This window comes from Heterodontus francisci, chromosome 41, assembly GCF_036365525.1.
Source record: "Heterodontus francisci isolate sHetFra1 chromosome 41, sHetFra1.hap1, whole genome shotgun sequence".
Taxonomy (NCBI): domain Eukaryota; kingdom Metazoa; phylum Chordata; class Chondrichthyes; order Heterodontiformes; family Heterodontidae; genus Heterodontus; species Heterodontus francisci.
In genome coordinates, this window is record NC_090411.1 from 13,779,137 (window position 1) to 13,923,315 (window position 144,179).

A 144,179-nucleotide genomic window follows, 5' to 3' on the forward strand; every position below is an offset into this window, starting at 1 on the left:
AGCCTCTGACCTGCTCTTGCAGCCATGGTATTTATATGACTACTCCAGTTCAGTTTCTGGTCAATGGTAGCCCCTAGGATGTTGATAGTGGGGGATTCAGCGATGGTAATGCCATTGAATGTCATGGGGACATGGTTACATTCTTGTTGGAGATGGTCATTGCCTGGCACTTGTGTGGCATGAATGTTACTTGCCACTTATCAGCCCAAGCCTGGATATTGTCCAGGTGTTGCTGCATTTCTACACAGACTACTTCAGTATTTGAGGAGTTGCAAATGCTGCTGAACATTGTGCAATCATCAGCGAACATCCCCACTTCTGACCTTATGATTGAAGGAAGGTCATTGATGAAGCAGCTGAAGATGGTTGGGCCTAGGACACTACCCTGAAGAACTCCTGCAGTGATGTCCTGGAGCTCAGATGATTGACCTCCAACAACCACAGCCATCTTCCTTTGCACTAGGTATGACTCCAACCAGCAGAGAGTTTTCCCCCTGATTCCCATAGACTCCAGTTTTGCTAGGACTCCTTGATGCCATACTCGGTCATATGCTGCCTTGATGTCAAGGGCACTCACTCTCACCTCACCTCTTGAGTTCAGCTCTTTTGTCCATGTTTGAACCAAGGCTGTAATGAGGTCAGGAGCTGAGTGGCCCTGGCGGAACCCAAACTGAGCATCACTGAGCAGGTTATTGCTAAGCAAGTGCTGCTTGATGGCACTGTTGATGATACCTTCCATCACTTTACTGATGATTGAGAGTAGGCTGATGGGGTGATAATTGGCCAGGTTGGACTTGTCCTGCGTTTTGTGTGCAGGACATATCGGGGCAATTTTCCACATTGCCGGGTAGATGCCAGTGTTGTAGCTATACTGGAACACCTTGGCTAGGGGTGCGGCAAGTTCTGGAGCACAGGTCTTCAGTACTATTGCCGGAATATTGTCAGGACCCACAGCCTTTGCAGTATCCAGTGCCTTCAGTCGTTCCTTGAATCGAGTGAATCGAATTGGCTGAAGTCTGGCATCTGTAATGCTGGGGACTTCAGGAGGGGGCCGAGATGGATCATCAACTCGGCACTTCTAGCTGAAGATTGTTGCAAATGCTTCTGCCTTATCTTTCGCACTGATGTGCTGGGCTCCCCCATCATTGAGGATGGGGTAAAAACAAGAAATGCTGGAACCACTCAGCAGGTCTGGCTGCATCTGTGGAAAGAGAAGCAGAGTTAACGTTTCGGGTCAGTGACCCTTCTTCGGATATTTGTGGAGCCACCTCCTCCAGTTAGTTGTTTAATTGTCCACCAGCATTCACGACTGGACGTGGCAGGACTACAGAGCTTAGATCTGATCTGTTTATGGGATCGCTTAGCTCTGTCTATTGCATGCTGCTTATGCAGTTTGGCATGCAAGTAGTCCTGGGTTGTAGCTTCACCAGTTTGACACCTCATTTTGAGGTATGCCTGGTGCTGCTCCTGGTATGCCCTCCTGCACTCTTCATTGAACCAGGGTTGGTCTCCTGGCTTGATGGTAATGGTAGAGTGGGGAATATGCCAGACCATGAGGTTACAATTCTGCTGCTGCTGATGGCCCACAGCGCCTCATGGATGCCCAGTTTTGCATTGCTAGATCTGTTCGAAATCTATCCCATTTAGCACGGTGATAGTGCCACACAATACGATGGACGGTATCCTCAATGTGAAGGTGGGACTTCGACTCCACAAGGACTGTGCGGTGGTCACTCTTACCAATAGAGTCATGGACAGAAGCATCTGCGGCAGGCAGACTGGTGAGGACAAGGTCAAGTATGTTTTCCCCTCTTGTTGATTCCCCCACCACCTGCCGCAGACCTAGTCTCGCAGCTATGTCCTTTAGTACTTGGCCACCACTCTTGGTGATGGAAATTGAAGTTCCCCATCCAGAGTACATTTTGTGCCCTTGCCACCCTCAGTGCTTCCTCCAAATGTACTGACTCATTAGCTGAGGGAGGGTGGTAGATGGTAATCAGTAGGAGGTACCTTGCCCATGTTTGACCTGATGCCGTGAGACTTCATGGGGTCCGGAGTTGATGTTGAGGACTCCCAGGGCAACTCCTTCCCTACTGTAGATTACTGTTCCGCCACCTCTGCTGCGTTTGTCCTATACCCGGGGATAGTGATTGCAGTGTCTGGGACATTGTCAAGTATGATTCCGTGAGTATGACTATGTCAGGCTGTTGCTTGGCTAGTCTGTGGGACATCTCTCCCAACTTTGGCACAAGCCCCCAGATGTTCTTAAGGAGGACTTTGCAGGGTTGACAGGGCTGGGTTTGACGTTGTCGTTTCCGGTGCCGAGGTTAATGTTGGGTGGTCCGTCCGGTTTCATTCCTTTTCATTGACTTCGTAGCAGTTAGGTACAACTGAGTGGCTTGTAAGAGTTAACCACATTGCTGTGGGTCTGGATTCACATGTAGGCCAGACCAGGTAAGGGCAGCAGATTTCCTTCCCTAAAGGACATTAGTGAACCAGATGTGTTTTTACAACAATCGACAATGGTTTCATGGCCATCATTAGACTAGCTTTTAATTCCAGATTTTATTAATTAAATTCAAATTCTACCTTCCGCTGTGGTGGGATTCAAACCCATGTCTCCAGATCAATACCCAGGGTCTCTGGGTTACTAGTCCAGTGATAATACCACTACGCCACCGCCTCCCCTCACCTGCTCCATTATCACCCTACACTGGCTGCGGTGTCATTGCAGCTGCTGCCCTGCCATCCCTGGGTCTACTCCGTTGTCACCCCAGCACTGGATCCAGTGTAACTGTATCTGCTCCATCTCCTCCCCAGCACTGGATCCAGTGTAACTGTATCTGCTCCATCTCCTCCCCAGCACTGGATCCAGTGTAACTGTATCTGCTCCATCTCCTCCCCAGCACTGGATCCAGTGTAACTGTATCTGCTCCATCTCCTCCCCAGCACTGGATCCAGTGTAACTGTATCTGCTCCATATTTTACTTCCGGCTGATGGGGTGCCGCGGTGCCTGCTGGGCTTAGAGGCGGGGACTGCGTCACCATAGCAACGGGCCCGGCGTCCAAAACAGCGGCGGATCCTCGGAGGCTTCGGCCACGGGCTTTGTCCAGCCGGCACTGAGAATCGGGGCAGTGTCCGAGTGGCAGGTTGACCAGCTGTAGCTGGTCAGACTCTCCGGCCGCTGGGCCTTGCTCCTCCTGCTGAGCCTCTTTGTGTTGGCACCAAAGGCAGACATTGCAGGCGAGCAGAGAGGGTAAAATGGCCAGCAATCAAACTAGAGAGAAAATACAAACTGCCATCGGATTCTGGAATTGCGCCAAAGCTTCATATAGCAAAGAGACCCAAGACTTACTGAGAGGTGAGAAGGAATTAGACAGCAAAAAAAAACTTCACAAAGATAGCAGCAGAAACACAGAGAGACACAGTGAGAGAGGAAGAGAGAGAGACACAGTGAGAGAGGAAGAGAGAGAGACACAGTGAGAGAGGAAGAGAGAGAGAGAGACACAGTGAGAGAGGAGGACAGAGAGAGAGACACAGTGAGAGAGGAAGAGAGAGAGAGAGACACAGTGAGAGAGGAGGACAGAGAGAGAGACACAGTGAGAGAGGAGGACTGAGAGAGAGACACAGTGAGAGAGGAGGACAGAGAGAGAGACACAGTGAGAGAGGAAGAGAGAGAGACACAGTGAGAGAGGAAGAGAGAGAGACACAGTGAGAGAGGAGGACTGAGAGAGAGACACAGTGAGAGAGGAAGAGAGAGAGACACAGTGAGAGAGGAAGAGAGAGAGACACAGTGAGAGAGGAAGAGAGAGAGACACAGTGAGAGAGGAAGAGAGAGAGACACAGTGAGAGAGGAAGAGAGAGAGACACAGTGAGAGAGGAAGAGAGAGAGACACAGTGAGAGAGGAGGACTGAGAGAGAGACACAGTGAGAGAGGAAGAGAGAGAGACACAGTGAGAGAGGAAGAGAGAGAGACACAGTGAGAGAGGAAGAGAGAGAGACACAGTGAGAGAGGAAGAGAGAGAGACACAGTGAGAGAGGAAGAGAGAGAGACACAGTGAGAGAGGAGGACTGAGAGAGAGACACAGTGAGAGAGGAAGAGAGAGAGACACAGTGAGAGAGGAAGAGAGAGAGACACAGTGAGAGAGGAGGACTGAGAGAGAGACACAGTGAGAGAGGAGGACAGAGAGAGAGACACAGTGAGAGAGGAAGAGAGAGAGACACAGTGAGAGAGGAAGAGAGAGAGACACAGTGAGAGAGGAGGACTGAGAGAGAGACACAGTGAGAGAGGAGGACAGAGAGAGAGACACAGTGAGAGAGGAGGACAGAGAGAGAGACACAGTGAGAGAGGAAGAGAGAGAGACACAGTGAGAGAGGAGGACTGAGAGAGAGACACAGTGAGAGAGGAAGAGAGAGAGACACAGTGAGAGAGGAAGAGAGAGAGACACAGTGAGAGAGGAAGAGAGAGAGACACAGTGAGAGAGGAGGACAGAGAGAGAGACACAGTGAGAGAGGAGGACTGAGAGAGAGACACAGTGAGAGAGGAAGAGAGAGAGACACAGTGAGAGAGGAGGACTGAGAGAGAGACACAGTGAGAGAGGAGGACTGAGAGAGAGACACAGTGAGAGAGGAGGACAGAGAGAGAGACACAGTGAGAGAGGAAGAGAGAGAGACACAGTGAGCGAGGAGGACAGAGAGAGAGACACAGTGAGAGAGGAGGACAGAGAGAGACACAGTGAGAGAGGAGGACTGAGAGAGAGACACAGTGAGAGAGGAAGAGAGAGAGACACAGTGAGAGAGGAGGACTGAGAGAGAGACACAGTGAGAGAGGAGGACAGAGAGAGAGACACAGTGAGAGAGGAAGAGAGAGAGACACAGTGAGCGAGGAGGACAGAGAGAGAGACACAGTGAGAGAGGAAGAGAGAGAGACACAGTGAGCGAGGAGGACAGAGAGAGAGACACAGTGAGAGAGGAAGAGAGAGAGACACAGTGAGCGAGGAGGACAGAGAGAGAGACACAGTGAGAGAGGAGGACAGAGAGAGAGACACAGTGAGAGAGGAGGACAGAGAGAGAGACACAGTGAGAGAGGAGGACTGAGAGAGAGACACAGTGAGAGAGGAAGAGAGAGAGACACAGTGAGAGAGGAAGAGAGAGAGACACAGTGAGAGAGGAGGACTGAGAGAGAGACACAGTGAGAGAGGAGGACAGAGAGAGAGACACAGTGAGAGAGGAAGAGGGAGAGACACAGTGAGCGAGGAGGACAGAGAGAGAGACACAGTGAGAGAGGAGGACAGACAGAGACAGTGAGAGAGGAAGAGAGAGAGACACAGTGAGAGAGGAGGACTGAGAGAGAGACACAGTGAGAGAGGAGGACAGAGAGACACAGTGAGAGAGGAGGACAGAGAGACACAGTGAGCGAGGAGGACAGAGAGAGAGACACAGTGAGAGAGGAGGACAGACAGAGACACAGTGAGAGAGGAAGAGAGAGAGACACAGTGAGAGAGGAGGACTGAGAGAGAGACACAGTGAGAGAGGAGGACAGAGAGAGAGACACAGTGAGAGAGGAGGACAGAGAGAGAGACACAGTGAGAGAGGAAGAGAGAGAGACACAGTGAGAGAGGAGGACAGAGAGACACAGTGAGAGAGGAGGACAGAGAGACACAGTGAGCGAGGAGGACAGAGAGAGAGACACAGTGAGAGAGGAGGACTGAGAGAGAGACACAGTGAGAGAGGAGGACTGAGAGAGAGACACAGTGAGAGAGGAGGACTGAGAGAGAGACACAGTGAGAGAGGAGGACAGAGAGAGACAGTGAGAGAGGAGGACAGAGAGAGACACAGTGAGAGAGGAGGACAGAGAGAGACACAGTGAGAGAGGAAGAGAGAGAGACACAGTGAGAGAGGAGGACAGAGAGACACAGTGAGCGAGGAGGACAGAGAGAGAGACACAGTGAGAGAGGAGGACTGAGAGAGAGACACAGTGAGAGAGGAGGACTGAGAGAGAGACACAGTGAGAGAGGAGGACAGAGAGAGAGACACAGTGAGAGAGGAGGACAGAGAGACACACACACAGTGAGAGAGACACAGTGAGAGAGGAGGACAGAGAGAGAGACACAGTGAGAGAGGAGGACTGAGAGAGAGACACAGTGAGAGAGGAGGACAGAGAGACACAGTGAGAGAGGAGGACAGAGAGAGACACACACAGTGAGAGAGGAGGACAGAGAGAGAGAGACAGTGAGAGAGGAGGACAGAGAGAGAGACACAGTGAGAGAGGAGGACAGAGACAGAGACACAGTGAGAGAGGAGGACAGAGAGAGAGACACAGTGAGAGAGGAGGACTGAGAGAGAGACACAGTGAGAGAGGAGGACAGAGAGACACAGTGAGAGAGGAGGACAGAGAGAGACACACACAGTGAGAGAGGAGGACAGAGAGAGAGAGACAGTGAGAGAGGAGGACAGAGAGAGAGACACAGTGAGAGAGGAGGACAGAGACAGAGACACAGTGAGAGAGGAGGACAGAGAGAGAGACACAGTGAGAGAGGAGGACAAGAGACACACACAGTGAGAGAGACACAGTGAGAGAGGAGGACAGAGAGAGAGACACAGTGAGAGAGGAGGACAGAGAGAGAGACACAGTGAGAGAGGAGGACTGAGAGAGAGACACAGTGAGAGAGGAGGACAGAGAGACACAGTGAGAGAGGAGGACAGAGAGAGACACACACAGTGAGAGAGGAGGACAGAGAGAGACACACACAGTGAGAGAGGAGGACAGAGAGAGACACACACAGTCAGAGAGGAGCACAGAGAGAGACACACAGTGAGAGAGGAGCACAGAGAGAGACACACAGTGAGAGAGGAGGACAGAGAGAGACACAGTGAGAGAGGAGGACAGAGAGAGACACAGTGAGAGAGGAGGACAGAGAGAGACACACAGTGAGAGAGGAGGACAGAGAGAGAGACACAGTGAGAGAGGAGGACAGAGAGAGAGACACAGTGAGAGAGGAGGACAGAGAGAGAGACACAGTGAGAGTGGAGGACAGAGAGAGAGACACAGTGAGAGAGGAGGACAGAGAGAGGACACAGTGAGAGAGGAGGACAGAGAGACACACACACAGTGAGAGAGGAGGACAGAGAGAGACACACAGTGAGAGAGGAGGACAGAGAGAGACACACAGTGAGAGAGGAGGACAGAGAGACACACAGTGAGAGAGGAGGACAGAGAGAGACACACAGTGAGAGAGGAGCACAGAGAGAGAGACACACAGTGAGAGAGGAGCACAGAGAGAGACACAGTGAGAGAGGAGCACAGAGAGAGAGACACACAGTGAGAGAGGAGCACAGAGAGAGAGACACACAGTGAGAGAGGAGGACAGAGAGAGACACACAGTGAGAGAGGAGGACAGAGAGAGACACACAGTGAGAGAGGAGGACAGAGAGAGACACACACAGTGAGAGAGGAGGACAGAGAGAGACACACACAGTGAGAGAGGGGGACAGAGAGAGACACAGTGAGAGAGGAGGACAGAGAGAGAGACACAGTGAGAGAGGAAGAGAGAGAGACACAGTGAGAGAGGAGGACAGAGAGACACAGTGAGCGAGGAGGACAGAGAGAGACACAGTGAGAGAGGAGGACTGAGAGAGAGACACAGTGAGAGAGGAGGACAGAGAGAGAGACACAGTGAGAGAGGAGGACAGAGAGAGAGACACAGTGAGAGAGGAGGACAGAGAGAGAGACACAGTGAGAGAGGAGGACAGAGAGAGAGACACAGTGAGAGAGGAAGAGAGAGAGACACAGTGAGAGAGGAGGACAGAGAGACACACACACAGTGAGAGAGACACAGTGAGAGAGGAGGACAGAGAGAGAGACACAGTGAGAGAGGAGGACTGAGAGAGAGACACAGTGAGAGAGGAGGACAGAGAGACACACACACACAGAGAGAGACACAGTGAGAGAGGAGGACTGAGAGAGAGACACAGTGAGAGAGGAGGACAGAGAGACACAGTGAGAGAGGAGGACAGAGAGACACACACACAGTGAGAGAGGAGGACAGTGAGAGAGGAGGACAGAGAGAGAGACACAGTGAGAGAGGAGGACTGAGAGAGAGACATGGTGAGAGAGGAGGACAGAGAGAGAGACACGGTGAGAGAGGAGGACAGAGAGAGACACACAGTGAGAGAGGAGGACAGAGAGAGAGACACAGTGAGAGAGGAGGACAGAGAGAGAGACACAGTGAGAGAGGAGGACAGAGAGAGAGACACAGTGAGAGAGGAAGAGAGAGAGACACAGTGAGAGAGGAGGACAGAGAGACACACACACAGTGAGAGAGACACAGTGAGAGAAGAGGACAGAGAGAGAGACACAGTGAGAGAGGAGGACTGAGAGAGAGACACAGTGAGAGAGGAGGACAGAGAGACACACACACACAGAGAGAGACACAGTGAGAGAGGAGGACTGAGAGAGAGACACAGTGAGAGAGGAGGACAGAGAGACACAGTGAGAGAGGAGGACAGAGAGACACACACACAGTGAGAGAGGAGGACAGTGAGAGAGGAGGACAGAGAGAGAGACACAGTGAGAGAGGAGGACTGAGAGAGAGACATGGTGAGAGAGGAGGACAGAGAGAGAGACACGGTGTGAGAGGAGGACAGAGAGAGAGACACAGTGAGAGAGGAGGACAGAGAGAGAGACACGGTGAGAGAGGAGGACAGAGAGAGAGACACGGTGAGAGAGGAGGACAGAGAGAGAGACACAGTGAGAGAGGAGGACAGAGAGAGAGACACAGTGAGAGAGGAGGACAGAGGGAGAGACACAGTGAGAGAGGAGGACACAGAGAGAGACACAGTGAGAGAGGAGGACAGAGAGACACAGTGAGAGAGGAGGACAGAGAGACACAGTGAGAGAGGAGGACAGAGAGACACAGTGAGAGAGGACAGAGAGACACACACACAGTGAGAGAGACACAGTGAGAGAGGAGGACAGAGAGAGAGACACGGTGAGAGAGGAGGACAGAGAGAGAGACACTGTGAGAGAGGAGGACAGAGAGAGAGACACAGTGAGAGAGGAGGACAGAGAGAGAGACACAGTGAGAGAGGAGGACTGAGAGAGAGACACAGTGAGAGAGGAGGACAGAGGGAGAGACACAGTGAGAGAGGAGGACAGAGAGAGAGACACAGTGAGAGAGGAGGACTGAGAGAGAGACACAGTGAGAGAGGAGGACAGAGAGACACAGTGAGAGAGGAGGACAGAGAGACACAGTGAGAGAGGAGGACAGAGAAACACAGTGAGAGAGGAGGACAGAGAGACACACACACAGTGAGAGAGACACAGTGAGAGAGGAGGACTGAGAGAGGGACACAGTGAGAGAGGAGGACTGAGAGAGAGACACAGTGAGAGAGGAGGACAGAGAGAGAGACACAGTGAGAGAGGAGGACTGAGAGAGAGACACAGTGAGAGAGGAGGACAGAGAGACACAGTGAGAGAGGAGGACAGAGAGACACACACACAGTGAGAGGAGGACAGAGAGACACACACACAGTGGGAGAGGAGGACAGAGAGACACACACACAGTGAGAGAGGAGGACAGAGAGACACACACACAGTGAGAGAGGAGGACAGAGAGAGAGACACAGTGAGAGAGGAGGACAGAGAGACACACACACAGTGAGAGAGGAGCACAGAGAGAGACACACAGTGAGAGACACACAGTGAGAGAGGAGGACAGAGAGAGACACACAGTGAGAGAGGAGGACAGAGAGAGACACACAGTGAGAGAGGAGCACAGAGAGACACACACAGCGAGAGAGGAGGACAGAGAGAGGCACACAGTGAGAGAGGAGGACAGAGAGAGATACACACAGTGAGAGAGGAGGACAGAGAGAGATACACACAGTGAGAGAGGAGGACAGAGAGAGACACACACAGTGAGAGAGGAGGACAGAGAGAGACACACACAGTGAGAGAGGAGGACAGAGAGAGACACACACAGTCAGAGAGGAGCACAGAGAGAGACACACAGTGAGAGAGGAGCACAGAGAGAGACACACAGTGAGAGAGGAGGACAGAGAGAGACACAGTGAGAGAGGAGGACAGAGAGAGACACACAGTGAGAGAGGAGGACAGAGAGAGAGACACAGTGAGAGAGGAGGACAGAGAGAGAGACACAGTGAGAGAGGAGGACAGAGAGAGAGACACAGTGAGAGTGGAGGACAGAGAGAGAGACACAGTGAGAGAGGAGGACAGAGAGAGGACACAGTGAGAGAGGAGGACAGAGAGACACACACACAGTGAGAGAGGAGGACAGAGAGAGACACACAGTGAGAGAGGAGGACAGAGAGAGACACACAGTGAGAGAGGAGGACAGAGAGAGACACACAGTGAGAGAGACACACAGTGAGAGAGGAGCACAGAGAGAGACACAGTGAGAGAGGAGCACAGAGAGAGAGACACACAGTGAGAGAGGAGCACAGAGAGAGAGACACACAGTGAGAGAGGAGGACAGAGAGAGACACACAGTGAGAGAGGAGCACAGAGAGAGACACACAGTGAGAGAGGAGGACAGAGAGAGACACACACAGTGAGAGAGGAGGACAGAGAGAGACACACACAGTGAGAGAGGGGGACAGAGAGAGACACAGTGAGAGAGGAGGACAGAGAGAGAGACACAGTGAGAGAGGAAGAGAGAGAGACACAGTGAGAGAGGAGGACAGAGAGACACAGTGAGCGAGGAGGACAGAGAGAGAGACACAGTGAGAGAGGAGGACTGAGAGAGAGACACAGTGAGAGAGGAGGACAGAGAGAGAGACACAGTGAGAGAGGAGGACAGAGAGAGAGACACAGTGAGAGAGGAGGACAGAGAGAGAGACACAGTGAGAGAGGAGGACAGAGAGAGAGACACAGTGAGAGAGGAAGAGAGAGAGACACAGTGAGAGAGGAGGACAGAGAGACACACACACAGTGAGAGAGACACAGTGAGAGAGGAGGACTGAGAGAGAGACACAGTGAGAGAGGAGGACAGAGAGACACACACACACAGAGAGAGACACAGTGAGAGAGGAGGACTGAGAGAGAGACACAGTGAGAGAGGAGGACAGAGAGACACAGTGAGAGAGGAGGACAGAGAGACACACACACAGTGAGAGAGGAGGACAGTGAGAGAGGAGGACAGTGAGAGAGGAGGACAGTGAGAGAGGAGGACAGAGAGAGAGACACAGTGAGAGAGGAGGACTGAGAGAGAGACATGGTGAGAGAGGAGGACAGAGAGAGAGACACGGTGAGAGAGGAGGACAGAGAGAGAGACACAGTGAGAGAGGAGGACAGAGAGAGAGACACAGTGAGAGAGGAGGACAGAGGGAGAGACACAGTGAGAGAGGAGGACAGAGAGAGAGACACAGTGAGAGAGGAGGACTGAGAGAGAGACACAGTGAGAGAGGAGGACAGAGAGACACAGTGAGAGAGGAGGACAGAGAGACACAGTGAGAGAGGAGGACAGAGAAACACAGTGAGAGAGGAGGACAGAGAGAGGACACAGTGAGAGAGGAGGACAGAGAGACACACACACAGTGAGAGAGGAGGACAGAGAGAGACACACAGTGAGATGAGGACAGAGAGAGACACAGTGAGAGAGGAGGACAGAGAGAGACACAGTGAGAGAGGAGGACAGAGAGACACACAGTGAGAGAGGAGGACAGAGAGAGACACACAGTGAGAGAGGAGCACAGAGAGAGAGACACACAGTGAGAGAGGAGCACAGAGAGAGACACACACAGTGAGAGAGGAGCACAGAGAGAGCGACACACAGTGAGAGAGGAGCACAGAGAGAGACACACAGTGAGAGAGGAGGACAGAGAGAGACACACACAGTGAGAGAGGAGGACAGAGAGAGACACACACAGTGAGAGAGGGGGACAGAGAGAGACACAGTGAGAGAGGAGTACAGAGAGAGAGACACAGTGAGAGAGGAAGAGAGAGAGACACAGTGAGAGAGGAGGACAGAGAGACACAGTGAGCGAGGAGGACAGAGAGAGAGACACAGTGAGAGAGGAGGACTGAGAGAGAGACACAGTGAGAGAGGAGGACAGAGAGAGAGACACAGTGAGAGAGGAGGACAGAGAGAGAGACACAGTGAGAGAGGAGGACTGAGAGAGAGACACAGTGAGAGAGGAGGACAGAGAGAGAGACACAGTGAGAGAGGAAGAGAGAGAGACACAGTGAGAGAGGAGGACAGAGAGACACACACACAGTGAGAGAGACACAGTGAGAGAGGAGGACAGAGAGAGAGACACAGTGAGAGAGGAGGACTGAGAGAGAGACACAGTGAGAGAGGAGGACAGAGAGACACACACACAGAGAGAGAGACACAGTGAGAGAGGAGGACTGAGAGAGAGACACAGTGAGAGAGGAGGACAGAGAGAGAGACACAGTGAGAGAGGAGGACTGAGAGAGAGACACAGTGAGAGAGGAGGACTGAGAGAGAGACACAGTGAGAGAGGAGGACAGAGAGAGAGACACAGTGAGAGAGGAAGAGAGAGAGACACAGTGAGAGAGGAGGACAGAGAGACACACACACAGTGAGAGAGACACAGTGAGAGAGGAGGACAGAGAGAGAGACACAGTGAGAGAGGAGGACTGAGAGAGAGACACAGTGAGAGAGGAGGACAGAGAGACACACACACAGAGAGAGAGACACAGTGAGAGAGGAGGACTGAGAGAGAGACACAGTGAGAGAGGAGGACAGAGAGAGAGACACAGTGAGAGAGGAGGACTGAGAGAGAGACACGGTGAGAGAGGAGGACAGAGAGAGAGACACGGTGAGAGAGGAGGACAGAGAGAGAGACACGGTGAGAGAGGAGGACTGAGAGAGAGACACAGTGAGAGAGGAGGACAGAGAGAGAGACACAGTGAGAGAGGAGGACAGAGGGAGAGACACAGTGAGAGAGGAGGACAGAGAGAGACACAGTGAGAGAGGAGGACTGAGAGAGAGACACAGTGAGAGAGGAGGACAGAGAGACACAGTGAGAGAGGAGGACAGAGAGACACACACACAGTGAGAGAGACACAGTGAGAGAGGAGGACTGAGAGAGGGACACAGTGAGAGAGGAGGACTGAGAGAGAGGAGGACAGAGAGAGAGAGACACAGTGAGAGAGGAGAACAGAGAGAGAGAGACACAGAGAGAGAAGAGGACAGAGAGAGAGACACAGTGAGAGAGGAGGACTGAGAGAGAGACACAGTGAGAGAGGAGGACAGAGAGACACACACACAGTGAGAGAGGAGGACAGAGAGACACACACACAGTGAGAGAGGAGGACAGAGAGACACACACACAGTGAGAGAGGAGGACAGAGAGAGAGACACAGTGAGAGAGGAGGACAGAGAGACACACACACAGTGAGAGAGGAGCACAGTGAGAGACACACAGTGAGAGACACACAGTGAGAGAGGAGGACAGAGAGAGACACACAGTGAGAGAGGAGGACAGAGAGAGACACACAGTGAGAGAGGAGCACAGAGAGACACGCACAGTGAGAGAGGAGGACAGAGAGAGGCACACAGTGAGAGAGGAGGACAGAGAGAGATACACACAGTGAGAGAGGAGGACAGAGAGAGATACACACAGTGAGAGAGGAGGACAGAGAGAGATACACACAGTGAGAGAGGAGGACAGAGAGAGACACACACAGTGAGAGAGGAGGACAGAGAGAGACACAGTGAGAGAGGAGGACAGAGAGAGACACACAGTGAGAGAGGAGGACAGAGAGAGAGACACAGCGAGAGAGGAGGACAGAGAGAGAGACACAGTGAGAGTGGAGGACAGAGAGAGAGACACAGTGAGAGAGGAGGACAGAGAGAGGACACAGTGAGAGAGGAGGACAGAGAGACACACACACAGTGAGAGAGGAGGACAGAGAGAGACACACACAGTGAGAGAGGAGGACAGAGAGAGACACAGTGAGAGAGGAGGACAGAGAGAGAGACACAGTGAGAGAGGAAGAGAGAGAGACACAGTGAGAGAGGAGGACAGAGAGACACACTGAGCGAGGAGGACAGAGAGAGAGACACAGTGAGAGAGGAGGACTGAGAGAGAGACACAGTGAGAGAGGAGGACTGAGAGAGAGACACAGTGAGAGAGGAGGACAGAGAGAGAGACACAGTGAGAGAGGAAGAGAGAGAGACACAGTGAGAGAGGAGGACAGAGAGACACACACACAGTGAGAGAGACACAGTGAGAGAGGAGGACAGAGAGAGAGACACAGTGAGAGAGGAGTACTGAGAGAGAGACACAGTGAGAGAGGAGGACAGAGAGACACACACACACAGAGAGAGACACAGTGAGAGAGGAGGACAGAGAGAGAGACACAGTGAGAGAGGAGGACTGAGAGAGAGACACAGTGAGAGAGGAGGACAGAGAGACACAGTGAGAGAGGAGGACAGAGAGAGACACACACAGTGAGAGAGGAGGACAGAGAGAGAGACACAGTGAGAGAGGAGGACAGAGAGAGAGACACAGTGAGAGAGGAGGACAGAGAGACACACACAGTGAGAGAGACACAGTGAGAGAGGAGGACAGAGAGAGAGACACAGTGAGAGAGGAGGACAGAGAGAGAGACACAGTGAGAGAGGAGGACAGAGAGACACACACACAGTGAGAGAGGAGGACAGTGAGAGAGGAGGACAGTGAGAGAGGAAGACTGAGAGAGAGACACAGTGAGAGAGGAGGACTGAGAGAGAGACACGGTGAGAGAGGAGGACAGAGAGAGAGACACGGTGAGAGAGGAGGACAGAGAGAGAGACACAGTGAGAGAGGGGGACAGAGGGAGAGACACAGTGAGAGAGGAGGACAGAGAGAGAGACACAGTGAGAGAGGAGGACTGAGAGAGAGACACAGTGAGAGAGGAGGACAGAGAGAGACACACAGTGAGAGAGGAGGACAGAGAGAGACACACAGTGAGAGAGGAGGACAGAGAGAGACACAGTGAGAGAGGAGGACAGAGAGAGACACAGTGAGAGAGGAGGACAGAGAGACACACAGTGAGAGAGGAGGACAGAGAGACACACAGTGAGAGAGGAGGACAGAGAGAGACACACAGTGAGAGAGGTGCACAGAGAGAGAGACACACAGTGAGAGAGGAGCACAGAGAGAGAGACACACAGTGAGAGAGGAGGACAGAGAGAGACACACAGTGAGAGAGGAGCACAGAGAGAGACACACAGTGAGAGAGGAGGACAGAGAGAGACACACACAGTGAGAGAGGAGGACAGAGAGAGACACACACAGTGAGAGAGGGGGACAGAGAGAGACACAGTGAGAGAGGAGGACAGAGAGAGAGACACAGTGAGAGAGGAAGAGAGAGAGACACAGTGAGAGAGGAGGACAGAGAGACACAGTGAGCGAGGAGGACAGAGAGAGAGAGACACAGTGAGAGAGGAGGACTGAGAGAGAGACACAGTGAGAGAGGAGGACAGAGAGAGAGACACAGTGAGAGAGGAGGACAGAGAGAGAGACACAGTGAGAGAGGAGGACTGAGAGAGAGATACAGTGAGAGAGGAGGACAGAGAGAGAGACACAGTGAGAGAGGAAGAGAGAGAGACACAGTGAGAGAGGAGGACAGAGAGAGAGACACAGTGAGAGAGGAGGACTGAGAGAGAGACACAGTGAGAGAGGAGGACAGAGAGACACACACACAGAGAGAGAGACACAGTGAGAGAGGAGGACTGAGAGAGAGACACAGTGAGAGAGGAGGACAGAGAGACACAGTGAGAGAGGAGGACAGAGAGACACACACACGGTGAGAGAGGAGGACAGTGAGAGAGGAGGACAGTGAGAGAGGAGGACAGTGAGAGAGACACAGTGAGAGAGGAGGACTGAGAGAGAGACACGGTGAGAGAGGAGGACAGAGAGAGAGACACGGTGAGAGAGGAGGACAGAGAGAGAGACACGGTGAGAGAGGAGGACAGAGAGAGAGACACAGTGAGAGAGGAGGACAGAGAGAGAGACACAGTGAGAGAGGAGGACAGAGGGAGAGACACAGTGAGAGAGGAGGACAGAGAGAGAGAGACAGTGAGAGAGGAGGACTGAGAGAGAGACACAGTGAGAGAGGAGGACAGTGAGAGAGGAGGACAGAGAGACACAGTGAGAGAGGAGGACAGAGAAACACAGTGAGAGAGGAGGACAGAGAGAGAGACACAGTGAGAGAGGAGGACTGAGAGAGAGACACAGTGAGAGAGGAGGACAGAGAGAGAGACACAGTGAGAGAGGAAGAGAGAGAGACACAGTGAGAGAGGAGGACAGAGAGACACACACACAGTGAGAGAGACACAGTGAGAGAGGAGGACAGAGAGAGAGACACAGTGAGAGAGGAGTACTGAGAGAGAGACACAGTGAGAGAGGAGGACAGAGAGACACACACACAGAGAGAGAGACACAGTGAGAGAGGAGGACAGAGAGAGAGACACAGTGAGAGAGGAGGACTGAGAGAGAGACACAGTGAGAGAGGAGGACAGAGAGACACAGTGAGAGAGGAGGACAGAGAGAGACACACACAGTGAGAGAGGAGGACAGAGAGAGAGACACAGTGAGAGAGGAGGACAGAGAGAGAGACACAGTGAGAGAGGAGGACAGAGAGACACACACAGTGAGAGAGACACAGTGAGAGAGGAGGACAGAGAGAGAGACACAGTGAGAGAGGAGGACAGAGAGAGAGACACAGTGAGAGAGGAGGACAGAGAGACACACACACAGTGAGAGAGGAGGACAGTGAGAGAGGAGGACAGTGAGAGAGGAAGACTGAGAGAGAGACACAGTGAGAGAGGAGGACTGAGAGAGAGACACGGTGAGAGAGGAGGACAGAGAGAGAGACACGGTGAGAGAGGAGGACAGAGAGAGAGACACAGTGAGAGAGGGGGACAGAGGGAGAGACACAGTGAGAGAGGAGGACAGAGAGAGAGACACAGTGAGAGAGGAGGACTGAGAGAGAGACACAGTGAGAGAGGAGGACAGAGAGAGACACACAGTGAGAGAGGAGGACAGAGAGAGACACACAGTGAGAGAGGAGGACAGAGAGAGACACAGTGAGAGAGGAGGACAGAGAGAGACACAGTGAGAGAGGAGGACAGAGAGACACACAGTGAGAGAGGAGGACAGAGAGACACACAGTGAGAGAGGAGGACAGAGAGAGACACACAGTGAGAGAGGTGCACAGAGAGAGAGACACACAGTGAGAGAGGAGCACAGAGAGAGAGACACACAGTGAGAGAGGAGGACAGAGAGAGACACACAGTGAGAGAGGAGCACAGAGAGAGACACACAGTGAGAGAGGAGGACAGAGAGAGACACACACAGTGAGAGAGGAGGACAGAGAGAGACACACACAGTGAGAGAGGGGGACAGAGAGAGACACAGTGAGAGAGGAGGACAGAGAGAGAGACACAGTGAGAGAGGAAGAGAGAGAGACACAGTGAGAGAGGAGGACAGAGAGACACAGTGAGCGAGGAGGACAGAGAGAGAGAGACACAGTGAGAGAGGAGGACTGAGAGAGAGACACAGTGAGAGAGGAGGACAGAGAGAGAGACACAGTGAGAGAGGAGGACAGAGAGAGAGACACAGTGAGAGAGGAGGACTGAGAGAGAGATACAGTGAGAGAGGAGGACAGAGAGAGAGACACAGTGAGAGAGGAAGAGAGAGAGACACAGTGAGAGAGGAGGACAGAGAGAGAGACACAGTGAGAGAGGAGGACTGAGAGAGAGACACAGTGAGAGAGGAGGACAGAGAGACACACACACAGAGAGAGAGACACAGTGAGAGAGGAGGACTGAGAGAGAGACACAGTGAGAGAGGAGGACAGAGAGACACAGTGAGAGAGGAGGACAGAGAGACACACACACGGTGAGAGAGGAGGACAGTGAGAGAGGAGGACAGTGAGAGAGGAGGACAGTGAGAGAGACACAGTGAGAGAGGAGGACTGAGAGAGAGACACGGTGAGAGAGGAGGACAGAGAGAGAGAGACACGGTGAGAGAGGAGGACAGAGAGAGAGACACGGTGAGAGAGGAGGACAGAGAGAGAGACACAGTGAGAGAGGAGGACAGAGGGAGAGACACAGTGAGAGAGGAGGACAGAGAGAGAGAGACAGTGAGAGAGGAGGACTGAGAGAGAGACACAGTGAGAGAGGAGGACAGTGAGAGAGGAGGACAGAGAGACACAGTGAGAGAGGAGGACAGAGAAACACAGTGAGAGAGGAGGACAGAGAGAGGACACAGTGAGAGAGGAGGACAGAGAGACACACACACAGTGAGAGAGGAGGACAGAGAGAGACACACAGTGAGAGAGGAGGACAGAGAGAGACACAGTGAGAGAGGAGGACAGAGAGAGACACAGTGAGAGAGGAGGACAGAGAGAGACACAGTGAGAGAGGAGGACAGAGAGAGACACACAGTGAGAGAGGAGGACAGAGAGAGACACACAGTGAGAGAGGAGCACAGAGAGAGAGACACACAGTGAGAGAGGAGCACAGAGAGAGAGACACAGTGAGAGAGGAGCACAGAGAGAGAGAGACACAGTGAGAGAGGAGGACAGAGAGAGACACACAGTGAGAGAGGAGCACAGAGAGAGACACACAGTGAGAGAGGAGGACAGAGAGAGACACACAGTGAGAGAGGAGGACAGAGAGAGGCACACAGTGAGAGAGGAGGACAGAGAGAGATACACACAGTGAGAGAGGAGGACAGAGAGAGACACAGTGAGAGAGGAGGACTGAGAGAGAGACACGGTGAGAGAGGAGGACAGAGAGAGAGACACGGTGAGAGAGGAGGACAGAGAGAGAGACACGGTGAGAGAGGAGGACAGAGAGAGAGACACAGTGAGAGAGGAGGACAGAGAGAGAGACACAGTGAGAGAGGAGGACAGAGGGAGAGACACAGTGAGAGAGGAGGACAGAGAGAGAGAGACAGTGAGAGAGGAGGACTGAGAGAGAGACACAGTGAGAGAGGAGGACAGTGAGAGAGGAGGACAGAGAGACACAGTGAGAGAGGAGGACAGAGAAACACAGTGAGAGAGGAGGACAGAGAGAGGACACAGTGAGAGAGGAGGACAGAGAGACACACACACAGTGAGAGAGGAGGACAGAGAGACACACACACAGTGAGAGAGGAGGACAGAGAGAGACACACACAGTGAGAGAGGGGGACAGAGAGAGACACAGTGAGAGAGGAGGACAGAGAGAGAGACACAGTGAGAGAGGAAGAGAGAGAGACACAGTGAGAGAGGAGGACAGAGAGACACAGTGAGCGAGGAGGACAGAGAGAGAGAGACACAGTGAGAGAGGAGGACTGAGAGAGAGACACAGTGAGAGAGGAGGACAGAGAGAGAGACACAGTGAGAGAGGAGGACTGAGAGAGAGATACAGTGAGAGAGGAGGACAGAGAGAGACACACAGTGAGAGAGGTGCACAGAGAGAGAGACACACAGTGAGAGAGGAGCACAGAGAGAGAGACACAGTGAGAGAGGAGGACAGAGAAACACAGTGAGAGAGGAGGACAGAGAGAGACACACACAGTGAGAGAGGGGGACAGAGAGAGACACAGTGAGAGAGGAGGACAGAGAGAGAGACACAGTGAGAGAGGAAGAGAGAGAGACACAGTGAGAGAGGAAGAGAGAGAGACACAGTGAGAGAGGAGGACAGAGAGACATAGTGAGCGAGGAGGACAGAGAGAGAGACACAGTGAGAGAGGAGGACTGAGAGAGAGACACAGTGAGAGAGGAGGACAGAGAGAGAGACACAGTGAGAGAGGAGGACTGAGAGAGAGACACAGTGAGAGAGGAGGACAGAGAGAGAGACACAGTGAGAGAGGAAGAGAGAGAGACACAGTGAGAGAGGACGAGAGAGAGACACAGTGAGAGAGGAGGACAGAGAGACACACACACAGTGAGAGAGACACAGTGAGAGAGGAGGACTGAGAGAGAGACACAGTGAGAGAGGAGGACAGAGAGACACACACACAGAGAGAGAGACACAGTGAGAGAGGAGGACTGAGAGAGAGACACAGTGAGAGAGGAGGACAGAGAGACACAGACACAGTGAGAGAGAGACACAGTGAGAGAGGAGGACAGAGAGAGAGACACAGTGAGAGAGGAAGAGAGAGAGACACAGTGAGAGAGGAGGACAGAGAGACACACACACAGTGAGAGAGACACAGTGAGAGAGGAGGACTGAGAGAGAGACACAGTGAGAGAGGAGGACAGAGAGACACACACACAGTGAGAGAGAGACACAGTGAGAGAGGAGGACAGAGAGAGAGACACAGTGAGAGAGGAAGAGAGAGAGACACAGTGAGAGAGGAGGACAGAGAGACACACACACAGTGAGAGAGACACAGTGAGAGAGGAGGACTGAGGGAGAGACACAGTGAGAGAGGAGGACAGAGAGACACACACACAGAGAGAGAGACACAGTGAGAGAGGAGGACTGAGAGAGAGACACAGTGAGAGAGGAGGACTGAGAGAGAGACACAGTGAGAGAGGAGGACTGAGAGAGAGACACAGTGAGAGAGGAGGACAGAGAGACACAGACACAGTGAGAGAGGAGGACAGTGAGAGAGGAGGACAGAGAGAGAGACACAGTGAGAGAGGAGGACTGAGAGAGAGACACGGTGAGAGAGGAGGACAGAGAGACACACACACAGTGAGAGAGGAGGACAGTGAGAGAGGAGGACAGTGAGAGAGGAGGACAGTGAGAGAGGAGGACAGAGAGAGAGACACAGTGAGAGAGGAGGACTGAGAGAGAGACATGGTGAGAGAGGAGGACAGAGAGAGAGACACGGTGAGAGAGGAGGACAGAGAGAGAGACACAGTGAGAGAGGAGGACAGAGAGAGAGACACAGTGAGAGAGGAGGACAGAGGGAGAGACACAGTGAGAGAGGAGGACAGAGAGAGAGACACAGTGAGAGAGGAGGACTGAGAGAGAGACACAGTGAGAGAGGAGGACTGAGAGAGAGACACAGTGAGAGAGGAGGACAGAGAGACACAGTGAGAGAGGAGGGCAGAGAGACACAGTGAGAGAGGAGGACAGAGAAACACAGTGAGAGAGGAGGACAGAGAGAGGACACAGTGAGAGAGGAGGACAGAGAGACACACACACAGTGAGAGAGGAGGACAGAGAGAGACACACAGTGAGATGAGGACAGAGAGAGACACAGTGAGAGAGGAGGACAGAGAGAGACACAGTGAGAGAGGAGGACAGAGAGACACACAGTGAGAGAGGAGGACAGAGAGAGACACACAGTGAGAGAGGAGCACAGAGAGAGAGACACACAGTGAGAGAGGAGCACAGAGAGAGACACACACAGTGAGAGAGGAGCACAGAGAGAGCGACACACAGTGAGAGAGGAGCACAGAGAGAGACACACAGTGAGAGAGGAGGACAGAGAGAGACACACACAGTGAGAGAGGAGGACAGAGAGAGACACACACAGTGAGAGAGGGGGACAGAGAGAGACACAGTGAGAGAGGAGTACAGAGAGAGAGACACAGTGAGAGAGGAAGAGAGAGAGACACAGTGAGAGAGGAGGACAGAGAGACACAGTGAGCGAGGAGGACAGAGAGAGAGACACAGTGAGAGAGGAGGACTGAGAGAGAGACACAGTGAGAGAGGAGGACAGAGAGAGAGACACAGTGAGAGAGGAGGACAGAGAGAGAGACACAGTGAGAGAGGAGGACTGAGAGAGAGACACAGTGAGAGAGGAGGACAGAGAGAGAGACACAGTGAGAGAGGAAGAGAGAGAGACACAGTGAGAGAGGAGGACAGAGAGACACACACACAGTGAGAGAGACACAGTGAGAGAGGAGGACAGAGAGAGAGACACAGTGAGAGAGGAGGACTGAGAGAGAGACACAGTGAGAGAGGAGGACAGAGAGACACACACACAGAGAGAGAGACACAGTGAGAGAGGAGGACTGAGAGAGAGACACAGTGAGAGAGGAGGACAGAGAGAGAGACACAGTGAGAGAGGAGGACTGAGAGAGAGACACAGTGAGAGAGGAGGACTGAGAGAGAGACACAGTGAGAGAGGAGGACAGAGAGAGAGACACAGTGAGAGAGGAAGAGAGAGAGACACAGTGAGAGAGGAGGACAGAGAGACACACACACAGTGAGAGAGACACAGTGAGAGAAGAGGACAGAGAGAGAGACACAGTGAGAGAGGAGGACTGAGAGAGAGACACAGTGAGAGAGGAGGACAGAGAGACACACACACAGAGAGAGAGACACAGTGAGAGAGGAGGACTGAGAGAGAGACACAGTGAGAGAGGAGGACAGAGAGAGAGACACAGTGAGAGAGGAGGACTGAGAGAGAGACACGGTGAGAGAGGAGGACAGAGAGAGAGACACGGTGAGAGAGGAGGACAGAGAGAGAGACACGGTGAGAGAGGAGGACTGAGAGAGAGACACAGTGAGAGAGGAGGACAGAGAGAGAGACACAGTGAGAGAGGAGGACAGAGGGAGAGACACAGTGAGAGAGGAGGACAGAGAGAGACACAGTGAGAGAGGAGGACTGAGAGAGAGACACAGTGAGAGAGGAGGACAGAGAGACACAGTGAGAGAGGAGGACAGAGAGACACACACACAGTGAGAGAGACACAGTGAGAGAGGAGGACTGAGAGAGGGACACAGTGAGAGAGGAGGACTGAGAGAGAGGAGGACAGAGAGAGAGAGACACAGTGAGAGAGGAGAACAGAGAGAGAGAGACACAGAGAGAGAAGAGGACAGAGAGACACACACACAGTGAGAGAGGAGGACAGAGAGACACACACACAGTGAGAGAGGAGGACAGAGAGACACACACACAGTGAGAGAGGAGGACAGAGAGAGAGACACAGTGAGAGAGGAGGACAGAGAGACACACACACAGTGAGAGAGGAGCACAGTGAGAGACACACAGTGAGAGACACACAGTGAGAGAGGAGGACAGAGAGAGACACACAGTGAGAGAGGAGGACAGAGAGAGACACACAGTGAGAGAGGAGCACAGAGAGACACGCACAGTGAGAGAGGAGGACAGAGAGAGGCACACAGTGAGAGAGGAGGACAGAGAGAGATACACACAGTGAGAGAGGAGGACAGAGAGAGATACACACAGTGAGAGAGGAGGACAGAGAGAGATACACACAGTGAGAGAGGAGGACAGAGAGAGACACACACAGTGAGAGAGGAGGACAGAGAGAGACACAGTGAGAGAGGAGGACAGAGAGAGACACACAGTGAGAGAGGAGGACAGAGAGAGAGACACAGCGAGAGTGGAGGACAGAGAGAGAGACACAGTGAGAGTGGAGGACAGAGAGAGAGACACAGTGAGAGAGGAGGACAGAGAGAGGACACAGTGAGAGAGGAGGACAGAGAGACACACACACAGTGAGAGAGGAGGACAGAGAGAGACACACACAGTGAGAGAGGAGGACAGAGAGAGACACAGTGAGAGAGGAGGACAGAGAGAGAGACACAGTGAGAGAGGAAGAGAGAGAGACACAGTGAGAGAGGAGGACAGAGAGACACACTGAGCGAGGAGGACAGAGAGAGAGACACAGTGAGAGAGGAGGACTGAGAGAGAGACACAGTGAGAGAGGAGGACTGAGAGAGAGACACAGTGAGAGAGGAGGACAGAGAGAGAGACACAGTGAGAGAGGAAGAGAGAGAGACACAGTGAGAGAGGAGGACAGAGAGACACACACACAGTGAGAGAGACACAGTGAGAGAGGAGGACAGAGAGAGAGACACAGTGAGAGAGGAGTACTGAGAGAGAGACACAGTGAGAGAGGAGGACAGAGAGACACACACACAGAGAGAGAGACACAGTGAGAGAGGAGGACAGAGAGAGAGACACAGTGAGAGAGGAGGACTGAGAGAGAGACACAGTGAGAGAGGAGGACAGAGAGACACAGTGAGAGAGGAGGACAGAGAGAGACACACACAGTGAGAGAGGAGGACAGAGAGAGAGACACAGTGAGAGAGGAGGACAGAGAGAGAGACACAGTGAGAGAGGAGGACAGAGAGACACACACAGTGAGAGAGACACAGTGAGAGAGGAGGACAGAGAGAGAGACACAGTGAGTGAGGAGGACAGAGAGAGAGACACAGTGAGAGAGGAGGACAGAGAGACACACACACAGTGAGAGAGGAGGACAGTGAGAGAGGAGGACAGTGAGAGAGGAAGACTGAGAGAGAGACACAGTGAGAGAGGAGGACTGAGAGAGAGACACGGTGAGAGAGGAGGACAGAGAGAGAGACACGGTGAGAGAGGAGGACAGAGAGAGAGACACAGTGAGAGAGGGGGACAGAGGGAGAGACACAGTGAGAGAGGAGGACAGAGAGAGAGACACAGTGAGAGAGGAGGACTGAGAGAGAGACACAGTGAGAGAGGAGGACAGAGAGAGACACACAGTGAGAGAGGAGGACAGAGAGAGACACACAGTGAGAGAGGAGGACAGAGAGAGACACAGTGAGAGAGGAGGACAGAGAGAGACACAGTGAGAGAGGAGGACAGAGAGACACACAGTGAGAGAGGAGGACAGAGAGACACACAGTGAGAGAGGAGGACAGAGAGAGACACACAGTGAGAGAGGTGCACAGAGAGAGAGACACACAGTGAGAGAGGAGCACAGAGAGAGAGACACACAGTGAGAGAGGAGGACAGAGAGAGACACACAGTGAGAGAGGAGCACAGAGAGAGACACACAGTGAGAGAGGAGGACAGAGAGAGACACACACAGTGAGAGAGGAGGACAGAGAGAGACACACACAGTGAGAGAGGGGGACAGAGAGAGACACAGTGAGAGAGGAGGACAGAGAGAGAGACACAGTGAGAGAGGAAGAGAGAGAGACACAGTGAGAGAGGAGGACAGAGAGACACAGTGAGCGAGGAGGACAGAGAGAGAGAGACACAGTGAGAGAGGAGGACTGAGAGAGAGACACAGTGAGAGAGGAGGACAGAGAGAGAGACACAGTGAGAGAGGAGGACAGAGAGAGAGACACAGTGAGAGAGGAGGACTGAGAGAGAGATACAGTGAGAGAGGAGGACAGAGAGAGAGACACAGTGAGAGAGGAAGAGAGAGAGACACAGTGAGAGAGGAGGACAGAGAGAGAGACACAGTGAGAGAGGAGGACTGAGAGAGAGACACAGTGAGAGAGGAGGACAGAGAGACACACACACAGAGAGAGAGACACAGTGAGAGAGGAGGACTGAGAGAGAGACACAGTGAGAGAGGAGGACAGAGAGACACAGTGAGAGAGGAGGACAGAGAGACACACACACGGTGAGAGAGGAGGACAGTGAGAGAGGAGGACAGTGAGAGAGACACAGTGAGAGAGGAGGACTGAGAGAGAGACACGGTGAGAGAGGAGGACAGAGAGAGAGACACGGTGAGAGAGGAGGACAGAGAGAGAGACACGGTGAGAGAGGAGGACAGAGAGAGAGACACAGTGAGAGAGGAGGACAGAGAGAGAGACACAGTGAGAGAGGAGGACAGAGGGAGAGACACAGTGAGAGAGGAGGACAGAGAGAGAGAGACAGTGAGAGAGGAGGACTGAGAGAGAGACACAGTGAGAGAGGAGGACAGTGAGAGAGGAGGACAGAGAGACACAGTGAGAGAGGAGGACAGAGAAACACAGTGAGAGAGGAGGACAGAGAGAGGACACAGTGAGAGAGGAGGACAGAGAGACACACACACAGTGAGAGAGGAGGACAGAGAGAGACACACAGTGAGAGAGGAGGACAGAGAGAGACACAGTGAGAGAGGAGGACAGAGAGAGACACAGTGAGAGAGGAGGACAGAGAGAGACACAGTGAGAGAGGAGGACAGAGAGAGACACACAGTGAGAGAGGAGGACAGAGAGAGACACACAGTGAGAGAGGAGCACAGAGAGAGAGACACACAGTGAGAGAGGAGCACAGAGAGAGAGACACAGTGAGAGAGGAGCACAGAGAGAGAGAGACACAGTGAGAGAGGAGGACAGAGAGAGACACACAGTGAGAGAGGAGCACAGAGAGAGACACACAGTGAGAGAGGAGGACAGAGAGAGACACACAGTGAGAGAGGAGGACAGAGAGAGGCACACAGTGAGAGAGGAGGACATAGAGAGATACACACAGTGAGAGAGGAGGACAGAGAGAGACACAGTGAGAGAGGAGGACTGAGAGAGAGACACGGTGAGAGAGGAGGACAGAGAGAGAGACACGGTGAGAGAGGAGGACAGAGAGAGAGACACGGTGAGAGAGGAGGACAGAGAGAGAGACACAGTGAGAGAGGAGGACAGAGAGAGAGACACAGTGAGAGAGGAGGACAGAGGGAGAGACACAGTGAGAGAGGAGGACAGAGAGAGAGAGACAGTGAGAGAGGAGGACTGAGAGAGAGACACAGTGAGAGAGGAGGACAGTGAGAGAGGAGGACAGAGAGACACAGTGAGAGAGGAGGACAGAGAAACACAGTGAGAGAGGAGGACAGAGAGAGGACACAGTGAGAGAGGAGGACAGAGAGACACACACACAGTGAGAGAGGAGGACAGAGAGAGACACACACAGTGAGAGAGGGGGACAGAGAGAGACACAGTGAGAGAGGAGGACAGAGAGAGAGACACAGTGAGAGAGGAAGAGAGAGAGACACAGTGAGAGAGGAGGACAGAGAGACACAGTGAGCGAGGAGGACAGAGAGAGAGAGACACAGTGAGAGAGGAGGACTGAGAGAGAGACACAGTGAGAGAGGAGGACAGAGAGAGAGACACAGTGAGAGAGGAGGACAGAGAGAGAGACACAGTGAGAGAGGAGGACTGAGAGAGAGATACAGTGAGAGAGGAGGACAGAGAGAGACACACAGTGAGAGAGGTGCACAGAGAGAGAGACACACAGTGAGAGAGGAGCACAGAGAGAGAGACACAGTGAGAGAGGAGGACAGAGAAACACAGTGAGAGAGGAGGACAGAGAGAGACACACACAGTGAGAGAGGGGGACAGAGAGAGACACAGTGAGAGAGGAGGACAGAGAGAGAGACACAGTGAGAGAGGAAGAGAGAGAGACACAGTGAGAGAGGAAGAGAGAGAGACACAGTGAGAGAGGAGGACAGAGAGACACAGTGAGCGAGGAGGACAGAGAGAGAGACACAGTGAGAGAGGAGGACTGAGAGAGAGACACAGTGAGAGAGGAGGACAGAGAGAGAGACACAGTGAGAGAGGAGGACTGAGAGAGAGACACAGTGAGAGAGGAGGACAGAGAGAGAGACACAGTGAGAGAGGAAGAGAGAGAGACACAGTGAGAGAGGAAGAGAGAGAGACACAGTGAGAGAGGAGGACAGAGAGACACACACACAGTGAGAGAGACACAGTGAGAGAGGAGGACTGAGAGAGAGACACAGTGAGAGAGGAGGACAGAGAGACACACACACAGAGAGAGAGACACAGTGAGAGAGGAGGACTGAGAGAGAGACACAGTGAGAGAGGAGGACAGAGAGACACAGACACAGTGAGAGAGAGACACAGTGAGAGAGGAGGACAGAGAGAGAGACACAGTGAGAGAGGAAGAGAGAGAGACACAGTGAGAGAGGAGGACAGAGAGACACACACACAGTGAGAGAGACACAGTGAGAGAGGAGGACTGAGAGAGAGACACAGTGAGAGAGGAGGACAGAGAGACACACACACAGTGAGAGAGAGACACAGTGAGAGAGGAGGACAGAGAGAGAGACACAGTGAGAGAGGAAGAGAGAGAGACACAGTGAGAGAGGAGGACAGAGAGACACACACACAGTGAGAGAGACACAGTGAGAGAGGAGGACTGAGGGAGAGACACAGTGAGAGAGGAGGACAGAGAGACACACACACAGAGAGAGAGACACAGTGAGAGAGGAGGACTGAGAGAGAGACACAGTGAGAGAGGAGGACTGAGAGAGAGACACAGTGAGAGAGGAGGACTGAGAGAGAGACACAGTGAGAGAGGAGGACAGAGAGACACAGACACAGTGAGAGAGGAGGACAGTGAGAGAGGAGGACAGAGAGAGAGACACAGTGAGAGAGGAGGACTGAGAGAGAGACACGGTGAGAGAGGAGGACAGAGAGAGAGACACGGTGAGAGAGGAGGACAGAGAGAGAGACACAGTGAGAGAGGAGGACAGAGAGAGAGACACAGTGAGAGAGGAGGACAGAGGGAGAGACACAGTGAGAGAGGAGGACAGAGAGAGAGACACAGTGAGAGAGGAGGACTGAGAGAGAGACACAGTGAGAGAGGAGGACAGAGAGACACAGTGAGAGAGGAGGACAGAGAGACACAGTGAGAGAGGAGGACAGAGAAACACAGTGAGAGAGGAGGACAGAGAGACACACACACAGTGAGAGAGACACAGTGAGAGAGGAGGACTGAGAGAGGGACACAGTGAGAGAGGAGGACTGAGAGAGAGACACAGTGAGAGAGGAGGACTGAGAGAGAGACACAGTGAGAGAGGAGGACAGAGAGAGAGAGACACACAGTGAGAGAGGAGGACAGAGAGAGAGAGACACAGAGAGAGAAGAGGACAGAGAGAGAGACACAGTGAGAGAGGAGGACTGAGAGAGAGACACAGTGAGAGAGGAGGACTGAGAGAGAGACACAGTGAGAGAGGAGGACAGAGAGACACAGTGAGAGAGGAGGACAGAGAGACACAGTGAGAGAGGAGGACAGAGAGACACACACACAGAGAGGAGGACAGAGAGAGACACACACAGTGAGAGAGGAGGACAGAGAGACACAGTGAGAGAGGAGGACAGAGAGAGAGACACAGTGAGAGAGGAGGACAGAGAGACACACACACAGTGAGAGAGGAGCACAGAGAGAGACACACAGTGAGAGACACACAGTGAGAGAGGAGGACAGAGAGAGGCACACAGTGAGAGAGGAGGACAGAGAGAGATACACACAGTGAGAGAGGAGGACAGAGAGAGATACACACAGTGAGAGAGGAGGACAGAGAGAGACACAGTGAGAGAGGAGGACAGAGAGAGACACACAGTGAGAGAGGAGGACAGAGAGAGAGACACAGTGAGAGAGGAGGATAGAGAGAGAGAGACACAGTGAGAGTGGAGGACAGAGAGAGAGACACAGTGAGAGAGGAGGACAGAGAGAGGACACAGTGAGAGAGGAGGACAGAGACACACACACACAGTGAGAGAGGAGGACAGAGAGAGAGACACAGTGAGAGAGGAGGACAGAGAGAGAGACACAGTGAGAGAGGAAGAGAGAGAGACACAGTGAGAGAGGAGGACAGAGAGACACAGTGAGCGAGGAGGACAGAGAGAGAGACACAGTGAGAGAGGAGGACTGAGAGAGAGACACAGTGAGAGAGGAGGACAGAGAGAGAGACACAGTGAGAGAGGAAGAGAGAGAGACACAGTGAGAGAGAAGGACAGAGAGACACACACACAGTGAGAGAGAGACACAGTGAGAGAGGAGGACAGAGAGAGAGACACAGTGAGAGAGGAGGACTGAGAGAGAGACACAGTGAGAGAGGAGGACAGAGAGACACACACACACAGAGAGAGACACAGTGAGAGAGGAGGACAGAGAGAGAGACACAGTGAGAGAGGAGGACAGAGAGACACAGTGAGAGAGGAGGACAGAGAGAGACACACACAGTGAGAGAGGAGGACAGAGAGAGAGACACAGTGAGAGAGGAGGACAGAGAGAGAGACACAGTGAGAGAGGGGGACAGAGGGAGAGACACAGTGAGAGAGGAGGACAGAGAGAGAGACACAGTGAGAGAGGAGGACTGAGAGAGAGACACAGTGAGAGAGGAGGACAGAGAGACACAGTGAGAGAGGAGGACAGAGGGAGAGACACAGTGAGAGAGGAGGACAGAGAGAGAGACACAGTGAGAGAGGAGGACTGAGAGAGAGACACAGTGAGAGAGGAGGACAGAGAGACACAGTGAGAGAGGAGGACAGAGAGACACACACACAGTGAGAGAGACACAGTGAGAGAGGAGGACTGAGAGAGGAGGACTGAGAGAGGAGGACTGAGAGAGGAGGACTGAGAGAGAGACACAGTGAGAGAGGAGGACAGAGAGAGAGAGACACAGTGAGAGAGGAGGACAGAGAGAGAGAGACACAGTGAGAGAGGAGGACAGAGAGAGAGAGACACAGTGAGAGAGGAGGACAGAGAGAGAGAGACACAGAGAGAGAAGAGGACAGAGAGAGAGACACAGTGAGAGAGGAGGACTGAGAGAGAGACACAGTGAGAGAGGAGGACAGAGAGACACACACACAGTGAGAGAGGAGGACAGTGAGAGAGGAGGACAGTGAGAGAGGAGGACATAGAGAGAGACACAGTGAGAGAGGAGGACTGAGAGAGAGACACAGTGAGAGAGGAGGACAGAGAGACACACACACAGTGAGAGAGGAGGACAGTGAGAGAGGAGGACAGTGAGAGAGGAGGACAGAGAGAGAGACACAGTGAGAGAGGAGGACTGAGAGAGAGACACGGTGAGAGAGGAGGACAGAGAGAGAGACACGGTGAGAGAGGAGGACAGAGAGAGAGACACAGTGAGAGAGGAGGACAGAGGGAGAGACAGTGAGAGAGGAGGACAGAGAGAGAGACACAGTGAGAGAGGAGGACAGAGAAACACAGTGAGAGAGGAGGACAGAGAGACACACACACAGTGAGAGAGACACAGTGAGAGAAGAGGACAGAGAGAGAGACACAGTGAGAGAGGAGGACTGAGAGAGAGACACAGTGAGAGAGGAGGACTGAGAGAGAGACACAGTGAGAGAGGAGGACAGAGAGACACAGTGAGAGAGGAGGACAGAGAGACACACACACAGTGAGAGAGGAGGACAGAGAGACACACACACAGTGAGAGAGGAGGACAGAGAGACACACACACAGTGAGAGAGGAGCACAGAGAGAGACACACAGTGAGTGACACACAGTGAGAGAGGAGGACAGAGAGAGACACACACAGTCAGAGAGGAGCACAGAGAGAGACACACAGTGAGAGAGGAGGACAGAGAGAGACACAGTGAGAGAGGAGGACAGAGAGAGACACACAGTGAGAGAGGAGGACAGAGAGAGAGACACAGTGAGAGTGGAGGACAGAGAGAGAGACACAGTGAGAGTGGAGGACAGAGAGAGAGACACAGTGAGAGAGGAGGACAGAGAGAGGACACAGTGAGAGAGGAGGACAGAGAGACACACAGACAGTGAGAGAGGAGGAGAGAGAGAGACACACAGTGAGAGAGGAGGACAGAGAGAGACACAGTGAGAGAGGAGGACAGAGAGAGACACAGTGAGAGAGGAGGACAGAGAGACACACAGTGAGAGAGGAGGACAGAGAGAGACACACAGTGAGAGAGGAGCACAGAGAGAGAGAGACACAGTGAGAGAGGAGCACAGAGAGAGAGAGACACAGTGAGAGAGGAGCACAGAGAGAGAGAGACACAGTGAGAGAGGAGGACAGAGAGAGACACACAGTGAGAGAGGAGCACAGAGAGAGACACACAGTGAGAGAGGAGGACAGAGAGAGACACACACAGTGAGAGAGGAGGACAGAGAGAGACACACACAGTCAGAGAGGAGCACAGAGAGAGACACACAGTGAGAGAGGAGGACAGAGAGAGACACAGTGAGAGAGGAGGACAGAGAGAGACACACAGTGAGAGAGGAGGACAGAGAGAGAGACACAGTGAGAGTGGAGGACAGAGAGAGAGACACAGTGAGAGAGGAGGACAGAGAGAGGACACAGTGAGAGAGGAGGACAGAGAGACACACACACAGTGAGAGAGGAGGACAGAGAGAGACACACAGTGAGAGAGGAGGACAGAGAGAGACACAGTGAGAGAGGAGGACAGAGAGAGACACAGTGAGAGTGGAGGACAGAGAGACACACAGTGAGAGAGGAGGACAGAGAGAGACACACAGTGAGAGAGGAGCACAGAGAGAGAGACACACAGTGAGAGAGGAGCACAGAGAGAGAGAGACACAGTGAGAGAGGAGGACAGAGAGAGACACACAGTGAGAGAGGAGCACAGAGAGAGACACACAGTGAGAGAGGAGGACAGAGAGAGACACACACAGTGAGAGCGGAGGACAGAGAGAGACACACACAGTGAGAGAGGAGGACAGAGAGAGACACAGTGAGAGAGGAGGACAGAGAGAGACACACAGTGAGAGAGGAGGACAGAGAGACACAGTGAGAGAGGAGCACAGAGAGAGACACAGTGAGAGAGGAGCACAGAGAGAGACACACAGTGAGAGAGGAGGACAGAGAGAGACACACACAGTGAGAGAGGAGCACGGAGAGAGACAGACACAGTGAGAGAGGAGGACAGAGAGAGACACACAGTGAGAGAGGAGCACAGAGAGAGACACACAGTGAGAGAGGAGCACAGAGAGAGACACACAGTGAGAGAGGAGGACAGAGAGAGAGACACAGTGAGAGAGGAGGACAGAGAGAGAGACACAGTGAGAGAGGAGGACAGAGAGAGACACAGAGAGAGAGAGAGGAACACAGAGAGAGACACACAGTGCGAGAGGAGGACAGAGAGAGACACACACAGTGAGAGAGGAGCACAGAGAGAGACACACAGTGAGAGAGGAGGACAGAGAGAGACACACAGTGAGAGAGGAGGACAGAGAGAGAGACACAGTGAGAGAGGAGGACAGAGAGAGACACACACAGTGAGAGAGGAGGACAGAGAGAGACACACACAGAGAGAGGAGGACAGAGAGAGAGAGACACAGTGAGAGAGCAGCACAGAGAGGCACACATTGAGAGAGGAGGACAGAGAGAGACACACAGTGAGAGAGGAGGACAGAGAGAGACACACAGTGAGAGAGGGCACAGAGAGACACACACAGTGAGAGAGGAGGACAGAGAGAGAGACACACAGTGAGAGAGGAGGACAGAGAGAGACACACAGTGAGAGAGGAGGACAGAGAGAGACACACAGTGAGAGAGGAGCACAGAGAGAGACACACAGTGAGAGAGTAGCACAGAGAGAGACACACACAGTGAGAGAGGAGCACAGAGAGACACACACACAGTGAGAGAGGAGCACAGAGAGAGAGACACAGTGAGAGAGACACACACAGTGAGAGAGGAGCACAGAGAGAGACACACACAGTGAGAGAGGAGCACAGAGAGAGACACACACAGTGAGAGACACACACAGTGAGAGAGGAGCACAGAGAGAGACACACACAGTGAGAGAGGAGCGCAGAGAGACACACACAGAGAGAGAGGAGCGCAGAGAGAGACACACACAGTGAGAGAGGAGCACAGAGAGAGAGACACACAGTGAGAGAGGAGCACAGAGAGAGACACACAGTGAGAGAGGAGCACAGAGAGAGACACACACAGTGAGAGAGGAGCACAGAGAGAGACACAGTGAGAGAGGAGGACAGAGAGAGACACACAGTGAGAGAGGAGCACAGAGAGAGAGACACAGTGAGAGAGGAGGACAGAGAGAGACACACACAGTGAGAGAGGAGGACAGAGAGAGAGACACAGTGAGAGAGGAGGACAGAGAGAGACACAGTGAGAGAGGAGGACAGAGAGAGACACACAGTGAGAGAGGAGCACAGAGAGACACAGTGAGAGAGGAGGACAGAGAGAGACACAGTGAGAGAGGAGCACAGAGAGAGACACACAGTGAGAGAGGAGGACAGAGAGAGACACACACAGTGAGAGAGGAGCACGGAAAGAGACAGACACAGTGAGAGAGGAGGACAGAGAGAGACACACACAGTGAGAGAGGAGGACAGAGAGAGACACACACAGTGAGAGAGGAGCACAGAGAGTGACACACAGAGAGAGACACACAGTGAGAGAGGAGGACAGAGAGAGACACACAGTGAGAGAGGAGGACAGAGAGAGAGACACAGTGAGAGAGGAGGACAGAGAGAGAGACACAGTGAGAGAGGAGGACAGAGAGAGACACAGAGAGAGAGAGAGGAACACAGAGAGAGACACACAGTGCGAGAGGAGGACAGAGAGAGAGACACACAGTGAGAGAGGAGCACAGAGAGAGACACACAGTGAGAGAGGAGGACAGAGAGAGACACACAGTGAGAGAGGAGGACAGAGAGAGACACACACAGTGAGAGAGGAGGACAGAGAGAGGGAGACACAGTGAGAGAGGAGCACAGAGAGGCACACAGTGAGAGAGGAGGACAGAGAGAGACACACAGTGAGAGAGGAGGACAGAGAGAGACACACAGTGAGAGAGGAGGACAGAGAGAGACACACAGTGAGAGAGGGCACAGAGACACACACAGTGAGAGAGGAGGGCAGAGAAAGAGACACACAGTGAGAGAGGAGGACAGAGAGAGACACACAGTGAGAGAGGAGGACAGAGAGAGACACACAGTGAGAGAGGAGCACAGAGAGAGACACACAGTGAGAGAGGAGCACAGAGAGAGACACACAGTGAGAGAGGAGCACAGAGAGACACACACAGTGAGAGAGGAGCACAGAGAGACACACACACAGTGAGAGAGGAGCACAGAGAGAGAGACACAGTGAGAGAGACACACACAGTGAGAGAGGAGCACAGAGAGGCACACACACAGTGAGAGAGGAGCACAGTGAGAGAGGAGCACAGAGAGAGACACACACAGTGAGAGAGGAGGACAGAGAGAGACACACACAGTGAGAGAGGAGGACAGAGAGAGGGAGACACAGTGAGAGAGGAGCACAGAGAGGCACACAGTGAGAGAGGAGGACAGAGAGAGACACACAGTGAGAGAGGAGGACAGAGAGAGACACACAGTGAGAGAGGGCGCAGAGACACACACAGTGAGAGAGGAGGACAGAGAAAGAGACACACAGTGAGAGAGGAGGACAGAGAGAGACACACACAGTGAGAGAGGAGGACAGAGAGAGACACACACAGTGAGAGAGGAGGACAGAGAGACACACACACAGTGAGAGAGGAGCACAGAGAGAGACACACAGTGAGTGACACACAGTGAGAGAGGAGGACAGAGAGAGACACACACAGTCAGAGAGGAGCACAGAGAGAGACACACAGTGAGAGAGGAGGACAGAGAGAGACACAGTGAGAGAGGAGGACAGAGAGAGACACACAGTGAGAGAGGAGGACAGAGAGAGAGACACAGTGAGAGTGGAGGACAGAGAGAGAGACACAGTGAGAGTGGAGGACAGAGAGAGAGACACAGTGAGAGTGGAGGACAGAGAGAGGACACAGTGAGAGAGGAGGACAGAGAGACACACAGACAGTGAGAGAGGAGGAGAGAGAGAGACACACAGTGAGAGAGGAGGACAGAGAGAGACACAGTGAGAGAGGAGGACAGAGAGAGACACAGTGAGAGAGGAGGACAGAGAGACACACAGTGAGAGAGGAGGACAGAGAGAGACACACAGTGAGAGAGGAGCACAGAGAGAGAGAGACACAGTGAGAGAGGAGCACAGAGAGAGAGAGACACAGTGAGAGAGGAGCACAGAGAGAGAGAGACACAGTGAGAGAGGAGGACAGAGAGAGACACACAGTGAGAGAGGAGCACAGAGAGAGACACACAGTGAGAGAGGAGGACAGAGAGAGACACACACAGTGAGAGAGGAGGACAGAGAGAGACACACACAGTCAGAGAGGAGCACAGAGAGAGACACACAGTGAGAGAGGAGGACAGAGAGAGACACAGTGAGAGAGGAGGACAGAGAGAGACACACAGTGAGAGAGGAGGACAGAGAGAGAGACACAGTGAGAGTGGAGGACAGAGAGAGAGACACAGTGAGAGAGGAGGACAGAGAGAGGACACAGTGAGAGAGGAGGACAGAGAGACACACACACAGTGAGAGAGGAGGACAGAGAGAGACACACAGTGAGAGAGGAGGACAGAGAGAGACACAGTGAGAGAGGAGGACAGAGAGAGACACAGTGAGAGTGGAGGACAGAGAGACACACAGTGAGAGAGGAGGACAGAGAGAGACACACAGTGAGAGAGGAGCACAGAGAGAGAGACACACAGTGAGAGAGGAGCACAGAGAGAGAGAGACACAGTGAGAGAGGAGGACAGAGAGAGACACACAGTGAGAGAGGAGCACAGAGAGAGACACACAGTGAGAGAGGAGGACAGAGAGAGACACACACAGTGAGAGCGGAGGACAGAGAGAGACACACACAGTGAGAGAGGAGGACAGAGAGAGACACAGTGAGAGAGGAGGACAGAGAGAGACACACAGTGAGAGAGGAGGACAGAGAGACACAGTGAGAGAGGAGCACAGAGAGAGACACAGTGAGAGAGGAGCACAGAGAGAGACACACAGTGAGAGAGGAGGACAGAGAGAGACACACACAGTGAGAGAGGAGCACGGAGAGAGACAGACACAGTGAGAGAGGAGGACAGAGAGAGACACACAGTGAGAGAGGAGCACAGAGAGAGACACACAGTGAGAGAGGAGCACAGAGAGAGACACACAGTGAGAGAGGAGGACAGAGAGAGAGACACAGTGAGAGAGGAGGACAGAGAGAGAGACACAGTGAGAGAGGAGGACAGAGAGAGACACAGAGAGAGAGAGAGGAACACAGAGAGAGACACACAGTGCGAGAGGAGGACAGAGAGAGACACACACAGTGAGAGAGGAGCACAGAGAGAGACACACAGTGAGAGAGGAGGACAGAGAGAGACACACAGTGAGAGAGGAGGACAGAGAGAGAGACACAGTGAGAGAGGAGGACAGAGAGAGACACACACAGTGAGAGAGGAGGACAGAGAGAGACACACACAGAGAGAGGAGGACAGAGAGAGAGAGACACAGTGAGAGAGCAGCACAGAGAGGCACACATTGAGAGAGGAGGACAGAGAGAGACACACAGTGAGAGAGGAGGACAGAGAGAGACACACAGTGAGAGAGGGCACAGAGAGACACACACAGTGAGAGAGGAGGACAGAGAGACACACAGTGAGAGAGGAGGACAGAGAGAGACACACAGTGAGAGAGGAGGACAGAGAGAGACACACAGTGAGAGAGGAGCACAGAGAGAGACACACAGTGAGAGAGGAGCACAGAGAGAGACACACACAGTGAGAGAGGAGCACAGAGAGACACACACACAGTGAGAGAGGAGCACAGAGAGAGAGACACAGTGAGAGAGACACACACAGTGAGAGAGGAGCACAGAGAGAGACACACACAGTGAGAGAGGAGCACAGAGAGAGACACACACAGTGAGAGACACACACAGTGAGAGAGGAGCACAGAGAGAGACACACACAGTGAGAGAGGAGCGCAGAGAGACACACACAGAGAGAGAGGAGCGCAGAGAGAGACACACACAGTGAGAGAGGAGCACAGAGAGAGAGACACACAGTGAGAGAGGAGCACAGAGAGAGACACACAGTGAGAGAGGAGCACAGAGAGAGACACACACAGTGAGAGAGGAGCACAGAGAGAGACACAGTGAGAGAGGAGGACAGAGAGAGACACACAGTGAGAGAGGAGCACAGAGAGAGAGACACAGTGAGAGAGGAGGACAGAGAGAGACACACACAGTGAGAGAGGAGGACAGAGAGAGAGACACAGTGAGAGAGGAGGACAGAGAGAGACACAGTGAGAGAGGAGGACAGAGAGAGACACAGTGAGAGAGGAGGACAGAGAGAGACACACAGTGAGAGAGGAGCACAGAGAGACACAGTGAGAGAGGAGGACAGAGAGAGACACAGTGAGAGAGGAGCACAGAGAGAGACACACAGTGAGAGAGGAGGACAGAGAGAGACACACACAGTGAGAGAGGAGCACGGAGAGAGACAGACACAGTGAGAGAGGAGGACAGAGAGAGACACACACAGTGAGAGAGGAGGACAGAGAGAGACACACACAGTGAGAGAGGAGCACAGAGAGTGACACACAGAGAGAGACACACAGTGAGAGAGGAGGACAGAGAGAGACACACAGTGAGAGAGGAGGACAGAGAGAGAGACACAGTGAGAGAGGAGGACAGAGAGAGAGACACAGTGAGAGAGGAGGACAGAGAGAGACACAGAGAGAGAGAGAGGAACACAGAGAGAGACACACAGTGCGAGAGGAGGACAGAGAGAGAGACACACAGTGAGAGAGGAGCACAGAGAGAGACACACAGTGAGAGAGGAGGACAGAGAGAGACACACAGTGAGAGAGGAGGACAGAGAGAGACACACACAGTGAGAGAGGAGGACAGAGAGAGGGAGACACAGTGAGAGAGGAGCACAGAGAGGCACACAGTGAGAGAGGAGGACAGAGAGAGACACACAGTGAGAGAGGAGGACAGAGAGAGACACACAGTGAGAGAGGAGGACAGAGAGAGACACACAGTGAGAGAGGGCACAGAGACACACACAGTGAGAGAGGAGGGCAGAGAAAGAGACACACAGTGAGAGAGGAGGACAGAGAGAGACACACAGTGAGAGAGGAGGACAGAGAGAGACACACAGTGAGAGAGGAGCACAGAGAGAGACACACAGTGAGAGAGGAGCACAGAGAGAGACACACAGTGAGAGAGGAGCACAGAGAGACACACACAGTGAGAGAGGAGCACAGAGAGACACACACACAGTGAGAGAGGAGCACAGAGAGAGAGACACAGTGAGAGAGACACACACAGTGAGAGAGGAGCACAGAGAGGCACACACACAGTGAGAGAGGAGCACAGTGAGAGAGGAGCACAGAGAGAGACACACACAGTGAGAGAGGAGGACAGAGAGAGACACACACAGTGAGAGAGGAGGACAGAGAGAGGGAGACACAGTGAGAGAGGAGCACAGAGAGGCACACAGTGAGAGAGGAGGACAGAGAGAGACACACAGTGAGAGAGGAGGACAGAGAGAGACACACAGTGAGAGAGGGCGCAGAGACACACACAGTGAGAGAGGAGGACAGAGAAAGAGACACACAGTGAGAGAGGAGGACAGAGAGAGACACACACAGTGAGAGAGGAGGACAGAGAGAGACACACACAGTGAGAGAGGAGGACAGAGAGAGACACACAGTGAGAGAGGAGCACAGAGAGAGACACACAGTGAGAGAGGAGCACAGAGAGAGACACACACAGTGAGAGAGGAGCACAGAGAGACACACACACAGTGAGAGAGGAGCACAGAGAGAGAGACACAGTGAGAGAGACACACACAGTGAGAGAGGAGCACAGAGAGACACACAGTGAGAGAGGAGCACAGTGAGAGAGACACACAGTGAGAGAGGAGCACAGAGAGAGACACACACAGTGAGAGAGGAGCACAGTGAGAGACACACACAGTGAGAGACACACACAGTGAGAGACACACACAGTGAGAGAGGAGCACAGTGAGAGAGACACACAGTGAGAGAGGAGCACAGAGCGAGAGACACACAGTGAGAGAGGAGCACAGAGAGAGACACACACAGTGAGAGAGGAGCACAGAGAGAGACACACACAGTGAGAGAGGAGCACAGAGAGAGAGAGAGAGATACAAAGAGAGAAACAGAGAGGGTTGAAACTAGTGTGGCAGGGGATGGGAACCAGAGCAGTAGGACAGCAAGTGAAATAAATGAAGGGGAACTAGTAAATAAGGCCAGTAAGAGGAAGAGCAGGCAGGGAGATGTTGCGGAGAACAGCGGGACTGGTGGTCTGAAGTGCATTTGTTTCAATGCAAGAAGTATAACAGGTAAGGCAGATGAACATAGAGCTTGGATTAGTACTTGGAACTATGATGTTGTTGCTATTACAGAGACTTGGTTGAGGGAAGGACAGGATTGGCAGCTAAATGTTCAAGGATTTCGAAGCTTCAGGCGGGATAGAGGGGGATGTAAAAGGGGTGGGGGAGTTGCATTACTGGTTAAGGAGAATATCACAGCTGTACTGCGGGAGGACACCTCGGAGGGGTCATGCAGCGAGGCAATATGGGTAGAGCTCAGGAATAGGAAGGGTACAGTCACGATGTTGGGGGTTTACTACAGGCCTCCCAGCAGCCAGTGGGAGGTGGAGGAGCAGATATGTAGAAAGATTTTGGAAAGATGTAAAGGTAACAGGGTTGTAGTAGTGGGTGATTTTAACTTCCCCTATATTGACTGGGACTCACTTAGTGCTAGGGGCTTGGATGGGGCAGAATTTGTAAGGAGCATCCAGGAGGGCTTCTTGAAACAATACGTAGATAGTCCAACTCGGGATGGGGCCGTACTGGACCTGGTATTGGGGAATGAGCCCGGCCAGGTGGTTGAAGTTTCAGTAGGGGAGCATTTCGGGAACAGTGACCATAATTCCATAAGTTTTAAGGTACTTGTGGATAAGGATAAGAGTAGACCTCGGGTGAAGGTGTTAAATTGGGGGAAGGCTAATTATAACAATATTAGGCAGGAACTGAAGAATTTAGATTGGGGGCGGCTGTTTGAGGGTAAATCAACAATTGACATGTGGGAGTCTTTCAAACGTCAGTTGATTAGAATCCAGGACCAGCATGTTCCTGTGAGGAAGAAGGATAAGTTTGGCAAGTTTCGGGAACCTTGGATAACGCAGGATATTGTGAGCCTCGTCAAAAAGAAAAAGGAAGCATTCGTAAGGGCTGGAAGGCTAGGAACAGATGAATCCCTTGAGGAATATAAAGACAGTAAGAAGGAACTTAAGCAAGGAATCAGGAGGGCTAAAAGGGATTATGAGAAGTCATTGGCAAACAGGATTAAGGAAAATCCCAAGGCTTTTTATACGTATATAAAGAGCAAGAGGGTAACCAGGGGAAGGGTTGGCCCACTCAAGGACAGAAAAGGGAATCTATGTGTGGAGCCAGAGGAAATGGGCGAGGTACTAAATGAGTACTTTGCATCAGTATTCACCAAGGAGAAGGACTTGGTGGATGACGAGCCTAGGGAAGGGAGTGTAGATAGTCTCAGTCATCTCATTATCAAAAAGGAGGAGGTGTTGGGTGTCTTGCAAAGCATTAAGGTAGATAAGTCCCCAGGGCCTGATGGGATCTACCCCAGAATACTGAGGGAGGCAAGGGAAGAAATTGCTGGGGCCTTGACAGAAATTTTGGCATCCTCATTGGCTGCAGGTGATGCCCCAGAGGACTGGAGAATAGCCAATGTTCCTTTGTTTAAGAAGGGTAGCAAGGATAATCCAGGAAATTATAGGCCGGTGAGCCTTACATCAGTGGTCGGGAAATTATTGGAGAGGATTCTTCGGGACAGGATTTACTCCCATTTGGAAACAAATGGACTTATTAGCAAGAGGCAGCATGGTTTTGTGAAGGGGAGGTCGTGTCTCACTAATTTGATTGAATTTTTTGAGGAAGTGACAAAGATGATTGATGAAGGAAGGGCAGTGGATGTTATCTATATGGACTTCAGTAAAGCCTTTGACAAGGTCCCTCATGGCAGACTGGTGCAAAAGGTGAAGTCACACGGGATCAGAGGGGAGCTGGCAAGATGGATACAGAACTGGCTCGGTCATAGAAGACAGAGGGTCGCAGTGGAAGGGTGCTTTTCTGTATGGAGGGATGTGACTAGTGGTGTTCCGCAGGGATCAGTGCTGGGACCTTTGCTGTTTGTAGTATATATAAATGATTTGGAGGAAAATGTAGCTGGTCTGATTAGTAAGTTTGCGGACGACACAAAGGTTGGTGGAGTTGCGGACAGTGATGAGGATTGTCAGAGGATACAGCAGGATATAGATCAGTTGGAGACTTGGGCGGAGAAATGGCAGATGGAGTTTAATCCGGACAAATGTGAGGTAATGCATTTTGGAAGGTCTAATGCAGGTGGGAAGTATACAGTAAATGGCAGAACCCTTAGGAGTATTGACAGGCAGAGAGATCTGGGCGTACAGGTCAACAGGTCACTGAAAGTGGCAACGCAGGTGGATAAGGTAGTCAGGAAGGCATACGGCATGCTTGCCTTCATCGGTCGGGGCATTGAGTATAAAAATTGGCAAGACATGCTGCAGCTGTACAGAACTTAGTTAGGCCACACTTAGAATATTGCGTGCAATTCTGGTCGCCACACTACCAAAAGGACGTGGAGGCTTTGGAGAGGGTACAGAAGAGGTTTACCAGGATGTTGCCTGGTCTGGAGGGCATTAGCTATGAGGAGAGGTTGGATAAACTTGTTTATCACGGGAACGATGGATGTGGAGGGGCGACATGATAGAGGTTTACAAAGTTATAAGCGGCATGGACAGAGTGGATAGTCAGAAGCTTTTTCCCAGGGTGGAAGAGTCATTTACTGGGGGACATAGGTTTAAGGTGTGAGGGGCAAAGTTTAGAGGGGATGTGCGAGGCAAGTTCTTTACACAGAGGGTGGTGAGTGCCTGGAACTTGTTGCCGGGGGCGGTGGTGGAAGCAGGTACCATAGGGACGTTTAAGAGGCATCTTGACAAACACATGAATAGGATGGGAATAGAGGGATACGGACCCTGGAAGTGCAGAAGGTTTTAGTTTAGAAACAGAGAGAGAGACATACACAGTGAGAGAGAAACACAGTGAAAGAGGAGCACAGAGAGAGAAACAGAGAGAGAGAGATATACACAGAGAGAGAGAGAGAGATATACACAGAGAGAGAGAGAGAGAGATATACACAGAGAGAGAGAGAGAGATATACAGAGAGAGAGAGAGAGAGAGAGAGAGATATACAGAGAGAGAGAGAGATATACAGAGAGAGAGAGAGAGAGAGAGAGATATACAGAGAGAGAGAGAGAGATATACACAGAGAGAGAGAGAGAGAGAGATATACACACAGAGAGAGAGATATACACACAGAGAGAGAGATATACACAGAGAGAGAGAGACATACAGTGAGAGAGAAGCACAGAGAGAGAGAGACAAACAGTGAGAGAGAGGAGCACAGAGAGAGAGAGAGAGACATACGCAGAGAGAGACACATACATCGTGAGAGAGAGAGAAACAGAGAGACACATACACAGTGAGAGAAAGAGAAACACAGTGAGAGGAGCACAGAGAGAGACATACACAGTGAGAGAGAGAGAAACACAGTGAGAGAGGAGCACAGAGAGAGAGAGAGAAACACAGTGAGAGAGGAGCACAGTGAGAGAGATATAAGCAGTGAGAGAGAGAGAAACAGAGAGACATACACAATGAGAGAGAGAGAAACAGAGAGAGAGACATACACAGTGAGAGAAACAGAGAGAGAGACATACACAGAGAGAGAGAAAAACAGAGAGACATACATAGTGAGAGAGACATACAGAGAGAGAGATTTAAACAGTGAGAGAGGAGCAAAGAGAGAGAGAGACATACACAGAGAGAAAAGTACACCGTGAGAGAGAGAAAGAAACACAGTGAGAGAGAGAGAGACATTCACAGTGAGAGAAAGAGAAACACAGTGAGAGAGGAGCACAGAGAGAGATGGACATACACAGTGAGAGTGGAGCACAGAGAGAGAGATATAAACTGTGAGAGAGAGAGTCAAACACAGTGAGAGAGAGAGAGTCAAACACAGTGAGAGAGAGAGAGTCAAACACAGTGAGAGAGGAGCACAGAGAGAGACATACAGTCAGAGAGAGAGGAAGACAGTGAGAGAGACATCCAGTCAGAGAGAGAGAAACACTGTGAGAGAGGAGCACAGAGAGAGAGGAAGACAGTGAGAGAGCCAGACAGACAGAGAGAGAGGAACACAGAGTGACACACAGAGAGAGAGGAACACACAGAGAGAAACAGAGAGTGAGAGGAACAGCGAAAGAGGGACACTGTGAGAGAGAGAGAGAAACACACAGATGGAGAAACACACAGATGGAGAAACACACAGATGGAGAAACACACAGATGGAGAAACACAGTGAGAGAAACACAGTGAGTGAGAGGAACACCGTGAGAGAGAGAACCAGAGGGAGTGAAACAGTGAGAAGAACAGTGAGAGACACACACAGAGGAACAGAGAGTGAGAGAGGAACACAGTGAGAGAGCAACACAGTAAGAGAGGAACAGAGAGAGAGAGACATACACAGTGAGAGAGAAACACAGTGGGAGAGGGACACAGAGAGTGAGAAAAATACACAGAGGGAAACAGATGGAGACACACACAGTGAGAGAGAGAGAGGAACACAATGAGAGAGACACACAGAGAGGAATAGAGTGAGAGAGCAACACAGTAAGAGAAGCACACAGTGAGAGAGAGAAACAGAGTGAGAAAGGAACACAGAGAGAGGCACACAGAGCGACAGGAACACAGTGAGAAAGCCAGACAGAGAGAGAGAGAAACACAGTGAGACAGAATCAGAGTGATGGAGGAACACAGAGAGGAACACAGAGAGGAACACAGAGAGGAACACAGAGAGGGAGACAGTGAGAGAGCAACACAGTAAGAGAGGAACAGAGAGAGTGGCACACAGTGAGAGAAGAACACAGAAAGAAACACAGAGAGAGAAAAATACACAAAGAGAAAAACACAGAGGGAAACAGAGAGAGAAAGACACTGAGCGAGAGAGGAACACAGAGAGAACCAGAGAGAGAGAGGGACACAGTGAGAGACACAGAGAGAGGGGAACAGAGAGCGCGAGAGAGAAACAGAGTGAGAGAGGAGCACAGAGAGACAGGAACACAGTGAGAGAGACACACGGTGAGAGAGAGAGAGAATTAGAGTGATGGAGGAACAGAGAGAGAGAGAAACACAGTGTGAGAGAGAAATAGAGCGAGAAAGGCACACAGAGAGAGAGGAACATGGTGAGAGAGCCAGACAGAGAGAGAGAGGAGCACAGTGAGTGAGAGGAACACAGAGAGGATCAGAGAGAGAGAGAGAGAGACACTGTGAGACAGAGAGAAACACACAGAGAGAGACAAAGAGAGAGAGGAACACTGGGAGAGAGAAGCACAAAGAGAAACACTCAGAGAGAGAGAGGAACACAGAGTGAGAAAAACACAGAGAAAAATACACAGATACACAAAGAGAGAAAAACACAGAGGGAAACAGAGTTGGAGAGACACACAGTGAGAGAGGGAGGAACAGAGAGAGAGAGAAACACAGAGCGAGAGGAAAACAGAGAGACACACAGTGAGAGGAACAGAGTGAGAGAGACACACAGTGTGAGAGAGAATCAGAGTGATGGAGGAACACAGTGAGAGATAGGGAATCAGAGTGATGGAGACACAGTGAGAGAGAGGAACATAGACAGAAGCACAGAGAGAGAGGAACAGAGAGAGAGAGAGAAACACTGAGAGAGGAACACAGTGTGAGAGGGAGAAACGGAGTGAGACAGGAACATAGAGAGAGAGAGAGGAACACAGTGAGACAGAGAGAAAAACAGAGCGAGAGAGGAACACAGAGTGAGAATAACACCGTGAGAGAAAAAGACAGAGAGAAAGGAGAATAGTGAAAGAGAGAGGAACACACTGAGAGAGAGCCACACAATGAGAGAGACTAAGAGAGGGGGAGAGGAATACAGTGAGAGAGAGGAACACAATGAGAGAGGAACACAGTGAGAGAGACTAAGAGAGAGGGAGAGGAAGAGAGAGAGGAACACGGTGAGAGAGACTAAGAGAGAGGGAGAGGAAGAGAGAGGACCTCAATCAGAGAGGCACACAGTGACAGAGACACTGAGAGAGGAACACGAGAGAGAGCGAGGAACTCAGTGAGAGAGAGAGACACACAGGTAGAGGAACACAGACAGAGAAAAACACAGTGAAAAAGCCACACAAGGAGAGCAACACAGTATTACGACCAGGTGAGAAAGAGGTCTAGGGTTCCCTTTCAGCCTTCACCTGGTCTTACTGTATCATGGTTTTATTTTTAAACGCACTGTTTTTAGCTCCCCCTTGGTGAATCCTTGTTCACTGCTTTCCAATTATAAGGCAAAAGAATGAGCACAAACAGGCGTTCTTAGGTTTAAAGAAGAAAGGTGAAATTTATTAAAACTTAAACTTAAACTCTAATTCGGTTAACCTGCGGGTTCACGATGTGCCCACGCTAGCATGCATACGCAATACACACATGCAGATAGGGTCAGAAAAGAGCAGAAGGAAAAAAAAAAGGAAAGGTTTGAGGCAATATCTGAAGTGTTTGTTACGGTTCTTCGAGCTCACTGTAGAGTCCTTTTGTAGGTTGATCTTGCTTTTTGTTGGGGTCCAGTATTCTTCTTAAACTTTGTTCACTGTAGGAGACGTTTCTCTCTTGGGGTTCATGTGTCTTCAGTGAGTTTTTGGAGTTCCGTGAGATGGAAATGGGAGCAGACAGGAGAGGCTGCGGCGAGCCAGCCAGGAGAGATCTTTTCAGTCCAGGAGCCGAAACCGTTCTGTTTTCAAACACTGTTTCTTCAATTTAAAACTCTCGGTTCAAAACTCTGCAACAGCCAGTTAGTTATGTGACTAAACTGGTCTGACCACGTCTGTTCTGTGTATTGGGAGCAGGGACTGGTTCCTTTGTTCCAACACGGTCTGCTAGTAGGCAAAAATGTCTTTCCGGCTAGGGGACTGGCAATTCCTTGTAATAGGCCGTCTTTTCTTCCCAGCAACAATTTGAAGTTTAATGTCCATGTGGCAAAATTAATGTGCCTCATTCTTGGCAGGTGGGGGTCTGCATGGCAACAGAGAGCGAGACACAGTGAGAGAGGAACACAGACGGGAGTGGAACACAGTGAGTGAGAGAGAGCAACACAGTGAGAGATGAACAGAGAAAGAGGAACAGAGAGTGAGAGACCCATACAGTGAAAGAGGCACACACTGAGAGAGCATCACAGTAAGAGATGAACAGAGAGAAAGAGGAACGCAGTGAGAGAGGAACACAGTGAGAGCGGAACGGAGAGAGTGAGGGAGCCACACAGTGAGAGAGGAACACCTAGAGAGAGCCAGACAGAGAGGGAGAGGCACACAGAGAGGGAGAGGCACACAGAGAGGGAGAGGCACACAGAGAGGGAGAGGCACACAGAGAGGGAGGGAGCAACACAGAGAGGGAGGGAGCAACACAGAGAGGGAGGGAGCAACACAGAGAGGGAGGGAGCAACACAGTGAGAGAGGGAGCAACACAGTGAGAGAGGGAGCAACACAGTGAGAGAGGGAGCAACACAGTGAGAGAGGAACACAGAGAGAGGCACAGAGAGAGAGATAAACTTAGTGAGAGAGCCAGACAGGGAGAGAAGGGAACACGGTGAGAGAGCAACACAGTCCGAGGAACACAGTGAAAGAGGCGAACACAGAGAGAGGCACACAGTGAGAGAGAAGCAGCGTGAGAGAGACACACAGTGAAAGAGGAACACAGTGTTAGAGCATGGCTACCGGACCCGAACCCGACAGACCCGATGACATGTGTCGGGTTCGGGTCGGGTCAGGTCTCTCTTCCGGGTCCGGCATTCGGGGTCGGGCCGGGTCGGACACAGTGCTGCCTTTTGTTCAGGGAGGAAAAGGGAAGTAAGCTGATCAACGAGGTCTTCAATCAAACAGTACTGCAGATCTGTAGAATCCTGATCACCATCCAATGAATCCGGTCACAAACTAAAGTGCTTGTTTGTGAAAGTTGAGGAGTGGGGGGGGGGGGGGGGGTGGGTGGTGGGTGGGTGCATGCATTTGGTGATGAGATCAAGCTCCGATTTCCAACTCCATCTGCATGATTCTGCAAGAATAGCCTGCTGACGGAACGGAGGATCCTAGATAGAGCACAAACTCTTTGATATATTTAGCTTCATTCCGGTAGTCGGGTCGGGTCGTGCACAGGAAAAAATCAAAGGACTCGAGCCCGTGTTGGGTTCGGGTTTGTTGTGGTTGGGTTTCAATTGCATACCCGAGCACGCCTTTACACAGTGTTACGGCCAGGTGAGAAAGAGATCCAGGGGTTCCCTTTCATCCTTCACCTGGTCTTACTGTATCATCGTTTTATTTTTAAACACACTGTTTTTAGCTGCCCCTTGGTGAATCCTTCTTCACTGCTTTCCAATTATAAGGTAAAGAAATGAGCACAAACAGGCTTTTTTTAGGTTTAAAGAAGAAAGGTTAAATTTATTAAAACTTAAACTCTAATTCAGTTAACAGCTGCAGATACACAACATGCCCACGCTAGCATGAACACACAATACACACATGCAGATAGCGTCAGAAACGAGCAGAAAAAAAAAATAAATGGAAAGGTTTGAGGCAATATCTGAAGAGTTTGTTACGGTTCTTCGAGCTCATTGTCGAGTCCTTTTGTAAGTTGATCTTGCTTTTCGTTGGGGCCCAGTATTCTTCTTAAACCTTGTTCACTGTAGGAGACTTTTCTCTCTTGGGGTTCATGTGTCTTCAGTGAGTTTTTGGAGTTCCGTGAGATGGAAATGGGAGCAGACAGGAGAGGCTGCGGCGAGCCAGCCAGGAGAGATCTTTTCAGTCCAATGGCCGAGAGCATTCTGTCTTCAAACACTGTTTCTCCAATTTAAAACTCAAAGTTCAAAACTCTGCAACAGCCAGTTAGTCATGTGACTTAGCTGGTCTGACCACGTCAGTTCTGTGTATTGGGAGCAGGGACTGGTTCCTTTGTTCCAACACTGTCTGCTGGTAGGCAAAAATGTCTTTCCGGCTAGGGGACTGGCAATTCCTTGTAATAGGCCGTCTTTTCTTCCCAGCAACAATTTGAAGTTTAATGTCCATGTGGCGAAATTAATGTAACTCATTCTTGTCAGGTGGGGGCCTGCAAGACAACAGTGAGAGAGAGACAGGAACACAAAGAGAGAGAGCAACACAGTGAGAGATGAACAGAAAGACAGAGAGGAACACAGTGAGAGAGAGGAACACAGTGAGAGAGCCATACAATGAGAGAGCGCCACACAGTGAGAGAGCGCCACACAGTGAAGGTTACACAGTGAGAGAGCCAGACATGGGACTAGTAAATGTTGGTGTTTAGAGCCACCTGGGTGTCCTTGTACAGGAATCACAGAAAGTTATCATGCAGGTATAGCAAAGCAGTTAGGAAGGCAAATGGCATGTTAGACTTTATTACCAAGGGTTTGGAGTGCAAGAAAAGAGAAGTCTTTGCCTAAGATCAGCCATGGTCATATTGAATGGCAGAGAAGTCTCGATGTGCCATATGGTCTACTCGTGCTCCTATTTCTTGTGTTCTTGTGTCTTGCTGCAATTGTACAGGGCTTTGGTGAGACCAAAAACTGTGCCCAGTTTTGGTCTTTGTATCTAAGGAAGGATATATTTGCCTTATCGGTAGTGCAGCAAAGATTCACTCGACTGGTACCTGTGATGAGAGAGTTATGCTATGAGGAGAGATCGAATAGAATGGGTCTGTTCTCTTTGAAGTTTAGAAGAAGGAGGTGATCTCATTGAAATCTGTAAATTTCTTAGAAAGCCAGGGTAGATGCTGAGAGGTTGTTACCCCTGGCCAGATTGCCCCTTAGTTCTAGACTTAGTCTCAGAGTAAGGGAATGGCCATTTCATAGAATCATAGAAAGTTTACAACACAGTAGGCGGCCATCCGGCCCATCGTGTCCATGCTAGCTCTCTGCAACAGCAATTCATCCACTCCCCTACCTTTTCCCCATAGCCCTGCAAATGTTTTCTTCTCAGATAATTATCCAGTTCTGTTTGAAAGCATTGATTGAATCTTCCTCCACCACAGTACATTCTAGATCCTTACCACTCACTATGTAAAAACCTTTTCCCTCCTGTCACTGTTGCTTCTTTTGCCAATCATCTTAAATTGGTGTCCTCTAGTTCTGGATCCTTCAGCAATGGGAACAGTTTCTCTCTATCTACGCTGTCCAGATCCCTCATGATTTTGAACACCTCTATCAAATCACCTCTCAAACGTCTCTTCTTCCTGAGGTGTGTTGCTCAGAATTAAACACAGTTACTCCAGGTGACTGATTAGAACTTTATATAACTGGAATACATCTGTCACAGTTTTGCCCACCCATTTAATCTATCGTTGTCCTTTTGCAACTTTCTGCTCCCATCTTCACGGTTTACTGTGCCACCTAACTTGGTGTCATCAGCAAATTTAGAAATGCGACTCTTTATTCCTTCATCCAAGTCATTTATAAAAAGAGGTGAAGAGCAGCACAGACCCCTGGGGGTTCAACTAGTCATATCTTGCCAAATGGAGAAAGAGAAACACCGGGGAAAGGGAAACAATAGAGTGGGGGGGGGGGGGGGGTGTGGAGAGAGAGAGAGGGAGACATTGACTGGGACAGGGATAAAAATTATGTTTGCGATATGACTACAAGAAATAATGCAATAAATAATCTACAGACATAATGTGCTGTATCTTTGTCTCACACACGGAGAGAGGTGATACAGAGATGGAGTCATACATAGGCAGATTGAACCACACATGTGCACAAAGAGACACAGAAAAAGTCTCAGATAGAGACAGTCAGACTCAGAGACACACAGAGACTGATGTAGAATGAGACACAGAGACAGTCACACAGAGAGAATAGCTCATATATACAGACAGGTACTATGAGAAGACACAAAGAGCTTCGCACAGGCACATTCTGCACCTCGGGCTGTGTTCCCTCTCATTGTTCCTCAGTAGCTGCTCTTACTGATTGACTTCACCTGTCTTGTTGCAGTGATGATGCAGGAATCCAAACTGAATCAGTTCCAACAGAGGCAGCTTAACAGGAGGCTTCAGGGTGAGTATATTTACCTCTAAGCTTCTCGCTCTGTATTCTGCAGTAAACAAAATCCCATGTCGTACCTTCCCTGGGAATGTTTCATGGGACAGTGTAGGGGAAAAGTTCCTCTGTATCTAACCTGTGCTGTAGCTGCCCTGGCAGTATTGATGAAACTGTCTAGCGGGAGATTTTCTATGCATCTAACTTGTACTGTACTTGCCTGGAAATATTAAATGGGACAAGTGTAGAATCATACATTAATACAGCAAAGAAGGAGGCCATTTGGCTCATTGTGCTTGGTCAGCTCATTGATACAGCTAACCAATTAATCCTATCCTCCTGCTGTCTCCTTGTAACCTGTCAAACTATTATCCTTCAAATATTTATCCAATTCCCTCTTGAAAGTTACTATTAAATCTGTTTCCACCACCCTTTCCATCAGTGCATTCCAGTTTGCAACAACTTGCTGCGTTAAAAAAAATCTTAATCTCACCCTTTGGTTATTTTGCCAATCATCTTTAAATCTGTGTAATCTTGCTACTGGCCCTTCTGGCACTCGTAACATTTTCTCCTTATTTACTCTAGCAAAACCATTCACGATTTTGAATACCACTATTGAATCTCCCACTAACCTTCTCTGCTGTAAGAACAACAACCGCAGCTTGTCCAATCTCTCCACATAACTGAAGTCCCTCGTACCTGGTACCATTATAGTAAATAATTTTTTTTAACTTTGTTTATGGGATGTGCACATCATTGGCGAGGCCAGCAGTTATTGCCCTCCCTAATTGCCCTTCAGAAGTTAGCACTGAGTCACCTTCTTGAATCGCTGCTGTCCCTGTGGTGGAGGTACACCCACAGTGCTGTTAGGAAGGGAGTTGCTGGATTTTGGCCCAGTGACAGTGAATGAACAGAGTTATAGTTCCAAATCAGGATGGTGTGTCTCTTGGAGGGGACATTACAGGTGGTGATGTTCCCATACACCTGCTTCCCTTGTTCTTCTAGGTGGTAGAGGTCACGAGTTCGAAAGATGCTGACGAAGGAGCCTTGATGAGTTGCTACAGTGCAGCTTGTAGATGGCACACCTTGCTGCCACTGTGGATCAGTGGTGGAGGGTGTGAATGCTTAAGGTGATGGATGTGGTGCCGATCAAGTGGACTGCTTTGTCCTGGATGGCATCGAGCTTCTTGAGTGTTGTTAGAGCAGCACTCATCCAAGCATGTGGGGAGTATTCTATAATGCTCCTCATTTGTGCATTGTAGATGGTGGACTGGCTTTGGGGATTTAGGAGGTGAGTTACGTGGCTCAGAATTCCTAGCCTAAGACCTGTTGTAGTCACAGTATTTATGTAGCTGGTCCAGTTACATTTCTGGTCAATGGTAACCCCCAGGATGTTGATAATGGGGGATTCAGTGATGGTAATACCATTGAATGTCAAGGAGAGATGGTTACATTCTCTCTGTTGTTGGAGATGGTCATTGCCTGGCCCCTGTGTGGCACAAATGTTACTTGTCACTTATTAGCCCAAGTCTGAATGTTGTCCAGATCTTGCTGCATGTGGGCACAGTCTGCTACATTATTTGAGGAGCAAAAATGGAACTGAACACTGTGGAATCATCAGCAAACATCCCCACTTCTGACCTTATGATGGAGGGAAGGTCGTGAAGCAGATGAAGATGGTTGGGCCTGAGACACCACCCTCACTACCCTGAGGAATTCCTGCAGCAATATCTTGGGGCTGAGTTGCTTTGCCTCCAACAACCACAACCATCTTCCTTTGTTCTAGGTATGACTCCAACCAGCAGAGAGTTTTCCCTGATTCCCATTGACTTCAGTTTTGCTAGGGCTCTTTGATGCCATACTTAGTCAAATGCTGCCTTGATGTCAAGGGCAGTCACTCCCACCTCACCTCTGGAATTCAGCTCTTTTGTCCATGTTTGGACCAAGGCTGCAATGAGATCTGGAGCTAAGTGATCCTGGCAGAACCCAAACTGAACATTGATAAGCAGTTTATTGCTGAGTAAATGCCGTTTGATAGCACTGTCAGTGGCAGCTTCCATCACTTTGCTGATGATTGAGAGTAGACTGATGAGTGGTAGTTGGCCAGATTGGATTCATCCAACTTTTTATGTACAGGATGTACCTGGGCAATTTTCCACATTGTCCACTAGATGCCAGTGTTGTAGCAGTACCGGAACAGCTTGGTTAGGGGTGTGACTAGTTCAGGAGCGCAAGTCTTCAGCAGTGCAGTCAGGATGTTATCGGGGCCCAAAGCCTTTGCTGTATCCAATGCACTCAGCCGTTTCTTGATATCAACTGGAGTGAATCAAGTTGGCTGAAGACTGGCATCTGTGATGCTGGGTCCTCAGGAGGAGGCCAAGATGGATCATCCACTTGGCACTTCTGGCTGAAGATGGTTGAAAACACTTCAGCCTTGCCTTTTGCACTGACATGCTGGACTCTGCCATCATTCAGGATGGGGATGTCCTTGGAGCCTTGTCCTCCCATTGATAAATTGACCACCGTCATTCACGATTGGATGTGACAGGACTGCACCCTCTCTTAGGCCTTGACATCTTTCCTAAAGTATGGCACCTAGAATTTGACACAATACTCCAGCTGAGGCCTAACCTGTGTTTTATAAAGGTTTAGCACAACTTGCTTGCTTTTGTACTCTACGCCTCTATTACTAAAGCCAAAGATCTCATATGCTTTTGTAAACACCTTTCTCAACTTGTCCTGCCTCCTTCAAAGACATTAACCCTCAGGTCTCTTTGTCGCTGTACCCCCTTTAAAATTGTTCCATTTAGTTCGTATTGCTTCTGCTCATTCTTCCTTACTAAAATGTATCACTTTTACATTTCTCTGTTAAATTTCATCTGCCATGTGTCTACCAATTTTTCCAATCTGTCTATATCCTCCCTAAATCTGCTACTATCTTTCTCATTGATTGCTACTTTTCTGAGTTTCCTGTCATTTGCAAACTTTGAAATTATGCCCTGTATACCCAAATCCAGGTCAATAATATATATCAAAAAAAGAGCAGTGCTCCAGTCTGAAAAACTGTTCACAACTACTCTCTGCTTTCTGTCCTTCGCCAGATTTGTAGCCATGTTGCCACTGTCCCTTTAATCTCATAGTCTTCAATTTTGCTAATAAGTATATTATGTGGTAGTTTATCAAACGCTTTTCGAAATTCCATATACACATCAGCCATGCTACTTTCATCAATTCTCTCCGTTACTTCAAAGAACTCAAACAAGTCAGTCAAACACGATTTGCCTTTAACAAATCGTAGCTGCTTTCATTTAATAGCCATACTTTTCCAAGTGGTAATTAATTTTGTTCTAGATTATTGTCTCTAAAGGATTCCTCACCGCTGATATTCGACTGACTGGCCTGTAGTTTCTGGGTTTATCCCTCTGCCCTTGTTTTGAACAGAGATGTAACATTTGCGATTCCCCAGTCCTCTGGCAACACCCCCCTATCTAAGGAGGATTGGAGATTGTGGCCAGAGCCTCCAATTTTCCTCCTTACTTCTCTCAGTAACGTAGGAAACAGCCATCTGGACTGGGTGACCTTTTTACTTTGAGAACCGCCAACCATTTAAGTATCTGCTGGAGGGAGAGAAAAAGCGGGAAACTATAGGCCAGTCAGCCTAACATCGGTCGTTGGGAAAATGCTAGAGTCCATTATTAAAGAAGAAATGGCCGGACATTTAGAAAAGCTTAACGCAATCAAACAGAGTCAACATGGTTTTGTGAAAGGGAAATCATGTTTGACAAATTTTCTAGAGTTCTTTGAGGATATAACAAGCAGAGTTGATAAAAGGGAACCAGTAGATGTAGTGTATTTGGATTTCCAGAAGACATTCGATAAGGTGCCACATAAAAGATTATGGCACAAGATAGGAGCTCACGGTATTGGGGGTAATGTATTAGCATGGATTGAGGATTGGTTAACTCACAGAAGGCAGAGAGTCAGGATATTTTTTTATATTTAGAGATACAGCACTGAAACAGGCCCTTCGGCCCACCGAGTCTGTGCCGACCAACAACCACCCATTTATACTAATCCTGCAGTAATCCCATATTCCCTACCACCTACCTACACTAGGGGCAATTTATAATGGCCAATTTACATATCAACCTGCAAGTCTTTGGCTGTGGGAGGAAACCGGAGCACCCGGCTAAAACCCATGCAGTCACAGGGAGAACTTGCAAACTCCGCACAGGCAGTACCCAGAATCGAACCCGGGTCCCTGGAGCTGTGAGGCTGCGGTGCTAACCACTGCGCCGCCTTATTAATGGGTCTTTTTCAGGTTGGGAAGACGTAACTAGTGAATGCCACAAGGATCAGTCCTCGGGCCTCAATTATTTACTATCTTATATTAATGACTTGGAGGAGGGGGCAGAGTGTAATGTATCCAAATTTGCTGACGATACAAAAATAGGTGGGATGGCATGTTGTGATGAGGATATAAGGAATCTGCAAGGGGATATAGATAGGTTGAGTGAGTGGGCAAAAACTTGGCAGATAGAGTTTAATGTAGGAAAGTGTGAGGTCATGCACTTTGGTAGGAAGAATCGAAAGGCAGACTATTATTTAAATGGAGAGAGACTCCAAAAAAGTGCAGCACAGAGAGACCTGGATGTTCTTATGCATGAAACACAAAATGTTAGCATGCAGGTGCAGCAAGTAATTAAGAAGGCAAATGGAATTTTGGCCTTTATTGCTACGGGGTTGGAGTTTAAAAATAAGGAAGTCTTGTTACAACAGTACAGGGTGTTGGTGAGGTTGCACCTGGAGTACTGTGTACAGTTTTGGTCCCCGTATTTAAGAAAGGATATACTGGCATTGGAGGCAGTTCAGAAGAGATTCACTAGACTGATTCCTGGGATGAAGGGGTTGACTTTTCAAGAAATATCGGGGAGTTGAGGATTATGAGGAGCTGGCAGGAAAGAGGAGTTGAGGTCTGGGGCATATCAGCCATATTGAATGGCAGGGCAGGCTTGAGGAGTCAAATGGCCTACTCCTGCTCCTGTTTCTTATGTTCTTATGCTCTTTATCTATTCTATCCTGTTCAATATCACTACTACCTCATCCTTTACTGCTACATTAACAGCAACCTCTTTACTGAAGACAGATGCAAAGTACTCATTTAGTAGCTCAGCCATGCCTTCCACCTCCACATGCAGATTTCTTTTTTGGAGTCTAATCAGCCCCACCCTTCCTTTGACTACTCTTTTACTATTTATATTGGGTTATAAAAGACTTTTAAGTTCCATTTTATGTTAGCCACTTCCCTATTTCCATACTCTTTCTTTGCCACTCATTCCCTTTCTCCGTACTTTTGATATTCACTTTGGTAAAGGAAGCTTTATCTAACTCGTGCTGTACCTGCCCCAGGAGTGTTTGTCTTTGGTTTCCTCCCCACCTCCAACAAACTCCGTTCACTAACCATCAACTCCATCCCTCTCCCTGGCAACTGTCTGAGTCTGAACCAGATTGTTTGCAACCTTGGGGCCATAATCTGAGTGCTAAAGTTGGGAATTTGGTGCAAGTCGGATTTCTCTGGTAAGTATTTCTCAAGCTGTAATTTAGATTAACATTTGGAATTTTACTTAGAACTTTATAACTACAGAAGAACTGCAACTATTTAAGATACCTAGTTACCAGAAACTGCCTGTAAGTGGCAGTTAACTGTCAATCAGTAGAAAGTGGTTGCCTGAATAAATGTTAATTACTGTTACAGAAAGCTGATTTAGCAGTTGTAACTTGGGTGTGAGTCATAAATTCTCTATATAAGTGATCGAGGAGTTGAGTGCTAAAGTCCGGAATTTAGTGCAGAGGGGCAAGGAAGTGTTGCCTTTTGTTTTACCACCAGTAGCTGGTGAGTGAGCTGCTTTTGTCTCCAAACTGGGAGACTGTCACTTGCTATTACTTTACTAAATTAGTTACTAGTTAACTAATCAAACAAATAAATAAGGTTAAACGGAGGTGGCAGGGAGGTGGGAGTTTATGGAATGCATTACATTCCCGGACAGCCATTTCTACAGTAAGCGTCTGCAGCTGGAGCAACTTTTGCTTGGAGTTGCTGGATTGGAGTCAGAGCTGCAGACCTTGCGGGGCATTAGGGAGGGGAAGAGTTACCTGACACTTTGTTCCAGGAAGCAGTCATATCCCTTAGGTTAAGTAGATCTTTAGAGTTGGTCAATGGTCAGGGACAGGAGGGTGTGACTGAGAGTCAGCCAGGTTTGGGGATCCAGGATATAGTGATGGAGGAGCCTCGGCCCTTGACTTTGGCTAACAGGTATGAGGTACTTACTACCTGTGTGGATGAGAACAGGAACTGCAGGGTGGGTGGGGAGACTGACCGTGGCACCATGGTACAGGATGCCATCCAAATGAGGGGAGTGAAAAGGAATGTCGTAGTGATAGGGGACAGGATAGGGAGGGGGATAAATACAGTTCTCTGCAGCTGCCCCCAGTAATTCCAAAGGTTGTGTTGCCTGCCTGGTGCCAGGTTAAAGACATCTCCTCGCAGCTGGAGACAAACTTGGAGCAGGAGGGAGGATCCAGCTTGTCATAATCCACATAGGAAGCAACAACATTGGCAGAACTAGGAATGAGGTTCCGCTGAGAGAGTTTGAGGAGTTAGGGTCCAAACTAAAAAAATAGAAGCTCAGATAATAATCTCTGGATTGTTACCTGAGCCGCATGCCAATTGGTTGGGTGGGATGGTTGTGGGGGGTGGGGGTTCCACTTTCAGCCTCTGTCAAACTTTAGTCTGGGCGGGAAGGCCGAATTGAGGCCAATTAATTCCAGTTAAGGGTCTGTTCCCACCACAGCCACAATTAGTCGTGTGGCGAGCAGTCCTGTACCTGCATGTTAGCTTTCAGTGACTCATGAACAAGAACATCCAAGGCCCTTTGAGGTTCAATACTTCCCAGCCTCTCTCAATTTAAGAAATACTCTGTATTTCTGTTTTTCCTACCAAAGTGGATAACCTCACATTTTTCCACATTGTATTCCATCTGCCAAATATTTACCCACTCACTTAGCCTCTCTAAATCTCCTTGAAGCGTCTTTGCAACCTCCTAACAGCTCACACTTCCACCTAGTTTTGTGTCAGCTGCAAACTTGGAAATATTACATTTAATCCCCACATCCAAATTATTGATATGGATTGTGAATAGCTGTGGCCCAAGCACTGATCCTTGCGGTACCCCACTAGTCACAGCCTGCCAACTTGAGAATGACCCATTTATTCCTACTCTATTTTCTCTTCGTTAACCAGTTCTCAGTCCATGCCAGTATATTCCCCCAATCCCATGTGCTGTAATTTTGTTTACTAACCTCTTGTGTGGGACCTTATCAAAAACTTATTGAAAGTCTAAATGTACCACATTCCTCAGTTTCCCCTTATCCATTCTGCTAGTTACATCTTCAAAAAACTCCAACATGTTTGTTAAGCATGATTTCCCTTTCATAAATCCAGGTTGACTCTGCCCAATCCTACCATTATTTTCACAGTGTCCTAGAACAAAGAACAAAGAAAATTACAGCACAGGAACAGGCCCTTTGGCCCTCCAAGCCTGCGCCAATCCAGATCCTCTATCTAAACATGACGCCTATTTTCTAAGGGTCTGTATCTCTTTACTTCCTGCCCATTCATGTATCTGTGTAGATACATCTTAAAAGACGCTATCGTGCCCACGTCTACCACCTCCGCTGGCAACGCGTTCCAGGCACCCACCACCCTCTGCGTAAAGAACTTTCCACGCACATCCCCCCTAAACTTTTCCCCTTTCACTTTGAACTCGTGACCCCTAGTAATTGAATCCCCCACTCTGGGGAAAAAAGCTTCTTGCTATCTAACCTGTCTATACCTCTCATGATTTTGTACAGCTCAATCAGGTCCCCCCTCAACCTCTGTCTTTCTAATGAAAATAATCCTAATCTACTCAACCTCTCTTCATAGCTAGCGCCCTCCATACCAGGCAACATCCTGGTGAACCTCCTCTGCACCCTCTCCAAAGCATCCACATCCTTTTTGTAATGTGGCGACCAGAACTGCACGCAGTATTCCAAATGTGGCCAAACCAAAGTCCAATACAACTGTAACATGACCTGCCAACTCTTGTACTCAATACTCCGTCCGATGAAGGAAAGCATGCCGTATGCCTTCTTGACCACTCTATTGACCTGCGTTGCCACCTTCAGGGAACAATGGACCTGAACACCCAAATCTCTCTGTACATCAATTTTCCCCAGGACTTTTCCATTTACTGTATAGTTCACTCTTGAATTGGATCTTCCAAAATGCATCACCTCGCATTTGCCCTGATTGAACTCCATCTGCCATTTCTCTGCCCAACTCTCCAGTCTATCTATATTCTGCTGTATTCTCTGAAAGTCCCCTTCACTATCTGCTACTCCACCAATCTTAGTGTCGTCTGCAAACTTGCTAATCAGACCACCTATACTTTCCTCCAAATCATTTATGTATATCACAAACAACAGTGGTCCCAGCACGGATCCCTGTGGAACACCACTGGTCACACGTCTCTATTTTGAGAAACTCCCTTCCATTGCTACTCTCTGTCTCCTGTTGCCCAGCCAGTTCTTTATCCATTTAGCTAGTACACCCTGGACCCCATGCGCCTTCACTTTCTGCATCAGCCTACCGTGGGGAACCTTATCAAACGCCTTACTGAAGTCAATGTATATAACATCTACAGCCCTTCCCTCATCAATCAACTTTGTCACTTCCTCAAAGAATTCTATTAAGTTGGTAAGACATGACCTTCCCTGCACAAAACCATGTTGCCTATCACTGATAAGCCCATTTTCTTCCAAATGGGAATAGATCCTATCCCTCAGTAACTTCTCCAGCAGCTTCCCTACCACTGACGTCAGGCTCACCGGTCTATAATTACCTGGATTATCCCTGCTACCCTTCTTAAACAAGGGGACAACATTAGCAATTCTCCAGTCCTCCGGGACCTCACCCGTGTTTAAGGATGCTGCAAAGATATCTGTTAAGGCCCCAGCTATTTCCTCTCTCGCTTCCCACAGTAACCTGGGATAGATCCCATCCGGACCTGGGGACTTGTCCACCTTAATGCCTTTTGTAATGTCCTGTAATCACATCCTTTATTATAGATTCTAGCATTTTCCTTACTACTGATGTTAGACTAACAGGTCTGTAGTTCCCTGTTTTCTCTCTCTCTCCTTTTTAAATAGTGGGGTTACATTGCTACCTTCCAATCTGCAGAACTTAGATTGGAGGGAAGCAAAACTGGAAACGTCTGTGGTGTGGGAACCAGGAGCAAGTATTAGAGAGGAATACCAAGGTGCATAGAATACTGGGGGAGATGGTTAACACGAGAGTAGGGAATAGTACGTTATTAGGTGGGTCAGAGTAAGGGAGAAAGTAATAAAGTCTGAATCAGGGTTAATGTGCATGTATGTTAATGCACGGAGTGTGGTTAATAAGACTGGTGAGGTCCAGGTGCAGATTGCCATGTGGAAATATGTTGTGGCGAGAATAGAGACCTGGCTCAAAGAAGGGCAGGACTGGGTGTTAAATATTCCTGGATACAAGGTGTTCAGGAAAGATAGGAAAGGGAAAAAAATGGGGAGGGGTGGTGGTATTGATTAAGGAGAGTATTGCAGTGCTGGAGAAAAAGGATGTCCCAGAGAGGTCAAGGACAGAATCTATTTGTCTAGAGCTAAGGAACAAAAATGGTGCAGTTACATTGCTCGGTGTTGTCTATAGGCCACCAGCTAGTGGGAAGGACATGGAGGAACAAATTTGGAAGGAAATTGCAGAGAGGTGCAAAAGTTATAGGGTAGTTATAATGAGGGACTTTAATTATCCAAACATAAGCTGGGATAATGGTAGTGTAAAGAGCAGTGAGGGGCAAGAGTTCCTAGAGTGTGTTCAGGAAAATTTTCTCCAACAGTATGTTGCTAGTTCAATGAGAAAGGAGGCACTGCTAGACCTGGTTCTTGGGAATGAGGTGGGCCAAGTGGATCAAGTATCAGTAGGAGAGTGTTTTGGGGATCGTGATCATTGTATCATGAGGTTTAGGCTGACTATGGAAAAGGACAAAGAGCAATCCAGGGTAAAAATATTTAACTGGGGGAAGTCCAATTTCAATGGGGTAAGAATGGAGCTGGGACGAATAAATTGGAGTCAAAGGCTGGCAGGAAAACCGGTAGATGAACAATGGGCTACCTTCAAAGGAAAGATAGTCCGGGCACAGTCACGGTATGTTCCCTCAAAGGGGAAAAGTAGGGCAAACAAATCCAGAGCTCCCTGGATGACAAAAGAGATAGAGGTTAAGATAGAGAAGAAAAAGTATGCTTATGACAGGTGCCAGGTAGAAAATACTATTGAGAACCAGGCTGAATACAGAAGGTCCAGAGGGGAAGTGAAAAAGCAAATAGGAGAAGCAAAGAGAGAGCATGAAAAGAGACTGGCAGCTGGCATGAAAGGAAATCCCAAAGTTTTCAATTGGCATATAAATAGTAAAAAGGTGGTAAAAGGAGGAGTGGGGCTGATTAGGGACCATAAATGGGATTTACACATGGAGGCAGAGGGCATTGCTGAGGTATTAAATTAATACTTTGCATCGGTCTTTACCGAGGCAGAAGATGCAACCCAGGCAATGTTGAAAGAGGAGGTAAGTCAGACACTAGAGGGGTTTCAAGGTCAGCTTTCAAGATGGCTCCTGGGCTGGAAGCTCCCTAGGAAGCTCCCTTGCTGTTCAACTCTATCCATGGCCATCTGCTCCCATCCCTAACGTTTTCTCCCCCAATCTGCCCTCTTAAACTGTTTAAATTCCCCTGGCTCTTTAAATCAGTTCATTTTAGCCCTATCTAAAAGTTAACAGTTAGTTTAGTGTATGTTACCTGGGCCCACTGCCCTCCCCCAGCCACACCTGCTCTTTGTTTTCTCAATGAAATTGATCCGGATGAAACTGACGAGAACAGCTGCCGATACTTTAATCTCCGATCCTGCTGTCTTCACAGTCCAGAGTGTCTGCAGCCACGGCATGCGGTAAGTCCATTGAGGTGAAGAAGGAGCTGCGGGACCCGAGAGAAGTCCTGTGAAAAGGTGCCCCGAACACCCCAAACATCCACGAGCGGCCCCCCCGGCCGCAACTTCAAAGCGCCCGCGGGAGATGGCTCGGAGAGCATCTGCAGCGCACTGTCGGCAATGCTGCATGCCTTTATTTAAACCACTGCAAAAAAAAAACCCTTAGCAAATGTAATCACCTCTAAGTCTGCCAAATGATGCTTCACCTCCCGAAGGACGTAGATGAGCTTTCCGGACGTCGATGGTGGGCACTGAGGAAATGGCTTATTACCTGCACCAGATTCCACCCCTTCCACCCCCCCCCACCCCCGTCCCCTTCCCTGCTCCACCCTCTCAGCTCACCCCCTCACAACCCCGTCCCAGCCCGCCCCCCCCGCACCATCTTCACCCCGCACCCCCTTCCCCTGCACCCCCCCCCCCCACCCCCTCCCTCTACCCCTCCCCCTTGCATCCCCTCCTCCCACCGGCACCATCCTACACCTGTGTAGGGGCCCCAACAACCCCACTGCCTTGTGGGCGTCTCGGGAGAGACCAAGGCTAAGGGAGTAAACCCTAACAGAAAATCCGGAGCGGAACCCCGTAGGCGGTCATGTGTCACCTTTGGCATGTTTCCGGCAGTTCCTGCAGCCATACTGGTGCCAAACGTCGTGTCCTGCACTCCTTTGGACCCCACCAGAAAGGCCGAGAGGGGGGTTTTGACGACTGGGCAACTCTCAACCTCCATAAATTTGCCCAGGCATGCGCCATGGAGAGGTCACTCCATAGTTGCCTCACAGCGACTGAAACAACACGGAAGGCAGCAGTTACGGGTTATAAGTCCAGATAAATTGGCGTAGAAACTGGGCGCCACGGGTTGCCTTTGTCGGTGGGAGAGGTCATTGCACCTCACTGGACAGCTACCGCCCGCCTCAAACCGGGCAGCCCCCGGTCAATAAGGTTCTGTCCCGCCACAGTCTGCCTGCTTCAATGGGTGCTTGGAGCTCAGGGTCATTGCCCGAAAGGTGGACTGATACACCGCACCAAACAACATGAAAAAAGGAAAGAAGGTACCAGCCCTTCGCTTTGCAAGCTGGAACGTCAGAACTATGTGTCCTGGCCTGTCGGAAGACCTTACACAAATCAACGATTCTCGGAAGACCGCCATCATTAACAACGAGCTCAGTAGACTCAATGTGGACATTGCAGCACTTCAGGAGACTCGCCTCCCCGCGAGTGGCTCTCTAGCAGAGCAAGACTACACCTTCTTCTGGCAGGGCAGGGATCCTGAAGAACCAAGACAGCATGGAGTGGGCTTCGCCATCAGAAACTCCTTGCTCAGCATGATAGAGCCTCCCTCAAATGGCTCGGAACGCATACTGTCCATCCGACTGCTCACCACCTCTGGCCCAGTACACCTACTCAGCATCTATGCTCCAACACTCTGTTCCACACCTGAAGCTAAAGACCAGTTCTATGAACAACTCCATAACATCATTAGCAGCATCCCCAACACCGAACACCTATTCCTGCTGGGGGACTTTAATGCCAGGGTTGGGGCCGACCATGACTCATGGCCCTCCTGCCTTGGGCGCTATGGCGTTGGAAGGATGAATGAGAACGGGCAGAGACTGCTTGAGTTGTGTACCTATCATAACCTCTGCATCACCAACTCGTTCTTTCACACTAAACCCTGTCACCAGGTTTCATGGAGGCACCCAAGATCACGTCGTTGGCACCAGCTAGACCTCATTGTCACAAGGCGAGCCGCCTTAAACAGTGTTCAAATCACACGCAGCTTCCACAGTGCGGACTGCGACACCGACCACTCCCTGGTGTGCAGCAAGGTTAGACTCAGACCAAAGAAGTTGCATCATTCCAAGCAGAAGGGCCACCCGCGCATCAACACGAGCAGAATTTCTCACCCACAGCTGTTACAAAAATTTCTAAATTCACTTGTAACAGCCCTTCAAAACACTCCCACAGGGGATGCTGAGACCAAGTGGGCCCACATCAGAGACGCCATCTATGAGTCAGCTTTGACCACCTACGGCAAAAGTGCGAAGAGAAATGCAGACTGGTTTCAATCTCATAATGAAGAGCTGGAACCTGTCATAGCCGCTAAGCGCATTGCACTTTTGAACTACAAGAAAGCCCCCAGCGATTTAACATCAGCAGCACTTAAAGCAGCCAGAAGTACTGCACAAAGAACAGCTAGGCGTTGCGCAAACGACTACTGGCAACACCTATGCAGCCATATTCAGCTGGCCTCAGAAACCGGAAACATCAGAGGAATGTATGATGGCATGAAGAGAGCTCTTGGGCCAACCATCAAGAAGATCACCCCCCTCAAATCTAAATCGGGGGACATAATCACTGACCAACGCAAACAGATGGACCGCTGGGTTGAGCACTACCTAGAACTGTACTCCAGGGAGAATGCTGTCACTGAGACTGCCCTCAATGCAGCCCAGCCTCTACCAGTCATGGATGAGCTGGACATACAGCCAACCAAATCGGAACTCAGTGATGCCATTGATTCCCTAGCCAGCGGAAAAGCCCCTGGGAAGGACAGCATTACCCCTGAAATAATCAAGAGTGCCAAGCCTGCTATACTCTCAGCACTACATGAACTGCTATGCCTGTGCTGGGACGAGGGAGCAGTACCCCAGGACATGCGCGATGCCAACATCATCACCCTCTATAAAAACAAAGGTGACCGCGGTGACTGCAACAACTACCGTGGAATCTCCCTGCTCAGCATAGTGGGGAAAGTCTTTGCTCGAGTCGCTCTGAACAGGCTCCAGAAGCTGGCCGAGCGCGTCTACCCTGAGGCACAGTGTGGCTTTCGTGCAGAGAGATCGACTATTGACATGCTGTTCTCCCTTCGTCAGATACAGGAGAAATGCCGTGAACAACAGATGCCCCTCTACATTGCTTTCATTGATCTCACCAAAGCCTTTGACCTCGTCAGCAGACGTGGTCTCTTCAGACTACTAGAAAAGATCGGATGTCCACCAAAGCTACTAAGTATCATCACCTCATTCCATGACAATATGAAAGGCACAATTCAACATGGTGGCTCCTCATCAGAGCCCTTTCCTATCCTGAGTGGTGTGAAACAGGGCTGTGTTCTCGCACCCACACTTTTTGGGATTTTCTTCTCCCTGCTGCTTTCACATGCGTTCAAATCCTCTGAAGAAGGAATTTTCCTCCACACAAGATCAGGGGGCAGGTTGTTCAACCTTGCCCGTCTAAGAGCGAAGTCCAAAGTACGGAAAGTCCTCATCAGAGAACTCCTCTTTGCTGACTATGTTGCTTTAACATCTCACACTGAAGAATGCCTGCAGAGTCTCATCGACAGGTTTGCGTCTGCCTGCAATGAATTTGGCCTAACCATCAGCCTCAAGAAAACGAACATCATGGGGCAGGATGTCAGAAATGCTCCATCCATCAATATTGGCGACCACGCTCTGGAAGTGGTTCAAGAGTTCACCTACCTAGGCTCAACTATCACCAGTAACCTGTCTCTAGATGCAGAAATCAACAAGCGCATGGGTAAGGCTTCCACTGCTATGTCCAGACTGGCCAAGAGAGTGTGGGAAAATGGCGCACTGACACGGAACACAAAAGTCCGTGTGTATCAGGCCTGTGTCCTCAGTACCTTGCTCTACGGCAGCGAGGCCTGGACAACGTATGCCAGCCAAGAGCGACGTCTCAATTCATTCCATCTTCGCTGCCTTCGGAGAATACTTGGCATCAGGTGGCAGGACTATATCTCCAACACAGAAGTCCTTGAAGCGGCCAACACCCCCAGCTTATACACACTACTGAGTCAGCGGCGCTTGAGATGGCTTGGCCATGTGAGCCGCATGGAAGATGGCAGGATCCCCAAAGACACATTGTACAGCGAGCTCGCCACTGGTATCAGACCCACCGGCCGTCCATGTCTCCGTTATAAAGACGTCTGCAAACGCGACATGAAATCGTGTGACATTGATCACAAGTCGTGGGAGTCAGTTGCCAGCATTCGCCAGAGCTGGCGGGCAGCCATAAAGACAGGGCTAAATTGTGGCGAGTCGAAGAGACTTAGTAGTTGGCAGGAAAAAAGACAGAGGCGCAAGGGGAGAGCCAACTGTGCAACAGCCCCAACAAACAAATTTCTCTGCAGCACCTGTGGAAGAGCCTGTCACTCCAGAATTGGCCTTTATAGCCACTCCAGGCGCTGCTTCACAAACCACTGACCACCTCCAGGCGCGTATCCATTGTCTCTCGAGATAAGGAGGCCCAAAAAGAAAGAAAAAAGAAAGAAAGAGGGGTTTAAAATTAATAAGAAGGAAGTATTAGATAGGTTGTCTGTACTTAAAATGGATAAGACATCAGGGCCAGATGAGCTGCATCCAAGGATACTGAGGGAAGTGAAGATGGAAATCAAGAGGCACTGGCCATAATTTATCAGTCTTCCTTAGACTCCGGGATGGTGCCAGAGGACTAGAGAATTGCAAACGTTACACCCTTGTTCAAAAAAGGGTGTAAAGATAAGCCCAGCCACTACAGGCCAGTCAGTTTAACTTTGGTGGTGGGAAAACTTCTAGAAAAAATAATTCGGGACAAAATCAATAGTCACATGGACAAATGCGAGTTAATTAAGGAAAGCCAGCATGGATTTCTTAAGGGAAAATCATGTTTAACAAACTTGCTGGAGTTTTTTGAGGAGGTATCAGAGAGGGTTGATGAGGGCAATACTGTTGATGTGGCGTACACGGACTTTCAAAAGGCGTTTGATACAGTGCCACACAACAAACTTGTGAGCAAACTTGTAGCTCATGGAGTAAAAGGGACGGTAGCAACGTGGATACTGAAGCCCATAGGCTGCAGGTCATCCTTGAGCAGGACACAGAGACGTGTCACCACCCTCTCTACATGCGCAATCGCCTCTGACACTGATGCTATGACATCTGATGGTATATCATGTGGGGCCTGTAGATGCACGGCAAATGTAATGGCGAACTCCCCTTGGGGGCTGCTGGTCACGACTGGGGGCCTCTACGTGGATCGCACCTGCCTGTTGATGTTACCTCTGGTGCATACGGATCTTCACGTACAGAGGATCACACAGTGTAGGATGAGTGTAATATGTTGGCATGGATTGAAGATTGGCTAACACACAGAAAGCAGAGAGTTGGGATCAATGGGTCTTTTTCAGGTTGGAAAGCCGTGACTAGTGGGGTGCCACAAGGATTGGTCCTAGGGCCTCAATTATTTACTATCTATATTAATGACTTAAAGGAAGGGACAGAGCATAGTGTATCCAAATTTGCTGATGATACAAAAATAGATGGGAAGGCATGTTGTGATGAGGACACAAAGAATCTGCAAAGGGATATAGATAGGTTAAGTGAGTGGGCAAAACTTAGCAGATGGTGTTGAATGTGGGAAAGTGAGGTAATCCACTTTGGTAGGAAGAATAAAAAGGCAAATTATTATTTAGATGGAGAAAGACTATAAAATACTGCAGTGCAGAGGGATCTGGATGTTCTTGTGCATGAAACACAAAAGGTTAGCATGCAGGTGCAGCAAGTAATTAAGAAGGCAAATGGAATTTTGGCCTTTATTGCTAGGGGGCTAGAGTTTAAAAATAGGGAAGTCTTGTTACAACTGTACAGGGTGTTGGTGAGGCCACACCTGGAGTACTGCGTACAGTTTTGGTCCCCATATTTAAGCATTGGAGGCTGATTCCTGGGATGAAGGGGTTGTCTTATCAAGAATGGCTAAACAGGTTAGGCCTTTATTCATTGGAGTTTAAAAGAATGAGAGGTGATCTTATAGAAACATATTAGATTTTAAGGGGTCTTGACAGGGTAGATGTTGAGAAGGTGTTTCCACTAGTGGGAGAATCTCGAACTAGGGGACATAGTTACAGAATAAGGGGGCACACATTTAAAACTGAGTGCGAAGGAATTTCTTCTCTGGTGGTGGTGAATCTCTGGAATGCAATGCCTCAGAGAGTTGTGGAGGCTGGGTCACTAAATGTATTTAAGGAGGAGGTAGATACATTTTTGAAATCTCGGGGAGTCGAGGGTTAGGCGGAGCAGGCCATGATCTTATTGAATGGCGGGGCAGGCTTGAGGGGCTAAATGGCCCACTCCTGCTCCTATTTCTTATGTTCTTATGCACCATACTATTTCCATGTGATAAATAAAGTTGAACCTTTCATGTATTTAAAGGTTCCTAACAGGGCAGGGATTGGTGTTGACGGGTACTTGGATAAAAGCTGTTTAGATCAGCTGCTTTCCTGGATCAACTACATGGCGTACCATGGCATTGTCCATCTTAGCCAACCTCCGAGTGGCACAGCATGACCACATCAAGATGCTACCAGCTGAATCGATTGTCCCCACCATCCATATAACCTTAATGCTGCTGCCCTTTCTGGCACCCTGCCCACATACAGGGTGCCTAGTGTGCCATTGCTCCCTCACAAATACAGAGCGTACACTGTTAATGGAGGGATGGTACACGGTACCTCCCTTCATGCCAGCACAGCTTTCCCTCCAGTAATCCCAGACACCCTCCCTTCCAGAATGCAGTGCGAGACCCCTGTGTATCACCCCACTCTCTCCTCCCTTCCAGAATGCAGACTGAGATCTCTGAATATCCCCACTCCCTCCTCCCTTCCAGAATGCAGTGTGAGACCCCTGTGTATCACCCCACTCCCTCCTCCCTTCCAGAATGCAGACTGAGATCTCTGAATATCCCCACTCCCTCCTCCCTTCCAGAATGCAGAGTGACCCCTGTGTATCCCCCCTCCCTCCTCCCTTCCAGAATGCAGTGTGAGACCCCTGTGTATCCCCACTCCCTCCTCCCTTCCAGAATGCAGTGTGAGACCCCTGTGTATCCCCCCCCTCCCTCCTCCCTTCCAGAATGCAGTGAGACCCCTGTGTATCCCCCCCCTCCCTCCTCCCTTCCAGAATGCAGTGAGACCCCTGTGTATCCCCCCCTCCCTCCTCCCTTCCAGAATGCAGTGAGACCCCTGTGTATCCCCACTCCCTCCTCCCTTCCAGAATGCAGTGTGAGAACCCTGTGTATCCCCCCTCCCTCCTCCCTTCCAGAATGCAGTGTGAGACCCCTGTGTATCCCCCCTCCCTCCTCCCTTCCAGAATGCAGACTGAGATCTCTGAATATCCCCACTCCCTCCTCCCTTCCAGAATGCAGTGTGAGACCCCTGTGTATCCCCCCTCCCTCCTCCCTTCCAGAATGCAGACTGAGATCTCTGAATATCCCCACTCCCTCCTCCCTTCCAGAATGCAGTGTGAGACCCCTGTGTATCCCCCCTCCCTCCTCCCTTCCAGAATGCAGACTGAGATCTCTGAATATCCCCACTCCCTCCTCCCTTCCAGAATGCAGTGTGAGACCCCTGTGTATCACCCCACTCCTTCCTCCCTTCCAGAATGCAGAGTGAGAACCCTGTGTATCCCCCCTCCCTCCTCCCTTCCAGAATGCAGACCGAGATCTCTGAATATCCCCACTCCCTCCTCCCTTTAAGAATGCAGAGTTAGACCCCTGAATATCTCCCCCTCCCTCCTCCCTTCAGTAATGCAGAGTGAGATCCCTGAATAACAGAACTTACCTTCGCTGGAGACAACTTCTGCCTCTGAGGACCCACCAGCTTTTCAAATCGTGAACAGAACGGCACGTGATGACTGCCCGTTCAGTGAAAAATCTGGAAGTGTCAGTGGAGAGGCGGCAGGCTGCATAATCAGCTAACATGCTAATTGTGCCGCCGCCGTATGGCCGGGAGGGTTGCACGGAGGTCCCGCTGCCTCCGGCAATATGCGGTGGGCCCTTCTCGATGTTGCGGGTCATGGCGGGCCTCTCCCCGCGATGTCAAGGAGCCGGTAAAATTCAGCCCATAGTTACAAGTGACCAAGGTTGGGAAATAAATATTCTGGGGTACGTAACATTTCAAAAAGACAAACAGAGTAGAGAAGGAGGAGGAGTAGCCTCATAGTAAAGGATGACATAAGGACAGTAGTGAGAAAGGATCTTGGTTCAGAAGATCAATATTGATGGAGATTAAGAATAAAAAGTGTCAGAAAATGCTGGTGGGAGTAGCTTATAGGTTGCCTAGCAGTAGTTATGCTGTTGGACAGAGCATTAAGCAAGAAATAATTGGAGACTGTAACAAAGGCAATGTAATGTGGGGGGAGTTTAATCTTCATATTGATTGGATAAATCAAATTGGCAAAGGTAGTCTGGAAGATGAATTTGTAGAATGCTTTTGCGACAGTTTCCTGGAACAATATGATATGGAACCAACTAGGAAAAAAGCTATTTAAATCTGGTATTGTGCATGAGGCAGGTTTAATTAGTAATCTCATAGTAAAAGATCCTCTGGGGGAAAAATTGATTATAATACAACTGAATTCCATATTAAGTTTGAAAGCGACATACTTCCAGCAGGTCTGGGCTGAACCAGTCCCACAGAGCCGAAAACAACTCAACCGGTAAGCCGTCGCTTCCGGGAGTTTTACTCGTCTCGAAGGACCTGACGGCATTTGTCAGCTCATCCAGAGTTGCAGCTTGTCCAGTCTCTCCATCATACTGTCATCTAAGACCTCCGTGATAAATGACAGGAAGGACTGGGAAGCCTTGCTGTCTGTGGGCTTCATGTCGTACAGCCCAGCATAAAAGGATTTGCTGATCCTTAGTATGTCGGACTGCGAAGACGTTACCGAGCCATCCTCTTCCTTCAGGCTGCTGATAACAGAGCTCTCTCTGTGTACCTTTTGGAAGAAGTAGCATGAGCACGTCTCATCCTGCTCAATGGAGCGAACTCTGGACCGGAAGATGATCTTGGAGGCCTCCGTAGCAAAGAGCAAGGCCTGCTGGCTCTTCACCTCTTGGAGATCCTTCTTGACCTCGACCCCCATCGACTGCAGCAGAAGCAGATTTTGCATACTTTTCTGGAGTCGGGACATTTCCCTCTGTGTCTCTCTTGCCCTCTGAACAGCTTTGAAGAAAAAGAACCTCTTGATGTTCTCCTTGATCACCTCCCACCAGTGAACTGGAGACTCAAAGAGGGGTTTCACACTTCTCCAACCTTTGTAATCCCTTTTGAGTTCCTCAATGTTCTCTGGGGTTAGCAGTGTAGCATTGAGCTTCCATGTCCCTCTGCCAACCCGCAGATCATCCTGTGAGTGACAGTCGGCCAGTAAGAGGCAATGGTCAGAAAAGAACACTGGCTTGACGTCGGTGGATCTGACCGTGACAGCACGGGACACAAATAGGAAGTTAACCCTGGAACGGGCAGACCTGTCCGATCTTGACTAGACGTATCTACGCTGCGCTCCGTCTGCAGGTTTGCTGAAGACGTCGTGCAGCTTGGCATCTTTTACTGTTGCCATTAGGAATCTAGACATAGCGTCCAGTTTGCTGTCGTCACTGCTGGATCGTCCAGCTGCATCGAAGATGCAGTTGAAGTCACCGCATAGGATGACCGGCCTGGACGTCGCCAGCAGCAGTGGGAGCTGCTGAAAGACGGTCAGCCACTCGCTGCATTGAACCGGGGCGTACACGTTGATCAACTGGAGCGGAGCGTTGTTGTACATTACATCTGCTACGAGGAGGCGACCACCCACCACCTCTTTATAATCAGAGATGGTGAAGTTACCTCCCCGCAGCAGAATACCCAGGCCGGAGGAACGGGAATCATTACCCCCTGACCAGATCGATTGCCCTTTGCAACCATTGCCTGTAGGTGCTGAGGTGTGGTATTCTGCCCTCCTGCAGAAGCAGTAGGTCGGCTTTGACCTTGGCGAGGTAGTCCAAGGTTTAAACACATCGTGTGGTGGATTTAATGCTACACACTTTAATCAAAGCAATCTTTATACCCATTTTTAAGTTAGTTGTTGCTTCCCACACCAGTTGTCCTTGCTAGTCCCAGTCCTTGGGTATGTTCCTGCATACCCATAGTGTACGCAAGCTGTTTCACATTCGTTGGGCTCAGAAACCCCTCCTGGTTTCTCATGGGGGGGTTTGTTCCGCTGGGGTGATATCGGGGGTGGGGGGGTCTTGTAGGCAGTAAGGATTGGGCTGGCCTCTGCTGTTCCCCCTCGAAGAAATCACTGCTCCCGGCTTCCCGGAGCTGGAGTGTGCCAGACGCTTCTTTGCTCTCGGTGTCCCGGAGCTGGGGTGCACTGGGCATGTTGCTAGGTTTGCCGCTTAGGGTTTGGGGTGTGCTGGGCCCATCACAGCTTCCAGTGACTGGAGCTGGGGGGCTTTATCTTCCAGATCCTTTGAGTTTTGCCGCTTCTTTTGCAGGTGCCATCGTTCCGGCCCTTCCTTGTCCAATGAGGAGGAGCTACCAGTCTCAGACGGTAGCCTTTACTATGAGGCTACTCCTCCTCCTTCTCCACGTGACCAGATTTGCCACAGGTGCGACAAACTCTGGGCTGCCTCGCATAGGGCAAGAAGCCTCGACTTCTCCCGATAGTGAAGCTGGAGGGAGGGTGAATGATGGCTCTGTTGGCATTGACCTTCAAGGTCACCTTGACCTGCCGCTTGCTTGTCCAAATCCCAAAGGGGTCCTTGACATCAGTGCTGTTGCTGGCCACCTCGAATTACCTGGCAGTCACTTACAGCTGATTGACAGTTAACTACCACTGACAGGCAGTTTTATTTAACAAACTTGCAGTTTCTGTTACAGTTTGTAAAGTTCTAAGTTAAATTCAAAATTGCTTGCTATAGTTAACACAGAAAAGGACTGCGACAAAATACAGGAAGACATTAATAAACTTTCAGAATGGGCATATAATTGGCAAATTAATTTCAACGTAGAGAAGTGAGATGTGGTGCATTTTGGTCAGAGGAATAAGGAGGTCACATAGTCCTTGGAAAGTCAGAGTCTAAATGGAGTACAGAGTTCTGGGGTGCAGATACACAAAAGTAGTGACACAGGTTAATAAGGCTGTCAAAAAGCAAGCAAAGCACTGAGGTTCATTTATAGAGGGATAGAATTGAAAAGTAGAGGAGTTAATTTTAAATAAAAACAGAAAGTACTGGAAATACCCAGCAGGCCTGGTAGCATCTATGGAGAGAGAAGCAGAGTTAACGTTTCAGGTCTGTGACCTTTCAGAAGAACTGGCAAAGGTTAGAAATGTAATAGGTTTTAAGCAAATAAAGCAGGTGTAGGGGTGGGGTGGGGGGTCGGTGAAGAGAACAGAAGGAAAGGTGTGTGATCGGACAGAGGGCCAGAGATATTATCTGACAAGGAGGTCATGGGGCAAAGGAGTTAATTTTAAACTTGTATAGAACCTTGGTTAGACCACACTTGGAGCACTGTAAACAGTTCTGGTCTCCATAATATAAAAAGGATATCGAGGCACTGCAAAAGGTGCAAAGAGGATTTACAAGGACGGTACCAGAACAGAGAGGTTATACCTATCAATAAAGGTTGAACAGACTGGTGCTCTTTTTCTCCAGAGTAGAGAGGGTTGATGGGTGAATGGATAGAGCTTTTAAGATTATAAAAGGGTTTAATAAGCTAGACATGTGTGCGGAGACCAAAATTAGTCACTAATAAATCCAATAGGGAATTTAGCAGAAACTTCCTTACCCAGAGAGTGGTTAGAATGTAGAACTTGCTAACATATCGAGTATTTGAGGCAAATAGTACAGATACATTTCAGAGGAAGTTACATAAACATAAAGGGAGAAAGGAATAGAAGGATATGGAACTAATTGAAGAGGGCTAGGAGGAAGCTATTTGGACTGCCTGGCTTGTTTCTGTGCTGTACATTCTATGTAATTCTATGATAAAGTGACTTAAAGGGTTAAACAGTGAGGACCAGCTGCATTTACCTGGCTTGTATTCCCTTGAGTTTACTGAGGAAGATACAAGAAATCTCCCAGAATTAGAGATCCAAGGGATTAGGGGGAATGAGGAATTGAAGGATATTAGTATTATTAAGAAGGTTGTATTGGAGAAATTAATGGGGCTGAAGGTTGATAAGTTCCCAGGACCTGATATTTAGTACTGCATGGCTTGTGTGGCTTGCTCTGCAGATGCAATTATATAGTTTGTGCAGACTTTTTCATTCATCTGCAGTGTGCTCAACTTAGTGTATATAAAGGTTGGAAATAAAATGTTGATGTATGTTCTCCTGTAAGTACATAACAGTTAGACTTGATCCCCAATCCATCACATAGACATTTTAAACTCCTGAGCCAAGCTTTTTTATGATCTCCAGCAATGAACTTCAGGTTCAAACAGCTTTAATCCTTTAGGTTGACTGGGGTTATCTTTTGACATCACAGCCAGATTTTCAAAAAAAAGTTTAAGAATGTTCGGGGCGGCACAGTGGCTAGCACCGCAGCCTCACAGCTCCAGCGACCCGGGTTCAATTCTGGGTACTGCCTGTGTGGAGTTTGCAAGTTCTCCCTGTGTCTGCGTGGGTTTCCTCCGGGTGCTCCGGTTTCCTCCCACAGCCAAAAGACTTGCAGGTTGATAGGTAAATTGGCCATTATAAATTGCCCCTGGTACAGGTAGGTGGTAGGGAAATATAGGGACAGGTGAGGATGTGATGGGATTAGTGTAGGATTAGTATAAATGGGTGGTTAATGGTCGGCGCAGACTCGGTGGGCCGAAGGGCCTGTTTCAGTGCTGTATCTCTAAATCAAATCAAAATCTCAGAGTGTTGAAAGAGGTAGCTATGGAGATAGTGGATGTATTGGGGATCATCTTCCAAAATTCTATAGATTCTGGAACAGTTCCTGCAAATTGGAAGGTTGCAAATGTCACCCCACTATTTAAGAAGGGAGGGAGAGAAAAAGTGGGGAATTACAGACCTGTTTGCCTTACTTCTGTAGTAGGGAAAATGTTAGATTATATTCTAAAGGATGTGATAAATGGACACTTGGATAATAATGATCTCATGGGGCATAATCAACATGGATTTATGAATGGGAAATTATGTTTGACAAACCTGTTGGAGTTTATTGAGGATGGTACGAACTGTATCGATAAAGGGGAGTCGGTGGATGTGGTGTACTTGGATTTTCAGAAGGCTTTTGACAAAGTCCCCCACAGGAGGTTGGTTAGCAAATTGAAAGCACATGGGATAGGAGGTGATATACTGCCATGGATTAAGGATTGGTTAACAGGCAGAAAACAGAGAGTAAGAATAAACGGGTCATTCTTACATAGGCAGGCTGTGACTAGTGGGGTACCGCAGGGAACAGTACTTAGGCCCCAGCTGTTCACAATATATATATATCAATGATTTGGATATGGGGACCAAATGTAATATTTCCAAATTTGCCAATGACACAAAACTAGGTGGGAATGTGTGTTGTGAGGAAGATGCAAAGTGGCTTCAAGGGGATTTAGAAAGACCTAGTGAGTGGGCAACAACGTGGCAGATGGAATATGATGTGGAAATGTGAGGTTATCCACTTTGGTAGGAGGAATAGATGTGCAGAGTATTTCTTAAATGGTAAGAGATTAGAAAATGTAGATGTACCTGGGTGTCCTCATCAATAAATCACTGAAAGCTAACATGCAGGTGCAGCAAGCAATTAGGAAGGCTAGTGATATGTTAGCCTTTATCGCAAGAGGATTTGAGTACAGGAGTAGTGAAGTCTTGCTTCAATTGTATAGAACCTTGGTTAGACCGCACTTGGAGTACCATGTGCAGTTTTGTTCCCCTTATCTTAGGAAGGATATTATTGCCATAGAGGGAGTGCAACAAAGGTTCACCAGACTTGTTCCCGGATTGGCGGGACTGTCCTATGATAAGAGATTGGGGAAACTGGGCCTGTATTCTCTAGAGTTTTGAAGAATGAGAGGCGATCTCATTGAAATTTACAAAATACTTAAAGGGATAGACAGGATAGATGCAGTTTAGATGTTTCCCCTGATTGGGGAGTCTAGAACCAGGGGACACAATTTCAAAGTAAGGGAGAAGCCACTTAGTATGGAGATGAGGAGAAATGTCTTTACTCAGAGGGTTGTAAATCTTTGGAATTCTCTACCCCAGAGGGCTGTGGAAGCTCAGGCATTGAGTATGTTTAAAGTAGAGATTGACAGATTTCTAAATCCCAATAACATAAAGGGATATGGGAATAGTGTGGGAAAAAGCAATTGAAATGGATGATCAGCCATGATCGTATTGAATGGCGGAGCAGACACGATGGGCTGAATTGCTTACTCCTGTTCCTGTGTTCCTCTGTTTATACAGTTGCAGGGTGATCTAATTGAGGTGTTTAAAATGATAAAGGGATTTGATAGGATAGAGAGAAACTATTTCCTCAGATGGGGGAAATCCAGTAAAAGGGCCATAATTAAAATTAGAACTAGGCCAATTTCGAGTGAAATCAGGAAGCACTTCTTCACATAAAGTTTGATGGAAATCTGGAACTCTGTCCCCCAAAAAGCTATAGATACTGGGGCTTAATTAGAGCTTCCAAGCTTGAGTGAGGGGCAGGGAGGTATTAACTATATTGTTTGATTATCAGAAATGATGGGGAAAGGAACCTAGTGTCATAAAGTAGGGGATCAACCTGGGGGAGGGGGGAGGTCCTGGTTGAAATAATCACCACCAACTCTAGATGGAACAGGATTGATGTGCCTTGCTTCCAAGTTTCTTTCCTGAAAAGGTAATCATATTTGACCGGGGATCTTTAGTGTATGATACATTTGGGAAAACCTCAGTTCTTCCACTCAAACTGGGTGTATATGATAGACCACCAAATAGTGGGAAACAGATAGAGAAGCAAGTTTTCAGGCAAATTTCTGAAACCTAGAAAGATGCAATTACAATAGAACAGCGATAATGGGGGTATTCAGTTATCCTAATATGGACTGGGAAAATAACAGTGTAAAGGGCAAAGAGAGGGAGGAATTCCTGAAGTGTGTATAAACATGTACGTTTTTTAATCAGTGTGTTTCCAGTCCGAGTTGGAAGCAGCACTGGGTCTAGTTCCAGGGAATGAAGTGGAGCAAGTGGAACATGTTCTCCACTGGCGGAGCAATTTGGAAACAGTGATCATAACTTCATTAGGTTAAGAGTAAATATGGAAAAGGACAAGAAACAATCAAAGGTGAAAGTACTCAACTGGAGAAGGGTTAACTTCAGAGAGTTGAAACGGGATCTAGCCCAGGTGGATTGGAATCAAAGATTGGCAGGTAAAGCAGTAAATGACCAATGAGAGACCTTCAAAGAGGAGGTAGATTGGATGTAGATGAGACACGTTCCCACAAGTAGGACAGGGCGGGCATCCAAAGCTCGAGTTCCCTGGATGACTGAAGCCATAGAGATTAAAATGAAACAGAAGAAGGAAGCTTATTATCAGAATACAAGTTCTGATGAAAGGTTACAGACCTGAAATGTTAACTCTGTTTCTCTCTCCACAGATGCTGCCAGACCTACTGAGTATTTCCAGCACCTTATTTCAATTTCCAACATCTGCAGTATTTTGCTTTTATTTTAGCTTATGCTAAATGTATGGTTCTTAATACAGTGGAGAATGAAGCAGAATGCAGAAAGTGAGCAGAGTAATTGAAAAAGGAAATAAAATGGGGAAAAGAGAGTGTAATGAGAATAGATTAACAGGTAACATAAAAGGGACAGGTAAATTATTTTATAAACATATGTTCAAAAAAGAACTGAGCGATTAAACCATTTAATTGCAGACCAGTCAGCCGAATGTCAATGGTGGGGAAACTGACAACAATCCAAGAAAAAAATTAATTCAATAGTTTTGAGCAGTGGCTGCTGCTCCCATTTTATTGGGAAACAGTTGTTTGTGGTGGTTCTGCTGTTGCTATTTGCACCTCCTCTGGACCCATGATTTGTTTCTTTGCTTAACCTGTTGCGGACCTTCCCTTTTGTTCTTTCCTCCCCTCCCACTCCATGCCCCTCCCCCACCCTCAGCTCTGTACTTGTCTTGGCGATTGCTGCAACTTTGACATTACCAGGTTCTGGTGAGGGGTCGTCAACCCAAGGCGTTGGCTCTGTTGCTCTCTGCATAGATGCTGCCTGGCCTGCTGGATGTTTCCAACATTTTTGTATTAAGTGAATTGGAGTAACTTTATCCATTGTTATAAAAGCAAAATACTGAAGATGCTGGAAATCTGAAAGAAAAACAGAAAATATTGGAAATACTCAGCAGGTCTGGCAGTGTCTGTGGAGAAAGAAATAGATTTAGTGTTTCAGGTTGATAACCTTTCATCAGAACCAATCAATTCTGATTGGACTGGATTACTGCCTTTGGAGGTTGTTGAGCGCAGCACAAAAACATGGAAGGTCGAGCTTCCCATCTTTCAATTTGTGTGCTTTTCCTCCAAAGAAACCGTACCATTGTTTTCAGTAAGTAAACTGCCTATACTAGGGGCAATTTACAATGGCCAATTTACCTATCGCCTGCAAGTCTTTTGGATGTGGGAGGAAACCGGAACAACTGGCGAAAACCCACGCAGACACAGGGAGAACTTGCAAACTCCGCACAGGCAGTACCCAGAATCGAACCCGGGTCCCTGGAGCTGTGAGGCTGCAGTGCTAACCACTGCGCCACTGTGCCGTTTTGTTTTCAATGTTGCCCTACTTTTGCAGGTTTTTTTTCTTTTAGTTTTAACTTCCCACTATCCAGCTCAGTTCAACTCGCAATCTACGAAAAATGATGGGATGAGAACTCCGTGCCCGGACTAGGTCACAAGAATGCATAGCGACAGATTCTTATACATCTGAGGCAGTCAGCCCTAAGCTGCTGTTGCTCAAAGAGGTGGGTCTATAAATCCCACTACAGTTATCTGGTCAGAGATCTGTCTCCACTACCGAAGATGGACTTTGATTTGTTTTAGCTCCAAATGCACCATTTCTCAGATGAAGTTATGGAGAGGGTTAATGAAGGTAGTAAAATTGATGTCATGAATATGGACTTTCAAAGGGAGTTTGATATAGTGTCACATAATAGATTTGTTAGCAAAATTGAACTCATGGTGTTAAAGGGGCAGTGGCAGTGTGGATACAGAATTGGCTAAGGGGTAGAAAGCAGAGAGTAGTGGCGAATTATTGTTTTTCGGACAGGAGGGAAGTATACATTGGTGTCCCCAGGGATCAGTATTAGGGCCACTGCTCTTTTTGATGTATATAAATGACATAATATACAAGGATATAAAGAGTTCAGAAAAGATAGAGAGGGAAAAAAGGGAGGTGAGGTGGCAGAACTGATTAGAGAGACATTATAGTGTTGGAAAGAGGGGATGTCCTTGAGGGGGCATGGACAGAATCCATTTGGTTAGAGTTGAGAAACAAAAAGGGTATGATCACTCTACTGGGGGTATTCTATAGGCCTCTAAATAGTGAGAGAGAGAGATAGAGGAGCAAATCTGCAGGGAAATCACAGAGATATGCAAGAACTATAGAGTGATGATATTGGGGGACTTTAATTACCCAAATAACAAGTGGGATAATTTTAGAGTAAAGGGAAAGGAAGGGGTGGAATTTCTGAAATGTGTTCAGGAAAACTTCCTTATTCTTGGCCCAACTAGAAAGGAGGTATAGCTGGATCTGGTGCTGGAAAATTAGATGGGCCAAGTGGACCATGTGTCTGTGGTGGAGCACTTGGGTAAGTGTGACCATCGTATCATAAGGTTTAGACTCGTAAGGCAGTAAAGGAAGGAACAATATAAGATAGAATGGCTACATTGGAAGCTAATTTCAATGTGATGAGAAGGGATCTAGCCAGGATAAAATGGAAGCAAAGACTGTCAGGAAAATCTGTAACAGAACAACGGGTTATCTTGAAGGAAGAGATGTTTCGGGTACAGGCTAGGTACATTCCAACAAGAGCGAAAGGTAGTGAAAACAAAAGCAGGGCTTCTTGGATAATGAGGTATATAGATACAATAATGAAACAAGAAAAGGGCGTATGATGCATGTCAGGTGAATTCATCAAGTGAGGACCAGGCCAAATACAGTAAGTTGAGACACAGGGCAAGACTAGAATACCTAATGAGTACTTTGTATTGGTGTTTACTAAGGAAGCAGATGCTCAAAATATCAGTAAAAGAGAAGAGAGTAGAGGCAATGGTTAGTGTAAAAATTGAAAGGGAGGAGGTACTGGAAAGGTTGGCTATGCTTCGGGTAGATAAGTCACCTGGTCTGGATGGCTTGCATCCCAGGTTGCTAAAGGAAGTGGGAGTGGAGCTAGTGGAAGGGCTTGCCACAATCTTCCAATCTTCCCTAGATATGGAGGAGTTGCCAGAGGATTGGAGTGTGGCAAATGTTATTCAAGAAAGGGTGTAAGGACAATCCTAGCAACTACAAGCCAGTTAGTTTAACATCTGTGGTGGGTAAGGTTTTAGAAACAATAATCAGGGGAGAAAAAATTAACAGGCGCTTGGAGAGGTTTGAGTTAATTAAGGATAGCCAGCATGGATTTGTAAAAGGCAGATCATGTTTGACTAAATTAATTGATTTTTTAAAATGAAGTAACAGAGATGATTGATGAAGAGAATGCGGTGGATGTTGTCTATATGAATTTTTTAAAAGTGTTTGATAAAGTACCACATAAAAGGCTGGTTAACAAAATTGAGGCTCATAGAATAGGAGGGTCCGTGTCCAATTGGATAAAAAATTGGCTTAAAGACGGAAAACAGCGAGTTGCCGTAAATGGTTGTTTTTCAGACTGGAGGATGGTAGACAGTGGTGTTCCCCAAGGGTCAGTGCTGGGACCACTGATTTTGTTTGCTATATATAAATGACTTGGATCTTGAAGTACTGAGTCCTTCCTTCCTTCTTTGGCCTCCTTGTCTCGAGAGACAATGGGTAAGCGCCGAGAGGTGGTCAGTGCTTTGTGGAGCAGCACCTGGAGTGGCTATAAAGGCCAATCCTAGAGTGACAGACTCTTCCACAGGTGCTGCAGATAGAATTAGTTGTCGGGGCTGTTACACAGTTGGCTGTCTCCTTGCACTTCTGTCTTTTTTCCTGCCAACTGCTAAGTCTCTTCGACTCGCCACGCTTTGCCCCGCCATTATGGCTGTCCGCCAGCTCTGGCGATCACTGGCAACTGACTCCCACGACTTGTGGTCAATGTCACAGGACTTCATGTCGCGTTTGCAGACATCGTTAAAGCGGAGACGTGGACGGCCGGTGGGTCTGATACCAGTGACGAGCTCACTGTACAATGTGTCCTTGGGGATCCTGCCATCTTCTATGCAGCTCACATGGCCAAGCCATCTCAAGCGCCGCTGGCTCAGTAGGGTGTATATGCTGGGGATGTTGGCCGCCTCGAGGACTTCTGCGTTGGAGGTACGGTCCTGCCACCTGATGCCAAGGTTTCTCCGGAGGCAGCGAAGATGGAATGAGTTGAGACATCGCTCTTGGCTGACATACGTTGTCCAGGCCTCGCTGCCGTAGAGCAAGGTACTGAGGTCCACAGGCTTGAAACACTCGGACTTTTGTGTTCCGTGTCAGTGCGCCATTTTCCCACACCCTCTTGGCCAGTCTCGACATAGCAGCGGACACCTTTCCCATGCGCTTGTTGATTTCTGCATCTAGAGACAGGTTACTGATGATAGTTGAGCCTAGGTAGGTGAACTCTTGAACCACTTCCAGAGTGTGGTTGCCGATATTGATGGATGGAGCATTTCTGACGTCCTGTCCCATGATGTTCGTTTTCTTGAGGCTGATGGATAGGCCAAATTTGCTGCAGGCAGCCGCAATCCTATCAATGAATCTCTGCAGACACTCTTCTGTGTAGGATGTTAATGCAGCATCGTCAGCAAAGATGAGTTCCCTGATGAGAACATTCCGTACTTTGATCTTGTGTGGAGGAAAATTCCTTCTTCAGAAGACTTGAACGCATGTGAGAGCAGCAGGGAGAAGAAAATCCCAAACAGCGTAGGTGCGAGAACACAGCCCTGTTTCATGCCACTCAGGATAGGAAAGGGTTCTGATGAGGCGCGCTATGCTGAATTGTGCCTTTCATATTGTCATGGAATGAGGTGATGATTCTTAGTAGCTTTGTGAGACATCCGATCTTTTCTAGTAATCTGAAGAGACCACGTCTGCTGACGAGGTCAAAGGCTTTGGTGAGATCTATGAAAGCAACGTAGAGGGGCATCTGTTGTTCGTGACATTTCTCCTGTACCATGTCAATGGTGGATCTCTCTGCTCGAAAGCCACACTGTGCCTCAGGGTAGACACGCTCAGCCAGCTTCTGGAGTCTGTTTAAAACGACACGAGCAAAGACTTTCCCCACTATGCTGAGCAGGGAGATTCCATGGTAGTTGTTGCAGTCACCGCAGTCACCCTTGTTCTTATAGACGGTGATGATATTGGCATCGCGCATGTCCTGTGGTACTGCTCCATCATGCCAGCACAGGCAAAGCAGTTCATGGAGTGCTGAGAGTAGAGCAGGCTTGGCACTCTTGATTATTTCAGGGGTAATGCCGTCCTTTCCAGGGGCTTTTCCACTGGTTAGAGAATCAATGGCATCACTGAGTTCCGATTTTGTTGGCTGTTCGTCCAGCTCATCCATGACTGGCAGAGACTGGGCTGCATTGAGGGCAGTATCAGTGACAACATTTTTCCTGGAGTACAATTCTATTTAGTGCTACACCCTGAAGTCCATTTGCTTGCGTTGGTCAGTGATCGTTTCCCCTGATTTAGACTTGAGGGGGGGCGATCTTCTTGACAGTTGGCCCAAAAGCTCTCTTAATGCCATCATACATTCCTCTGATGTTTCCGGTGTCGGAGGCCAGCTGAATACGACTGCATAGGTGTTGCATAGGATCTTGAAATAGAGTAGATTTTCAAAATTTGCTGATGATACCAAACTTAGAGGAGTGGCAAACTGCAAAGATGATATAAACCACCTGCAACAGGACATAAACAGGCTAGCAGAATGGGCCGACAAGTGGCAGATGGAATTTAATACAGACAAGTATGAGCTGATGTATTTTGGCCAAAGGGATAGGGTGAGGCAATATCGACTTAATGGTGCAGTTCTAAAGAATGTGAAGCAACCATGTGCATCGATCTTTGAAGGTGGCAGAACATATTGAGAGAGGACATATTGAGAGACAAAGCATATGGGATATTGGGCTTCATAAATAGAGGCATAGAGTACAGAAGCAGGGAAGTTATGCTGAGCCATTCTAAGGCTCTGGTTAGGCTACAACAAGAGTGTTGTGTCCAGTTCTGGTCACTATACTTTAGGGAGGATGTGAGGGTCCTTGAGAGGGTGCAGAGGCGATTGGTTCCAGAGATGGGGGATTTTAGTTACAAGGTTAGTTTGAAAAGCTGAGGTTGATCTCCCTGGAGCAAAGGAGATTGAGGAGAGATTTGATACAGGTGTACAAGATTATGTTGGGCCTAAATAAGTTAGACAAGGAAAACGTGTTCCTATTAACTGATGGTACAAGGACTAGGGGACACAGATTGAAGGTTTTGGACAAGAGATACAGAGGTAATGTGAGGAAGAACTTTTTTATGCAGAGATTGGTAATGACTTTTTTACTCGCTGCCCACAAGGGTGGTGGAAGCAGAGAAAATGAATGATTTCAAAAGGAAATTAAAACTTGAAGTAAATAAAGTTGCAGGGCCATGGGGATCGAGGGGGGTAGTGGGACTGACTGGATTGCTCTGTGGAGAGCCAGCATGGACTCGATGGCTCAAATGGCCTCCTTCTGTGCCGTAAATGCGTCTGACACAAAACTCTGAAAAATAGTAAACAGTGAAGAAGATAGTAACAGACTTCAGGTGAATTAAAGCAGATTGGTGAAATGGGCAGATACATGGGAGATGAAATTTAACATAGGAAAGTGTGAAGTGATGCATTTTGGTAGAAAGAATGAGGACGGGCAATGTAAACTTAATCATGGGTTTTCAAACTTTTTGCTCGTATGCTAGAAAAAAATTCCACGGGCCCCTATAACACTGATATTTTTTCCTGTATAAAAATACGTTATACAATTAAACATATATTTATTTTTGTTTTACTTCATGTGAAACTTATTGCTGGTGCAGAGGAACAATTCTGTCAAGACTTGAAGGTATCTCCAAAAAGCGCAGACACCTGTCATGGTCAATGTTCATCCTGGCTCAGTTGATGCCACTGCTCAAAATTATGCTTTGCATAGGTAGATAGGACTCAATGGGACCAACACTTTCAGTGCTGCAGAAGGAGCAGTGCTATATTCAGATGCACCATAGCCAACATGATTCTGCTTCATGTGATGGCTCCACACATGCACTTTCCAGCAGGGGTCACTGGATGGCTATCAGGAGTGAAAATCCTGGCAGAATTTATTTTGCAATTCTAACAGATGTTGGAGGAACTCTTTCTTCCTTTTGACTCGGGACAGCTAACTGACCACTGCCCTAGTATCTAACTGGACACTCCTGTGCTACTGTCCATTGGGTTTGTGCATTTACCCCGTGATTCATTAGTGGAGGCCTATATATTTGCTATATATCTGTACATGTATTACAAAGTAGGAAAGGGGGACCCCTTTCCTATCCTGAGTGGCGTGAAACAGGGCTGTGTTCTAGCACCTACACTGTTTGGGATCTTCTTCTCCCTGCTGCTCTCACATGCGTTCAAGTCTTCAGAAGAAGGAATTTTCCTCCACACAATATCAGGGGGCAGGTTGTTCAACCTTGCCCGTCTTAGAGCGAAGACCAAAGTACGGAAAGTCCTCATCAGGGAACTCTTCTTTGCTGACGATGCTGCATTAACATCCCACACTAAAGAGTGTCTGCAGAGACTCATCGACAGGATTGCTGCTGCCTGCAACGAATTTGGCCTAACCATCAGCCTCAAGAAAATGAACATCATGGGGCAGGACATCAGAAATGCTCCATCCATCGATATCAGCGACCACACTCTGGAAGTGGGTTCAAGAGTTCACCTACCTAGGCTCAACTATCACCAGTAACCTGTCTCTCGATGCAGAAATCAACAACCGCATGGAAATGGCATCTGCTGCTATGTCCAGACTGGCCAAGGGAGTGTGGGAAAATGGCGCACTGACACGGAACACAAAAGTCCGAGTGTATCAAGCCTGTGTCCTCAGTACCTTGCTCTACGGCAGCGAGGCCTGGACAACATACGTCAGAAGTCCTCGAGGCAGCCAACATCCCCAGCATATACACCCTACTGAGCCAACGGCGCTTGAGATGGCTTGGCCATGTGAGCCACATGGAAGATGGCAGGATCCCCAAGGACACATTGTACAGCGAGCTCGTCACTGGTATCAGACCCACCGGCCGTTCATGTCTCTGCTTTAAAGACGTCTGCAAATGCGACATGAAGTCCTGTGACATTGATCACAAGTCGTGGGAGTCAGTTGCCAGTGATCGCCAGAGCTGGCGGGCAGCCATAAAGGCGGGGCTAAAGTGTGGCGAGTCGAAGAGACTTAGCAGTTGCCAGGAAAAAAGACAGAAGTGCAAGGGGAGAGCCAACTGTGTAACAGCCCCAACAACCAATTTTAACTGCAGCACCTGTGGAAGAGTCTGTCACTCCAGAATTGGCCTTTATAGCCACTCCAGGCGCTGCTTCACAAACCATTGACCACCTCCAGGCACTTACCCATTGTCTCTTGAGACAAGGAGGCCAAAGAAGAAGAAGAAGAATTACAGAATACACGTTACCAATGTAGGAATCCCATACAACAGGATGTTTGCCAAGAATTAATTTGGTTAGAGTGTCACAACACATCAACTTCAATTTTGTTGCTAAAATTATGCAAAAATATATGCCTAACCTCGGACTCGGTGGGCCGAAGGGCCTGTTTCAGTGCTGTATCTCTAAATAAAAATAAAATAAAATACATGCGCACGCACACACACATGAAAGCAAGCTATTTGTACAGATTCTCCATCAAGTCAGGAGCTCCTATACCACATCTGAAATTGTTTGTATCCTTAGTTATGCCCTGTCTTTATCCCCCAATATATATTTTATATGATGAAAGGCCGTAGACCTGAAACGTTTACTCTGTTTCTCTCTCCACAGATGCTTCCTGACCTCAGTATTTCCAGCATTTTCTGTTTTCAAATTTTATATGTAGTCGACTGTGTTTATTGGACATGCCTCAGTGCAAATACAAACTCAGCGAAAACTTCTCATGTCAATTATTCAAGAAGCAGTGAAAAAGAAAACTCAATGAGGGAAGGAAAATGAAAGAGGATATTCTTTAATCTGGGAAAAGAAGAACTGATTGGATTGGGAAAAATAATATATATAGTAAAATCGGGAATCAAACAGTGGTCAGATGCTTAAAACAAAAAGAAAAGCCAGTGGTGATAAGACTATGAAAGTTGTGATCAAAGATCATTGCCTACAGATTAAAAGTATTGAAATGGTTAGCAACGACCTGAATGTATGAATGAAGGAGTGGAAAGTGCACGTTTCCCTTCCAAGAAAAATGATTGATCAAAGTATACACATGTTAAAAGCAAGTTTTGGAGGAGCTAGAATACCCCTTATCCGTTTCTAAAAAACAGAGGTGACTGGATGGTGATAAACTTATGGGAAACTGTAAATGTAGCATGGGGGGGGTGGGGGGACAGGAAAAGGTTTGTATTCCAGTATTGAAAACAATCGGAGCAACTTTCTGGTGATTGGAGAAAGACCACCGAAAGGAATATTGCAGTTTGGTAAGTTTTTATTTTAAAAACTTCCTGTCGCGGGGGAGAGAAAAAGTCACAGTGTAATAATTCTGGGACTTGTAGAAAGGACTTTCCATTTACAAATGAGGATCTATTTTTGGCAACCCCTAGGGGTCTGCAGACCTCCAGTTGTAAACCCTGAACCTTCATAAATGAAAGTATTGTGTCAAATTCTGGGCAGCAAACGTCAGGAAGGATGTCAAGGCCTTAGCAAGAATGCAGAAGAGATTTACTAGAATGGTATCAGGGATGTTGAACCTCAGTTAGGTAGAGAAGCTGGGGTTGTTCTCCTTAGAGCAGAGAAGGTTAAGGGGAGATTTGATAGAGCTGTTCAAAATCATGAACGGTTTTGATACAGTAAATAAGGAGAAACTGTTTCCAGTAGCAGAAGCGTCAGTATTTAAGGTAATTGGCAAAGCAAGAAGAGGTGAGTTGAAGAGAATAAAAGCAAAATACTGCGGATGGTGGAAATCTGAAATAAAAACAAGAAATGCTGGAAATAATCAGCGGGTCTGGCAGTATCTGTGGAGCGAGAAGCAGAGTTAACGTTTCAGGTCAGTGACCCTTCTTCAGAACTGGCAAATATTAGAAATGTGAAAGGTTTTAAGCAAGTAAAGCGGGGGTGGGGCCTGTGGTGTTTCCACAGCCATATCCCTTTCCTCAGTGACTGTCTCCGGCTCCGAATTATTCCACGTGGATTCCAACTGCATTTTCACCCATCATGTTTTGAATCCACCCAGGATTACAGGTATCTCCGAGAAATACAACATTCCTCGGACTGCTATTCTCGCCGCATTCTGAGATCCACACTCAGTGCTATGCCCCGCCACATGCACACACTGAACCTCTCTCTCCAGCAGCACCGCCTCACCTTATCTCAAAGCTGTTCTCCTCGGCAGTTTCATTTCATCTTTCGTCTCATCCGACGTGCGAACAAAAAACTTTTTTTCTTCCTTTTCAGATGTCAAAGAACGCAAGCTCCAGCAGCTGATGGGTACTAATGCCCCTCCAAATTATTCTTCCCCTTCACTTCCCTCCGACCCCACCCCTTCTGATCTAACCCCTTGCTGTGTATTCACTGTACCCTCTGACCTCTCCCTCTCTGACACTGAGCGTTCTATACTCAGCAAAGGTCTCAGTTTTATCCCCTTACGCCCCCACCTCAATGAATTTTGCGCTCGGCACGGCGTTGAGCTCTTCTTCTGTCGCCTCCACCTCTGGGCTCACTTCTTTGACCAGGAGTCCTCCCCCCGACCAGCAGACCCATTCACCCACCTTCAGCATTCTCCCTCTACCTAGACCCCTCCCCCTGGCCTTTTACCCGCTCTTGATCTTTTCATTGAAAACTGTTGACGAGACCTTGGTCATCTCAATTTCTCTGCCCCCCTCACTCACTCTAACCTGTCCCCCTCTGAACTTGAGGCACTCCGTTCTCTCAGGCCTAACCCCGACATGGTCATCAAACCTGCAGACAAGGGTGGTGCTATTGTTGTATGGCGTACCGACCTCTACCTTGCAGAGGTTCAGCGCGAACTCTCAGACACTTCTTCCTACTTCCCCCTGGACCATGACCCCACCACCGAATATCAAGCTACTGTCCACAGGACTATCACTGACCTCATCTCCTCTGGAGATCTTCCCTCTACAGCTTCCAACCTCATAGTCCCGCAACCCCAACAGCCCACTTCTATCTCCTTCCCAAAATCCACAAACGGGATTGTCCTGGCAGACCCATTGTGTCAGCCTGCTCCTGTCCCACTGAACTTCTTTCTTCCTATCTTGACTCTACCTTTTCTCCGCTGGTCCAGTCTCTTCCCACCTACATCAGTGACTCTTCTGACGCCCTATGTCATTTTGACAATTTCCGGTTTCCTGGCCCCAAGTGCCTCCCCTTCACAATGGATGTCCAATCTTTCTATGCCTCCATCCCCCACCAGGACAGTTTGAGGGCTCTCCGCTTCTTCCTTGAACAGAGGCCCAACCACCATCCTCCTGCACCTGGCTGAACTTGTTCTCACATTGAACAACTTCTCCTTCAACTCCACTCACTTCCTTCAAGTAAAAGGTGTTGCTATGGGTACCCGCATGGGTCCTAGTTATGCCTGTCTTTTTGTAGGATATGTCGAACATTCCTTGTTCCAGTCCTACTCAGGCCCCCTTCCCCAATTCTTTTTCCGGTACTTTGATGACTGTTTCGGTGCCGTTTCCTGCTCCCACCCCGAACTGGAAAACTTATCAACTTTGCTTCTAATTTCCACCCTTCTCTCACCTTTACATGGTCCATCTCCAACACTTCCCTTCCCTTCCTCGACTTCTCTGTCTCCATCTTGGGAGATAGGCTGTCCACTAGTTAGTTAGGCCACACTTAGAATATTGCGTGCAATTCACACTACCAGAATGACGTGGAGGCTTTGGAGAGGGTACAGAGGAGGTTTACCAGGGTGTTGCCTGGTCTGGAGGGCATTAGCTATGAGGAGAGGTTGGAAAAAGTCGGATTGTTTTCGCTGGAATGACGGAGGTGGAGGGGCGACATGATAGAGGTTTACAAAGTTATGAGCGGCATGGACAGAGTGGATAGTCAGAAGCTTTTTCCCAGGGTGGAAGAGTCAGTTACTAGGGGACATAGGTTTAAGGTGAGAGGGGCAAAGTTTAGAGGGGATGTGCGAGGCAAGTTCTTTACACAGAGGGTGGTGAGTGCCTGGAACTTGTTGCCGGGGGAGGTGGTGGAAGTAGATACAATAGCGACATTTAAGAGGCATCTTGACAAATACATGAATAGGAAGGGAATAGAGGGATACGGTTCCTGGAAGTGCAGAAGGTGTTAGTTTAGGCAGGCATCAAGATCGGCGCAGGCTTGGAGGGCCAAATGGCCTGTTCCTGTGCTGTACTGTTCTTTGTTCTTTGTACTAATATCCATTATAAGCCCACCAACACCCACAGCTACCTGGACTACACTTTTTCACACCCTGCCTCCTGTAAGGACTCCATTCCATTCTCCCAGTTTCTCCGTCTCCGAAGCATCTGCTCAGATGATGCTACCTTCCATGACAGCGCTTCCGATATGTCTTCCTTTTTCCTCAACCGAGGATTCCCCCCCCCCTCCCACATTGTGGTTGACAGGGCCCTCAACCATGTCCGGCCCATTTCCCGCATCTCTACCCTCACCCCTTCCCTTCGCTCCCTCCCAGAACCGTGACAGGGTTCCCCTTGTCCTCACTTTCCATCCCATCAGCCTCCATATCTAAAGGACAATCCATCGCCATTTCCGCCACCTCCAGCGTGATGCCACTACCAAATGCATCTTCCGCTCCCTTCCCCTGTCAGCATTCCCGAGGGATTGTTCCCTCCACGACACCCTGGTGCACTCCTCCATTACACCCACCACCTCGTCCCCTTCCCATGGCACCTTCCCCTGCAATCGCAGGAGGTCTTTTTTTTTCATACCTGCCCATTTACCTCCTCTCTCCTCACTATCCCAGGCCCCACTCCTTTCAGGTGAACCAGCGATTTACTTGTACTTCTTTCAATGTAGTATACTGTATTCGCTGCTCACAATGTGGTCTCCTCTACATTGGGGAGACCAAACGCAGACTGGGTGACCGCTTTGCGGAATACCTCCGCTCAGTCTGCAAGCATGGCCCCGAGCTTCCGGTTGCTTGCCATTTCAACACTCCTCCCTGCTCCCATGCTCATATCTCTGTCCTGGGATTGCTGCAGTGTTCCAGTGAACATCAACGCAAGCTCGAGGAACAGCATCTCATTTACCGATTAGGCACACTACAGCCTGCCGGACTGAACATTGAGTTCAAGAATTTCAGAGCATGACGGACCCCCCATTTTACTTTTATTTTTTATTTTTTTTGTGTGTTTATTTTATTTTATTTCATCTTAGTTTGTGCAGTTTGCTTACCCACTGTTTTTTTCATGTTTGTACTTGCTGCTGTTCAATCTTTAGTCTGTTAACACCCTGTCTGTACTAATGCTTTGTCTTTCAACACACCATTAACATATTGTTTGCCTTTGCTCCATGACCTTCTGATCAACTATTCTGTGACCTTGTCCTATATACACCACCTCCTTTGTTATCTCTTGGCCCACCCTATTTGCCAGTTCTGAAGAAGGGTCACTGACCTGAAATGGCTTCTCTCTCCACTAATGCTCCCAGACCTGCTGAGTATTTCCAACATTTCTTGTTGAGATGAAGAGAACTTGTTTTAAACAGCAAGTTGTTTTGATCTGGAATGCACTGCCTGAAAGGGCGGTGGAAGCAGATTCAATACTAATTACAAAAGGGAATTGGATAAATACTTGAAGGGGAGGAAATTACAGGACAAGGGGAAAGGGCAAGAGTGTATGACTAATTAGATAGCTCTACCAACGAGCCAGCACAGGCATGATGTTGGCTGAATGGCCTCCTTCTGTGCTTTATGATTCTGTGAAGCTGCTGTCTCATATTTGCTGCAAGTTTCTAGTTGAGCCTGAGCCATGTTTGATGTCTTAATATTCTTTTTCTTTTTCTTGTAGGGGGAGATGCTTTTCCTGTGAGCTGCAATCCCAACTCCAGCCAGGTTTCAGCTCCCCCTCCACTGCCACCAGCACCATCTGTCCGAGTGCACCCCTCCTCCAAACCACACCTGCGAACCGCAGAAAGCTGCCGTGCCGGAGACTCATATCAACGGGAACGATTTCGGCCACGACCATCAAGTAGGTGTTCAAATATATCCAATGTAGTAAACGTAGCAGCAACCTCCAAGCTGTCACTCCTCAAACAGTCAGCCCCATCATTGGACCGATTTATTGGACATATCCCACAACGGGAGACCTCAGCAAGTATTTGGTTCTTCAAGTATCTCCAAAAGGACAAAGAATAAATCCAAGTTAGGGAGCATCCCCCCACCCCCACACCACTTCATTTTAAAGTCAGGCCTTCATTATAAAATTAGGGAACCCGAACCCGCCATCTACCTTGGGTCTCTTCTCAAAACATTCTATTTTCATGCAAGCTTCCCAGAACTAAAAACAGGGATTCTGCTATACAAATGTACAAGATTTTTCCCACAGATCATTCAAAATGCTTTCAGATAATGTTTCCATTTATTTTTCTCAGTAACTGAAATTTCTAATGTCCAAAATAAAGTTTTAAACAGAATTAAAAGCTTTAAGTAAATATCTATTCAAAATAACTAGATTGAATTTATCCAGTGAATTGTCTTTTGTATTTTTCAAGATCTTCACTGAAAGCCTCAGCATCTGCCATATGCCCAGGTTTAAACTTGATATTTTTTCCCAGAGCTGTGATACTAAAAGAGAAAAAGAGAGACTTGCATTTATATAGTGCTTTTTATGACCACAAGATATCTCAAAGCTCTTTGCAGCCAATGATGTACTTGTCAACTGTCGTCACTATTGTAATGCACTACAGCACTGGTCTACCCACTGACTGATTTTGGCCCTCGGGTTGTGCCAAGGGCTGGCTTACAACTCACCCCACCCCATCGCATATTGCAATCCCTTACCTCACAGTCTCCCTGCTACCCAACATACTGAGCTGCACCCTTCTATCCCCTCGGCAGTGCTGCTTGAAGCATCCTGTTTTAATACTGGCTTTGCAGAACTGAAAACATTGTGGTTACACTATACCAGTTGATTCCTGCAAAGTCTCCCCTGCTAACATATGGGCACTTGTTAACCAATTGGGAAGGAACAGTCTGACATACTCATAATCACAGAATCATACCTTTCAGCCAATGTCCCAGACTCCTCCATCACCATCCCTGGGTATGTCCTGTTCCACCAGCAGACCCACCAGAGGTGGCAGCAGAGTGGTATATAGTCGGGAAGGAGTGACCCTGAGAGTGCTCAACATTGACTCCAGACTCCATGAAATCTCATGGCATAAGGTCAAACATGGGCAAGGAAACCTTCTGCTAATTACCACCTACTGCCCTCCGTCCACAAACATAATAGTACTCCATCTTGTTGAATACCTCTTGGAAGAAGCACTGAGGGTAGCAAGAGCACAGAATGTACTCTGGGTGGGGAGACTTCAATGTCCATCACCAAGAGTGGCTAGGTAACACCACTACTGACTGAGTTGGCCGAGTCCTGAGGGGAGTATCTGCCAGACAGGGTCTGCAACATGTGGTGAGAGATGCAGATGCATCAATCTATAATGGTATTATAGGAGTGAACGTGTCACAGTCCTTGTGGAGACAAAGTCCTGTCTTCACACTGCATCGTGTTGTGTGGCACTGCCACCATGTTAAATGGGATGGACCAGATCTAGCAACTCAAAACTGGGCATCCATGAGGCACTGTGAGCCATCAGCAGCTGCAGAATTGTATTCCACCACAATTTGTAACCTCATGGCCAGGCATATCCATCATTCTACCATTACCATCAAGCCAGGGGGCCAACCCTAGGGCAATGAGAAGTGTATGCCAGGAGTTCACTTAGAAATGAGGTACAACCTAAAGCTACAACACAGGACTGCATGCATGCTAACAGGGGAATCGGCCTGCTATAGACAGAGCTAAGCGATCCCATGATTAATGGATCAGATCAAAGCTCTGCAGTCCTGTTACATCAAGTCATGAATGGTGGTGGACAATTAAGAAACTAACAGGAGGAGGCTCCACAAACATCCGCATCCTCAATGATGGGGGAGCCCAGCACATCAGTACAAAAGACTGAAATGTTTGCATCCATCACAGCCAATTCGATTCACTCCACGTGATATCAAGGAATGGCTGAGCACACTGGATACACAAAAGGTATGGGTCCCAACAACATCTCAGATGTAGAGCTGAAGACTTGTGCTCCTGAACTAGTCGTACCCTTAGCCAAGCTGTTCCAGTACAGCTCCAACACTGGCATCTATCTGGCAATGTGGAAAATTGCTCAGGTATTTCCTGTCCACAAAATCCAGCTAATTAACATCCCATCAGTCTATTCTCAATCATCAACAAAGTGATGGAAGAGGTCATCGACTGTGCTATCAAGTGACAGTTATTCAGCAATTATCGCCAATGCTCATTTTGGGTTCCACCATGGCCACTCTGCTCCAGACCTCATAACAGCTTTGGTCCAATCATGGGCAAAAGAGCTGTATTCCAGAAGTGAGGCCAGAATGACTGCCATTGACATCAAGGCTTCATTTGATTGAGTGTGGCATCAAAGAGCCCTCGTAAAATTGAAGTTAGTGGGAATCGGAAAACTCTCCCCTGGCTGGAGTCATACCTAGCACAAAGGAAGATGGTTCTGGTTGTTGGAGGCCAATCATCTCACCCCAGGATATTGCTGCAATCTTCAGGGTAGTGTCCGAGGCCCAACCATCTTCAGCTCCTTCATCAATAACCTTCCCTTTCAGAAATGGGAATGTTCGCTGATGATTGCACAATGTTCAGCACCATTCACGACTCCTCAGATACTGAAGCAGTCTGTGTAGAAATGCAGCAAGACCTGGACAGCATTCAGGCTTGGGCTGGTAAGTGGCAAGTAACATTCGCGCCACACAAGTGCCAGGCAATGACCATCTCCAACAAGAGAGAATCTAATCAACCCCCTTACATTCAACAGAATTACCATCACTGAATCTCCCAACAGCAACATCCTGGGGGTTACCATTGACCAGGAACTGAACTGGACCAGCCATATAAATACTGTGGCTAAAAGAGCAGGTCAGAGGCTGGGAATTCTGTGGTGAATAACTCACCTTCTATCTCCCCAAAGCCTGTCCACCATCTACAAGGTACAAGTCCGGAGTGTGATGGAATACTCTTCACTTACCTGGATGAATTAGAATTAGAACATTACAGCGCAGTACAGGCCCTTCGGCCCTCGATGTTGCGCCGACCTGTGAAACCATCTGACCTACACTATTCCATTTTCATCCATATGTCTATCCAATGACCACTTCAATGCCCTTAAAGTTGGCGAATCTACTACTGCTGCAGGCAGGGCGTTCCACGCCCTTACTACTCTCTGAGTAAAGAAACTACTTCTCACATCTGTCCTATATCTATCACCCCTCAACTTGAAGCTATGTCCCCTCGTGTTTGCCATCACCATCCGAGGAAAAAGACGCTCACTATCCACCCTATCTAACCCTCTGATTATCTTATATGTCTCTATTAAGTCACCTCTCCTCCTCCTCCTCTCCAACGAAAACAACCTCAAGTCCCTCAGCCTTTCCTCGTAAGACCTTCCCTCCATACCAGGCAACATCCTAGTAAATCTCCTCTGCACCCTTTCCATAGCTTCCACATCCTTCCTATAATGCGGTGACCAGAACTGCACGCAATACTCCAGGTGCGGTCTCACCAGAGTTTTGTACAGCTGCAGCATGACCTCGTGGCTCCGAAACTCGATCCCCCTACTAATAAAAGCTAACACACCATATGCCTTCTTAACAGCCCTATTAACCTGGGTAGCAACCTTCAGGGATTTATGCACCTGGACACCAAGATCTCTCTGTTCATCTACACTACCAAGAATCTTCCCATTAGCCCAGTACTCTGCATTCCTGTTACTCCTTCCAAAGTGAATCACCTCACACTTTTCCGCATTAAACTCCATTTGCCAGCTCTCAGCCCAGCTCTGCAGCCTATCTATGTCCCTCTGTACCCTACAACATCCTTCGGCACTATCCACAACTCCACCGACCTTAGTGTCATCTGCAAATTTACTAACCCACCCTTCTACACCCTCTTCCAGGTCATTTATAAAAATGACAAACAGCAGTGGCCCCAAAACAGATCCTTGCGGTACACCACTAGTAACTAAACTCCAGGTTGAACATTTGCCATCAACCACCACCCTCTGTCTTCTTTCAGCTAGCCAATTTCTGATCCAAAGCTCTAAATCACCTTCAACCCCATACTTCCGTATTGGAGTGCTACTCCAATAACACTCAAGAAACCTGCTTAATTGACAGACCATCCAACACCTTAAACATTCACTCCCTCCACCTGGCGCACAGTGGCAGCAGTGTGTACCATCTACAAGGTGCACTGCAGCAACTGAACAAGGCTGCTTCAACAGCACCTTCCAAACCTGCTACCTCTACCACCTAGAAGAACAAGGGCAGCAAAAGCATGGGAACACCACCACCTGAAAACTCAACTCAAAGTCATACCCCTCCTGACTTGCAACTATATTGCTGTTCTTTCACTGTTGCTGGGTCAAAATTCTGGAACTCCCTTCCTAACAGCGCTATGTTTGTACCTACACCACATGGACTGCAGCGGTTCAAGAAGGGGACTCACCACCACCTTCTCAAGGGAAATTAGGGATACAAACATACGAACGTGTGTAGTGTACATACATACGGACATACAAATTAGGAGCAGGAGTAGGCCACTCGGCCCCATCGAGCCTGCTCCGCCATTCAGCAAGATCATAGCTGATCTGATTGTCACCTCAACTTCACATTCCTGCCTACCTGCGATAACCTTTCACTCCCTTGCTCATCAAGAATCTATCTCTGCCTTAAAAATATTCAAAGACTGTTTCCACTTTTGAGGAAGAGAGTTCCAAAGACACACGACCCTCGGAGAGAAGAAATTTCTCCTCATCTCTGTCTTAAATGGGTGACCCCTTATTTTTAAACAGTGACTCCTAATTCTAGATTCTCCCACAAGGGGAAACATCCTTTCCACATCCACCCTGTCAAGACCCTCAGGATCTTATGTTTCAATCAGATGGGCAACAAATGCTGGCCTAGTCAGCGACGCCCACGTCCCATGAACAAAATTAACAAAATGTACAGTAATAACTGAGTGCTGTAACAAACTAACACCTATTTTCAATTCAGGCTTTTAATTTTTAAATTTATTTTCACATTGATGTGTCAGCGATGGTGGAATTCATGCAATGGTGATCCTCTCACTCTCTCTCCTTCCCCTCCTCCCCCACAAATCGTTCACTCTTCCCTCATTCCCCTCCTGCTTCACTCTCGTTCATCCACTACCCTCTCTTTCTCCTTATTCTCTTTCTCTCTCCTCCTTCTCCTCCCCGCCGCCTTCTCCACTTAACCAACCTTCCCATACCTCCACTTCTCAATTTCTTCCTCTCTTCATTCTTTCCCCCTCCTCCTTCCTTTCTTCCCTTCCTCGCCTTGTTCCCCTCCTCCCATTAACCCCCTCCACCCATTCTCTGCCTCCTCCACCCATTCTCTGCCTCCTCCACCCATTCTCTGCCTCCTCCACCCATTCTCTGCCTCCTCCACCCATTCTCTGCCTCCTCCACCCATTCTCTGCCTCCTCCACCCATTCTCTGCCTCCTCCCTTTATTCATCTCAATCCTTTCCTTCTCCTCAACCCATTCCTTTCCTCACCCTATCTCTTCTCTTTTCCCTTCTCTTGCTCACACTCCCTTGCTCTCTCACTTGCAGTGATTGTTTCCTGCCCCTGCACTTGCTCACATTCACTATGACAATTGCACTTTATTTTATTTCAGGGAACTTGGAGAAAGAAAAGAAGCGTCTGCAGAATATCATGGCAACTGGGAAGGATGGTCCTGAGCCCAATCACACACAAAAGCCCAAGAAGGAGGAAGAAGAGCAACCGGAAATCGACAGGTTCGAAGAGTGTAAGTGTTTCTGCCTGCTGCCATAGATTCTCTGTTGTACAGTGCTTGTCCCTGGTATATTGCTGGATCTGAATCTGGCACTGCTCCTGTTCATGGTGGGTGGGGCTGGGTGTGAGGCGGTTGGCCATGGTCTGTGGAGATGAGGGCAGTCAGTGAGGGTTGGGGGGGTGTTTATGAGGGAGAGTGTGGTTGGTCAGGGTGGAGGCAGAGGGTTGAGTGGGGAGTCGATGAGGAAGAGTGCAGGTGAGGGCAGTGTGGTTGGTGAGGGTGGAGGCAGAGGGTTCAGTGGGGAGTCGATGAGGAAGAGTGCAGGTGAGGGCAGTGTGGTTGGTGAGGGTGGAGGCAGAGGGTTGAGTGGGGAGTCAATGAGGAAGAGTGCAGGTGAGGGCAGTGTGGTTGGTGAGGGTGGAGGCAGAGGGTTGAGTGGGGAGTCAGTGAGGAAGAGTGCAGGTGAGGGCAGTGTGGTTGGTGAGGGTGGAGGCAGAGGGTTGAGTGGGGAGTCGATGAGGAAGAGTGCAGGTGAGGGCAGTGTGGTTGGTCAGTGTGGCCGTTACTGAACACTATTTCTTTTCCTATTTCAGTATGTACTGAGATTGAGGAGAGACGACAGTTTCTGGAGCAGATGGAATCACTCGGCCGAGGAAAGGATTTCCGAGCAATCATTCACACTGAAATCTCGCAGGTACGGGGACCAACAGGAAGAATGGGAAATGCCAAACATTCCCATTTACAGGGACTATGACTTTGTTAATCTCAAAAACAGTCAGGAAGAGAGACCTACTGTTGGATGTGGTTCCTGCCCAGTCTCCATAGTGCAATCCTGGCAGAATTGGAGCTACTCCCCACCCTCCATAGCCCTGCCCCATGCAGCAGGTTCTACTGAACTTAATGAGGGGAGTCCCTTCCCCTAATGAAACAGATAATGGGAAGTGGGAAAGCTTGGCTGGAGACCACAGCTTGCTCACAGGTAGGGGATACGAGAAACATGCAGCAGTTTTGCAGCTCCCTGGGAGTGTTTAATGGGTTAGTGCAGAGGGAGCTTTACTCTGTATCTAACAGTTTTTTTTCTTAAGGTGGCCTTGATACCCCCGGCCCCTTTTATAAATTTTTTGGAGGGGGCTTTTATTCCCCAGGCCCTCTTTATATACATTTTAAATAAATAACTTGATTAAAAACAGATAAATAAAACAAAACTCAAATTAAAATAGCATTGTCTGCTTTAATGATGCACTCCACTGCCCTGGTTGTGGAAGGCCTCAGGCGTACCGGCAGACACCGCATGCTCCTTCTCCAGGGACACCCAGGCGCGAACGTAACCGCGGAAGAGAGGCAGGCAATCGGGGAGGATGGACCCCTCAACAGCCTGCAGCCTGGACCTGTGAATTGCCACCTTGGCCAGGCCCAAGGAGCAGACCGACGAGGAGATCCTCCTCCCGGCCCACGCCCCCCAGCACCGGGTGCCCAAAGATTATGAGCATGGGGCTGAAGTGCAGCCAAAACTTGGAGTAGCCCCTTTAAATACTCAAAGAGGGGCTGCAACCTTGCACAGTCCATAAATACGTGGAACACTGACTCGTCCAGGCCACAGAAATTACAGGCGGCCTGGGAGTCCTTGAACCTACTTAAAAGTCCAATGCACAGGACTGCCCTGTGCATCACCCTCCACCTCCAGGTCCCCAATGTAAAGGGGGAGGACTCCCCCGTAGAGAGACCTCCATCGGGGTTTCCCCTCGCCGCCAGATGGCAACGCGGACCGCCAGGGTATGTCCAGCCGGCTGACAAGGTCGAGGAAGTGGAGAGTGTGCAGGAGCATCCCGTACAGGAAACCCCTCCGCACCGATTGGAATGGCACGGAGGGCATTTCCGAGAGGCAGCTCGAGTTGTGCGGAACTGGCTTCCGAGGAGGGTTTCGGGGCCTGGGTCCGATGAGCAGTTCCAGCCGAGCGGGAGTCATCCTCGGAATCGGCCGCCCGGATAGCCGAGGCGCGCTCCTCCGCTGGCGGGGGAGCGCCCTGACTGGAGGCGATCATGTTCCAGACTCGGAATAGATCCTGGTAAAAAACAGGCAACTCCCTCAGAGAGGCACAGCTGACGGTCTCCGCCGGGAGCTGCGTGTCGTCTTGAAGGCAGTGACACTGGCGGAAAAATTATGTCGCCAACGCACACCATCTGGGAGGATGCTCGATGTACAGGTATCTCTGCAGGGTCCAAAGGCGGAGAGTCGCAGCCTGGGTGCGGACGCACACCAGCGACTGGCCGCCCTCCTCGATCGGGAGTCTCAGGACTGCGGCAGAGCCCCAGTGTTTCCTCTTACCCCAGAAGAAATCAATGAGTTTCTTCTGGATCTCGGTGGCGAATGCAGGGGGCGGGGCCAAAGTGACCAACCGGTACCACAGCATCGAGGCCACCAGTTGGTTTATGACCAGCGCTCAGCCCCTGTCATAAAGCACTCGGAGCAGTCCTGTCTAGTGCCCCAGCCGAGTGGTGACTTTTGCCTCCAACTCCTGCCAGTTTGCTGGCCAGGCTTCCTCAGTGCGGCTAAGGTGGACTCCCAGATAGAGGATGTGCATGGTGCTCCATGCAAAAGGTGTCAACTCCTCCGGCAGGGAGTCCACCCGCCACTGACCTACCAGGAGAGCGGAACATTTCTCCCAATTGATCCTTGCGGAGGACGCGGCAGTAAAGGTCTGCTGGCAGTCGCGCATCCTCCGCAAGTTAACCGAATCTGTGACCGTGAGGAGCACGTCGTCGACGTAAGCCGGGAAGACGACCCGCATGGCCGGCTCACGCAGAGCCAATCCCGTCAACTTTCTGCGAAGCAGGCACAGGAACGGCTCCATGCAGATGGTGTACAGTTGGCCGGACATGGGGCATCCCTGACGCACTTCTCTCCTAAAGGGAAGGGGCACTGTCAAGGACCCGTTAACTTTGACCAGACACTCTGCGGCGGAGTATAAAGTCGGACCCGGGCCACAAAATGCGGCCCAAGTCCGAAAGCGCGCAGAGTCCCGAAAAGGTATTCGTGATCCACCCTGCCTTCTCCTGATCGCGGGAGAGAAAGGCAGCCGACAGACCAGTCCTCTGGGAAAGATGAATCAGGTCCCGGACAGGTGGATGTTGTCCTGAATGGACCGGCCCGGGACAATGTAGGACTGGTCGAGGTGAATCATGTGGGCCAGCACAGAGCCCAGGCGGGTAGACATAGCCCGGGCAAAGATCTTGTAATCCGTGCTGAGGCGGGAGACCAGTTTTTAAGCAGGCCGAGATCGCCCCTCTTCAGCAGCAGGACGATGACTGCCCTGCACCACGAGAGGGGCATCTCCCCGGTCGCCAGGCTTTCCCTCAGGACCTGCGCGTAATCGTCCCCCAGGACGTCCCAGAACGCCCTGAGGAACTCCACGATCAGTCCGTCCAGCCCTGGCGATTTGACCCTCGGGAACTGGTGGAGGGCGCCGGTCAGCTCCGCCAATGTGAGCGGAGCCTCCAATCCTTCGGCCCCTCCGGGCTGACCTTCGGAAGGTCCTCCCACAAAACACTGCGCATGTCCTCGCTGGACGGATCCGGAGAGAACAACGCACTGTAATAAGTACGGACCAGGAGGCCCATTCCCTCCGAATCTGTGACGGAGGATCCGTCGTCGGCCAGCAGCTCAACGAGCTGCTTACGGACCCCCTGCCATTTTTCCAGCGAGTAGAAGAAGGGTGAGGCGCGGTCCAAATCTTCAAGGATCTGGATCCGCAATCTCACACAGGTCCCTCAGCGCACTCTTCTTTGTATGCCTGCCGCAGGGCCGGATCCGCAACAGCATGACTGAGGCGGGACTCCAAGTCAAGCATCTCCCTCTCCAGGCGCCCGATCTTGGCTTCCCGCCTCTTGGTCGACCCCTTCGCATACTCCTAATAGAAGACACGGATGTGAGTCTTGCCCGCATCCCACCATAGCCTCAAGCCTCATAGCCGCTCTGCTTCCTTCTCCTGTCGGCCCAGAATCGATGGAACGAGTCCCGGAATCGCTCGTCAGCCAGTCGTTAAAGTACCAGTTTGCGGACCCCGCCCGCGAGCACAGCGGAGTGAAAACCACCCACACCAAGTGGTGGTCCGAGCACGGCACAAGCCGCATGGAGGCCGCAGAGCTGCAGGGGACACCTGTGACATGTAGAGGCGGTCAATTCGGGACCCTCCTTCTCCAGACCTCCATGTGAAGGCGCTGGAGTCGGGATGGAAATTCTGCCAGACGTCCACCAAGTTGAGGGGGCTGATCAGTTCTCTCAACTTCTCCTCCGATGCATTGCCGCGCTGGGAACCGGAGCGATCCCTCACCTCGAGGGTACAGTTAAAATCCCCCCGAGGATGATTCACTCGCCGCTATCGATAGAGCTCAAAAGAGCGGACACTTCTTTAAAGAAGCGCGCTTGCAGCGCGCCGGGCCTGGGCACGTACACGTTCACAAAGTGGAGCAGCACGCTATCCAGGTGAATGGTGATGTGAAGCAAGCAGCCCAGCACTAGCTCCTTGACCCCAAAGATATCCGGCTGAAATGTCGGGGCCAACAAGATAGCCACCCCACTAAAAATAGGGGTGAGGTGACTCATGTAGACCCCACCCTGCCACACCAGGAGCCAGGTGGCTTTGTCTCCCGGAACGGTGTGGGTTTCCTGCAGAAAGCTCGCCTCATATCTCCCTTCCCTGAGGACTGAGAGATTGTGAAATCTGTGGTGAGACTCTCTGTTGCCGTTGATGTTGGCTTTGGTTATCTTCATGTCAAAGGTACTTAAAAACCATCACCAACACCTCACTGTGAGGAGGGAGCGGAAGTGCACCTGGCCTTCCACTCCTCCAGCAACTAATTGAGAAACAGATTAAACCGGCACCTCTCAACTAGTTTCCTTCGGGGCCTCGCCCTCCCCTCCACTGAGGGCACCCGACCCAGTGGCAGCTGGGAAGGCTTCTCCAGGAGCCTTCCCAAGCTCCCCCACCACAAGCAGGGCTTCACTCGCTCCCTCAGGAGGAGCTACATATACAGGGGTCTCTTCCTCCCCTCCAACCTGAGAGGTAGCTCCTGCCCAGGCTTTACAGACTTGATGGTAATGGTGACAGGAGGAACCTGGGGACTGGAATCAGGAGACAGCTCCCCTCCAGTGGATGAGCCCTGCCCCTCAGGGCCCTGTGTTACCTCTGTGGAGGGATGCCTTCTCCTCTTTTTCCCAGTAGGGTGTGGAGGCTCAGAGGCCTCCGCACCCTCCTTTTGCTTGGTTACCCTGAGCCTGAGCCCAGCCCTGGGGCATGTGGGTTCCCCGGGATCGGGCCTTGGGCTGAGCTGAGGCTAGTGTTGTGCCACATTATCCAGGGGATGGGCCTTTTGGTGTTTGTTCTTTCTTCACTTCCTCCTTCCTCTCAGACAGGCACTCCCCTCCCCGCCGGAAGCCGTGAAAACCATGGCCTCCGGAACCGACCGAATGGTGTCTGTTGGAGGTGAAGCGGGAGTGGGAGGAGGTGCAGGGGCGCCACCCTTGGCTGCCGAGATGGAATTGGTGGCCAGGAGGTTGGGGCAGTTCTTTCGAACATGCCTCACCCCCTTGCAGGCATGGCACCGTGCCCTGTCTAAGATCCTGAAGACACGGTAGATTGTCCCTGGTACTGAACAGCAAAATGGCCTTACATGACCTCCTCCTGCACCAGCTGCATGAATAGCTGGAGGCGGAAGCTGCTCTCCCGAAGACCAAGAGGGACTGGGGTGATCCCCGACCTCACCTCCCACAGATGGTCATGGTTTGGTGGGTGTAACTCTTCACCCTATGCTTTGACGTCAAGATTTTAAATTGTGACGGGGATACAGGAACAGTTGCAGCATAGGAAGGCCCTGCCACGGAGAGGACTGAGAAGCCATGGGATAGAAGAGTCACACCCACCGTTGAATAAAATAGAGTTTGAGAGAAAGGAGGAAAAAAAAACAACAAATTGTCCCAAAATATTTTCTGGGGGTGTGGGGGGAGGGGATCATGGTGGTTATCACAGGGGAGAGAGAGGCTGAAGGAGAGGGGGGCCGGGAGGAATCAGTCTCTTTGCAGATCTTATTTTCAAGGTAGTCTTTTCGCTGGTCTTCCAGTTGGTGGAGGGGGAGGCAATGTCTTCACCTGGGACGGCTGTAAGCTGCTCAGGAACACTTTGCTTCCAGTGTTGAGGGAAAACAGAAAAGAGAAAGTCTTTTCACCTGGGCAGCTCCAGCTATCCCAGGCTAGGTCGTTGGGGTGTGGAGGGGGCTCCTATTCAATGCTGTTAAACACAGGAGCTCCAGGTTCAAACAAAACAGCCCCACCCAAGGTCTTCAGGTCTCTTCTTTCCCCCTCCCCATAACAATCAATGAAAGGGCTTCAAAAAGCCAAACTCACAAGAACTGTTAGTTCTTTTGGCTTCCTGTTTTCCTCTTTTGTAGATAGGAATAGATGGAAAAATCCCTCCGGAGGACTCCGTGTAGAGAGACCGCCACCAGGGATTCCCCTTGCCACCAGATGGCAACGCAGATTGCCATGGCGTGCCCCGGCAGCAGACTCGGGCGAGGAAGCGGAGAGTGTGCAGGAGTAGTCTGTACAGGAAACCCCCTCCAGGCAGTGTGGAATGGCATGGAGGGCTTTTCCAGCAGGTGGCTGTCCGCCTCAATCGGGAGACGCAGCATCACAGCAAAGACCCAGTGTTTCCTCTTGCTGCAGAAGTGGCAGAGCAGGTTCTGAATCTGTATGGCCTAGTCTTACTCCTGTTTCTTATGTTCTCAGGTACATTTTCCCCCAAATTTCTCTGCCAGCTGCTCAGTGGTTTTCTGATCATAAACAAGTGTTAATATTCCAATAGAATTAACAGGGCATTTATTGTGTGCAAACAATTCTCACAGTTCGACCAGCCCTTCACTAACATTGCATGTCTGTTACAGAAAATCCAAGAAATGGAGGAGATTGACAAGAGGAGGAACAATGAACTAGAGATGGCCAAGAGAGAGAGAGAGGATCAGCTTGCTCATAGTCCACCATCAAAATAATATCTGAAGTGTTACCTGGAAAAACATCATTTAAAAATTAAAAAAATTATTACAACTGGAGCTGATCCCCAGCTGGGGCTGTTCCAATTAAATGACAATATTTACAGCTCCTCTAGATCCAATTTTTTTGTTTTTAATCATAATCACTGCCTTCATTTTGGCAGACATAAGGGGCTGGTAACGGTTCTGCTGTTGTCACTTTAAGCACCTCTCGATCCATCTTTTCTTTATTTACTTGTCTCATTACCACCTCCTTTTGCCTTGCACCAAAATCCCTTTTGTGATTCTCAGATCTTCCCTTGTGTTCTTTCCTCCCCTCCACCACCCCCCCCCCTTTTCCCTGCCTCTGTACTTGCTTTTAAAGCCAGTTACATCTCTAACCTTTTCCAGTTCTGATGAAAGCTCATCAACCAGAAGTGTTTCTCTGTCCACAGATGCTGCCAGAACTGCTAAGTATTTCCAGAGTTTTCCGTTTTTACTGGTTAGTGAGGTCACAGGGCCGGGTTAGTGAGGTCACAGGGCCGGGTTAGTGAGGTCACAGGGCCGGGTTAGTGAGGTCACAGGGCCGGGTTAGAAGGGTCACAGGGCCGGGTTAGCGAGGTCACAGTAGAGAGTTAGCGAGGTCACAGGGCCGGGGTAGCGAGGTCACATGATCGGGTTAATGAGGTCGCAGGACCGGGGTAGCGAGGTCACAGGGCCGGGTTAGCGAGGTCACATGATCGGGTTAATGAGGTCACAGGGCAGGGTTAGTAAGATCACATGATCGGGTTAATGAGGTCACAGGGCCGGGTTAGTGAGGTCACAGGATGGGGTTAGTGAGATCACAGGACGGGATTAGCGAGGTCACAAGGTCTGGTTAGTGTGATTACAGGACTGGGTTACTGTGGCGGCTCTGGCCATAATTTTCCAGTCTTCCTTCGACTCGGGTGGTGCCAGAGTATTGGAGAATTGGAAACGTTACACCCTTGTTCAAAAAAGGGTGTAAAGATAAGCCCAACAACTACAGACCAGTCAGTTTAACTTCAGTGGTGCGGAAACTTCTAGAAAAATTAATTCAGGACAAAATTAGATAGTCACATGGACAAATGCGTGTTAATTAAGGAAAGCCAACATGGATTTTGTAAGGGAAAATCATGCTTAACTAACTTGCTAGAGTTCTTTGAAGAGGTAACAGAGAGGGTTGATGAGGGCAATGCTGTTGATGTGGTGTACATGGACTTCCAAAAAGTGTTTGATACAGTATCACACAACAGACTTGTGAGCAAAGTTATAGCTTATGGAACAAACGGGACAGTAGCAACATAGATACGGAATCGGCTAAGTGACCGGAAACAAAGAGTAGTGGTTAATGGATGTTTTTCGGGCTGGAGGAAGGTTTGTAGTGGAGTTCCCCAGTGTTGGGACCCTTGCTTTTCCTGATATATGTGAATGACCTAGACCTTGGTGTACAGGGCACAATTTCAACATTTGCAGCTGATACAAAACTTGGAAGCATTGTGCACTGTGAGGAGGATAGTGTAGAACTTCTAAAGGACATAGACAATTTGGTGGAATGGGCGGATAGGTGGTAGATCAAGTTCAATGCAGAGAAATATGAAGTAATTTATTTTGGTAGGAAAAATGTGGAGAGACAATATAGAATAAAGGGTACAATTCTAAAGGGGGTGCAGGAGCAGAGGGACCTGGGTGTATTTTCCATAAGTAGTGAAGGTGGCAGACAAGTTGAGAGCGCGGTCAATAAAGCATACAGTATCCTAGACTTTATTAATAGTGGAGTAGAGTACAAGAGCAAGGAGGTTAGGTTTAACTTGTATAAGATGCTCGTTCAGCCTCAGCTGGAGTATTGCGTCCAGTTCTGGGCGCCGCATTTTCGGAAAGATGTGAGGGCATTGGAGAGAGTGCAGAAAAGATTCTCGAGAATGGTTCCAGGAATTTCAGTTATGAAGATAGATTGGAGAAGTTAGGACTGTTTTCCTTGGAGAAGAGAAGGCTGAGAGGTGATTTGATAGATGTATTCAAAATCATGAGAGGTCTGGACAGAGTAGATAGAGAGAATCTGTTCCCACTAGTGAAAGGATTCAGAATGAGAGGGCACAGATTTAAAGTAATTGGTAAAAGCAACATGAGGAAAAACTTTTACATGCAGTGAGTGGTTCAGGTCTGGAATGCACTGCCTGAGCGTGCGGTGAGGGCAGGTTCAATTGAAACATTCAAAAGGAAATTAGACTGTTATATGAAAAGGAAGAATATGCAGGGTTCCAGGGAGAAGGCAGGGGAATGGCACTTAAGTGAATTGTTCATTCAGAGAGCCAGCACAGACATGATGGACCAAATGGCCTCCTGTGCTGTAACAATTCTAAATACATTTTGATTTGGTCCACAGAAAGGGCCAATGTCTTATCTGAAACACAGTGCTCCCCCTCCACCAGGGCACTATTCCCTTCATTCTCCACTGGGGTGTCATCCTAGATTTTGTGCTTAAGTCTCTGAAATGGGTTTTGAACCCACAACCTTCTGTCTGAGAGGTGAAAGTGCTACCACCTGAGCAGAGAGTGCCAGGTGGATGCTGATGTGTGAGGAGACTCTGTCGAGTGAAGTGAATAGCCATTTCTCATTTTGTGAAGTCACTTTACACTATGATCTCAGTGTGGATTGTTTGAAAATACTCTTCAGAGCAAGTGAAGGTGTTGTCGACATAGAAGAGCCAGGATTATTCTCACTGCAGCTAATAGGGAGGGTGGACTAAAAGTTTCAGAGTTGAATATATCACTAGGTGCAGAAGGACACTGTGCAGCCTTAATAAACTGAATCCTATGGAAGGAAATATCTGCTCAATACTGAATGTCAAGAGCCAATAGCTTGGGAGTGAATGAGATGGCACAGTCCTCATTCTCAGGTTTGATAGGTTATGGGGCCTGGCTCAGGGTTTGCAGCTGATGAGTATGACTTCACTCAATCTGGGTTTCCTAGTGCATCAATTGCAAAAGATTAGTATGCAGGTACAGCAAGTAATTAGGAAAGCTAATAGAATGTTATTGTTTATTGCAAGGGGAATTGAATACAAAAGTAGGGAGGTTATGCTACAGTTATACCACAGTGAGTCCACATCTGGAGTACTGTGTACAGTATTGGTCTCCTTATTTAAGGAAGGATGTAAATGTGTTGGAAGCAGTTCAGAGAAGGTTTACTAGACTAATACTTGGAATGGGCGGGTTGCCTTATGCAGATAGGTTGGACAGGCTAAGCTTGTATCTGCTGGAGTTTAGAAGATATTAAGAGTCGACATGGTTGAAACACATAAGATTCTGAGGGGGTCTTGACAGGGTGGATGTGGAAAGGATGTTTCCTCTTGTGGGAGAATCTAGAATTAGGGGTCACTGTTTAAAAATAAGGGGTCACCCATTTAAGATAGAGATGAGGAGAAATTTTTTCTCTTGCGTGTCATGAATCTTTGGAACTCCCTCAAAAGGTGGTGGAAGCAGAGTCTTTGAAAATTTTTAAGGCAGAAGTAGATAGATTCTTGATAAGCAAGGGGGTGAAAGATTATCGGGGGTAGGCAGGAATGTGGAGTCGCGGTTACAATCAGATCAGTCATGATCTTGTTGAGCGGCGGAGCAGGCTCAAGGGCCGAGTGGCCTACTCCTGCTCCTAATTTATATGTTTGCATGTCTGTACCGTACTGAGGTTGAATCTGAATGGACAGAGGGCCGTGTCTGTTCCTTTCCACGTGTTCCAAACAATGCTTACATTGTGCAAGAGATATTCTACTTTAACCAAATATTAACACTCTTAAACCCACAATACTTCCGCCTGCTTTTAATCACCTAACTATAACCAGATCCATTGAAAGGTTCAGTATGAATGGTGTGGGGGAAAGGGGCATTGGAATTAAGGAGATACCGTTTTGGATACTGTTGGGGGGATGGCCTATCAGGGGAAAACAGCAGCAGCCAGAGCAGTGACACCACGGCTGGCACTGTTGTTCAGCAGGAAGGGACAAAGCGCAGAAGAGCAATAGTTATAGGATGGTATGTTCCCTCCCTGGTGCCAGGGTCAAGGATGTCTCTGAACGGACAGGGGGCATTCTGAAGGGGGAGGGTGAACAGCCAGAGGTTGTGGTACACATCGGTACCAACAACATAGGCAGGAAGTGATGAGGTCCTGCAGGGGGAGTTTAGGGAGTAAGGTAGAATGTTAAAAGACAGGACTCTAGGGTTGTAATCTCGGGATTACTCCCTATGCCACGTGTCAGTGAGGCTAGAAATAGGAAGATAGTGCAGCTAAACACGTGGCTGAATAGCTGGTGTAGAAGGGAGGGTTTCAGATATCTGGACCATTGTGATCTCTTCAGGGACAGATGGGACCTGTACAAGAAGGACGGGTTGCATCTAAACTGGAGGGGTACAAATATCCTGGCTGCGAGGTTTACTATCGTCACTCGGGAGGGTTTAAACTAGTGTGGCAGGGGGGTGGGAACCAGAGCAGTAGGACAGCAAGTGAAATAAATGAGGGGGAACTAGTAAATAAGGCCAGTAAGACTAAGAGGAAGAGCAGGCAGGGAGATGTTGCGGAGCACAGCGGGACTGGTGGTCTGAAGTGTATTTGTTTCAATGCGGGAAGTATAACAGGTCAGGCAGATGAACTTAGAGCTTGGATTAGTACTTGGAACTATGATGTTGTTGCTATTACAGAGACTTGGTTGAGGGAAGGACAGGATTGGCAGCTAAATGTTCCAGGATTTAGAAGCTTCAGGCAGGATAGAGGGGGATGTAAAAGGGGTGGGGGAGTTGCATTACTGGTTAAGGAGAATATCACAGCTGTACTGCGGGAGGACACCTCGGAGGGGTCATGCAGCGAGGCAATATGGGTGGAGCTCAGGAATAGGAAGGGTACAGTCACGATGTTGGGGGTTTACTACAGGCCTCCCAGCAGCCAGCGGGAGGTAGAGGAGCAGATATGTAGAAAGATTTTGGAAAGATGGAAAGGTAACAGGGTTGTAGTGGTGGGTGATTTTAACTTCCCCTATATTGACTGGGACTCGCTTAGTGCTAGGGGCTTGGATGGGGCAGAAATTTTAAGGAGCATCCAGGAGGGCTTCTTGAAACAATATGTAGATAGTCCAACTAGGGATGGGGCCGTACTGGACCTGGTATTGGGGAATGAGCCTGGCCAGGTGGTCAAAGTTTCAGTAGGGGAGCATTTCGGGAACAGTGACCATAATTCCCTAAGTTTTAAGGTACTTGTGGATAAGGATAAGAGTAGTCCTCGGGTGAAGGTGCTAAATTGGAGGAAGGCTAATTATAACAATATTAGGCAGGAACTGAAGAATTTAGATTGGGGGCAGCTGTTTGAGGGTAAATCAACATCTGACATGTGGGAATCTTTCAAACGTCAGTTGATTAGAATCCAGGACCAGCATGTTCCTGTGAGGAAGAAGGATAAGTTTGGCAAGTTTCGGGAACCTTGGATAACGCGGGATATTGTGAGCCTCGTCAAAAAGAAAAAGGAAGCATTTGTAAGGGCTGGAAGGCTAGGAACAGACAGATCCCTTGAGGAATATAAAGACAGTAGGAAGGAACTTCAGCAAGGAGTCAGGAGGGCTAAAAGGGGTTATGAGAAGTCATTGGCAAACAGGATTAAGGAAAATCCCAAGGCTTTTTATACGTATGTAAAGAGCAAGAGGGTAACCAGGGAAAGGGTTGGCCCACTCAAGGACAGAGAAGGGAATCTATGTGTGGAGCCAGAGGAAATGGGTGAGGTACTAAATGAGTACTTTGCATCAGTATTCACCAAGGAGAAGGACTTGGTGGATGATGAGCCGAGGGAAGGGAGTGTAGATAGTCTCAGTCACCTCATTATCAAAAAGGAGGAAGTGTTGGGTATCATAGAACATAGAACACAGAACATCACAGCGCAGTACAGGCCCTTCAGCCCTCGATGTTGCGCCGACCTGTGAAACCATCTGACCTACACTATTCCATTTTCATCCATATGTCTATCCAATGACCACTTCAATGCCCTTAAAGTTGGCGAGTCTACTACTGTTGCAGGCAGGGCGTTCCACGCCCCTACTACTCTCTGAGTAAAGAAACTACCTCTGACATCTGTCCTATATCTATCACCCCTCAACTTAAAGCTATGTCCCCTCGTGTTTGCCATCACCATCCGAGGAAAAAGGCTCTCACTATCCACCCTGTCCAACCCTCTGATTATCTTATATGTCTCTATTAAGTCACCTCTTCTCCTCCTTCTCTCTAACGAAAACAACCTCAAGTCCCTCAGCCTTTCCTCGTAAGACCTTCCCTCCATACCAGGCAACATCCTAGTAAATCTCCTCTGCACCTTTTCCAAAGCTTCCACATCCTTCCTATAATGTGGTGACCAGAACTGCACGCAATACACCAGGTGCGGCCGCACCAGAGTTCTGTACAGCTGCAGCATGACCTCGTGGCTCCTAAACTCGATCCCCCTACTAATAAAAGCTAAAACACCATATGCCTTCTTAACAGCTCTATTAACCTGGGTAGCAACTTTCAGGGATTTATGTACCTGGACACCAAGATCTCTCTGCTCATCTACACTACCAAGAATCTTCCCATTAGCCCAGTATTCTGCAATCCTGTTACTCCTTCCGAAGTGAATCACCTCACACTTTTCCGCGTTAAACTCCATTTGCCATCTCTCAGCCCAGCTCTGCAGCCTATCTATGTCCCTCTGTAACCTACAACATCCTTCGGCACTATCCACAACTCCACCGACCTTCGTGTCATCCGCAAATTTACTAACCCACCCTTCTACACCCTCATCCAGGTCATTTATAAAAATCTTGCAAAGCATTAAGGTAGATTGGGCGGCACAGTGGTGCAGTGGTTAGCACCGCAGCCTCACAGCTCCAGCGACCCGGGTTCAATTCTGGGTACTGCCTGTGTGGGGTTTGCAAGTTCTCCCTGTGTCTGTGTGGGTTTCCTCCGGGTGCTCGGGTTTCCTCCCACATGCCAAAGACTTGCTGGTTGATAGGTTAATTGGCCATTATAAATTGCCCCGAGTATAGGTAGGTGGGAGGGAAATATAGGGACAGGTGGGGATGTGGTAGGAATATGGAATTAGTGTAGGATAAGTATAAATGGGTGGTTGATGGTCAGCACAGACTCGGTGGGCCGAAGGGGCTGTTTCAGTGCTGTATCTCTAAACTAAACTAATAAGTCCCCAGGGCCTGATGGGATCTACCCCAGAATACTGAGGGAGGCAAGGGAAGAAATTGCTGGGGCCTTGACAGAAATCTTTGCATCCTCATTGGCTACAGGTGAGGTCCCAGAGGAATGGAGAATAGCCAATGTTGTTCCTTTGTTTAAGAAGGGTAGCAAGGATAATCCAGGAAATTACAGGCCGGTGAGCCTTACATCAGTGGTAGGGAAATTATTAGAGAGGATTCTTTGGGACAGGATTTAGTCCCATTTGGAAACAAATGGACTTATTAGCGAGAAGCAGCATGGTTTTGTGAAGGGGAGGTCATGTCTCACTAATTTGATTGAGATTTTTGAGGAAGTGACGAAAATGATTGATGAAGGAAGGGCAGTGGATGTTATCAATATGGACTTCAGTAAAGCCTTTGACAAGGTCCCTCATGGAAGGCTGATACAGAAGGTGAAGTCACATGGGATTAGAGGGGAGCTGACCAGATGGATACAGAACCGGCTTGGTCATAGAAGACAGAGGGTAACAGTGGAAGGGTGCTTTTCTGAATGGAGGGATGTGACTAGTGGTGTTCCGCAGGGATCAGTGCTGGGACCTTTGCTGTTTGTAGTATATATAAATGATTTGGAGGAAAATGTAGCTGGTCTGATTAGTAAGTTTGCGGACGACACAAAGGTTGGTGGAGTTGCGGACAGTGATGAGGATTGTCAGAGGATACAGCAGGATATAGATCAGTTGGAGACTTGGACAGAGAAATGGCAGATGGAGTTTAATCCGGACAAATGTGAGGTAATGCATTTTGGAAGGTCTAATGCAGGTGGGAGGTGTACAGTAAATGGCAGAACCCTTAGGAGTATTGACAGGCAGCGAGATCAAGGCGGACAGGTCCACAGGTCACTGAAAGTGGCAACACAGGTGGATAAGGTAGTCAAGAAGGCATACGGCATGCTTGTCTTCATCGGTTGGGGCAGAGAGCATAACAATTGGCAAGTCATGTTGCAGCTGTACAGAACCTTAGTTAGGCCACACTTAGAATATTGCGTACAATTCTGGTCACCACACTACCAGAAGGATGTGGAGGCTTTGGAGAGGGTACAGAAGAGGTTTACCAGGATGTTGCCTGGTCTGGAGAGTATTAGCTATGAGGAGAGGTTGACTGAACTCGGATTGTTTTCACTGGAACGACGGAGGTGGAGGGGCGACATGATAGAGGTTTACAAAGTTATTGGCGGCATGGATAGAGTGGATAGTCAGAAGCTTTTTCCCAGGGTGGAAGAGTCAGTTACTAGGGGACACAGGTTTAAGGTGCGAGGGGCAAAGTTTAGAGGGGATGTGCGAGGCAAGTTCTTTACACAGAGGGTGGTGAGTGCCTGGAACTTGTTGCCGGGGAGGTGGTGGAAGCAGGTACCATAGAGACGTTTAAGAGGCATCTTGACAAATACATGAATAGGATGGGAATAGAGGGACACGGACCCCGGAAGTGCAGAAGGTTTTAGTTTAGGCAGACATCAAGTTCGGCGCAGGCTTGGAGGGCCGAATGGCCTGTTCCTGTGGTGTACTGTTCTTTGTTCTTTGTTCTTTGAGATCTGGAAAACAAGCAGCTGAAGAATTTCCAGCTCCCTCGATTTAGCAGATTGAATAATTAGTGAGCATCAGACAGGATTTAAACATCTTTGTTAAATGGCTCTGTGTTGTAACATTAAGGATCATGCAGTGCGCATTACTACACGATTAAGGTGACTTTTCCTCATTGCGTGTAAACTCTGAGCAAGCAGAGAACATTAATCAGTGAAGGAATTCCAGACTCACAGCTCAAATTGGAAAAGAAATGCAGTATTTTCTTAGACAACATTTTTTATTCAATGGCTCTAATTTAATTAAAGTAAAACCATTATTTCGTGTGATGCAGTCTCAGTTTCACTGATCATTATTTTGGTATTTAAATCCTCATTGACACACTTCTTTTTCCTGTTCCACTTCTCCTGCCCACCTCTTCAGGCTTGTGAACCTTGTCATGTTTTTACTCTGGATATTTCCTTGGGTCGAGGAGTGCATCACTTTTTGCTCAACATCCAGGGACACCCCAGTATTGTAATAGAGAGCCCTTACACTCTGCATCCACTATTGGAATACTTGCTGTTGGCTCAATCTAGCCCAGTTCCCTATTAGGTCAGTCTAGAACTTTTATGCACCCAGTTTTTAGATTGTTATCTGCAAGATTCAAACACTAACTCTGACTGACTGATAGGACACGCGATGAAATTTTGTAATAGATTTCTGAGCACTGAGCTGTAAAAGACAACTACAACCAATCAATGACCTCCTCAGACATCTCAATCAAACCCACTATGCCAGGCCTGATACCTGTGTCCAAGTTTACTGGATCAGTGTAAGGAGGGTCCACAGGGGTTATGGCCTGGAACAGTCAAAAAGTAACAGCCAGCCAAACTTAAAACATCCTGTTTAAAAAGAGAGCTGATTTCCAACAGTGAAGCACTTCTATGGGAGCCTCTTGCTGACATTCCGGTAAAAGTATGAAAATGGGTCACAGGTGCCCAAGATGTGCCCATATTAATGCAGACACCCAGGTATTTGGGGCCTCTATTTGTTCTGAGGACTGTTCATTTACCTGTTTAATGTTAAGTAAATTTCTCTATTGGTTTATGTCCCAAGTTTCAATCTGACATCCATCCACAGACGAAAGATGGGATCACATGGTGCAAGTGCTGTATTTAAATAAGCAAGAACACAGCTGCAAAGGTTCACTGTCTGACCCTGGATCTCACTACATTTTACCATATTTGGGTTGGTAGAGGTCCACTCTAAGTCATAATGGATTCAAGGTCCTCTTAAGGGTGTAATCATTGACACTAAACCCTAGTAGTATATCTACTGTAAAAACCCAACAATGCTACAGTCCTCTCTTAAACTAGGACCTCCCATGTCATTGCAAGGTGAGCACACCTGAGTGCTCCCAAGTGTGTGGAATGTGCTTTGTTGTCATTCTTTGTTACAAGCTCTGATGGCTGCAAGGTTTTTGGAGATGCCCCATAATAACCCTTCAGTTCCCAAGTCATTGTTATCGCAAAGGCTGAAAAGATGATAAGCAAAACCTCACAGCTGCTCAAGGGATGAATGCTGCAGACTGTCCAGTGTGCAGACTGAAGCTGGGTTGTATCACCAGCAGTCCCTTTGGACTCAGTCTGGGTTTGTAAAGCTTTGTGCAAGGTGCCACCTTCTGATACACAGTGGGCACAAAAAAGCCTACTCCTGTTCAGTGACCCCAGCTCAACTACCCAGGAGCATTGCCATGCTCTTCTACCCCCAGAGGGCACTCAAATACTTTTGATATTTCTGAAGCTGAATAGAGATCTATCACACGGGTTACTTGAGTCAAGGTTAACTATAGAGGTGTAACAACCCTTATGATTCAGAATTCCCAAGAGTTGTTAAGTGCTATAATATAGGCTACCAGAGGAATAAGGTATGATGGACTGGCAGGCCTTAAGTCACCCTTGGCTTTTCTCATGTCTTCACACACTATGTTCCATCATCAAAGGAAGTAATAGGTTATGAATTGGGATATTTTGGTAAAACTATGAGCTACAATTTCAATGTTGTATTCTTGCCTTTGCTCAGAAAATTTAGAGCCTGAGATTATGAACTGGAACTGAGGCTGTCTGTACTGTCTGAGTTGTCACTCTTGTGCATATCAAACCACATTTTTTTTAAATTCATTCATGGAATGTAGGCGTCACTGGCCAGGCCAGCATTTATTGCCCATCCCTAATTGCCCTTGAGAAGGTGGTGGTGAGCTGCCTTCTTGAATCGCTGCAGTCCATGCAGCGTAGGTACACCAACAGTGCTGTTAGGAAGGGAATTCCAGGATTTTGACCCAGTGACAGTGAAGGAACGGTGATATAGTTCCAAGTCAGGATAGTATGTGACTTGGAGGGGAACTTGCAGATGGTAGTGTTCCCATATATTTGCTGCTATTTGTTGGTAGAGGTCGCAGGTTTGGAAGGTACTGTCTCAGGAGCCTTGGTGCATTGCTGCAGTGCATCTTGTAGGTGGTACACACTGCTGCCACTGTGTGTCGGTGGTGGAGGGAGTGAATGTTTGTAGATGGGGTGCCAATCAAGCGGGCTGCTTTGTTCTGGATGGTTTCGAGCTTCTAGAGTGTTGTTGGAGCTGCTTTGGGGAGTCAGGAGGTGAGTTACTCGCCTCAGGATTCCTAGCCTCTGACCTCTTGTAGCCACGGTATTTATATGGCTACTCCAGTTCAGTTTCTGGTCAATGGTAGCCCTCAGGATGTTGATAGTGGGGGATTCAGTGATGGTAATGCAGTTGAATGTCAAGGGGAGATGGTTAGATTCTCTCTTGTTGAAGATGGTCATTGCCTGGCACTTGTGTGGCGTGAATATTACTTGCCACTTATCAGCCCAAGCCTGGATATTGTCCAGGTCTTGCTGCATTTCTACACAGACTGCTTCAGTGTCTGAGTCATGAATGGTGCTGAACATTGTGCAATCATCAACGAACATCCCCACTTCTGACCTTCTAATTGAAGGAAGGTCATTGATGAAGCAGCTGAAGATGGTTGGGCCTAGGACACTACCCTGAGGAACTCTGACAGTGATGTCCTGGAGCTCAGATGATTGACCTCCAACAACCACAAACATATTCCTTTGTGCTCGGTATGACTCCAGCCAGTGGAGGGTTTCCCCCCTGATTCCCATTGACCTCAGTTTTGCTAGGGCTCCTTGATGCCATACTCGGTCAAATGCTGCCTTGATGTCAAGGGCAGTCACTCTCACCTCACCTCTTGAGTTCAGCTCTTTTGTCCATGTTTGAACCAAGGCTGTAATGAGGTCAGGAGCTGAGTGGCCCTGACGGAACCCAAACTGAGCGTCACTGAGCAGGTTATTGCTAAGCAAGTGCCGCTTGATAGCACTGTTGATGACACCTTCCATCACTTTACTGATGATTGAGAGTAGGCTGATGGGGCGATAATTGGCCGGGTTGGACTTGTCCTGCTTTTTGTGTACAGGACAAACCTGGGCAATTTTCCACATTGCAGGGTAGATGCCAGTGTTGTAGCTGTACTGGAACAGCTTGGCTAGGGGCGTGGCAAGTTCTGGAGCACAGGTCTTCAGTACTATTGGCGGAATATTGTCAGGGCCCATAGCTTTTGCAGTATCCAATGCCTTCAGTTGTTTCTTGATATCACGCGGAGTGAATCGAATTGGCTGAAGTCTGGCATCTGTGATGCTGGGGACTTCAGGAGGAGGCCGAGATGGATCATCAACTCGGCACTTCTAGCTGAAGATTGTTGCAAATGCTTCAGCCTTATCTTTCACACTGATGTGCTGGGCTCCCCCATCATTGAGGGTGGGGATATTTGTGGAGCCACCCTCTCCAGTTAGTTGTTTAATTGTCCACCACCATTCACGGCTGGATGTGGCAGGACTGCAGAGCTTAGATCTGATCCATTGGTTATGGGATCGCTTAGCTCTGTCTATCGCATGCTGCTTACACAGTTTGGCTTGCAAGTAGTCCTGGGTTGTAGCTTCACCAGGTTGACACCTCATTTTGAGGTATGCCTGGTGCTGCTCCTGGCATGCCCTCCTGCACTCTTTATTGAACAAGGGTTGGTCTCCTGGCTTGATGATAATGGTAGAGTGGGGGACATGCCAGGCCATGAGGTTACAGATTGTGGTTGAGTACAATTCTGCTGCTGCTGATGGCCCACAGTGCCTCATGGATGCCCAGTTTTGCATTGCTAGATCTGTTCGAAAGCCATCCCATTTAGCACAGTGATAGTGCCACACAACACGATGGACAGTATCCTCAATGTGAAGGCGGGACTTCATCTCCACAAGGACTGTGCGGTGGTCACTCTTACCAATACAGTCATGGACAGAAGCATCTGCTGCAGGCAGATTGGTGAGGATGAGGTCAAGTATGTTTTTCCCTCGTGTTGGTTCCCCCACCACCTGCCGCAGACCCAGTCTAGCAGCTATGTCCTTTAGGACTCGGCCAGCTCGGTCAGTAGTGGTGCTACCGGACATTGAAGTCCCCTACCCAAAGTACATTTTGTGCCCTTGCCACCCTCAGTGCTTCCTCCAAGTGGTGTTCAACATGGTGGAGTACTGAGTCATCAGCTGAGGGAGGGCGGTAGGTGGTAATCAGTAGGAGGTTACCTTGCCCATGTTTGACCTGATGCCATGAGACTTCATGGGGTCCGGAGTCGATGTTGAGGACCCCCAGGGCAGCTCCCTCCCTACTGTAGACCACTGTGCCGCCACCTCTGCTGGGTCTGGCCTGCTGGTGGGACAGGACATACCCGGGGATGGTGATGGCAGTGTCTGGGACATTGTCTGTCAGGTATGATTCTGTGAATATGACTATGTCAGGCTGTTGCTTGACTAGTCTGTGGGACAGCTCTCCCAACTTTGGCACAAGCCCCCAGATGTTAGTAAGGAGGACTTTGCAGGGTCGACAGGGCTGAGCTTGCCGTTGTCGTTTCTGGTGCCTAGGTTGATGCCGGGTGGTCTCGTCCGGTTTCATTCCTTGTTATTGACTTCGTAGCGGTGAGGTACAACTGAGTGGCTTGCTAGGCCATTTCAGAGGGCATGTAAGAGTTAATCACATTGCTGTGGGTCTGGATTCACATGTCGGCCAGACCAGGTAAGGACAGCAGATTTCCTTCCCTAAAGGACATTAGTGAACCAGATGGGTTTTTACAAGATTGGACAATGGTTTCATGGCCATCATTAGACTTGCTTTTTAATTCCAGATTTTTATTAATTAAATTCTGGGTACTGCCTGTGCGGAGTTTGCAAGTTCTCCCTGTGTGTTGGAGAAAATCCAGATTATGCCCAATTGTTGAACAAATTCTCCGGACTCAGACGTTGAGAATAAACACTTTATTGCATGATATCATGGGGTGCACACCTTTCCTAAAGGCGGTCCAGTGCCACTCCAAAGAGCTACAGATCACCATGGACTTATATAGTATAAAAGAGGCAGAGCTAACAGTTTCACAATTAGATAAACACCCATAAGATGGTCACAAGACTGCCTACGTGACGGTGCACCATGCAGAGTCCGGTATGAGTAAAGCATTAGTTTGAACAATAACAAACTATAGTTCCTTAATTCAATGCCCACTCCAGACATCAATCTGGCCGTAACGTCTGATTGTGGTTAGCTGCACTGTCTACATTTTATGACCATTGGTTAGATTAGCTACAAGCTGTGTCCTGTTTTGCTGCTTCTACAAAGTTACGTAACAATTAGCAAAGCTCAGCAAAAACTTCTCCCACACTGTGTCTGTGTGGGTTTTCGCCGGGTGCTCCGGTTTCCTCCCACATCCAAAGACTTGCAGGTGATAGGTAAATTGGTCATTGTAAATTGCCCCTAGTGTAGGGAGGTGATAGGGAATATGGGATTACTGTAGGGTTAGTATAAATGGGTGGTTGTTGGTCGGCACAGACTCGGTGGGCTGAAGGGCCAGTTTCAGTGCTGTATCTCTAAATAAAATAAAAATAAATAAAATAAAAATTCAAATTCCACCTTCTGCTGTGGTGGGATTCAAACCCATGTCTCCAGAGAAATACTCTGGGTCTCTGGGTTACCAATCCAGCCATAATACCACTACGCCACCACCTACTCACATGAGACCAGAAATGGCTGATCAAGAGAGTTCTGCTGGTGTCCCAGACAACAGTCAACCAAAGCCACCAAAAACACATTAACTGGTTATTCATCCCACTCCTGTCCATGGGGAAGGATGGGTTGAGTTTATTATAGGCCAGATGTAAGGTAGGTTGCGTGCATCATAGATTAGGAGTAAAATGCTTGGAAAGTATTTAGTTTAGTTTAGAGATACAGCACTGAAACAGGCCCTTCGGCCCACTGAGTCTGTGCCAACCATCAACCACCCATTTATACTAACCATACACTAATTGCATATTCCTACCACATCCCCACCTGTCTCTATATTTCCCTACCACCTACGTATACTAGGGGCAATTTATAATGGCCAATTAACCTATCAGCCTGCAAGTCTTTGGCATGTGGGAGGAAACCAGAGAAACTGTAGGAAACCCACGCAGACACAGGGAGAACTTGCAAACTCCACACAGGCAGTACCCAGAATTGAACCCGGGTCGCTGGAGTTGTGAGGCTGCGGTACTAACCACTGCGCCACTGTGCCGGTTGGGTGTAGTCGAGGGTATCTGTATTATATGCCTTCGCAAAGCAGGTGCGGAAAGAGATGCAGTGGTTTTTGTCGAGGTTCATCCCAAGCAGCTCTGTAACACAGGAGTCTGTGCTCTACGGGCTGTTCCCAGGGACGCACACCGAGACAAACATCAACTGCTGCTGGAGGACTATCAATTCGGTGAAAGACGCCCTTTGGTCTGCCCGAATTTTGCTGGTCTTCCAGCGCAAAGAGTTGTCCATGACCGAATGTTGCAGACTGGCACATTCCAAGGTCCAGGACTACGTGCTGAGGGACGCACTGAAGCTTGGGGCAGCCGCAGCAAAGGCTCAATGGGGAAAGACCACAGTGTAAGGTCACCCCACCAAGCTGAACTGAGGGGCTGGAACCTGTGTAAAACCCCTTGGGCTGTAAACACCAGAGAATATTTAATAAGAAATGTAAATGTACATTGTAAATATAATCTGTAATGGGAGGTGTAGTGAGGCGCCAAGTGTATTGAAAGAAACTGATCTGTATTGCACTTTATATATCAAATTTGATGTAATGTATTTTTACAAATTTTACGAATAAAGTATATTTTTGGAAAAATCAGGGTACCTATGTTGTGTTTGACCATTGTGTTTTAGCAGCAAGGTGGATTTTAGGTTACGGGGGATTGAGGTTTGCTGCGGAATTTTGTTCTCGCCTCCTCCAGCAGGATGTCAAATCTCCCTCAGCCAAGCTCAGCGATTTTGTGTTAAGTCGATTCATTCTGAGCCAAAGGGAAATTGAGCAAAGCGAGGCGGCAGCCAACAATCAACATTACTGTATCAGGAGCCGCGGCACAGCACGATCCCAAACAAAGAGCTGGCTCAAAAGTGCAATCGACACCACAAGAATTAACAGAACCTGGGCGTCAGACAGCGGGCTCCGTATCACCAAACAGAAGGACATTGTGGGTGAGTGAAAGTTCTGACTTCAACTTCAAAGATCTAACTCCGGGCGGAGTGAATGAAAGCAGCTGCGATTCTCTCCAAACCCAGTCACCACTTCACTGGCGGCCAAAACCCTCAGGAAAGGGTTAGCAGAAATCTTCAGCTGAACTGAGAGGGAACTGGAGGAAAAAAAGAGTGAAGATCTGGAGAGGAGAGAATGGAGGGTGAGAGTGAAGATCTGGAGGAGGAGGGAATGGAGGGTGAGAGTGAAGATCTGGAGGAGGAGGGAATGGAGGGTGAGAGTGAAGATCTGGAGGAGGAGGGAATGGAGGGTGAGAGTGAAGATCTGGAGGAGGAGGGAATGGAGGGTGAGAGTGACGATCTGGAGGAGGAGGGAATGGAGGGTGAGAGTGAAGATCTGGAGAGGAGGGAATGGAGGGTGAGAGTGAAGATCTGGAGGAGGAGGGAATGGAGGGTGAGAGTGAAGATCTGGAGGAGGAGGGAATGGAGGGTGAGAGTGAAGATCTGGAGGAGGAGGGAATGGAGGGTGAGAGTGACGATCTGGAGGAGGAGGGAATGGAGGGTGAGAGTGACGATCTGGAGGAGGAGGGAATGGAGGGTGAGAGTGAAGATCTGGAGAGGAGGGAATGGAGGGTGAGAGTGACGATCTAGCTGTTAAAGCCCTGTCCTTTCCCTCTCTGGGCAGTTCTCTCACTCACCGCTCCCAGAGCTCAGCTCTGGCTCCCTGGACCTGCTCAGGTTGCAGACAGAGGGACTTATCCCAGACTGAGTGAGGAGCCCAGGTCAGTGAGGCTCCTGCAAACAGGCAGTGCCCGGCCACCTGAGAGGGTGTCCTGCCCAGTATAACAGGCGACACTCAGTCTGTGTCTGGATCACCCCGGACTCTGGGCTGGGTCAGGCTGGGCTGGGTCAGATGGGGTCGGGTCAGGTCAGGCTAGGCCGCACTGGGCTTCCTCACGCTACTCTTACTACCTCCACTCACTCAATAAGCGAGATTCGCCATAATGGCCATGAGGCCATTTGACTTTCAAGAGTAAAGTAAAATGAAAACAATCATGGGTTAATGACATAATTACAGTTCAGTGGAGATGTTTCAGGTCTGATCCAGCTCTCACTGCTCTCCCGCTCAGTCTTTCTCAGAGTCTCTCTCACTCTCTCACTATTCCTCTGTTACTGAAGCTTTCTCAGTCTCTCTCTCAATATCTGTTCCTATATTCTATTTGAAGATCCAAGTTTAGATTAATTGTGCTGTTCTATTAAAACAGCAGTGTTAATTTTGTGCACTATGTACCTGTGAGTCTGTAGACAGACTCCATCCCTCTCCCTGGCCACAGGCTATTTGCAACCTCAGTCGGTGTCTATTTGACCCTGAGCTGAGTTTTCAGCCCCCTATCCAATACTGCCAACTTCCATCTCCGTGACAGCACCAACTCTGCCCTGCCACAGCTTATCTGCTGCTGAAGCCCTCATCCGCTCTCCCTGTCCCTCCCACCTTCGCCACCAATAATAAGTTTGAGGAGCTCATGGACATCTTTGTCACTGAGATCAGCTGCCTCTACCGCATCCACTAGCCTACCTGGCCTTACTTTCTATAATGATTGCCCCTGTCCTAGCCCTGAATGCACATCTTTTTCGAGTTTCTCTCCTATTTCCCCTCATGCCCTCTCTGAGCTCATCTTGTCAATGAGACCCACCTCCTGCTCCCTTGACCCTATTCCCACTAAACCGCTGACCACCCAACTTTCCTCCCTGGTCCCCAAGTTAGCCGATATTGTTAACAGTTCTTTCTCACAGGTTCTGTCCTTCTCCTTTAAATCTACCATCATCAGCCGCCTCCTCAGAAAAATACCCTTGCCTCCACCGTCCTTACAAACTACACACTGTCCCATCTCCAACCTCCTTTTCCTCTCCAAAGTCTTTGAATGTGTTGTCACCTCCCAAATTCGTTCCCATCTTTCCCAGAATGCCATGTTTGAATCCCACCAATCAGGTTTCCGCCCCTATCACAGTACAGAAACAGCTCTTATCAAAGTCACAAATGACATCCTATGTGACTGTAACAAAGGTAAACTTTCCCTCCTCGTCCTTCTCAACCTGTCTGCAGCCTTTGACATGTTGGCCATCCTCCGCTAACACCTCTCCACTATTGTCCAGCTGGGTGGGACTGCTCTCACCTGGTTCCATTCTTATCTATCTAATTGTAGCCAGAGAATCCCTCTCCCTGGCAACTGTCCGAGAATAAGCCAGTTTGTTCGCAACCTTGGTGTTACATTTGACTCTGAGATGAGCTTCTGAACTCATATTCACGCCATCACTAAGACCGCCTATTTCCACCTCTGTAACATTGCCTGACTTCGCCCGTCTCAGCTCATCTGCTGCTGAAATCCTCATTCTTGACTTTGTTACCTCTACACTTGACTATTCCAACGCACTCCTGGCTGGTCTCCCACATTCTACCCTCTGTAAACTTACGGTCATCCAAAACTCTGCTGCTGTGTCTGAACTCACACCAAGTCCTGTTTCCCTATCACCCCTGTGCTCACTGAGCTACATTGGTTCCCAGTCAAGCATCATCTTGATTTTGAAGTTCTCATCCTTGTTTTCAAATCCCTTAATGGCCTCGCACCGCACCACCCCACCCCACCCCCACCTCTGTAATCTCCTCCAGCCCCGCAACCCTCCAAGATATCTGCATTCTGTAGTATATTGTAACAGCTGAGCATTTTGTTGTACTGCCCTCTCTGCTGCCCCCTCTGTTTGGAGGTATAAATAAAGTTTGTTCAATCATGGCTGTTTGCTCTGAGTCCACATGTTAGCTTGATTCAGTGCAATACACAATTGAAAGACAGCGACGAGATGGGATTGAAAATTTTTTTTGACATTTCATTTGAGAAATTATGGCCAGAAGAACATTGTGACACTTTTTGGAATTCCCAGAGTTGATTTTGAGGAAGTTTGGGCGATTTGAAAGATTAGTCCGTGTAGGTGCACGTCATGTCAGGTACAACTCAGTGAGTCAGCACGGTACGTAATTTTAAAAAAAGCACTGAAGACATATTTTGGGACAATGGTGTTAGAGACAGGTGGGAGATGATCTTCCTGCCTCATGTCAGTCGACCAGTCCAAAGGAACCGAAGCCTGTCAATTTATTGGGTGGATCTCTAATGGTGAACAGCGGTAAAGCTAACCCCTTGCCCTAATTGTGGGGGTATTCACAGCAGTCGGCTCTGATCATGGTTTTCAGGGTTTGGTGATACCGTTCCAGAGCCCTCTGTGACTGCGGGTGGTGTGCCGAGGATTTTAACTGTTCAATGCTGAGGCTATGCATAACCTCCTGAAACACCTGGGACAGAAAACTGGATCCTTGATCCAACTGGATCTCTTTAGGCAGTCTGTAGTGGATGTAAAGATGAGTCAGCCCCTTGACCACGGCTTTTGCTGTGATTTTTCTTCACGATATGGCCTCTGGGAATAGGGTGGCGATATCCATGATTGTTAAGAGATGTCGAAAACCTGTCCTAGTTCTAGGTAAAGGTCCCACACCATCTACTGGAACTATACTAAAGGGCTCTTCAAAAGCAGGTATGTGTATTAGTGGTGTGGGCTTAATTGAAGGCTGTGGCTTCCCAATAACCTGGCAGGTATGGCAGGTCCTACAAAATTCAATTACATCCTTGTGAGGTGAGGCCAATAAAAATGCTGGCTTATCCAGGCCTGGGTCTTCCAGATACCCAGGGGCCCGGCCATTGGGATTTCGTGGGATTTCATCAGGATTTCCCTATGATATTTGGGGGAACTAAAATTTGGTGGACCATTGTCCACTCTTCCTCTGCAGGTCACTGAGGAGGTCTCCACTTTCTCATCACTACCCCATTTTTAAAGTAATAACATTGGGGAACCCCTTCTGCCTCTGCCTCAGAACAGTTGGTCTACGCTATTCTCTTTAAGTTTGGGTCTGCCTCTTGAACCTCAATCAAGAGGAGTGCTGAATACCACCTCCTCCACTGCTGAATCTCTGAATCTCTGTCTTGGACAGCCAGACCTCTGGGTCATCTTTCCGAATTACTGGCTCAGCCCTCTCTAGCGGAGCTTGCTTCGCCTTGGACCTGGTCACTACGCAATCAGGGAATATTCAAGGGACTGTCTCCTGTAACTGCTCCATCACCCTGACCTCATTTGGCTTGTCTAAGACTATTGAGTAGACTATCACTCTGCCTCCAGCCAAATCATTGCCCAACAGCAAATTTATTCCAGCCACAGGCAGAATAGGGGCAAACCCTATCATAACCAGTGGAGAGACTAAGCCACACTGTAGGTAGACCCGATATCGGGGTACGGGCATGTTCTCGCCTTCAATACCTTTTACCAGAACCTTCACATTCACCAAGTTGTCTGGTGAAAAGGGCATGCCTTCACTCAACATTAATGATTGAGTGGCCCCTGTTGCCCTGAGGAGGGTAATTGACTTGCTCACCTCATTTGAGGGGTACGGGGACACCTTTCCCTTCAAGACAAAATCCTGATAACCATTGGGGATTTTGTCAGTTTCTACCACACCCAGGGTAGTATTCCTAGATGGGTACATCACCATGATTAGGGCAATGGGTTTGTCTGCTGTGCCACCTGTTAGGGCCGAAGGGCCTGTTTCTGTGCTGCATGACTCTATGACTCTTTCCTGAACTGGCCTTATGAGCCCCAACAAAACCCAATGGTTTCCCCTTTAATTTCCTGCAGTCAGTTTTCGCGTTCCCTGCTTTACTACAGTAGGAACACAAGGAGCTTTGGGAATCATTCCTACCCTCTGCACCTTCCTTCCTGACTTATGGAAGGCCCCCTGCAATCTCACTCCTATTCTCCCTTTCACTACCCCACCATCACCTGCCAATATACCACTTTCTGTCCTTGCCAGTCCTCTGGGGATTATTAGGGAAGGGTTTTCCCTGATTAAAAGGTTTGTGTGTGAGCTCACAATCGTCTGCCATTGCAGCAGCGTCCCTCACTTTTGTGACTCTTTGTTGCTCAATATGGGTCTTTATATTAATTGTGATACTATTTTTAAATTCCTCAAATAGGATCACTTCTCATAAATTCTCATACAAGGGTTCGAACTTCAGAATTCTCATGTAAAAGGGGTGGAGCAGTTGCATTACTGGTTAAGGAGAATATCACAGCTGTACTGCGGGAGGACACCTCGGAGGGCTCATGCAGCGAAGCAATATGGGTGGAGCTCAGGAATAGGAAGGGTGCAGTCACAATGTTGGGGATTTACTACAGGCCTCCCAACAGCCAGTGGGAGGTAGAGGAGTAGATATGTAGACAGATTTTGGAAAGATGTAAAAGCAACAGGGTTGTTGTGGTGGGTGATTTTAACTTCCCCGATATTGACTGGGACTCACTTAGTGCTAGGGGCTTGGATGGAGCAGAATTTGTAAGGAGCATCCAGGAGGGCTTCTTGAAACAATATGTAGATAGTCCAACTAGGGATGGGGCCGTACTGGACCTGGTATTGGGGAAGGAGCCTGGCCAGGTGGTCGAAGTTTCAGTAGGGGAGCATTTCGGGAACAGTGACCATAATTCCATAAGTTTTAAGGTACTTGTGGATCAGGATAAGGGTAGTCCTTGGGTGAAGGTGCTAAATTGGGGGAAGGCTAATTATAACAATATTAGGCAGGGACTGAAGAATTTAGATTGGGGGCGGCTGTTTGAGGGTAAATCAACATCTGACATGTGGGAGTCTTTCAAACGTCAGTTGATTAGAATCCAGGACCGGCATGTTCCTGTGAGGATGACGGATAAGTTTGGCAAGTTTCGGGAAGCTTGGATAACGAGGGATATTGTGAGCCTAGTCAAAAAGAAAAAAGAAGCATTCATAAGGGCTAGAAGGCTGGGAACAGACGAAGCCCTTGAGGAATATAAAGAAAGTAGGAAGGAACTTAAGCAAGGAGTCAGGAGGGCTAAAAGGGGTCATGAAAAGTCATTGGCAAACAGGATTAAGGAGAATCCCAAGGCTTTTTATATGTATATAAAGAGCAAGAGGGTAACCAGGGAAAGGGGTGGCCCACTCAAGGACACAGGAGGGAATCTATGCGTGGAGCCAGAGGAATTGGGCGAGGTACTAAATGAGTACTTTGCATCAGTATTCACTAAAGAGAAGGACTTGGTGGATGATGAATCTAGGGAAGGGAGTGTAGATAGTCTGGGTCATGTCGATATCAAAAAGGAGGGGGTGTTGGGCGTCTTGAAAAACATTAACGTAGATAAGTCCCCAGGGCCTGATGGGATCTACCCCAGAATACTGAGGAAAGCAAGTGAGGAAATTGTTGGGGCTTTGACAGAAGTCTTTGTATCCTCATTGGCTACAGGTGAGGTCCCAGAGGACTAGAAAATAGCCAATGTTGTTACTTTGTTTAAGAAGGGTAGCAACGATAATCTAGGAAATTACAGGCCGGTGAGCCTTATGTCAGTGGTAGGGAAATTATTGGAGAGGATTCTTTGGGACAGGATTTACTCCCATTTGGAAACAAATGAACTTATGAGCGAGAGGCAGCATGGTTTTGAGAAGGGGAGGTTGTGTCTCACTAACTTGATCGAGTTTTTTGAGGAAGTGACGAAGATGATTGATGAAGGAAGGGCAGACTGGTACAAAAGGTGAAGTCACATGGGATCAGCGATGAGCTGGCAAGATGGATACAGAACTGGCTCGGTCATAGAAGACAGAGGGTAACAGTGGAAGGGTGCTTTTCTGAATGGAGGGCTATGACTAGTGGTGTTCCGCAGGGATCAGTGCTGGGACCTTTGCTGTTTGTAGTATATATAAATGATTTGGAGGAAAATGTAGCTGGTCTGATTAGTAAGTTTGCGGACAACACAAAGGTTGGTGGAGTCGTGGATATTAATGAGAATTGTCAGAGGATACAGCAGGATATAGATCGGTTGGAGTCTTGGGCGGAGAAATGGCAGATGGAGTTTAATCCGGACAAATGTGAGGTAATGCATTTTGGAAGGTCTAATACAGGTGGGAAGTATACAGTAAATGGCAGAACCCTTAGGAGTATTGACAGACAGAGAGATCTGGGCGTACAGGTCCACAGATCACTGAAAGTGGCAACACAGGTGGATAAGGTAGTCAAGAAGGCATACGGCATGCTTGCCTTCATCGATCGGGGCACTGAGTATAAAAATTGGCAAATCATGCTGCAGCTGTACAGAACCTTAGTTAGGCCACACTTAGAATATTGCGTACAATTCTGGTTGCACACTACCAGAAGGATGTGGAGGCTTTGGAGAGGGTGCAGAGGAGGTTTACCAGGATGTTGCCTGGTCTAGAGGGTAAAGATGTTTCCCCTGGTTGGGGAGTCTACAACCAGGGGACACAATTTCAAAATAAGGGGGCTGATCATTTAGGACAGAGATGAGGAGAAATGTCTTTACTCAGAGGGTTGTGAATCTTTGGAATTCTCGACCCCAGAGGGCTGTGGAAACTCAGTCATTGAGTATGTTTAAAGCAGAGATTGACAGATTTCTAAATACCAATGACATAAATGGATATGGGAATAGTGTGGGAAAAAGGCATTGAAGTGGATGATCAGCCATGATCGTATTGAATGGTGGAACAGGCTCGATGGGCTGAATGGCCTACTCCTGCTCCTATGTTCTGTACTGTACATTCTATGCAATTTAAATGGAATCAGATATACACTGTGAACACAAACATTCAAACAGATTTATTCATAAAAGTAGCAGATAGCACATACAGAGAAATACACAAATAAAAGTCAGCCTGCCATTAGTCTTTTTGATTATTTTCTGTACCTGCCCGTGAGGTATTAATAATCTGTGTACCTGGACCCCGAAGTCTCTTTGAACCTCTGTTGTTTCTAGCTTTTCACCATTTAGAAAGTACTCTGTTCTATCCTTGTTAAATCCAAAGTGGATGACTTCTCATTTGCCGACAATGAAATCCATTTGACACCTTTATGCTCATTCACTTAATCTATTAATATCTTTGAGTCATTTGATGCTTCTATCTAAACTGCTTACAATGCTGCCTAGCTTTGTGTCATCGGTAAATTTGGATATGTGGCTTTCTATTCCATCATGTAATTAATAAATACGGTGAATAGTTGTAGCCGCAACTCAGATCCCTGTAGGACACCATAGTCACATCCTGCCAATTAGTGTATCTGTCCTTTATCCCGATACTCTGTCTCCTGTCACTCAACCAATTTCCGAACCAGGTCAATAATTTTCACTCAATTCCATGAGCTTCAGCTTTAGCTAACATTCTCTAAAGAGGGAGTGTATCAGATGCCTTCTGTAAGTCCATATAAATGACATCCATAGACATTCCCCCGTCCCTTACTTTAGTTACCTCATCAAACATTCAATCAGCTTTGTCAAGAATGACATAACCTATAGAAATCGATCCGGTCTCTCTCTCTCTGATCAGCTGGAAATGTTCAAGTTGTTGAGTCACCCACTCCTTAATTACAGACTCTAGTAATTTCCAGACTGATGTTCAGTTAACTGGCCTTTAATTCCCTGGTTTCCCTCCTTCATCCTTCTCAAATACGGAAAGACATGTGCAATTTTCCAATTTGTATCACAGAATAAGCATTCCTGTATGGTTAGATCAATGTGTCTATACCCATAGATCAGTGAATCTCTTCCCCCAGATCAGTGTAAATATATCACTATGTCAGTACAGTTGTAACACTGAATCAGTGTATCCATATGCAAAATTCAATGTATCTATTCTCCTAAATCAATGTATCTGTTCCCTCAGATCGGTGTATCTGTACCCCTAGATCTGTTTATCTGTACCTCTAGATCTGTTAATCTGTACCCTTAGATCTGTTTTTTTATTCAGTCATGGGATGTGGTCATCTCTGTGAAGTCCAGCATTTACTGGCCATCCCACCTTCTTGGACTGCAACAGTCCATTGGGTGTGGGTACACCCACAGTGCCGTTGGGGAGACAGATCCAGGATTTTAACTCAGCAACAGTGAAGGAACGACGATACAATTCCAAGTCAGGATGGTGTGTGTCTTGGAGGGAACTGGCAGGTGGTGGTGTTCCCATGTGTCTGCTGCCTTTGTCCTTCTCGGTGGTAGAGGTCGTGGGTTTGGATGGTGCTGTCTAAGGAACCTTGGTGAGTTGCTGCAGTGCAACAGTAAGTACTGTTGGCTGTTTGGTTAATGTGATGGATTTGGAATTTTTAGGGCGGCACAGTGGTTAGCACCGCAGCCTCACAGCTCCAGGAACCCGGGTTCGATTCCGGAAACTGCCTGTGTGGAGTTTGCAAGTTCTCCCTGTGTCTGCGTGGGTTTTCTCCGGGTGCTCCGGTTTCCTCCCACAAGCCAAAAGACTTGCAGGTTGATAGGTAAATTGGCCATTATATAAATTGTCACTAGTATAGGTAGGTGGTAGGGAAATATAGGGACAGGTGGGGATGTTTGGTAGGAATATGGGATTAGTGTAGGATTAGTATAAATGGGTGGTTGATGTTCGGCACAGACTCGGTGGGCCGAAGGGCCTGTTTCAGTGCTGTATCTCTAATCTAATCTAATCTTGTAGATGGTACACACTGCTGCCACTGTTCATCATTGGTGGAAGGAGTGAATGTTTAAGGTGGTGGATGACCACTGCCTCTTACTGGCCGACTGTCACTTACAGGACGACCAGCGGGTTGGCAGGGGGACGTGGAAGCTCAATGCTACACTGCTGACCCCAGAGAACGTTGAGGAACTCAAAAGGGATTACAAAGGTTGGCGAACCGTGAAACCCCTCTTTGAGCCTCCAGTTCACTGGTGGGAGGCGATCAAGGAAAACATCAAGAGGTTCTTTATCTTCAAAGGTGTTCAGAGGGCGAGAGAGAGACAGAGGGAAATGTCCTGACTCTAGAAAAGTATGCAAAATCTGCTCCGGCTGCAGTCGATGGGGGTCGAGGTCAAGGTGGATCTCCAAGAGGTGAAGAGCCAGCAGGCCTCGCTCTTTGCCACGGAGGCCTCCAAGATCATCTTCTGGTCCAGAGTCCGCTCCATTGAGCAGGATGAGACGTGCTCGCGTTACTTCTTCCAAAAGGTACACAGAGAGAGCTCTGTTATCAGCAACCTGAAGGAAGAGGATGGCTCGGTAACATCTTCACAGTCCGACATACTAAGGATCAGCAAATCCTTTTACGCTGGGCTGTATGACGTGAAGCCCACAGACAGCAGAGCCTCCCAGTCCTTCCTGTCATCTATCACAGAGGTCTTAGATGACAGCAGGAGGGAGAGACTGGACAAGCCGCTAACTCTGGACGAGCTGACAAAGGCCGTCGAGTCCTTCGAGATGAGTAAAACTCCCGGAATCGACGGCTTACTGGTTGAGTTGTACTCGGCCCTGTGGGACTGGGTCGGCCCGGACCTGCTGGAAGTATACGAGAGTATGCTCCTGGCCGGCAGCATGTCAGAATCCATGAGGAAAGGCATCATCACCCTCATCTACAAGCGGAACGGGGAGAGGGCAGAAATCAGAAATTGGCGGCCCATCTCACTGCTTAATGTTGACTACAAGATTCTGTCCAAAGTCAGAGCCAGTCGAGTCAAGTCTGCTCTGGAGTTGGTGATTCACCCTGACCAGACCTGTACTGTACCCGGCAGGAAGATCTCTGATAGTCTCGCGCTACTCAGGGATACGATCGCCTATGTACGGGACAGGAGGGTGGGCACCTGCCTCATCAGCCTGGACCAGGAGAAGGCTTTTGACAGGATATCGCACACCTACATGATGGACGTGCTTTCCAAAATGGGGTTTGGGGAGGGAATCTGCAATTGGATCCAACTGCTCTACACAAACATCAGTAGCGCAGTCTCAATCAACGGGTGGGAATCGGAAAGTTTCCCGATGAAATCTGGAGTCAGACAGGGCTGTCCTCTCTCCCCGGTCTTGTTTGTTTGCTGTATTGAACCCTTTGCTGAGTCTATTAGGAAGGATGCGAGCATAAGAGGGGTGACAATCCCAGGCAGCGGAGGCACTCAGGTTAAAACCTCCCTGTACATGGATGACGTCGCCGTCTTCTGCTCGGATCCACTGTCCGTGCACAGACTGATGAGCATCTGCGACCAGTTCGAACTGGCCTCGGGAGCCAATGTTAACCACGGCCAGAGCGAGGCCATGTTCTTTGGGAACTGGGCTGACCGATCCTTTGTCCCCTTCACAGTCAGGTCAGATTACCTGAAGGTGCTGGGGATATGGTTTGGAAGGGCCGGGGCGTGCACCAAAACCTGGGAGGAGCGAGTAGCCAGGGTACACCATAAACTGAGCATGTGGGAGCAGCGATCTCTCTCCATTGTGGGTGAGAACCTGGTCATCAGGTGCGAGGCGCTCACGTTGTTGCTGTATGTGGCGCAGGTCTGGCCCATACCCCACTCCTGCGCGGTGGCGGTCACCCGAGCCATTTTCCGCTTTATCTGGAGATCCAAAATGGATCATGTCTGGTGGGACATGATATTGAAACCTCCGGATAAAGGGGGACAAAATGTACCCAATGTCACCCACACCTTCGTGTGCGGCTGCATCAAGCTGTGTGTAGACCTCCAGTACGCAAACTCCAAGTGTCACTACGTGCTGAGGTTCTATCTGTCCCCGGAATTGCGAAGGATGGGCCTGGTCACATTGCCGCGGAACGCTCCATCCAGTTGGACCGTGCCGTATCACCTATCCTACGTGGGAAAGTTTCTGTGGAGAAACACCTTTGACCACCGATCCATCAGGCAGTGGTCTGCACGGAATGTCCTCAAGGACCTATGGGAAAAGGAGATGGTGGATCCTGTCGGATAGTTCCCCAAGCTGTCATTTGGCGGAATGCCTCATCACCAGAACTTTAAAACAAGCACCAAGACGTAGCTTGGCTGGTGGTGAGAAGAGCCCTCCCCGTCAGATCCTTCCTGCACGCCCGAAGTCTCACCCCCTGCGTACAATGCCCTCGAGGTGGCTTTGGTGGGGAAGAGACGGTTGCCCACCTCCTCCTGGAATGTGTCTTTGCAAAGCAGGTGTGGAAAGAGATGCAGTGATTTTAGTCGAGGTTCATCCCAAGCAGCTCTGTAACACAGGAGTCTGTGCTCTCCGGGCTGTTCCCAGGGACGCACACCGAGACAAACATCAACTGCTGCTGGAGGACTATCAATTCAGTGAAAGACGCCCTTTGGTCTGCCCGAAACTTTCTGGTCTTCCAGCGCAAAGAGTTGTCCACCACCGATTGTTGCAGACTGGCACATTCCAAGGTCCAGGACTACGTGCTGAGGGACGCACTAAAGCTTGGGGCAGCCGCAGCAAAGGCTCAATGGGGAAAGACCACAGTGTAAGGTCCCCCCACCAAGGTGAACAGAGGGGCTGGAACCTGTGTAAAACCCCTTGGGCTGTATGCACCAAAATATGGTTTTGCTGTGCAATGCAAACGTACATTGTATGTAAAATGGAATGGAAGGGTTGTGAGGAAACTCACATTCGATATTGGAAAAAAACTGATTTCTTTTGCACTTTCTGGAATGTCAACTTGGTGCTGTTTTGAATTGTTTTGTAATTTTTTTAACAGATTTTTATGAATCAAGTATATTTTTGGCCAATAAAAATACTGTCTTATCCTGGCTTGAGTCTTTCAAATACCCACATAACCTGCCACTGGGATGCCCTGGAGGAATAGCAACCTGATGAACTATAGCTCAATCCTCATCAGTGGGTCTCTGGGGAGGTCTCCACTGTCTCATTAGAATGTCATTCTTGACATATTGACACTGAGGGACCTTTTCAGCTTCTGCCTCAGAAAATGCCGTTTGAGACAAACTTCTTTCGTTCGGGTCTCCCTGCTGTGCCTCAATTAAAGACGATCTGCTAAACAATTCACCATTGCTAGCATCGGAGGTTTTAGCACCACCATCCAAATCCTTGAAAAAAGTCTTCAACAAACAAACACTCGAACTGTCCTCCACAACAACTGAATCCTTCTCATCTTGCTTAATCTTATGAGCCTGGGATCTTGTCACTACACAATCTGGGAATATTCCAGGAAATTCCTCCTGCTGAACCTCCATTTCAGCAACCTCAACTCGCTTTTCCGAAATTAATGGAGATGCGAATAGTTTATCCCCAACTAAGTCGTTCCCTAGCAACAAATCAAACCCAAATCTGGGATGATTCCCACTGTTACCAGACCAGTGACTAAATCACATTGCTAATTAACCTTATGCAATGGAACGGACACATTACCCCCCTCCCCCCGCCCCCCCCCACTTGCCCCACAATGTCCCGCACCATGACTTTCGCATTCATAGCACTATTTGGGGGAATATCTACATCCTTTGGTACCATTAATGACTGAGATGACCTTGTATCTTTAAGCAGCACAATTGGCTTTCCTGCCTCATCTGTCAAATACAGGGACACTGTACTCCTGAGCACAAAACCTCTGTTGCCTTCAAGGACCTGACTTAGTTCATTAACACACAAGGGAGAACATTTCTGTTCACTGTCCAATATCACCAAAGCCACTGGCTTGTCACAAGTGCCATCTTCATAGGACAGGCTTTTGGTAAACCCACTTGAACTATGGGCTTGCCTTTCAATTGCCAGGATTCTGATTTTACATGCCTTCTTTTATTACAAAAATAACATATTAGTCCTTTTGACTCAACCCTAGTCTCCTGAATGTCTTTTTTATTACTCTGAGGTTGCCTGTATCCTTTCTCCCACTAAAACTGAATCTTTTTTCATTATCTACTCTCCTATTTTTCCAACTTCTTTGAAAGTTTTCAAATTGAGCTTGTGGGTCAATTCATAATCATCCGCCATTTCTGCGACATTCCTTATTTTACCAACTTTATGTTCTTCCAGGTGGACCTTATTCCTGAAGGGATACTATTTATAAATTCTTCCGTGAGGATTACTTCCATAAGGCTTTCAAAGTCTTGTTCAATCTTCATGAACAGATACCAATGATCAACTATCATTTCCTTCTTTCTGGAAAATGCCCATAAATGTCTGGCCCTGCTTCCTTTTTAAGTTCCTGATATTTTGCCTGTAAACCTCTGGTACCAACTTGTGAGCATTGAGGACTGCAGCTTTAACCCACTTCGTAATCACTTGACTGTTCCTCCAAAAATGTTGAATATAACTCTAATACTTGCCCCACTAACACACTTTGCAATAAAATTGTCAACTTTCCTTTGGCTATTGCAACTTTGTAGCAACTTTTTCGAATGACACAAAGAACAATTTCAACTTCTTGAAATTGATGGGTCACGGACCTGAAACGTTAACTCTGCTTCTCTCTGCACAGATGCTGCCAGACTGGCTGAGTATTTCCAGCATTTCTTGTTTTTATTTCAGATTTTCAGCATCTACAGTATTTTGCTTTTATTTCAACTTCTTCCTGACTGAATTTAGGCTCTAAGTGAATTTTCATTGCGAAATCAAAACCGAGAGTTAAATCCGATTTATCCTCAAACTTTCCTGCCACTCCCTGCCTGTACAGTCTAAGCTTTTCTTTGTCCAGTGCAAATTTCTGGGCTTATCTTTCTTTTTGTAACTCTTTCTTTTCCTTTCTCCTCCAATTCAAACTTTCTCAGCACAAGTTGAAATTGTCGGTGTTTTCCCCTTTCTTATTTTTCCAGTTGCCTCATCTGTAACTGAATTCTAGCTAATTCAATCTGAGAGTTACCTGGTTCACCCTTTTCTTCCTCAAGGTTAAAATGCTGAGCCAACATTTCAATAGAATCATAGAAAGTTTATGGCACTTGGCCCATCGTGTCTGTGCTGGCCGACCGTAGCCCTGCAGATTACAGCACTTGAGGTGTATATCCAGACTCCTTTTGAATGAGTTGACGGTTTCTGCCGCAACTACCCTTTCAGGCAGTGAGTTCCAGACCCCCACCACCCTCTGGGTGAAAAAACTTTTCCTCATCTCCCCTCTAATCATTCTACCAATCACTTTAAACCTATGCCCCTTCATCACTGACCTCTCTGCTATGTGAATAGACCCTTCACCTCCACTCTATCCAGGCCCCTCAGAATTTTGTACATTTCAATCAGATCTCCTCTCAGCCTTCTCTGTTCCAAGGAGAACAACCCCAGCCAATCCAATCTTTCCTCATAGCTGCATTTTTCCAGTCCTGGCAACATCCTCGTAAATCTCCTCTGTACCCTCTCCAGTGCAATTACATCCTTTCTGTACTGAGGTGACCAGAACTGCACACAGTACTCAAATTGTGGCCTAACCAATGAGTTATATAGTTCCAGCATAACCTCCCTGCTCTTGTATTCTATACCTCAGCTAATAAAGGAAAGGATTCCATATGCCTTCTTATCCACCTTATCGACCTGTCCTGCTACCTTCAGGGATCTGTGGACATTCACTCCAACGTCCCTCACTTCCTCTGCACTTCTCAGTAGTTTCCCATTAATCATGTATTCCTTTGCCTTGTTTGACCTCCCCAAATGCATCACCTCACACTTCCCCGCGTTGAATTCCATTTGCCACTTTTCTGCCCATCTGACCAGACCATTAATATCTTCCTGCAGCCTACAGCTATCCTCCTCGCTATCTACCACACGGCCAATCTTTGTGTCATCTGCAAACTTCTTGATCATGCCCCCTACATTTAAATCCAAATCATTAATATACATCACAAAAAGCAGGGGACCCAGTACTGAGCCCTGCGGAACACCATTGGAAACAGCCCTCCAGTCGCTAAAACGCCCGTCAACAATTACCCTTTGTTCCTGCCAATGAGCCAATTTTGTATCCACCTTGCTGCATTTTCCTGGATCCCATTGGATTCTTTTTTAACCAGTCTGCCATGTGGGACCTTGTCAAAAGCCTTGCTAAAATCTATGTAGACCACATCAACTGCACTACCCTCATCTATCTTCCTTGTTACTTCTTCAAAAAATTCGATCAAGTTGATCAAACAAGATCTTCCCTTAACAAATCCATGCCAACTATCCTTGATTAATCTGTACCTTTCTAAGTGACAGTTTATCCTGTCCCTCAGAATAGATTCCAATAATTTGTCCACTACTGAGGTTAGACTGACTGGCCTGTAATTATTCGATCTATCCCTCGCTCCCTTTTTAAACAGAGGTACAACGTTAGCAGTTCTCCAATCCTCCAGCACCACACCTGTATCCAGTGAGGACTGGAAAATAATGGTCAGACCTTCTGCTATTTCCTCTCTTGCTTCTTTTAACAGACTGGGGTACATTTCATCCAGTCCTGGTGACTTATCAACTTTCAAGGATGCTAATCCCATTAATACTTCCTCTCTCCCAATGTTAATCACATCCAATACTTCACACTCCTCTTCCTTAACTACAATATCTGCAACGTCCCCTCTTTTGTGAAGACAGACACTAAGTATTCATTCAGAACAATACCAAACAATTCTGCCCCTACACATAGGTTACCTTTTTGGTCTTTTATGGGCCCTACTCTCTCCTTAGTTATCCTCTTACTCTTAAAGTATTGATAAAACATCTTTGGGTTCAGCTTGATTTTGCTTGCTGTCATGGAGGCCCCCACCTGCCAAGAATGAGACACATTGGTTTTGTCACATAAACATTGATTTTTAACTTTTATTGGAGTGAGGAAATGACTTGTTGAACAGATCAACTCTGGCTGGAAAAAACATTTGCATACTAACAGACGGTGCTTGTGTAGACAAAGGGCCATTCCCAGACACATTCAACCCACAATGGATGTTGATCACCAGACTGTGAACGGGTGGAGAAGTGCATTCCAGGGCCTGCTAGGGTGATGCAATCCACAGGGGCCAGGACTGGTTGGACCAGCTGGTCACATGACTATCTGACTGTTCCAGGGGTCTTTTGAACTAGCCACAGAGAGTTTGAACTGAGAGTGTCGGTTTGCTCCTGGACTGAAAAGACCTCTCCCGGCTGGCTCACCACAGCCTGTCTGTCTGCTCCCATCTCTTTCTCACGGAATTCCAAATCCACTGAAGACACAGGAACCCCAAGAGAGAAAAGTCTGCTACAGTGAACAAGGTTTAAGAAGAATACTGGGCCCCAACGAAAAGCAAGATCTACCTACAATCAAGGACTACAGTGAGCTTGAAGAACTGTTAACAAAATCTCTTCAGATATTGCCTCAGATGTTTCCACTTTATTTTTCTTCTGCTCTTTTCTGTCTCTATTTGCATGTGTGTATCATGTATGCATGCTAGCGTGGGCATGTTGCGTATCTGTAGGTGTCAACTGAATTAGAGTTTAAGTTCAAGTTTAATAAATTTCAACTTTTCTTCTTTAAACCTAAGAAAGCCTGTTTGTGCTGGTTTCTTTGCCTTATAATTGGAAAGCTGTGAACAATGATTCACCAAGTGGGAGCTTAAAAACACAGTGTGTTTAAAAATAAAACCCAGTTATGGAAAAACCAGGTGAAGGCTGAGAGGGAACCCTAGACCCCTTTCTCACCTTGTCGTAACACTTGTCAATATTCTTTTATCCCTTCTCTTTGCTTTCCTAATTTCCTTTTTGATTTCACCCCTCCACTTTCTATACTCCTCCCGGCTTTCTGTAGTATTGAGTTCTCGGCATCAGACATAAGCTTTCCTTGCTGCCTTATCTTACCCTGTAGGCTCCTTGACATCCATGGGGCTCTAGATTTGGCCGTCCCACCCTTTTCTTTATGGCAACAGGTTTACTCTGAACCCCTTGAATCTCCCCTTTGAATGCCTCCCACTGTCCTGACACAGATATACCTTCAAGTAGCTGTTTCCAGTCCACTTTCGTTAAATCACTCCTCAGTTTAGTAAAATTGGTCTTGCCCCAATTTGAGAACTCTAACTCCTGTTCTATCTTTGTCCTTTTCCATAATTATGTTAAAACTGACTGAATTAAGATCACTACCACCAAAATGCTCTCCCACTGCCACTCCTTCCACCTGCCCATCTTCATTTCCTAAAACTACGTCTAAAACTGCGCCCCCTCTTGTTGGACTTGCTCCATACTGGGCAAAAAGGTTCCCTGAATTCAGGCATTTCTGCTTTTTTGGCTTTTGATTTTAAACTAACCCCCACTTGCTCTGCTACAGCCATTAACTGTGTTAAATCACTGAGAGTCAAACCTTCACTCTCCACAAATTCTTGAGCATTAAAAGTAGACAATACTGACTTTATGTGTAGAGCAAAAGTAATTGTGAAACCTTGTTCATTTACATTCCAGCAAATTCCAATGTACTTGTTTTACAGCCTCTGAATTCGTATCCCAGATCCGAGCCCCCAATTTGTTACAACCTCAGTGAGATTACTAATATGAAAAAATACAAGATATGAACACCCCAGACCAATTTAAAGAATTGCATGAAAGAAGAAAGAAGAACAAAGAACAGTACAGCACAGGAACGGCCATTCGGCCCTCCAAGCCTGCACCAATCTTGATGCCTGTCTAAACTAACACCTTCTGCACTTCCGGGGCCCGTATCCCTCTATTCCCATCCTATTCATGTATTTGTCAAGATGCCTCTTAAACGTCGCTATCGTACCTGCTTCCACCACCTCCCCCGGCAACAAGTTCCAGGCACTCACCACCCTCTGTGTAAAGAACTTGCCTCGCACTTTATCTGCCATCTGTCTGCCTATTCCACCAACTTGTCTATATCCTTTTGAAGTTCTACACTATCCTCCCCACAGTTCACAATGCTTCCAAATGTTGTATCTTCTGCAAACTTTGAAATTTTGCTTTGTATACCAAGGTCTAGATCATTAATATATATCAGGAAAAGCAAGGGTCCCACACTGACCCCTGGGGAACTCCACTACAAACCTTCCTCCAGCCTGAAAAACATCCATTAACCACTACTCTTTGCTTCCTGTCACTCAGCCAATTTCGTATCCACATTGCTACATTCCCTTTTATTCCATGAGCTATAAGTTTGCTCACAAGTTTGTTGTGTGGCACTGTATCAAACGCCTTTTGAAAGTCCATGTACACCACGTCAACAGTATTGCCCTCATCAACCCTCTCTGTTACCTCCTTAAAAAACTCCAGCAAGTTAGTTAAACATGATTTTCCCTTAAAAAATCCATGCTGGCTTTCCTTAATTTACCTGCATTTGTCCATGTGACTATTAATTTTGTCCTGAATTATTTTTTTCTAGAAGCTTTCCCACCACCGAAGTTAAACTGACTGGCCTGTAGTTGCTGGGCTTATCTTTACACCCTTTTTTTGAACAAGGGTGTAATGTTTGCAATTCTCCAGTCCTCTGGCACCATCCCGGAGTCTAAGGAAGACTGGAAAATTTATGGCCAGTGCCTCAGCAATTTCCACCCTCACCTCCCTCAGTATTCCTGGATTCATCTCATTCTGTCCTGGTGCTTTATCCACTTTGACTACAGACAGCCTATCTAACACGTCCTCTTTATCAATTTTAAACCCTTCGAGTGTCTGAATTACCTTCTCTTTCACCATTGCCTGGGTTGCATCTTCTTCCTGTAAAGACAGATGCAAAGTATTAATTTAATACCTCAGCTATACCCTCTGCTTCCATGTGTAAATCCCCTTTTTGGCCCCTAATTAGCCCCACTCCTCCTTTTACCACCCTTTTACTATTTATATGTCTATAGAAAACTTTGGGATTCCCTTTAATGTTAGCTACCAGTCTCTTTTCATGCTCTCTCTTTGCTTCTCTTATTTGCTTTTTCACTTCCCCTCTGGACCTTCTATATTCAGCCTGGTTCTCAATAGTATTTTTTACCTGGCATCTGTTATAAGCACACTTGCTCTTCTTTATCTTAATCTCTACCTCTTTTGTCATCCAGTGAGCTCTGGATTTGTTTGTCATACCTTTCCCCTTTGAGGGAACATACCTTGACTGTGCCCGAACTATCTCTGAGTTGAAGGTAGCCCATTGTTCAGCTATTATTTTTCCTGCCAACCTTTGACTCCAATTCGCCCCAGCTCCATTCTTACCCCATTGAAATGGCATTCCCCCAGTTAATTATTCTTACTCTGGATTGTTCATCCAAACTCAGTACCCTGTTCCCTCTTTCTCCCTGTATCCCTTGATCCCTTTAGCCCTAAGAACTATATCTAACTCTTTCGTGAATATATTTAATGATTTGGCCTCAACTGTTTTCCGTGGTCGAGAATTCCACAGGTTCACCACTCTCTGGGTGAAGAAATCCCTCCTCATCTCAGTCCTAAATGGTTTACCCCTTATCCTTAGACTGTGACCCCTGGTCCTGGACTCCCCCGCCATCGGGAACATCCTTCTTGCATCTAGTCTATGATACAATGATCACTATCCCTCAAATGCTCTCCTACTGACACTTGATCCACTTGGTCCACCTCATTCCCAAAAACCAGGTCGAGCAGTGCCTCATTTTTCATTGGACTAGCAACATACTGTTGTACAAAATTTTCCTGAACACACTCTAGGAAATCTTGCCCCTCACTGCCCTTTACATGACTATCCCAGTCTATGTTTGGGTAATTAAAGTCCCCCATTATAACTACCCTATGATTTTTGCACCTCTCTGTAATTTCCTTGTAAATTTGTTCCTTCACGTCCTTCCCACTAGCTGGTGTAACTGCACCATTTTTGTTCCTTAGCTCTAGCCAAATCGATTCTGTCCTCGACCCCTCTGGGACGCCCTTTCTCTCCAGCACTGCAATATTCTCCTTAATCAATACCACCACCTCTTCCCCCCTTTTTCCCTTTCCTATATTTCCTGAACACCTTGTATCCAGGAATATTTAACACCCAGTCCTGCCCTTCTTTGAGCCAGGTCTCTGTTATAGCCACATCAAATTTCCACGGGAATCTGCGCCTGTACCTCACCAGTTTTATTAACCACACTCCGTGCATTAAAGGCCGGCTCGGGCTGCAAATGAAACCCGACCCAAGCCCCCGACATAACCACATCCGACCCAAGCCCGACCCGGCCCGAGTCCTTTCATTTTTTCCTGTGCCCAACCCAACCCGACCATCAGTTAACCTAGCTTCCATTTTTCACTTTTGTTGCTTATCTGCACAAGCTTAAAAAAGCAGTAACTAAACAACCTTTCAAATCCAAAAAGTACATTAACATTGGAGCCACTTACCGGAGGTGGTGATAGAGTGTGTCCGACCCGGCCCGGCCCAATCTGAGCCTGAATGCTGGACCCGGAAGAGCGACCTGACCCGACCCGAACCCGACACATGTTGTCGGGTCCTATTGGGTTCGGTTCGGGTAGCCATGCTCTACTGCGCATTCACATACATGCAGATTAACCCTGATTCACGCTTTATTAATTTCTCCCTTACTCTGACCCCATTAAATAACTTACTATTCCCTACTCTAGTGCTATCTGATGAGAGGCTGAGTAAATTGGGCCCATATTCTCTGAGGTTTAGAAGTGATATTGAAACACACAAGTTTCGGAAGGGGCTTGATAGGGTTGGCACCGAGAGGTTGTTTCCCCTGGCTGGGACACTGTAAGGAATTCTCCATTGATTAGTTAAATGGATCAGGCTCGCATGCAAGTTAATTACTCAGACACAAAAATACGGTAGTTATTACACAATAAACTCATCCTGCCTGGTTTCGTGCAGACCTAAGGTGATCAGGCTTGGCTTCTATGTGTGTTTTCCTTCTGACTGCTGGTGACCTCTCTTTGGAAGGACCCTCACTGTTCTAGGGAAATGAACCTCCTTTGACGTCATTAGAATTAGAATTAGAATTAGAATTAGAATATTACAGCGCAGTACAGGCCCTTCGGCCCTCGATGTTGCGCCGACCTGTGAAACCATCTGACCTACCCTATTCCATTTTCATCCATATGTCTATCCAATGACCACTTAAATGCCCTTAAAGTTGGCGAGTCTACTACTGCTGCAGGCAGGGCGTTCCACGCCCCTACTACTCTCTGTGTAAAGAAACTACCTCTAACATCTGTCCTATATCTATCACCCCTCAACTTGAAGCTATGTCCCCTCGTGTTTGCCATCACCATCTGAGGAAAAAGACGCTCACTATCCACCCTATCTAACCCTCTGATTATCTTATATGTCTCTATTAAGTCACCTCTCCTCCTCCTTCTCTCCAACGAAAACAACCTCAAGTCCCTCAGCCTTTCCTCGTAAGACCTTCCCTCCATACCAGGCAACATCCTAGTAAATCTCCTCTGCACCCTTTCCATAGCTTCCACATCCTTCCTATAATGCGGTGACCAGAACTGCACGCAATACTCCAGGTGCGGTCTCACCAGAGTTTTGTACAGCTGCAGCATGACCTCGTGGCTCCGAAACTCGATCCCCCTACTAATAAAAGCTAACACACCATATGCCTTCTTAACAGCCCTATTAACCTGGGTAGCAACCTTCAGGGATTTATGCACCTGGACACCAAGATCTCTCTGTTCATCTACACTACCAAGAATCTTCCCATTAGCCCAGTACTCTGCATTCCTGTTACTCCTTCCAAAGTGAATCACCTCACACTTTTCCGCATTAAACTCCATTTGCCATCTCTCAGCCCAGCTCTGCAGCCTTCTATGTCCCTCTGTACCCTACAACATCCTTCGGCACTATCCACAACTCCACCGACCTTAGTGTCATCTGCAAATTTACTAACCCACCCTTCTACACCCTCTTCCAGGTCATTTATTAAAATGACAAACAGCAGTGGCCCCAAAACAGATCCTTGCGGTACACCACTAGTAACTAAACTCCAGGATGAACATTTGCCATCAACCACCACCCTCTGTCTTCTTTCAGCTAGCCAATTTCTGATCCAAAGCTCTAAATCACCTTCAACCCCATACTTCCGTATTTTCTGCAATAGCCTACCGTGGGGAACCTTATCAAATGCCTTACTGAAATCCATATACACCACATCCACTGCTTTACCCTCATCCACCTGTTTGGTCACCTTCTCGAAAAACTCAATAAGGTTTGTGAGGCACGACCTACCCTTCACAAAACCGTGCTGACTATCTCTAATGAACTTATTCTTTTCAAGATGATTATAAATCCTGTCTCTTATAACCTTTTCCAACATTTTACCCACAACCGAAGTAAGGCTCACAGGTCTATAATTACCAGGGCTGTCTCTACTCCCCTTCTTGAACAAGGGGACAACATTTGCTATCCTCCAGTCTTCCGGCACTATTCCTGTCGACAATGACGACATAAAGATCAAGGACAAAGGCTCTGCAATCTCCTCCCTAGCTTCCCAGAGAATCCTAGGATAAATCCCATCTGGCCCAGGGGACTTATCTATTTTCACACTTTGCAAAATTGCTAACACCTCCTCCTTGTGAACTTCAATCCCATCTAGCCTAGTAGCCTGAATCTCAGTATTCTCCTCGACAACATTTTCTTTCTCTACTGTAAATACTGACGCAAGATATTCATTTAACACTTCCCCTATCTCCTCTGATTTCACACACAACTTCCCACTACTATCCTTGATTGGCCCTAATCTAACTCTAGTCATTCTTTTATTCCTGATATACTTATAGAAAGCTTTAGGGTTTTCCCTGATCCTATCCGCCAATGACTTCTCGTGTCCTCTCCTTGCTCTTCTTAGCTCTCCCTTTAGATCCTTCCTGGCTAGCTTGTAGCTCTCAAGCGTCCTAACTGAGCCTTCACATCTCATCCTAACATAAGCCTTCTTCTTCCTATTGACAAGTGCTTCAACTTCTTTAGTAAACCACGGCTCCCTCGCTCGACAACTTCCTCCCTGCCTCACAGGTACATACTTATCAAGGACACACAGTAGCTGCTCCTTGAATAAGCTCCACATTTCGATTGTTCCCATCCCCTGCAGTTTACTTCCCCATCCTACGCATCCAAAATCTTGCCTAATCGCATCATAATTTCCTTTCCCCCAGCTATAATTTTTGCCCTGCGGTATATACCTGTCCCTGCCCATCGCTAAGGTAAAACTAACCGAATTGT

General features: G+C 48.5%; 1 protein-coding gene across 1 annotated transcript; it reads left to right on the forward strand.

The window, feature by feature from the left end:
- Nucleotides 1-3,051: 3,051 nt before the first annotated feature.
- On the forward strand, nucleotides 3,052-103,990 carry c41h22orf23 (chromosome 41 C22orf23 homolog). The gene is made up of 6 exons (XM_068019962.1): nucleotides 3,052-3,362; nucleotides 50,454-50,516; nucleotides 90,789-90,968; nucleotides 96,724-96,855; nucleotides 97,437-97,537; nucleotides 103,780-103,990. Exons 1-6 carry the CDS (start codon nucleotides 3,263-3,265, stop codon nucleotides 103,882-103,884), a joined length of 681 nt encoding a protein of 226 aa, XP_067876063.1. The 5' UTR covers nucleotides 3,052-3,262; the 3' UTR covers nucleotides 103,885-103,990.
- Nucleotides 103,991-144,179: the final 40,189 nt, after the last annotated feature.

Excerpts from the sequence above, each read along its gene's own strand:
- c41h22orf23 (XM_068019962.1), top strand. The coding sequence starts at position 3,263 with ATGGCCAGCAATCAAACTAGAGAGAAAATACAAACTGCCATCGGATTC. Across the intron at positions 3,363-50,453 it reads GACCCAAGACTTACTGAGAG|TGATGATGCAGGAATCCAAA; the intron begins GTGAGAAGGAAT and ends GTCTTGTTGCAG. Across the intron at positions 90,969-96,723 it reads ATTTCGGCCACGACCATCAA|GGAACTTGGAGAAAGAAAAG; the intron begins GTAGGTGTTCAA and ends ATTTTATTTCAG.